This window comes from Ahaetulla prasina, chromosome 4 (genome assembly GCF_028640845.1).
Source record: "Ahaetulla prasina isolate Xishuangbanna chromosome 4, ASM2864084v1, whole genome shotgun sequence".
Classification (NCBI taxonomy): Eukaryota; Metazoa; Chordata; class Lepidosauria; order Squamata; family Colubridae; genus Ahaetulla; species Ahaetulla prasina.
Genome location: NC_080542.1, coordinates 36,715,110 through 36,859,288, shown reverse-complemented (window position 1 = coordinate 36,859,288; position 144,179 = coordinate 36,715,110). Strand labels below are relative to the sequence as shown.

General features: G+C 38.8%; 3 protein-coding genes across 6 annotated transcripts in view; 1 reads left to right on the top strand and 2 right to left on the bottom strand.

The window, feature by feature from the left end:
• Nucleotides 1-5,654, bottom strand: part of GIP (gastric inhibitory polypeptide) — a 6,527-nt gene extending 873 nt beyond the window's left edge. Inside the window, exons 1-3 of the mRNA XM_058182683.1 lie at nt 5,581-5,654; nt 3,270-3,410; nt 461-595 (exon numbers count right to left, since the gene is read on the bottom strand). Of these exons, the coding sequence (XP_058038666.1) occupies nt 461-595; nt 3,270-3,410; nt 5,581-5,654 (350 nt within the window). The remainder of the gene's footprint in view (nt 1-460; nt 596-3,269; nt 3,411-5,580) is intronic.
• An 18,184-nt stretch (nt 5,655-23,838) lies between these two features.
• On the top strand, nt 23,839-111,314 carry IGF2BP1 (insulin like growth factor 2 mRNA binding protein 1). 3 transcript variants are annotated; one of them, XM_058181623.1, is made up of 15 exons: nt 23,843-24,231; nt 25,729-25,789; nt 72,083-72,131; nt 74,596-74,647; nt 76,212-76,275; nt 80,080-80,361; nt 83,214-83,348; nt 84,307-84,429; nt 85,025-85,160; nt 86,611-86,733; nt 87,718-87,834; nt 88,158-88,232; nt 89,660-89,791; nt 91,280-91,393; nt 96,920-111,314. In XM_058181623.1, the coding sequence occupies exons 1-15, from the start codon at nt 24,057-24,059 to the stop codon at nt 97,010-97,012; spliced, it is 1,731 nt and encodes a 576-aa protein (XP_058037606.1). In that variant the 5' UTR covers nt 23,843-24,056; the 3' UTR covers nt 97,013-111,314. The 3 variants fall into 3 exon arrangements, with proteins under 3 accessions (XP_058037607.1, XP_058037606.1, XP_058037608.1); XM_058181624.1 differs by lacking the exon at nt 89,660-89,791 and having other exon boundaries at nt 23,839-24,231; XM_058181625.1 differs by lacking the exon at nt 25,729-25,789 and having other exon boundaries at nt 24,056-24,231.
• A 3,344-nt stretch (nt 111,315-114,658) lies between these two features.
• On the bottom strand, nt 114,659-139,986 carry B4GALNT2 (beta-1,4-N-acetyl-galactosaminyltransferase 2). Of its 2 annotated transcripts, none has more exons than XM_058181627.1 (10): nt 139,866-139,986; nt 126,415-126,552; nt 125,021-125,127; nt 124,428-124,465; nt 122,032-122,212; nt 120,748-120,834; nt 118,706-118,893; nt 116,799-116,939; nt 116,298-116,517; nt 114,659-114,974 (listed from the first exon to the last, which is right to left on the bottom strand). In XM_058181627.1, the coding sequence occupies exons 2-10, from the start codon at nt 126,492-126,494 to the stop codon at nt 114,763-114,765; spliced, it is 1,254 nt and encodes a 417-aa protein (XP_058037610.1). In that variant the 5' UTR covers nt 126,495-126,552; nt 139,866-139,986; the 3' UTR covers nt 114,659-114,762. The 2 variants fall into 2 exon arrangements, with proteins under 2 accessions (XP_058037610.1, XP_058037609.1); XM_058181626.1 differs by having other exon boundaries at nt 139,642-139,968.
• Between the last annotated feature and the right edge of the window lie 4,193 nt (nt 139,987-144,179).

Sequence of the window (144,179 nt, the reverse complement as noted above, 5' to 3'; positions counted from 1 at the left end):
CTGTTTGAAATCTCATGGTGGAATGGGAGAAGCCAGGGAAACTTTAATCTGAAAATAATATTTCCCATTGCCTCAAATTAATGTGTAATTCCCTGAAAAGTTAGAAAATAGAAGAAAAAGTAAAACTAACTTAAAAATATCAAATATTCTACAAAAGCTGTGTGAAACAACAAAAGCTTGGGAGGTGCTTTCTTAAATGAGTTTCTGTGTGATCACAGCCATTGTAGTTTGTGGACCATGGTTTTCAAAGCCATTGGGGTGAAGTGGTTAAAATTCATTATTGCAGTCATAGATTTCTCATAATCCATGTTTATCTTTCCTAATATTTGATTAGGATTTACAACAATTGTAATCCAAAACAATTGGAGGTAACATGCTTGGTTAAGAAGGCTGGTTTTGCTTTTAATCTGGAATGCAAAGACTTCTCTCGTGAAAATCTTCAGTGGTTATTTTTTCTCACCTCAGCGTTCCTATGATTTGCAAAAGCCATCCAACATAGTCCTTTGCTTCCCGAGTCTCACCAGCTTCATTGCCTTGATTCCTTTCATCTGACATTGTGATATCAGCTTGTCTCTTGGATGGTTCAAGTTTGTTTCTGGGGTGCAGAGAGATACAAGAGGTTTAATTCTGGGAATTCTAAGGAGTGCCATTCCAATTTATATCTACTAATTTATATTTAATTTTACCTACAAGTTAAATGAAGCATACATATTTCTCCCATATGTTATTCTCACAATAGGGCTGCAAGAATATTTTAAATATTTTTTTCTGCATGCAGCCCTGCATTTTTCTGCATTTAATCCAATCCTCTATTATAATTTTCACTATTTGCTTTCAGTCTAGAACAGAGATAGATGATTCTTTTTTTCTCTGGGCCAATATTTGTTTAAGATTTTGGGTTTTTGTTAAAACAACAAAATACTTCAGTAGGAATGGTGCAGAGGTAGTTTTAGCCGGTTTGCACGGATTGATGCGACCTGTTGGCAGAAATTTGGCCAATGTCACCAAATCAGTAGTGATGGCTGGCTGGCCACGCCCCAAACTGATCCCCCTGTCACTGCTCACTCGCCCCGCCCACCATGTTCATCGCTGCCATGTTCTTCGCGCATGCACATCCTGTTGTCTTGCAAGTCTAATGGGATGCGTATGCGCAAAACATGGTGGTGATGATAGCAGTTTTTTCCACAACCTCTGGTACTTTTTGGCAGCCTGGGGCCAGCCACCGCAGCTCCAAAGCAGCTCTCAAAAAGTTAGCAGTTGGGAGGCTTCTTTGCCAGCCGGTTTCCAGCACCAGTGGCTGGATGGGGGCTGCCGAAAATTCCGGTCAGCTTGCCTTCCAGACTCTAGACCAGCCGCCATGGAAGGTGAGCAGCCCAAAGAAAGGTGGGTGGGGGAGGAAGCAGGGCTAGGGCCGGGGCCACTAAAGGAGGGGAAACGGGGGAAACTGGCGAAGAGAGGGCGGGGATAGATAGGTAGAAATTCCCCAAAATTTCCTACCTTTTCCTATGGGCATGGCTACGAGGGGTCATGTGACTGAGTAGTCATGGATATGAGTGATGTTGGCCACGCCCACTCAGTCACATGAGCCCCCTACCTAGCACGCCCACCGAACTGGTAGCTAAAATTTTTGAAACCCACCATTGGAATGATGATGATATTACATTCCTTCAAGTGAATCTTTTTTTTTATCATTTCTGGTGGTTCAAGAGTGTCTTTAAAGGTTAATGATACATGTGGATTAGGATATATATTTTATTTTATTTTTAGTTAAAATCAATGATAATTGTATCAATACTGCTCAGCAGATTGGAACCATTGAAACTTTGGGCTGTATCTGGTCATGGGTTATATTTTATCTGTCCTCGTTATATCACTTCAGTTCTGAAAAACCTATCTGTCTTTATAGTTATCCATCTGATTTTATCATATTAAGTTCCCTCTTATTTCTAAAAAGCTCATATAGCATCCAAAGAGGTTATTCCATTTAAGAGTCATAATGACCTCAGCAGACATTTTTGTCCATTAATATGGCATTCCATCCATGAAGCCACACTAAAAATATGTGAATTCTTTCTTCCTTTGAAATATGTCCAGTGTAGTATTGGGTGGGGATATTTTATAAAGTTACAGCACTTAATCATAATTAGAGGTTGGTTTACCTTGAAGAATTTTCCTAAGCACTGAAACTCAGTTTAAGGTTCCAGAAAATCTGAACTAATGCCAAGGTTATCTGTCACATATTCATTTCATTTTCCTTTATATAAATGAATTATTTCTAGCAATTAATTGCATCAGGAGGTAATTTGGAACGGCTCATAATAGTAATTATTTCTTGGTGTACTCATAAAGTGAATTAATGTAAATGAGCACATGCAATATAGATCTTGGACAGTAGTATTGTTTAGATAAAAATCTTGGGTAAAAAGTTGAGGAATTTATCAAGAGATAATTGCAAGGCCATGTAACTTTTGAGACCCCACTGTAATATCATTAAGTCTAATTCATTATATTAATTAGTGTTTAAAATGGCTTTGCTTCATGAGTGATTTTATCTCCAGGCTAAAGCAATAGATACCATAATTCATGCCAAAGTGAAAAAATATATATCAAAATCTAAAGAAATGGTCAAAGTTTCTAAAATGTTTAGAATTTGAACCCTAGGACATCACATATTCTTTTATAAAATTGCACAAGACTTTGGACTTTGGACAAGAATTTTAATTGGAAATGGCATTTGATTTTGTCGATTCATAGACACTATCCAGAGAAATTGCAGATAACTTATATGACTATTCCTATTCTAATTGTCTTGCTGAATCATAGTGAACATTTTTTACAAAAGTAAAGCATATTGTACGCATGAAATACACTGTAGGCTTTTGTTAATTTTTGGTTTACAAACCAGAGATATTTTTTAAAAAAAAACACCTTTCATACCAAAATCTAGACATATGAAGGCATCAATTCTCATAATGGATGGAGAATGACATGAGTTACAGCACCAAGTTGTGTGAAGATTGGTACTAAACATACATTTTAGCTGCAAGTCAGTCTTTTCCCCCTTAAATTCATTTCTCTAATGTTACTGGAAATATTTTACAGTATATTCAACAAGCTCATTTTTAACACTACTATGAAGTAGAAAAATGATAATAGGCTTCTTATATGATTTTCTTTTTCTTATGCATGTACCCAATCTTTCAAACTACAGATTGACTAATATATTCCTTCTCCTGGATAAATCAAAACAATCTGTGATATTGACTTACTCATTCTTGTTCTCCCTATGGTTCAAGAGCCACTCCACAAAGTTCTTCTTCAGCATGTTGTCCAAAGTTCGACTATAATCACTTGCTAAAGTTCCCTCAGAATACCGCCTTTGCAGAAATGTAGAGTTTCTTGGATTTTCCCTAAGAATACAGAGTAAAACACATGGGCCAAGTTTACATATTGCATCAAAATATAGTCTGCATAACTATGGTTTCTTGAACAAATGCTATTTGATTGGGTTTGCCCTGCATGATAAGCTAAAATTAACCTGGTATGCTGAGCACAGTGACTGACCCCAATTAAATATGTACTTGTATATATGTGAGAAATCAGTTTCTCTTTTCCATTTAGAGAGATAAGTCTTCTAACAATTTACTGATTCAACTTGGTTTGTCATCTTAGGAATGCATGCAGTGGAAGTATCAAAGATAAAACCATTCAAAAACTTCAAATGATCATTTTGGAAAACCATCTGAGTTTAGGTTTAAGATCTGAAGACTTGGTCTTCACCCAGAGATGTTGAGAGTTGGCATACAACTTTAATTAATAATAACAATAATTACAGTGATAATTTATTTTTAATTTACGTATCCTTGAAGTCAATATTTCAATGTGACAAGAAATAATCTGCAGATTTGCTATAGTCTCAAACAAAACTCTGTATTCCAAAAGGCAGAGAAACTGGAAAGAGTGCAGAGAAGATCAACAAAGATAACTAGGGGACTTGAGGCTAAAACATATGAAGAATAGTTTCAGGAACTCGCTTTGTCTAATAAAAAGGACTAGGGATGAATTGATAGCAGGCTTTCAATATATAAGGGCTATCAGAAAAAAAGAGAAGATCAACCTATTTTCCAAAGCTGGAGTCCCCACCTGCCCCCCTATACCTCTCCATGGCCTGATAGGAACTAGTGCAAGTTAGTGAAGCTTAATCTAGGATCTAGATAGCATGTATGACTATCCTTCCACATCCGTGGAAAAATTGAAAAAAATTGAAAAAGAAAAAAGAAAAATCTTCCACAAAGGTCCCTTCCAACTCTGTTGTTGTTATTATTATTATTAAAACTGGTCCATGATACCAAAAAGGTTGGAGACTGTTGTTCCATAGCACCTGAAGACAGGACAAGAAGTAACAGATGGAAATTAATCAAGTGGAGAACCAACCTAGAACCAAGGAAAAATTTCCTGACAGTTAGAACAATTAATCAGTGGAACGGCTTATCTTCGGAAGTGTTTCTTCACTGGAGATTTTAAGAAGAGATTGGACAGGCATTTGTCTGAAATGGTATAGGAGCAACTCTTAACTTCCAGGCAGCCGATGAAGGAACCAATCTACCAATGCATAAGAGCACCAGCTTGCCTACCATCCCTGTACTAATGTTCCTTTTAGTTGTATTCATTTTATGTATTCAATTCATGCTTATACTTATACATATTATTTAATATGTACTTGACAAAATAAATAAATAAAATAAATAAATAAATCTACCCAGCCTCTGGAGAGCTAGGATAGGACTAGTCTAGTGAAACTTCAGGTAGAATTATTTATTTAATTAATTAATTAATTTATTTATATACCACCCTTCTCCCGAAGGACTCAGAGCAGTTTACAGTCAGGGTAAAAAGCACAAATCAGAAAAGTTAAAAAACATTTTAAAAACTAATTAAATTAGAGCCTGAAGGAATGTAAAACTATAATAAAACCCCAATACAAAACTTCATTAAGCCAGCCCTGCACGATGAAACAGAAAGGTCTTTAGCTCGCGGCGAAAGGTCCGAAGATCAGGAAGTTGACGTATCCTCGGAGGCAGCTCATTCCAGAGGACAGGAGCCCCCATAGAGAAGACTCTCCCCCTGGAGGTCGCCAGTCTACACTGTTTGACCAACAGCACCCTGAGGAGAGTGGCAGAGTGAAGTGGCACCATTTTGCCAAATTTCTATCCCACAGGGATCATGAGTACAAATTTTGGATGCATTCTATGCATTAGCCCCCTTTGGCTGAAAAATTGTTGCCCTATGATGCACTGTTTTGCCCAGCTGAAGATAACAGACTGAGAGTTTTAGTAATATATAGATATAGATGGAGCTACTATATCTTTAAATGCCCTGGTTAAATATGTTGGGTGAACATAGCCATTTTAAAATATATTTCATACATATAATATAGAAATATATTTGAGTAACAATGAGTATCATTACTAGATGATAAAAATGAAATCCAGTTTAATTGCTCAATATTGATGCAGAGATAATTTATTAATGCAAATGGCAAAAAAATGAATATCAAAACATCCCTATTTGTGTATTTACCTGGTGCCATTTTCTTCCATCAGCACAAAACTGAGAGAGATCAGAAGGAGAGAGACAACCTTGAAGGCTACCATGTTCACAACTGGAGCTCTGCAATTTAAAAGCATAGGAAACAGAAAAAGAAATTCTTCTGAACCAGAACTTGAAAGGAGTTTCTTCTATTATGAATTTTCCAAAATATAATTTTCAGAAGTTGTGCACAGAATTATAATGCAACCTTATGGGAAGAATGTACATCTGCATCTAAATTCAATAGAATGAGGCAGATGCCACAGATGCTAGGATCAATTTTTCCTTAATTCCTAACTGTACTCCTAATCAGCCTTCTGTAATCTAGTGCCTTCTAGCTGTGCTAATTTTAATTTCTATAAATCTCAGCCAACTGAGAATTTGGCAGCTGAAGTCCACCCCATCCAGTGATAAATTTCAGATGAAATAGAAGACTCTTCTCCCTTGCCCACATTCAAAATAAGATTTCATTACAAATAGTATTGTCTTCTGTGTGTGGAATGGGGAGGTAGATTGACTGCTGCCTTGAGGCTTAGAATTGCCCTCATCAGTACTTACAGCCAATCATATTTATCAGCAGTTTATCATCTTTCTACATGGCAAGCTACTGTATATTCCTACATATACCAACATATATGTGTGTGGGTTTGATTTGGGGGAAGGAAATCTCAAACTGCATCCTGTAGAGGTAGAAACTGCTCACATCAGCATTGTATCAAAAACTTCCCACACTTGTAAATCATTCTCTCAAACATTTGAGAAGAAAATACTTTCCAACATAGGAAAAGGTAGTGAAATGGTGGGATATGGTGCTGTTCCATGTACATTAGTTATGAAACGGCTGTGGGCTGTTGTTTCTCATTCCATTAGGGATGATTATTTTGTTTGTTTTAAATGAGACTAAGCCAGCCCTCTGGCCTTTAGAACCCGTCTGCTCATTCTACTGAATGAGACTAAGGGCCACTAAGCCAAATTCCTTTATAAGGGCATCATTATCTCGGATATACTTACTCTGTGGAAAGATTGTTTAACTCTTGCCAGACTGAGAAATTCTGCTGCACATTTTTTGTTTAGTCAAATAATGTTAATTAAATTTAAGAAAAGAAAATTTGCTTTAGTTTTTTGTGTGTTTTTTTTTAAACTGAATGTCATGGAGAAGCCATCTGGGGGAAGGAAGATTTGAAGAGGAGCAATATCAATCTGGATAACAAGTAACCCATTTCCCTCACCCTCATCATCACTGCCATCTCTCTATTTCAAATCGCTTTCTTCCATTTTCCAAAGGGTCATTAAGCAACAGCATTATTTCTTAGTGTAGTAGAATCTGGTCCTCTGACAGCTCAATGAAATCGGAGAACCTACCTGGTCAAGCTGCTTTTCATGAGATGATCTGGCATCCAGCAACAAGGATTCCTTATATACCCAAGGGTATGACAAGGCAAACCATTTCCTTAGGAACAACACAGGAAGCTCTGCACCTAATCAAACTAGATTAAAAGCAATTTAGGCCAGCTACTTTTAGGTTCACTGACCTTTGGAGCATGAAAATGCCCTTTTAAATTATGTTTGTATTCCTGGCAATTAAACTTGTGCTGTGTTGCTAAAATGAAGATCCGGTGCATTTTCTATAATTAAAGCCATTAAGCATCCAGATTTCCCCAGAACCACTCCTCAGTTAATTAACAGAACCTAAGGGACCATGCTAGTATATTTCGTCCTGGCTGAGACAATCCTGCATGTGGGTTGCTTTTCTTCTTTGATTTTAGTTGGCTATCTTTCCAGATGACAAAATGACGGATAGTTCAGCTATTGACCCAGCAGCAGGGAATACAAGTAGAGTATCTAGGAGCCTGTTGGAACCATATTTTTAATATTTGTAATGGATGCATACAAAGTTGAAAAACCGATTGTGAAAATAAAATATAGTAGTTTCACAGAAAATAATAAGCCTATATTTTATATTAATTTTCTATCAATCAAATGACTCCTTCCCCCTTATTTTTAAATGTTAAATTTACCGTTATATTTACATTCCTTGCTTCCTCGTGTAAATAGACAACAGTAAAGAGATGAAGGGAAGAGAAAAAGCAGCAGCGGCAGAGGGAGGGGTATTTCAAAAGGGAAGGTTGGCAGTAGCACAGGTATTATACTCTCAAGTTTGTAAGTTTGTAAGGGCCTCTGGTGGCTCAGCAGACTATTATTAACACAGCTGCTTGCAATTACTGCAAGTTCAAGTCCCACCAGGCCCAAGGTTGACTCAGCCTTCCATCCTTTATAAGGTAGGTAAAATGAGGACCCAGATTGTTGGGGGCAATTAAGTTGACTTTGTATATAATATACAAATGGATGAAGACTATTGCTTAACACAATGTAAGGCGCCCTGAGTCTTTGGAGAAGGGCGGGATATAAAATTAAAATTAAAAAAATGTTTCTGTCAATGTAACTTTACAATAAAGTAGAATTAGCTCATCCAGTTGTTATTCCTATCTGGTGTACCCCAAGAGGTCAACATCAATTTTACAAATATAGTATCAAAATGCAATTTCATCTGTCTCTTTTGTAGCCTGAGAAATTGGGGGACGGTCTCTTTTGGCCTCTTGCTCCATCCACTATCTAACTATATGCTCTGTTGTTTCTTATCTGTTTGCTCTGTAATATCTCCCAAATCTTTGTCACATAAATGGAAGCCATCCCTTTCTCACAAAAAAGATTGGCTTCTATCCTCCACCACAGAGACAGCAGAAAGACAACACAAGAACCTGAATCTAGATTTTAGTATAAATAGGGCTTGCATTTAACACCTGGCAGTTGCTGAAATTATTTTGTAATGGCTTTAGTGTAGCTTAGGGATTCTAGGACATCTACCAAGAGACGTCCGACAGTAGCATCTGACAAAAAAAAAGGTTACCCTCCCTGAAACAGAGGATATTTTTTAAAAAAGACAGCCATTCTCTGTAATGGTCCTTGTTACTCTCTACAGAAAGCTGTAAAAGATAGATTGTCACCTGGTGCAGCAAAAAGTGTAGATCTGGAATTATACTGGAATGATGCCACATATAAAACAGTCCAAATAGCCAATCTAAGCATTATAAGCAGAATTGGTAATCAATTAGTGAGAACTATTTAGCTGAATGGTTTTATAGCCTGTGCGTTCCAGGCCTTGCGCTCCAAGGCAAACTAGATATCATATCACGTTTCCACAAAGTGCTACTTGCACATTTGTTTCTCCTTCATTAAGTGCTTCTATGAAATGGAGAGTAAATAGCATGAAACAAATATCTTGTAATATCACAGACCTGCTGTTAGAAGCAATTGCTTCCCCTTATTTCCTATCAGCCTATTAGAGCAGCAGGAGGAATTTACTTTGGAAAAGGCAACACTGCTCTGAAAACATCATATCACACATTTTATATATAGTACTTGGAAGAAGAACCACTATGCTGACAACTGAAATGTTTGGTTTTTGCACCATTTTATAGTCATTGCAGTTTCCTTCTAATTGTTCCTTTGGTGGAGCAAAATGTTGAACAAGTTGATTACCCTAAAAATGCTTTAATTTCTTGGGAACAGGGGAAAAAGCTATACCCATAATCTTCACTTTCCAAGTGCGTCATTCAACAACGGTTCAAACTTACAAAAAAATTAGATTTAGTTCTGGTCCTCAGACTTACAGCCATCCCAGTGTGATCACAAGCATACAATTATGGCAGTTTCAGTGTACTGTGGTCACATAGTCTCCATTTGTAACCTTCGTACAAATAAAACTGACAATAAGTTACAAGTTGTAAATTGTGGTCATGTTATGTCACGCTTAATGACAGTAGGTGATCCACTTAATGACTGCAGTGAAATTGATATCGTAAGTGTGATACAGTGTGGTGATGTTTCATTTAATGAGTACTTTGCTTAATAACAAAGTTGCCAGTCCTAGTCATGATTGTTAAGTGAGAACTATTCTATACTTTTACTGAGTCAAGGGTACTTTGAACCGTGCTGTTCATGGCAATATACCTTGGGCTGATTCCACAATCAGTGACAATATCATGGAACAATATGTATGTATAGATACATCCTTAGAGATCTAGGTGTTCATATATCTCCATAAATACAATTTTTGAACAGAACTGGTTTCTCCATTAAAGCTAGAATAATTGTGAATAAAAGCTAAGGTCAGAATGCTGACTTTGCAAATAGAAAACCAACACATCATGATTTTAAATCTTGGCTTGAATGCTGAAATAGAAGAATATGCAAAATCTTGTTCCATCCCATTTCTGATCCAAAATGAAGGATGAAATTGTATGACTGCATGGGTTAGTAGCAAAGTGGAATCAAATTATGGCTATTTTTACATGAATTCAATTTATAATCTAGGAAGCAGGTAATTGCTGGAATGGGACATGTAGCTACATAATTAATAACAAATGGCCTCTTTCACAAAATAAATACTTGCACATTAAAATGCATTCAACATTGCAACTCGAGCTCATTTTTCCTAAAATACCTGTTGAATACTGTTCTTCTCTAATATTAAATCTTTCTCTGATTCATTTAATTTATTCTTCTTCTTGCAGATGATAGGCAATCAGATTCAGTGTTGAGTTTTCATCTGCCAGATAGTGGGATTGTTCTCTCTTTCTCCCTCTCTCTCTCTCTCTCTCTCTCTCTCTCTCTTTCTCCCTCCCTCCCAAAATTGCAATGGGCAGGCTGTTAACCTTCCAATGCCACCAGAGGGGGCCGGTTGGCCATTTTCAATCTAATATTCCTATTTCAGAATAAGATGGGGCAGGTGGAGTTTCAGCTTCTCTGGGTCCATTAAGCCTATGGAGTATTTTCTGCTCTCTGCGATTCTCCTCAGGTCCCTGCCTCCCTTCTTCTCCTTTTGTATAACTAGAAGTACCAAAGGGACAGTATGCTGAAGTAGAAAGACCACATTCTGCAGAATGAACTAAGGAAAGGAAAACACCATAAACTTGTCTTACATTTTGAGGAATATGACACCTTATTGTACAGTAGAAAAAGACACTATTAGAATACCTTCATGTGTTTGTACTAATGCTTTGCACATCTTGCCTGATTCTTCTTCCTGTTCCAATGTGAGAAACAATATCTTTCTGAAGTCGAAGATGGACAGATATCCAAGAATATAGGGTATTGGTTGTAATCTAGTGGGAGTAAGAAATTTTATTACTACATTAGACAACTTGTAAAGCAGCGTAAGGATAAATCAGTTTCTTTTGTTTCTTGTTCACTCACAATCATAGCTGTTTGGTTGTTTTTAACCTAAAGTAGCCAATTACATTATATTTTAGTTCAGGAGTTAGGAGTGTGATGAATGGCCTGCTCAGCTCTTTTGTATCAGAAAATAATGTATTTATTTGTTTACACACTTTAAAGACAGAAAAACTTCAGAAAGAAAATCTGAGAAATTTATTTTTGCTTTCAACCAGCTGCATTATTCTCCTCTCAAAAGGAGCATTTAGGGGAAAAAAATGTAAGGAGAAATTACGCCTTAACAGTGCCAGTGGTGTAAATTATGATAGAAAGAAGAAATACAAAATTTAAAGCTTCACTTCATAAAAGAATAATAGAGAATGGAAATTAAAAAAATAATAATTCTGAGCTTAAAACCTGATTTTTATGACACACATCCTCATCCACCTTAAAGTAAAACTTAATTAAATGTTTACTTCAAACATTTTAAAACAATTACCATAAAAATAACGGATTGTTAACAAAAGTAATAATGTGCTGAAACACAATATTTTAGTATGTTCCTTAGCAATGCTCAGCTTATCCAACCAGGTGATCCTTCCTTAAATTGCACTACTGACCCAATCACTTTTGCTTTTTGTTTTGAAATGTGTCAACATTCTGTGGTCATTGAACATAATTTTTCCTCATTGGACTACTTTTTCTTGCTTCTTCCCCTCAAAAATGTGTATTTTTTCAGATGTATTAATGGGCAGTAGATCCATTAAAATCAAAAGCAGTTTCTTGAATCTCCTTTGTAAAGGCATATATCTAGATTCAGTCCTTCACAGAGATAGCTGACATCTCTTTCTTGTCTGTTGAGCATGTCCTTGGCTATTTTAGAAAAGGTACTCTGAACCTTGGAAATAGGGAAGATTATGAAATAATATTAAATCAACCTTACAGTTGTTATTAGAGGTCTTGGCTTCTGCTAATCTCTAGAGTGTTTCCATTGACAGTTTCCCATTAAAGATATTATGTGATGTATACCCAAAGTAGCGGGTATAACTAGCAAACCTTAGTTTAAACCCATTACTATGAAAAAGGACAGAAGGATTTCAGAGAGACTTAATGAATTATTTGTTTCAGCCTTTATTGTAGAGAGAAAAAAAGAGAGGAAAGAAAAACTTGGAAAACCTATGGCATTAACTATTAGTGATTTCTCCTTACTTCTTGTACTTGTTGGTGTATGTATATGTGGATATGTATTATTTATTTATTTTATTATTTATTTATTTATTTGCATTTATATTCCGCCCTTCTCCGAAGACTCAGGGCGGCTTACACTATGTTAAGCAATAGTCTTCATCCATTTGTATATTATATACAAAGTCAACTTATTGCCCCCAACAATCTGGGTCCTCATTTTACCTACCTTATAAAGGATGGAAGGCTGAGTCAACCTTGGGCCTGGTGGGACTTGAACCTGCAGTAATTGCAAGCAGCTGTGTTAATAACAGACTGTCTTAGCAGTCTGAGCCACCAGAGGCTGTGTATATATATATATATATATATATATATATATATATATATAAATGTATGTATGCATGTAATAAAAGTATATGTAAGTGTATACATATGTATATATATTTAATGTATATATATGTAAGTATACATATGTATATATATTTAATATTGTTAGCCACCCAGGGTCATATTTGACATGGGCAGTTATATAAATCTATTGTAATGAGCAAGTAAAACTAAATAACTTACTAATACCACATTGTAACAATTCATCTGAAAGTTCCCCCAAATAATGAAAATGACAAAGGATTTAGAAAAGTAAAACCCCTGAAATATTCACCTACTTAGTTTTAACATTGATCCCCCTGATATTTTGATAATGATAAACAGTTAAATCTCTATAAAAGAGAATGATGGCAGCAATCCATACAATTTACAAAATATTAGCAGACCAATCTGTAACAGATAAAAATATACAAGTGTACTTGTATAAACAAAATTGTGTCTATTTAATCTTGTAGAATTATCTAATAATCATTATTTATACAATTAGGAATGCTCACCATATGGCTTGGACTACATTGTCCATCATTTATGTTAATTATTTAGGCACCACCTCTAAAGGGCATCAGTTTGGAATGACTAATACAGATAATATATGTTGGCTTGACTTGTTCTTTGACCATAAAAGTGTGTGTGTGTTTCTTACCTTAAATTATGTATAAAAAGGCAGGATAAAATAATAACAAATCTTAGGTATTGACAAAATTTCCATCTGTCAAATACAAAAGGCTACACTGTTTGAATCTGCACATATACTATATTGATACATTACCATATTCTAGATTCTGGGAAGAACCTAATACATGTGCATTCTTTTTGCAAGCCAACACCAGTAAAGAACTGTCAGTTGTGATTTCACCTTGTTGTGTACATAATAATATTTTTAAAAGCCCATAAACAAATAATAATGTACTGGATTTTGAAACAGATTTTTTTTTTACAAAAATCCATATGCTTGGAAATAGTTATTAGTGCCTGTTTTAAAGGCTTGTTTGTTTGTTTGTGTTGGTCCCTTCAAGTCAATTTTAGATTTCTGGAGATTTGCTGGACAAAGTCCTGCAATTTTCTTGATAAGATTTCATTAATGGTTTACCATTGCCTCTTTCCTAGGGCTGAGAGTGATTCGCCCAAGGTTACCCAGCTGGCTTTGTGTTTTGTGCCTAAGACAGGTCTAGAACTCATGGTCTCCGAATTTCTAGCCAAGTGCTTTAACCACTACACAATCTTTAAATTGAGGGATTTTAGGATTAGAAAATGATTAAATAATGTAAGAGGCAAAAAGGATTAGTGAACTTTTGCTTTACTTTGGAAATCAAAGGAATAAGCAGTGGAGTGATATGTGGAAGGGCAACATACAAGGAGGGGTAACCAACTTCAGAATTCAAATTTTAAGTATAATTTACTCAGGCTACTTAAGAAGCTCAGTATGGACAATAACATGGCAAATGTGATTTAATATAAAGAAATGGAACCTGTAACATTTTTGTAGCTTGGGGTGCTGCTTTTTAAGATTGCAGTTGCTTCATCCCACACTATTCTCTTGTTCTCTCTTTGGCTTTTAATTAAAATTGACTGCATATTTTCAGTCTTCACTAGCCATCTTTTCAATGGTTTGCTCATTAGGTTTTATATTCAACTCATTCAACTCTTCTACTGTCTTTTATTGTCTCAGAAAAATTGCATTAAGCAATTTAAAATTATTATGGAAGTATGGGTATATGGATATATATATATATATAAACAGGCAGTTGGGAGTCTTTGTACTAGTTACTTTCTTTCATCCCTAGCCAGTTGAAAACATGTATCTGCCATCCCACAGCAGATGGATAGATTTCAGCTGATTTTACATATGTGCATGCACATGAACCTGCACATATGTATGGATGCACTCCTAAGCTAACACTAAAATCTAAAAGGTCAGGAGAGCAAGAAATGTGGTGATGTGGATTGCTCAATGAAAGCATAAATTCAAAGGTGCTGTGAAAAATGTTGTGAAAGAAATTATAAAGCAGCTTTTCTCAATCTTTGTGGCTTTAAGATGTGTGGACTTCAACTCCTAGAATTTCTCAGTCAGCAATGCTCGCTGGGCAATTCTACGAGTTTAAGTCCACATATCTTAAAACCACAAAGGTCGAATAACACTGCTATAAAGAAGGGCACTGTTATATAATGTTTTTACATCAATCTCTGGTGCAGCTACATTTAGATTATTATCATTCTGATTGTTTTGAACAATTAAATATAATATAATAATATAAAAAAGATGTTGAGATTCTAGAAAGAGTGCAGAGAAGAGTAACAAAGATGATTAGGGGAATGGATGCTAAAACATATGAAAAATGGTTGCAGGAATTGGGTATGTCTAAAGTTTAATGAAAAGAATTGAGGTGAGACAGGGGTGACATAATAGTTGCGTTGTAGTATCTAAGGGGTAGAGAAAAGGGAGTCAATCTATTTTCTAAAACACCAGAAAGCGAGACAGGAAACAGTGGATGGAAACTAATGAAGGAAAGCAGCAACCTAGAACTAAGGAGAAATTTCCTAACAGTGAGAACAATTAACAAGTAAGTGGAATGGCTTGCCTTCAGAAGTTATGGGTGCTCCATCACTGGAGGTTTTTAAGAAGAGGTTGGATAACCATTTGTCTGAAATGGAATAAGGTCTCCTGCTTGAGCAGGGGGTTAGACTGGAAGATTTTCATAGTCCCTTCCAACTCTATTACTCTATTCTAGGATCAGAAAAATGTATAGTTAGAAATAGCAAGAGTTTGAAACATCTTCTATATGAAGAAAAGTTAATATGTTCTTCCCTAATCTCTTTCAAATAAGAAATAGGCTAAAAATGCTGAAAATTTCAGTCCCAATGTATTTGGGCTCCAGGTTGGGAAGACTGACTGAAGGATATGGGATATTTTAGTTTAACAGATAATTTTTGTGGTGGGTGATGGTGTAAAACTTTGCAAAACCATAAATGGAATGAAGAGAGCAGATCATTTTACTCACTGTTTTTCAAACTTGGCAATTATAAGATGGGTAGACTTAAACTCCTAAAATTCTGGCTGAGGAATTTTGAGAATTGAAATCCATCCATCTTTAAGTCACCAAGTTTGATAAACACAGATTTAACTCTTCTCCTCTATGCCTGTGTCACTGAAAATGTTTTTGGTAATGCTTCTTAGTTTTACTGAGGGAAGATTTCTTTTGAACTGCAAATAGCAATTTTGGAGAGGCAATATCTATGTAAAGAATAATACATCCTGTAAAGGATATGAATTGTAGAATTGTAGAAACACACATATGACGATTAATGTGTACGCAGATTGTGCTGTTTTTTCACATTCCCCAAGAATTTGCAGTAATAATATAAAAACATAACATACGAAGATACATAATCGGGATGAAAGTAATAATTCAAATATGTACTGACAAGTACTTGCATCTTAAACACATTTACCATGCTTTTATATGCATTTGCAGGTTTGTACATGTATTTGTAGTGCAGACAACATTTATAGGTTGTGTGAGTCTTTATATTCCCTTATATGTTCCTGTGTAACTCTCACTGTATAGGTATTTTTCCATTCAATAGTAGAATTTAGTGTTTTAACGTAACTTTAAAATAAAAATATTGTAAAAGTAGTACTGTGTTTTGGTAATCAGCAGATACAAAATAATAATTATCTCTACAGAAAAACTGCCTTGTGACTATTCTTCCTGTGGCATGGAACTATGGGGCAGTGACATTTATGAGGACGAATACAAAAGGAGGAGGGGGCTGATGAACCCACAAACATTTATAACTTGAGTTTGCTCTTGTATCTGTGGCACTTTTCACTGATTCCTGATTGTGCTGGGTGAGGAAAATAAAAAGCAGCCTCTGGGTTTAAGAGGACAACCCTTTGGGGAGCTGTCAGGCTAGGTCTCTCTCCTCTTCCCTCAAATGAAGAAAAAAAAAAGTCGCTTGTAAAACATGGGTATAAAGTTACCAAACAATGTATAGAATGGGAAATGCAGGCTACCAATAAATAGTTGAAACAAGCTCCTTTGCTGTGGTAGAGGCAGTTCAGTAGTTCTAAGGGAAAAGATAGAAGGCCCCCAATGTAGAAAAGTGATTTTTTTTTCACTCCAGCATATTCTTGCATTACATTTTGCTTGTGATAAGGTTCCACAACACCCAAAGGAACAGTAACTCTATGTGTGTGTTTTTGGTTGTAATGATAATACACAACCCCCTTCCTGCCCAAAATCTCTTTTCATTTTCAACTGCAGAGCTTCCTCAAATTGATCCCCTTTTGTATAGGTTATACTGTGCTGGATAACAACACTATGGAGGTACACAGGGTTACTGATGTTGGCAATCTGCTTTTCATGATGAAAGGTACGCCAGAGGCTCTAATACCCTGCACTGACCAACTATACTGATGTCATTGGGTAGGATAAAAGCAGGAAGATGGCAGATGAATATATGACCATGGATTTGCAAAATTAATGATGTATAGATAAATAACTTCTTTCTCTTAAGGCATCAATCATAAATAAAAGCTTTATTTCAAGTTTCATTTCCAAAATAAGAAAATTCTGTGTAATTATCTTTATCAAATTATTCAGTTCTAATCTGCAGCATGACTGTTCATTTCAATTGTTTCTTAGGTATGTCAAACTTTATCTCCAGAATGATTAGATGAAATGTAATCCCTCTAAAGATCTACATCATTATAAATGAAGTTGTTTTGAGCAATACCACATTACCAGACAGAAAAATGAAAAGCTATACTGTATTTAATGAAATTGCCTCTAGTACTATTTGAACTAGAGTATCTCTTGTTTCAGTACTAGTATCTTTGTTTGAAGGTTGTCTTTTTATACAAAGTGGTACAACTTCTGTGCTTCATTGTCTTTCTATTTTGATTTACAATACTCACCAGATTGAAGTAGGAAATAGATTTTTAAAAGTACCATATAAGAATGCCAAACTATAATATGATGAGGTTGCGTTAATTTTGGCTTGCATGTTTGCAAATTTGGTTACTGTAATCTCTTAATTATGGTTTCCGGCTGAGCATGTTATGTAACCTACCAGTTATGGCTTATTAAATAAACCATTCTTAACCAAAGTTTCATTGCAACAAAACCAAAATGCTGATAGTAGATAAGCACATGAAATGCATGAGTTAATTTGCTAATGCAACCTACTACCTGCAGATATGCAGACTGCTGGCTAGAATTGATGTAATTTGTAATCTAACACATCTGGAGAAAATCAAGATTGCAGAAGGTATTTCTAAGGCTTAGTTTTAAAAGGAGAAACTGCTGTCTAAAATCATGTTGTCTAAAGTTAATATGCAACTTTCAAACGAAATGACATATCCTGATTAATCTCCCTTCAAATATTTTTAAGCAAAGAAACTGGTTATTCTGAAAAATATGCTTAGCATCTGATCCAATGCAAAAAAAGCTTGTGATTAGTGGCAATAAATGGAGATACAACTTCACAAATATCAAAGGTGACAAGGTGAGGCTAAGGCTGGGGGAGGAAGATTTCTCCTTATATCTTTGTCCATTTATTGAAACTTATCTTGTTATTAGTTCACTTCAAATAGGAAATATTTGGATTAATTAAAAATCAGAAGCAGCTTAAAAATTAATTTTTAAAAAGACAACTGTTTTTATTCTTTCTAGATCTTACTAATCATATACTATGTTCAGAAAAATATAGATTTAAATCCTACTAATTTCCAGGGGAGGGGCAAAAACAAAAAATGCATAAAGAGATTGCATTAAATTTCAGGCTTTCTTATGACTTACGCAGTGGAATAAATTTTGAAATAATTATTTTGGAATCAAATATATAAGAATCTCATATCTAAACAGAGTAAGATAATTTATGAATTCCCAGACTTTAACTCCTTTTGTTCCATAATGCACAATTTTTTAGGGTGAATTTTTTAAATTTCTAATTAAAATTTTCATTTGTTTTATATCTGACGTTCTGATACACAGTTCATTATCAAACAAACTTTAAATATTAGAACTTATCTTAACTAGTTTTAAACTAGTTAATGTTTCAATGTAATGTACATTTTCTTCCTAATTTTTCAGCATACATTTGATTATCTGGAAATATTTTTTTTTAATTAAAAAAAAAATATTATTAAGTTTATTGACTGCTGATCTTACTGCAGGATAATTCTGATACATTATATCTTCCTGGGCAATCTATTTACAGATACATTCCTAGGGCTGTACTCTTATATTTAAATTCAGCTGTTTATGAAAATAGTAATTGGTTTAGCAGGTATTGAGTTTTCAGCTTAAAATTAATTTTAAAAGACAACTGTTTTTATTCTTTCTAGATCTTACTAATCATATACTATGTTCAGAAAATATAGATTTAAATCCTACTAATTTCAGGAGGGCAAAACAAAAAATGCATAAAGAGATTGTATTAAATTTCAGGCTTTCTTATGACTTACGCAGTGGAATAAATTTTGAAATAATTATTTTGGAATCAAATATATAAGAATCTCATATCTAAACAGAGTAAGATAATTTATGAATTCCCAGACTTTAACTCCTTTTGTTCCATAATGCACAATTTTTTAGGGTGATTTTTTTAAATTTCTAATTAAAATTTTCATTTGTTTTATATCTGACGTTCTGATACACAGTTCATTATCAAACAAACTTTAAATATTAGAACTTATCTTAACTAGTTTTAAACTAGTTAATGTTTCAATGTAATGTACATTTTCTTCCTAATTTTTCAGCATACATTTGATTATCTGGAAATATTGTTTTTTAATTTTAAAAAAAATATTATTAAGTTTATTGACTGCTGATCTTACTGCAGGATAATTCTGATACATTATATCTTCCTGGGCAATCTATTTACAGATACATTCCTAGGGCTGTACTCTTATATTTAAATTCAGCTGTTTATGAAAATAGTAATTGGTTTAGCAGGTATTGAGTTTTCAGCTTAAAAAAAAACTAACTGAAATATAAGTTTGATAAAAATAATTGTCAGTGGTGTACAATTTATTTTTAATATACAATAAAATAACATTAAATGTGTCTGATATATACAAAAAATAACTAATTTTTGTATACATTTTATGCAAATTTGCCATTTACAACTAATAGCTTATTGAGATTGTAAAGAAGAAGAAAAATTTAAAAAGTTTTTAAAAGATTATTTTTATCACATTTATATCGCTTAGAGCCTAACAATGCTTAAAGATTAAAGGAAATGAAAATGATTGCTTTATTAATAAAAAACTGTTACATTGGGCTGTTAACCATTAGAGGAAAATCAGATAAATGAGAATTTCAATTGAAAAAACATTTTATGTTTTCAACTTAACTTTCTTATTTAAATGAAATATCAATTATCCTAAGGTGCTTTGAATGTAGTAATATAAGTTAAAGGAAATATAATAGAAAAAATAAAATAAAAATAAAATGAAGACAATGAAATGAGAAGTTAATTCTGCAATATTCTGAAATTAATTACAGGCAATATTTTAATTTTAAGAAAAGAAGGAAACGGGAAGAGAAAATACAAAAGGCTAATATACTCTTGATAAAACATAATCATCAAATGTTAAATTATTGTTAGTTCTTTTTTCAATGACTGAATATAGGCAGATTTCCCCATTCTTAAAAATGATTTTGCAAGTTCTTGTAGTTTAATTATTTAGCTATATCTACTGAAATTACTATGCATCTACTGAATCCTTTTCACTGAAGACTTACATTTTCAGTCAGAAAAGGAACAAAGCTTCTTGGCCTTTTAAAGAGTAATAAATGTGTTGGGACCTAGGTAACATTTCCAGCTGCTCTCTCTTTCTCACCCTCCCCCCCCTCTTACACAAAGAGAGAGAGAGAAGGAAGGAAGGAGAGAGAGAGAGGGGGGAGAGAGATGGAATTAGATACAGAGGACTACATAGGAAAACAAAACAAAATTAATAACTTTAAGACTGTTTGCTAACTTCATAATAAAAGTATTGTCATGTTTATAAAACACATATTATAGATAGACACTTTTTAAAGTCAAAACAATTATATTAGGAAAAAATTAAATTCAATATTGTCATCTACAAATAAGATTGAAATTACAAAATGTTAAGTTTCTTATTTTTGTATATATTTAAAATCTGTTGTTTTAAAGACAGTAAATTCACAAAAGTTATTCAGGACACCTTGATTATTCAATCTGAAAGACCAAAAAGTACAGATAAAGCTTTTCTTTAATTGCAAACAACTATACCTCAAGGGAAGAAATTATGTGTCAGGGAAATTATTTTAGTATCTTTGCTGAGAGGGTAAATTGGTTTGAGAAATCGATTCAAAAATGATATTCAAATATATGTGTACAAAGAAAAATATTTTTAAACTACCTTCAGACTGCTTTTTAAAGAAGTTGCTAGTTTTAAATATTTTTGTAAACACTTGTTAGTTTTTGCATGATTTGATATTTCTGAAGTGAAATTTAGGATATAATTTTTAGGAAGAGTTCTAATAAAAATAGTTTAATAATTGTAGGATCTTTTTTAAGTAATCAAAAAAGGGTTAATTAAATTGCATTCACATTTGCAAAAAGTTCGAATTCATTTGTAGACTTAATGTAAAAAAAAAAAAAAACATTTAAGGATTATCTCTGTCCAGTTCCCCATTACTATGAATTTTATTCATCCAATCTCTCTGGAAGACTTAAAAAGATCAAAGCCCCTGATCGCTACCATTTTAGGAGCCCTATTTCGCATTTCTAAAAGCAGAACGGAATTTCAAGACTGCTGTTCTCTGTAGATCAAATTTCTAGTTCAATTAGAAAATCAATCTCTCCTGCCCACCTTTCGCCCTCAATAGTTGTAATGGGATTTTTGGTTAAAGTCATGTTTTGCCTTTAAACAAAACAAAACAACCTTTGGCAACCTCATTGCGAGTTCACTACAAGGACTCAAGTCTTCCATTCATAAGCCCTGTGCAAATCAAGAATCCAAATGAAAGTTTTACTCTAGCCGGTTTATGGAAGAATGCATGCATGCTGACGCTCTCACGGCAGCCATTTAAAGGGCCAGCACATTCCGACGATGCAAGCTTCCCATCCCCCCTTTGCCATTTCCCGCCCCTCCCCCTGCCAGTCTCTGGATTGGTGGGTTGTGACTGGCATGCTTTAAAGATTTCCATCTCTGCTTGATAATGGCAGGCACCCACGTTGCTGAGGGACAGTTGGCGTCTCTTCAGAGGCAACTTAGCTATTGCCGTGACTAAATCCTTTCATTCCATCCCCTCCTCCTTGGGAAGATGGAAGAGCATTAAAAGTGAGGATGGGGGTGGGGTAGCAGCTAGGAGGGTTGCATCCACCATCTTCCCCTTTGTCCCCCGCTCCCTATTCAGAAAAGCGTCCTTGTTCTGCCTGGATCTTGTAGGCTTCCTTCAGCTCGCCAAAGTGGGATGCGAAGAAAGCCGCGTGCGGTTTTACCACCTGCAACAAGAAAGCCCTAATGAATTCACGGGACTTTCTTCGTAAGTTGTTGTACCGCAGCGCTAAACAGCGGTCTTTTAAAAGCTCTTGGACCATTGCACAAAATGAGACAGGCGGGCTCTCCGACTGGATGATAAGATTCAAAGCTGAACTAAAAAAAATGTTTTTAGGCACGCGAGACATTTTCTTTTCTCCGTCTCGCGGATCAATAAGACGGCTCTCCGCAGCCCTCCTCTTTCTGGTGCCAACCAAAGCGCCTTTTTCAATAATTGGAGTCGCCCCATCCCCCAAAGGAGGCATATGGATGGGCGCTTCAAGGGGGTGGGGTGGGGAGACAAGGTGCACATGTTGCCTCGCGCGACACAAGGGTTAAGCGGAAGCGGCTTACCTCGCCGCCCTTTTGGTTGGTGGAGAAATATATAATTATTTTCAGGATTTTTTTTTTTTTTTTTACAAATGTCCATTCGTGGAACCAAGCGGGTGTTTGCGCGCCTATCTCGGAAGCCCGTGCCCCTTTCTTGTCATTCCCCCACTTCCTTTTAAAGTATTTGTATTGTTAGGTCGGGGAGTAGAGTTGATGAAGCAAGAAACCAACCAATCAGCCATCTCGCCCTACAAATTTAAGGTGAGGAAAAACAAAACACTTGTAAGGGACAAGGTATAGGGAGAGTCTAGCGGTTTTTTTCATCCATTCCGGTGAGAGTAGGTTTCCCCACCCCCCATCCATCCTCCCATTTTAAGCTTCGGTATTTGAGGCTAAAAGGGAACCCCCGAGCCCTTGACTGTAGAAAGGAATGGGGGGAAACGGTTTTAAGAAATCGCCTTGTGGTTGCAAAGAAACACCCTGGCGTGCCGGTACGGAAATAACTTCCAGTCACTGTCTCTTCTTGCGTGCTTTCGCACAGAAACTGTATAGGCATTCGCAACTATCCAAAAGTGGAAACGCTACTCTACCTTTCCTTGTTGTCAACACTAAAGTGGCGGCACGCGTAAACAAAGATCAACTTGGAAGCAAATGCGTTTTCCGGCACTCAAGCTCTTTTCTCCGACACCGCAAGTTCCAAGTGTACTGTTTTTAGTTCTTGAAGACTCGGGTGTCTCAATTCACATCGATAAAGCAGGTTCACCTTCATATACCCCTTTGTCCCGCGTCACCCATTCCCACGATTGTATTTGGCCAATCCCGACTTTTTAAAATTCCATCTCACTAACGTGATCCAAAGCCTGAAAAACAGCAACTTAAAAAGTCCAGGTTTGGTGCGCCCACACACTAAGCGTCACCTTCCACTCCCTTCGCTGTCTTTCCTTTCTAGGGAAGCAGAACTCCGATTAAGTTTACACCCAGAAAATCTCATTCAAAGAAGCTGGGGGGGGGAGGGTGGAAGAGCAGGCCAGGAAAACAGGAGAAGGGGGGTCTGCGATGGGGGCTGGGCTAATGGCCCTCCTTGGCAGGGAGAGGAAACCAGGAATTAGCGTCCTAGACTTGCGCTTCGCTGAAGAAATGCGCTCGATTGGAAAAAGCGGAAAAAATTTTCTTCGCAGGAGAACCGACGGAAACTGTAAATAAAAAACTCAGTAATGTTGAGAAAAGATAGCATGTCTCGGAACAGGAGTCATTCTATGTGTAGAAAGGGTCCCCGCCCCTTTTTTGGCTCCACCACGTGGCTTCCTCTTGCAAACATTTTCACTCATTTTTCCAGGTCTATTTTATTTAGGGGCGGCGCTAAGTCCTGCCTCACAGTCGGAGACGTCCTTTGCCTCTTTCTTTCGGTGTGCGTGTATGTGTGTGTGCGCGCGCGTGTGCGACACACATGAGTTGCGACTCAAAAGGAGTTGGGGGGCCACTGGAAAAAAAAAGAGCCATTTTCCCAAGCCCGCCATACGAACTTGCATCCAAATCAACCGGCCCCATTGATTCTGCAAAACAGGGAACATTCCCCCCTCTTTCCTCTTAGATTATCCCCCTCCCCCTTTCCTTCCCACAACCAAAATTGCCGGTTTTTCTTACTTTGCTCGGCCCCCAACATAGAATAAGAAACTTTTAAAATATAAAGCAATTGTTAAAAGTTTCGGAAAGCCTAGTCGTCTCCCTCTCTCCCCACCCGGTGTATGTGAGTTATTTTCTTCTTTCCCTCCCACCTTCCGTGACTCACTCCCGTTTTGGACCTACCCAACATTTTGTGCAAAAGGCATCAGCCATGAACAAGCTGTATATTGGAAACCTCAACGAGAACGTGACTCCGGCGGATCTGGAGAAAGTCTTCAACGACCACAAAATATCCTTCTCTGGCCAGTTCTTGGTGAAGTCTGGCTACGCCTTTGTCGACTGCCCAGATGAGCAATGGGCTATGAAAGCCATCGAAACTTTTTCTGGTAAGCCAATGGATTTATCGCTCGCTCGTTCTGTCTTTTTCATCTCTTTTTCCCCTTTCCCTTTGGAAACTTTGAGATTTTGGAATGAACAGTTGCTTTGCAAAAAAAGGAGTAAACCCGCATAATTTTATAAAACGCATACTGCCACTCAGAACCGCAAATAGTAGCGGGCCGGTTCTTTTTGTGGATGCAAAGACTCGTAAAACGTGGTGTACAAAGATGCGGCCAGGCAGCCACACTTTGCTCGTACTCGCGCTTCCGCCCTTTCTTTCTTTAGCTCTCTGTAGTCATCAATGAAAGTTACTTTCGTTTCGTATTTTCCCCTCATCCACTGGGAGGGGGGCACCCCTTCGATTTCCCCCTCCCACTTTTCTCCTTGAGTATTGAACTAGGTGGCGAGTATTTTAACTTGTTGGGCCTAGAATTTCCTATCAACTTCCATAGGCTTTCTAGAGGGCTCTTGTTTTTATTATCCAGCCAAAATGTCCTCCTCACTTAATAAAGTACCCCTATTCTTCTTCTGCTACTACAATATTACATAAATCAGGCCTTTCCTATAAACAAAATTTCATTTGGCAAACCTTGAATTAATGTTCCATGTGTCTGTATGAAGGGGAATGGGTGATTTTTTTCCCTTCAGAAAGCCCCCCCATTTCTCTCCTCCAAATTAGTCATCTCTTAACAAATAAACAAAACTCTCCATCACTTTAATATCTTCTCTGGGATCAACGCAGCCCCACTCCCGTTCTTTCAATGCCATTTGGGATTTATCAAGCAATCCACTGTTGTATTTTTGCATGTTAAGCGTGTGTGGTACTTCAGGGTGGGAAGTGGGGAAAAAGGAGGGGAGGTGTTGGACTTTGGCCATTTTGATTTAAACAGGGGTTTCCTGGGGCATGTGATGGGTGTATTAGCCTGAAGGTCGCCATGCTGTTTAGAGATTTGAGACAAGAGAAGCAGACGGAACTAGCAGAGCAAACCTAATGTTGACTTTTGCTGAGACCAGATGTTTTGTTCCCTATTTAAAATACCACATCAGAGTTCTGGGCCTTTTTAATGTCACTTTCTTCTCAACTGAATGTTTTAATTTATCTTCTTTAAAAAAATGAAAATATGATATGAATTATCTTGATAGCCAAGCAAGTTGGACGTTGGAATAGGCCTTACAATTCCTGTTTCTTTCTCCTTTACTTGGTGAATCAGATCTTGTAATGTATATATGAAAATGAGTTAAATTGTTACTCTTGGAATAAAATGTGTTTGGTTTTTTAATCATATATTCTCCATTTGAAATCCATTTAATTTTTTAAATTAAGACTAGAAAGATAAGAATAAGCAGGAGTTTTTATGGTAAAATGCACCTGAATCTGCCCCTTAGTTGAATTAAAACATGAAGAGTAGGGGAAGGAGTAGAAGTTGAGTTATATATGACAATTGATAACCATCTTTTACTTTTTCAGTATACATTTTTTTAAAAAAGCAAACTTGTGTTTTTAGGCAAAGTGGAGTTGCATGGGAAACAACTCGAGATTGAACACTCAGTCCCTAAAAAACAAAGGTAATCCAGTTGTTTGTTTTCTTTGAATTTATCTATGTTGAAAAGCCACAGAGAAGATAAAATGTGTTAAAATGCTAAACTGGCATAAACAAAGCCAAGTTGCAAGAAGAATACAGTATATTTACATTTTTGTTTTCCACTCCAGAACAAAATTACTTGAAAAACAAACACATTTTTAAAAGCCTTTCGTAAACTGCTTGTTTATTTCTTTTCACCCCAAATAACTTTGGATGTATTAAAGAAACAATTAAATACAGATAAATATTATTATCTTCATTAACATTAAAAGAATAGTTCTTTGGCTTAAATTGCAATGTTTTTTATATCAATTTCAACATGACATGACTTCCTTATGCTATGGCATTTTTTTTAAAATCAAGCTTTTTAGTTTTAAATTCTTGTTAAAATTGAGGAAATTAGAAATTTATTGGCCCAATTTCTGGATGTAAAAATACTTGCTTTCTACTTATTTCTGTAACTACTTTGTATTTGTGTATATGTATGTTTTTATGTAGTGTTATTGCATTTTATACATTTTTTATCTTTTGTTCATTATATTGCTTATCTGGCTTTATTTTGGAAGCTTTCACTAAATATGTTATAGCAAACACCTTTTTCCTTTAGAAAAAAGTTGCAATTAATCCTTAGTCATATAAATCCTAGAAAGTGAACATAAAATGTACAAAGTATTAGAAATTGTGATTTCTTTTTTTTTTAGAAGAATCTAATGGGAGGGAAGGGTAGCTGCCTGTTCATATAATTCAAAAGATTATTTTTGTGCATGATTGACATCACAATTTCCTGCTGTTGTATTCACACTGATTCTCATACTTCTTGGACTTCCAAACGTTATACAGAATGTATTGCTGGAACACTAAAAAAATATCAGATTTTCTGAAACATTGCAGAGTCCCCAAATCTGTTTAATTAATTTATTGGACCAGTAGCGAGGATTTTGTATAATGGATGAACAGTAATGTTTGTAAACAGTCTTTGTAGATTAATATACAGAGTATGTATGGTGTTAAAGGGTATCTAAGAGAAATGTATTCAGGAAGCCAATTCCACAGTGAAAAAACTTAAGAAATATTGTGTAGGGATTGGTAGCTGGAAGTGGGGGAAGAAAATGAACTTTTATTTTTTAATGATTTTTAAAAAATCATTTGTATAGATTATAGATGATTCTGAGAAATGATTGATTTTTACATAATGCTGAAATCAACCAATGTATGTAAATTAAATCAATTGCAGAATTGTGTACCTAGTGAATTGTCTTCAATGCTTATAAATATAAAAGATAATTTTAAAAAATCAAATAATTTCCCAGATTAATATTAGCACATTCTTCTCAGTATAATGGCTGGGTTCAAGATTTTAAAATCTTCCCAAAATTTTAGGTCATATCATTTAGTATATGCTAATATTTTGTTGATTTCCCTTATATATTTTGAACCTTGTGTTCAAATATTGTAATGAAGTTACTGTAATGATTTCTTCCAAGAAAATTTATATTTAATTCTTATAAAAATAGATTGTTGATTCTTCTGGATTGCTAGGTTGAGTTTCAGGTATGTGTGAGTGTCTTTTTCAACTTATCTTGGGACTTGATTTTCCTGTTTGGAATGATAACCAGAAGAGGAACTAGTTAATTCAGAATGTTTATAATAGTCTCAATAATAATGTAGCTAGTGAATGTTTTCCACCACTTATCAAAATTTATAAATATTGCCAGTAATTTAGGTAAAGAAATACCTAGGAATGGCTCTCTATATCTTTCAAGTTATCAAAATAAAATAAATCATACACTGCTTATTTCATTAAAAAAAAATAAGATCCACATTCTTGAGCCTTGTTCAAACTGTTTCCAGATGCATTGAATTTGTAGTTCCCAGAATCCCCTTCTGGTATGATTCATGCAGGCAGAGAGTTTTAGTTCACTATGACCAGAAAGTGCAGGATGGAGAAGGCTGAATTAGACAATGAGAAATTCAGATTGTCTAAGGAGGATAGTTTTGGTTAGCTTAAATATTTATTAAATCAGATGCAAAAAATTGTAAAAAAAAGAGAGCATTTAATACATATCTTAAAATTGATCTTCACCAGTATTGAAAATTATTTCAAAAACCTTTCTTCATTTTACTGAATTGGCATTTGAAAAATACAATTTGGTTTTACTTATTTTTAAAATTTGTATGCCATCCATAAAAAAAAAAATTGAGATCCTACATCCAGCATAATTAGCTAACAAATATTTTTTGAGGTAAATGTTTTGCATTTTAGAAATAACTTTTAGGTAATAATAATTATATTTAATCGTACAAATTTTAAAAAGTTTGCATTGATTAAAAGAACTTCTTCCAAGAAAGTGTGCTTTAATTTATAAAATTTATACACATGAATATGTATAGATTTAGAAAAAAAAATGATTATTTGTGTTAGGAGTGTTTTCAGTTGAAAATTTATTGAAAGAAAAAAGAAAAAAAGTTGGAGAAAATTTGCAATTTTGTCTCTTTAAAAAGCAGCAAAATTCTGTTAGTGAAGGAAAGAGTTAATTAAAACAACCTCAGAGATGTTTTAAGAACTCAAGAATGTTAAGAAATGTTTGGAGGTTAGGGGCGGGGTTGTCTCCCTCTGAAAAGATTGAAGTGGATAGAATTAGAGAGAAGTTGGGTGGGGGGAGAACAAATAAGAATGGGTAAAAAAAAAACAGGAGGGGAAATTAAGTGAATCCATCAAGCAAACATTCCAAATGAGAGGATTGGAAGAAAATACCCTAAACAGAATAAACCTTTAAGAACTGAAGTAAAAAAAAAATGTTTCAGGAGCATGTTTTTAGCAAGTTAGAAATAGGTATGGTTTTAAATCTTGTTGCCTACAAAAGGATTTTTAAAATCAGGATGTGTGTGTGTTTGTATGTATACTGATATTTCCTGTTGATAAAATGTTATATAAGTTAGTGAATAATAAAGTTGCCCTGTGGCTTCCATTCTTTAAAAGTCTGGGTCCCATCATGGTAGAGCTAAAAGAACAATTTTGCCTAAATCGTTCTACATTTATATATTAAACCATGTTCTCCTACTTATCTGCTCATTTATGTTGTTGTTTAAAAAAATCTATGTCCTATCTGGACTGCTATGTTTTATCAGATGAGTACCACTGAGCATTTTAAAGATGAATATAAATATTCAAGGTTCTGTAAAAAGGAGGGATGAAATATTTTGATTGATGCTTGTGTAACCTTGTATAGCTTCAATTGAAGTTGGTAGTATCTATGGTTGTTTGTACAAAAAATAAAGATGTCCTTTATTAATCTATTCAGATTATGCCATCAATATTCCATGGTAAATGTCTGCAGACTTGCAACACAAAGCTTAAAGGAACAATTTACATTATTTTCTTAATTTTAATTTATATTCATTGTTTTCCAGTAAAAAGATTAAAATGATACTTGTTTGCATCAACTATAATAGCCTCAGCAAAAGGTGAAATATCTTCTTGATGCTAAAATAATTTTTTTTAAGTTGAAATATATTATTCTATAATTTTTTGTTTTGCTTTCCATAGAAACCTTTGGAGGATTTATTGGTATCTTTTTGTATAAATAAGAAATAAGCCCAGTTTATGAACTGGGTTTGCATGTAGTGATAAACTTCAAATAAAAGGACGCAAGCAAGCTAAAATTACATATCGACTTTGCATGTATGTATTATGAGTTGGTTTCAAATCCAAGAATTTGAAGGACAGTTGAATATTGATTTACCATTGCTTTTCAGAAATAAAATTAAGATGAACTCTCAAAATAATCCCACTCTGTTATGCAACCAACATGGAAATGTAGGTATGAGAGCGTATGATCAAGTTCCTGGTATAGAAATGTAACCTCATGATTCCATTTGGGATAATGCATGTTTCATATATTATGCTGTTCCTGGATATGTACTGATGTTCCCATGTTTTAGTCATAATAAATCCACATAAAAGAAATTTCACAGATTTTTTGGGAAAAAAACTTGCTTTCTTATTCCTTTAGGTTAAGGATACACATCCTATAGGTCACTTGTAGCAATCAAAATTCTCCTGGAGGAATTCATTAGCAAAATGGTTTAATTTTGAGAGTGGTTAATAGAAAATCAAGACAAGTTTGGTGATCTGCTCCCATTAAAGTCTCCCTAAAACCAAAACAAGTTCAGAAACAGTTGATTATGTCCTATCTGATTATTTGACAGGATCATTAGTTGACTTCAGTTAGAGTGTTGTAGTTCCAGAGCCCTCAGATGCTATACATGCAACTTTTAACAATTAACAGAAATATATCTCTATCGGAAAGTTGAGTTATATTGTATAGACATTTGAAATTCAATCTTATTAATGTTTACTCAGAAAATAACTCCATGTGAAATTACAATCTTGCTGAGTTTTTATAATTTTAAAGTGTCAAGGGAAGGAAGTAGGAAGTTGCAACCTGTTTCATCTAGTTAAACAGGATTTTTTTCACTAGTAAAAAAAAAACCTTTAGGTTTGCAAAGAAAAAAATGAATAGAGTTAAATTTTCACCTCAGAAGTGGGATTTCTGTTGTTGCAATCGGTACTTATCATAGTTTACAAAAGAATAATGAAAACTATACATTCAGTTTTGAAAATCTAAACATAAGAGAAAATACATAACATCCCAGTTTTAGGAAATCTTGCGTAAATGGCTTTCAGTTTGAAGAAATTTTCAGTTATGACTAGTATTAGATTTGATAAAAGGATTGCAATGTGAGAAAAAGTAGAGATAACATGACTTTGGGCCATTTACTCTGTCTCAGTCCAATCACAAGGTTGTTATGGAGAAAAAAAGATGAAAGAATGGTATGTGCACTGCCTGAATTCCTGAAAGAGAGTAGGATATAAATTTAACAAAATAAATAACTTCATCTAAGGGATAGTGGTTCTTGTGTTAAGCTAATCAGATATATTAATATGTGTATGTGATCAAATTGCTTGTGCAAGTATTAAAGACTGGTAGAATTAAAGCATATTTTTCATACTCCATCTTGTGCTGAAATCCATTTACCAACTTAAAGCATTGCCAAGCCTAGATTGAAGAATTAAATGAATGAGTATAATTCCTGAGATACAAATTGCCTTGAAAAATTGCAAGTTGGAATCCTGTGAAATTGCATTCTTGCAATACGTTTCAGATTTGCTGTTCCCCATTAGTAAAATAATAATAGTAATCATCCTCAGAGGTGAGTTATGAGAGCTTGAACTTCAGAAAAGATCTAAAGTAAGAATTGGCATGCATAATGGCATAGTGATACGAGCCACTGATAAAGAATTCTTCACCTCAAATCCTGCTAGTGTAATGATAGACTTATACAAACCACCTTCCCACTATAATATCAGAGGTGATTACTATATATTGTTTTAGCTTACAAAATTTTGTAAGAACTACAACTAAATACAGTAGATAAAGTTCTGAGTATACCTTCAATAAGCCCCACTGAAATGTGTAGGATTTACTGAAGGGAATTACTTGGGTTAATAATGGATTAAACCCTAACGATTTTCAATAGGATAGTAACTAATCAATTTCCTAAACATGTACAATAACTACAAATTCCAGAATTTTATACATAGTAAATAGGAAGATTTCAGCATGTGTTTTCCAGCATGTAGGCTGCTTTACATTTTTTGTTTTAAAAATGCTAATATTCAAGACCACAGCTTTTGTCACTAGAATAATTTATTTGAAGTGATTACCACTCTGATCTAATTACAATGATGACAGCAACATACAGCTCCCAGTCAATTCATACATACTGCATAAAAAGGTGCAGACACTTAGCATTGATACCCAGGTGCTTAAAATATTTAGCTCTGGTATCCATAATGCCCGGTATGCCATAACCTAGTCATGTTTCAAATAGTAATAGTGAAGAATTTTGTAGCAACTTAAAATAGATTCCTTGTTCTTCTTGTAGGGACCTCTTTGAAAGTTTTTAATATCAAAAGTTTTTTTTTAAAAAAAGTTTTTAATATCAAATATCCTATATATACATTTTTTCTAAATATAGAAACATATTCCTAAATTACAACTTTATCTATATATATATGGATAAAACTGCAAGTTTGAATTAAATTTAGGTGTCATATTTTTCTTGCTCCTGTGCAATCAGTTGAAAAACTTAATTGATTTAATTTCAGTTTCTACAATTTCCAGTGGGATTTTACATATGTGCTAGCAATGGAAGTTGAAGACAAATTCCTCATTAATTATATGAACAAAATAAGAATTTGCATAAAACGGACTACATCATATTAAAAGTATGATACCTGAATTGCATGAATTAAAAATTATGTCAACGTATTGAAAGAGGAAAGAAGGATATGTATATGTGTGCTCATGTGATTATTTTCAGGTTTGTAGAGTCTTTTTCATATAAAAGCTTAGTGTTACATATGCTTATTACCTGTTACGAATGTCTGTAGTAGTTCCAAAAATATCTTTACTATTTCAAGCATTATTTGCTGTACCTGTTATTTTATTTTTCCTTTCACCCAAGATTTAGCTTGACTTTGAGAGACATTGAATCTAGAGATAGAATATGGTGGACAGAATCATCAAGGATTGAATTCTTTTATCCATATACAAGATTCCATGGATGTGCCTTTTTGTACTTAAGCAGACTATTTTGTTAACAAAAAAAAGGGACAAAACAAAATTAGCTAGATGGGAAATGGAATTAGCTAGAGAAGCAAAACAGAGGGGAATAATCCAGAAAAAGGAAAGCAAGACAAAAGCTTTTAAAAGAAAACAGACAAGAACAAAAGTGGAGGAAAAAATCCCATATCTGTCTGCTAAAAGGGCCACAGCTGGCAAAGGAACTTGGCTATGGAGTCAGTACCGCATTGACAGTCTTAAGAGATCCTCCAGCAATGCCTCAGGGACAGATTAAGCACATAGGAGTAGCTGCCTAAACAGAGTAAGACCATTGATGCATTTAGGATAGTATAGCTAACTTTGAGTGGCAACAGCTGTCCAAGATTTCCAAACAAGAGTTTTGGCCCTATCTGGGGTTACTGAGATCTGAACCACAAATTTTTGATGTTTGGCTGATGATGTTCTATCACTGTTATGCCCTTTTAATGCGCAAGAGTCAGCAGATTTATAAGATCAAATAAATTGTGATTGTGCTGTTATGTTGCCTGATCAGGTTTATTTGGAAGATAAAGTACCAGTCAAGGAATCTCCATAAAGTAGCACAACATGGAAGATACCAGGGACTTTCTGTTCCAAAGATGGTGGCTGACAAAATAAAATGTTCTACTACTAATGCTTCTATTTTTATCTTATTTTTTGACACCTTTGAGTCAGTCTTGACTTCTGCTGACTACCTGTACCAGTCCTTGCAGTTTTCTTGGGAAGATTTCAGAAATGGTTTGCCATTGGCTTATTTGTAGGACTGAGAGAGAGTGATTGGCCAAGGCCATCTAATTGCTTTATGCCTAAGGTAGGACTAGAACCTATCCCCTCCTGCCTGGTACTTTCAACTATTATATAAAATTCACTCTCTCTGTGTTCCTAACACTTTTAAAAATGTTACCAGTGATTCTCAGCCCCATGGAAAAATTAAATTAGAATTCTGGGTAATAAAATTCCTTGTTGCAGTTAAATGATTTTGACCATGGTATTGTCCCCATGTTATTAGATTCCAACAGAGGATAATTCTCTTTTTTTACAAAATACTAAGAGATCCCAACCCTTTAGAATTTGGTCACTATTTTTTATACTAGAACATAACTAGAACCTTTGGCAGAAGTCTTATTAACAAATCTGGTAGAAGGAAGTTCCATAGGGTCATTCATAAATAGGTAGTCACCTATGTATGACCACAATTGAGCCAGACATTTCTGTTTCTAAGTGAAACATTTGTTAAGTGAGTTTTCCCTATTTTACAATCTTTCTGCAGTTGTTAAGTGGCAGTTGTTAAGTTAGTAACACAGTTGTTAAATGAATCTGACTTCCCCATTGACTGTCTGTCAGGAGGTCACAAATGGTTATCACATGACCCCGGGACACTGCAACTGTCATAAATATGAGTCAGTAGCCAAACTTCAGACTTTTGATCTTGTGACCATGAGAATACTGCAATAGTCATAAATGTGAAAAACGGTCATAAGGCACTTTTTTCAATGCCATTGTAACTTCAAATGGTTGCTAAATAACTGTTGTAAGTCAAGGACTATCTGTAGAGAGAACTGGATATCTTTTTTTGTAAAACCAAATGGGTCATTTCCCACCTTCTTGTACAAAGCAGAAATGCTCCATGCGGATGTTGCCTTCAAAAATCAAAGGTTCAGACGTGGAAGAAGCCTGACATATGGACCAACGATATGCACCTGCTCCCAAGGTCACAATCTTTCAACTGCTAACCCTCACCTCCTCTACTTACAGTCTCTATATTATACTCTAGTATGAGAGCAGGTGTGGCATACAAATGTGTTAGTAACAGAAGTAACTCTGGATAAAGAAATCTCAATTGGTCATTAGCCAATCTTAACTGTTTTCCATAAAACAAGGGGGGATTATTTTCTGATCCCAAATGTAGTTGATCAATCAGATGTGGATTTTCTTCTTCATATTATTGCAATTAAGAGATTTAGGCTAGTAAATAGTTTGACAGTTGCTCTTCTACAGTCCACCCTCGCAGATGAGATCTTGGACTTGGGCCTAGAAGATTTTATTTAAGCTCTGGGGCTTATCCGAATGATGAGCCTAAAATAGGTTACTATCATATTTTAGGTATTGTGGAATGATCTTTCAAAACACGATTTAAAAGTTTTATCTAAATAAAACACCTCTTTATTCTTTTTTCTTCGTATCATTAAAAAAATCAGATTTTGCCAGGAAAAAATTTAGACTGGTAATTACCTAAATAGGTAATTTAAGTTACCTAAATTTTAGACAGGTCAGTAAGTATCCTGGATATGTAGTTCATGATAGCACTTCATGGTTTGATCCTTCTACTAAATCAATTATAGGCAATTTATAATAACACCCTATGGGACTGGCTGACATGCAATCAATCATTTCAATTCAATCCAATCTTTTCATACAAAAGTCTAGTTATAATCTAGCATGTTTATTTTAGCACTCCATGTTAGTCTTTTATCTTTTGCTATTGTTAAATAATATGAGAAATTAAAATCTTTATTGACATTTTGCAACTCATCCGGAGAACTGCCAGTATAAACCCTGGTCTATCTACAATCTTTCTGCTCACTCTGGCTCAAGTAGCCAGAAGAAAAGCAACATTTCTGCATAACAGAAAGGTATTAACTGGCTTGGGGCAACCATAAATATTGCCTAACTATAGCACTTCTTAGACTACAACATCTCAGTGGAGGAGAGGTTCCCTCTCTATAGGGATTGAGCATGCTTCAGAGTCATACGGTACTGACTCTTGGGAGGTGGGGAAGAACAGAAAACCACAGTGGTATGGCATGGAATGGAATAGCTGAAGTCTGGTTGCAGAATTTTGTGCAAGTTCCATTTATTCTGAATTCACAGATTCTTTTACTTCATAGGGTAGGACAAGTTCAATGAAAATCTAGTGTTTGTTCTTTTTATAACTGTGAATGGGGAGGAGGTTTCCCCAAGACCCCTTTTGCTCTTTCAGCAGATGGGTCGTTGATTTTATTGTGGGTGCCATATGAAAAGCCCCACATGATCAGGAATAAAATGACTGCTCCAGTGGCTTCAAACATATACTTGTACAGGGTGGGCATAGCAGGCCTGGATAACCTAAATTGGTGGTAGGAGTAAGAAACAAATAAGTGTTTTTTGTCCGCAAAGGTGATATAAATGAAGAATATATTTTAAACAGTTCTTCTCCACAAGAATACAAATAGGTCCAAACATGTTCCATAGAGATTATTATGAATGAATATGGTGTATCAGCACAGTACCGAAAACTTGAACATATTCATGTATTTCTCTAAATGGATTGCATTCACTGGACTCATATTTGTATACAACACTGCAGAAAGTCCAATACATTAGCCTGAGATGATTTGTAATCTTAACACCACTATAGCATGTCAAATTGGGAGACTGCTGTGAGCTGCCTATGTAGCTTACTGTGTCTTGTAGTTTTTTTTACAGTTCCTGTTATGAAGATCAATGTGTTGAGATAGTAGGAATTGTAGCATAATAATTTGGGGTATGATAATTGTTGTTACATTTTATTCTGTAATGATATATTTTCTTTTTTCTGGACTTAGGAAATGTGCAGGCATTACCACATTGACTGGAGTTAATTTAGGGGATCCAAAGGTATTTGGGGCGCCCATTCATGAACAGCACACCAGATTTCGAAAATGCACTCTTACAGCTTCATCACAATGATTTTATTGTCTTTTCCAACCCTCCAAAAATCCGCCTGATCTAAACTCAGCATCTACTATAAACTAAACTGCAACTGCGGACACAACTCAAGTCGCACCAGTTAACTAACTGCCCAGCATGTTAGGGCCACTGAGTGACTTTTACTTGATGTTTAATGGAAATCTGCTTGCCTAAAACACTCTTGTTCAGAGCTCCTGAAGGAAGCTATTACCTTATGCCAGTGGACTTAGACTCAGTGCAGTCATTTGCATATTGTGATTGAGTCCTTTGAATTGAACTTTAGAATCTTTTGAAAAAGAGTAGTTAAATAATGTTTTGATACATTTAAAAAAAAATTAGTCTTGTTTGCTGCTACCTGTTAACATTATTTCTCTGGAATTCAGAATCAAAGTTGGCACAGTCTGGTCCATTTCTGTCCACTTTTCTGGAAAAAAGGTTTTATGACTTTTTCTACCGAATTATCAGGAACTGCAAGAGAGTTCTAGCATCGAGGCAATAATCTTTCAATTATGCTTTCTACCTTTGGGAGCAGTTGTGTTTAAACTTGTTATTAGACCAGTTTGGTATTCTGCTGCCATCCCTTGTCCTTACTATTTCTGCTTGTACAATACTTGTTTCCCTTCCTCTACGTACTTTGGACTTCAATCTCCATGGGTACCAGTCAACAGCCAGATACACTTAACAACTGTGTTATTAACTTAATAAATAGCAGTGATTCATTTAACAACTGTGGCAAGAAAAGTTGTAAAATGGAGCAAAACTCACTTGACAAATGTCTTACTTATTTTATTATTTATTTATTTATTATTTAAATTTCTATACCGCCCTTCTCCCGAAGGACTCAGGGCGGTTCACAGCCAGATAAAAATACAAAATATTACAATATAAATACAATTAAAATACGATTAAAAAACTTATTAAATTGGCCGAGATTAAAATTTAGAATAAATAATAAAACCCATTAAAACACCCATAAATTTAAAAACTAACCCAGTCCTGCGCAAATGAATAAATAAGTTTTAAGCTCGCGACGAAAGGTTCGGAGGTCCGGAAGTTGACGGAGTCCTGGGGGGAGTTCGTTCCAGAGGGTGGGAGCCCCCACAGAGAAGGCCCTTTCCCTGGGCGTCGCCAGACGACACTGTCGCGCCGACGGCACCCTGAGGAGTCCCTCTCTGTGAGAGCGCACGGGTCGGTGAGAGGTATTCGGTAGCAGTAGGCGGTCCCGTAAATAGCCCGGCCCTATGCCACTTAGCATAGAAACATAAATTTTGGGCTCGATTTTGGTCATAATTTGAGGACTTCCAGTACAACACAAACACACTTTTGTACTGCCCTTGCCCTCCCCACCCCACCCAAAAAAATTTCTGATGCAGTACCAAAATCTGCAGGTGCTTGCATGATTTCATGCATTCTGCATGAAATCAACTATAATTATTAATCCTTCTGTTTCTTTTAAGGAAGGGATACTCTCAGATGTCTCTCCAATTCTGAGGAATATTTACTCCCATGAGTATGAGGATAGCTTCTGTTTTTGAGTTTAACTCCTGTTTCTTTTCTCCCTTTTCTGAAATAGCTGCCATTTTCCTTTCTTTCTGGCTGCCTAGTCAGTGGCGTGGTTGATTTTGGTGGATTAAGAAAGTAGGGGCCATGTTACTGAACTCCTGCTAGCTCCATCATCACTGTTGGCAAAATAAAATATATAATGGTGGGCATTGCCTTTGCCTTACTGCTAAAGCATAAAGGCCTCCAGAGTTTGACAAACTTCCTAACATGATAAATTAACACGTCTACCTATTCTTTTTGGAGCTAAGTGACCTATTTCCAGTAGTTTCTACCTGAGGTTGACTCAGTCTTCCATTCTTCTGAGGTGGGTAAAATGAGGACCCAGAGTGTTGGGGGCAATATGTTGACTCTAAACCGCTTAGAGAGGGCTGTAAAGCACTGTAGAGCATTATATAAGTCTAAGTGCTATTGCTAAGTGCTCTTCTATACAATCAAGCAGATTCAATATACTCTAGATCCCTTCACTCTAGAAACAAGCCTTCTCTGTGGTGGCATCTGCCTTCTGGACCAGCTCCCACCCCCCATAGCTCCCATCCCGAAGATGATTGAGAAATCTTTGAAAACCTAACTGCTCCTCCAGGACTTGTAGAATTCTGTTCAATATAGAATTTATAATTTATACTCATTTGAGGTTTTTGTTTAAATTTGATTGTTCATTGCTTTTAAAGTCTAATAGAATTCGATGGCCTCTAAATTACATAAGAACATAAGTGGTGCCTTGTTGGACTGGGTCCCTGGAGTTGAACTCCATATATCCTGAAATTGAGATTGAGAAACAAGGGTTCTAGACATTGCTGAACTGCCATTCTAAGCAGCTTCAGCCAGCATTAACAGTAGTGGAGGAAGCAAGGAGTGATAAAGTTAGTAACATTTGCCAAATCAGAAAAGAGTTTACTGCTAGGATGTGCTAATATAGATAGTCCTCGAATTACAACCATAATTGAGCTCCACTTGTGATGGTCATAAAGCGGGTCATTAGGTGACCGGACCTTTTATGACCCTTTTTGCAGTGATCATTAAATGAACAACGCAGTCGTAAAATGAATGTAGTGGTTGTTAAGCAAACCCTGTTTGTTATGTGGCAGTTTTTACCTGAAACCGTAAGTAAATACTTGTTTCCATCAAAAACATGGCATGTGACTACAGAGTGCTGCAGATAGCTGTATCTTTGAATGGTTGCTAAGTGACCAATCGTAATTTGAGGACTACCTCTAGTTAACTCATTTTCTGAGTATAGCTCTGTTGATTGCCTGAAGAGCTCCTAACTAGCATCAGCAGGTAAGGTAGGGTGGTTAGGATAGGTGAATAAGATACAGTGGATAGGATCAACAACCTTTGGAGGAAAAAGCAAGGAGCATCCCTCTGGAATTATCTCACAGGTGCATCAAGCATGTGTCACAGGATGCTGGTTGGCTCTTGGAGGAAGGAGATAGAATGGAATGGTCTAAAAAAGAATGAGTCTTGTTGGAGTTCTGACTAGGGGCCTTTCGCCCTGTACTGCTTGATTCCTATGAAATCTGTCTGTCAAGCCAGGAGTGGAAATCACAGGGGCTGTCAAAGCTTGTACAGAAATTCCCCTAGCCAGAAAGTGCCAGGGAAGCCCCCACAGTGGCTCTCCATGCAGCTGCTGGTCTTTGCTTTGCGCTTGAGAAACTTGGCTTTATCCACTGGGGAATGAGAATAATAAAAGAGGGGGGATCACGATGTTCAGTGCCTGGATTGGATTTGCAGCCTGGCACGTGCCCATTTTTCAGTCGCAGCTGGCTTTTCCCAGAGCTTTGCCAAGTCTGTCGGCTCCATGGCTTCTGGTGAGATTGCAGCCTTTGATACCATGACATACAAGGTTATATGTTCCTACCCTGGTTTCTTAATGCTGCCCCTGATGTCTAGGAAGAGCTTTCAAGCCTGGCAGGGCTAATACAGCAACAGGTTGCTGGAGTTTTTGCTCTTTTCCACGTGTGAGAGTCTCCAGTCAACTGAACTTGGCAGCTGGTGCATTCTAGTTCCTTCCTATTAATGCTGATAGTAGCTGACTCACTGCTTCTGAATTAAGCCCGCCTACTGTTTGTAGTCACTAATTATTCTCCTTTTATGTTAGACTTGAGCTATGTTACAATTAGGGATCCTGGACTAGATGGACTGAAAAGGTGGTGTATTTTTATTGCTTTTATTCAAATTCTCTACCATTCAGTGCTGCTTTTCTCTTCAAATTCCTATTAACTGAATGATATTTTCCTGAAAAAGAAAATTAATGCAGAATAAGATAAGAGATTAGGGATAGCTGTCGTAAATAATGGTGTCACAGAAAGCTTATACATGTATTAAGATGAAAAAAAATCTGGAGGTTGTTTTTTAGAGTTGAAATTGAGAGAAGACGACGAAGAATGGAAAAAAGAAAAGATGATTAAATGGCCCTTGACCTTTGAGACATTGTACAATTTCACTTTATCCAATTATCATTTAACACACATAGGTTCCAAGTGTGTATGCTCACACATACATGCACATGCAGTGAAACCTGCTATAGGAGATTGTATAGAGATTTGAAGAGATACCTGTCCTAAGTGAATGCCATTTAATAACTGCCTTTCTGAGCAATGCAAGTTCCCTATTGTCATAGTCAAGAATTACCTTAATGTCTTATAATAGAAACAGAAGGACAGAGAATGTTTATCAACCTTGCATATGATACACAATTGGGACAATTAATAAATAGAAGACAATAAAATATTGGTAAGTTAGAAAACGAGTTGGAAATAACAAACTTAACAGATAAATGCAAAGGTATTCATTTAGGAAACAAAAAAGATAATTAGCACTTGTGGAATAGTAATTGTGTGCAAATTAAATATCAGTCAACAATGGGATAAATCAGTCAAAAAAGATAAATGTCATGTTCAACTGTGTAAATAGAAATAAAGTTTCCAAGTCATGGGAAAATAGTTCCACTTTATTCTGCATAGGCTAGATTTATTTCTGATATTGTGTTCTGCTCTGGGCCCTATACATAAGAAAAATTTACAAAAATTGGAAAAGGTTCTGACAAGGATCACATAGAGTCTAGGACCGTGATGGTGAACCTATGGCATGTGTGCCAGAGGTGGCACACAGCGCCCTCTGATGGCACACGAGCCATCACCCGAGTTCAGCTCTCTGCTGCGCATGTGCGCACGCCTTCCACTGGCCAGCTGGTCTTCAGGTGTTTGCCGTGCATGCGGGGGGCACAAACATGCACAAGGGCAAGGTGTGTGTGGAGCAGCCACGCGTGCATGCACAGGGGCGGGGCACGTGCAGAGGGCTATGCGCAGGGGTGGGGCACATGCAGGGGGCTGCATACACATGCAGAGAGGATGGGGCACATGCACAGGGGGCATTTTGGGGGTTTGGGCATGCGTGCATGCCTTCACGCACATGTGTGCATGCTTTGGGCACTCTGTCCGGAAAAGATTAGCCATCATTGGTCTAGGATATAGATTCTATGAAAAGAGATGGAAGGAACTAGAAACAGTCCTGAAAAAACAAAGAACGAATATATCACTCTTCAGACAGATGAAAGGATGTCTTAGGAAAGAAGACCACAGCTTGTTCTCCACTATTCCAGAGTGAAAGAACAAAATAATGACCTCAAGTTACAGGAAGACAGATTGAATGTTAAAAAACTCTTCCTAAAAGTAAAAGCAAAGTAAAAGTATCATCAATACGATAACATGAGCGTTTCCCTTCCCTTCTAATCCTAGGTGTGGGGATATGAGATTCTGAACCAGTGCCTGAGATTAATAATGGATTTCAAGTGATAAAACAAACTAAATCTTATACCAGGCAAATTGGAAGGTTGTTTGACTTAATGTTGTTTGACTACCTGGGACCTTGGTAGAGATCATATTTTGGTTGAATTACTTTGAAGCATGGGTAGAGACTCCATAGTCTTTCACATGTTGCAACTCTGGAGTTCCTTTGGCTGTACTAGCTGTGGCAAGTAGAAACTCTAGTTAACCAATATTTGGTTGCTCGTAAGATATTAGGCTCATATCTTGGAATTGCCGAAGGCTTGCTGTTGTATCGAGGTCAAAGAGCTGTGTTTATTAAGGTTTTTATGGGTTGTCCTTAACTTACAAATGTAATTGAGCCTATTAATTGACTCATTAAGCAGGTCCTCACATGACCATATTTTATTTTCTATATATTACAAAGACCTTGCTTATTGAGTTCATTGTTTAGTAACTACTTAAAGTTATAATGGCACTGAAAAAGTAACTTTATGGCCAAGTCACATTAATGGCTTGTTCTGTTACCCTGTGTTCACATAATTGACATTCAGATGCTTTTCAATTGGCTGGCATTTAACATTGTAGCAGCATCTCATGGTTGCTTGATCTCTTTTTCTGTGCTTTGCAACTGCCTTATAGCAAAGAGAATGAATGGAAAAGGTGGCAATAAGTCAGACATCATGGTCATATGATATCTTACTTACTGACCACAGGTCATTAGCTTAACAGCTGCAGTGGAAGAGAAGGTTGTAAGTCCGTCACAGTCATGTCGTGATTTGCTTAATGACCTGGTCCTTAGCAATGGAGTTGCCGATCCCAATTGTGGTCAGTAAATAAGAGTTACCTGCACTCAAGATTTCAACAATTTTTTTACATGAATCTTGATAAAAAGCATATATGACATATACTTGTTGAGTGCCCTTATTCAGTGAAAAGGAAGCATCATTTATGATATGATAATGGCATTGGGAAGCATATATAATCTGTGTAGATCTAGTAGAGAATAGAATGAAAAAGAATTGGAGCCTATGTTTTCATTATTTTTTATTAGTCCAAGCAAAGGGAAAAACATTAGGATTTCATTAAGATTTTCTTAGAATCAACAGGAAAAAAAAATGGCAAATAACCTTTGCCATTGGAAAGGGTTAAAGTAGTGGGATCTAGGACAAGTTCTATCCTCATATTTGTCGGTGGGTCCTTGGGTCTATCTGTATATTAACAAAACTCTCTTATCTGTCTATCTGTAACCTTCAGTTAGGCTAAACAGTTCACCGTAGCACAAACATTTTTGGATCAGGATATTTCAAATCTGGTAACTTAAAGGATGCATACAAAATCCTGGACTTGTTATTTCCGTGTAACTGAAATTTCAAGGATCTTCACACCAGTTGCATTTGCAATATTGTGGCCACTGTGGCATCATTGCAGTCAATTGCACTCACATGTTTGTGATTTCAGACACTCCCTTCCTGATTTCCCATAAAGTCAGTGGGGAAGCCAGAAGAAAGTCAGAACTCAATCCCGCTCCCACTGCTCTTTTGCCCACCTGTGGTCATTCTGTTTATCTGCTTAGGTAAGGAAATGTCTCTGAAAGGATGACCGTGTGGGTCTTGGGTTGTCTAATATATTGCTATGACCAGCAAATAATAGAAATGGGAGAGGCAAAAACATTGTAGTATATCCTCTGTCCTTAGTGAGAGATTCTTGAACTGTACAAGGAGCTATGAATCTTAAAGAAGAGAGAAAATAAAATGATTCATCAGCCATTGCCTCTTGGCAATGATTGAATAGTACTCCTGTAAAATAATGTCTGTCTTTTATGTGCTGTGGTGATATATCTTGAAAGATGACTCCTATTAGAGTATAATTTGAATCCACCTTCCTTCTCCAAGGTCCGGGGGTGGGGGGAACCCAGGAAATTTCAGTCTGGATACACTTAGAAGTATGGCCGTAAGTATTGCATATTCTCATTTAAATATCCAGAAACAATATGTGTGGCCTCAGAGTCATCCAAAGATTGCAGATTCCTGAATTAAAAAACAAATAATTGAAGGTAAAGGATTGAATTTTAGCTCACCCTTCTATTTAAGACTGTACAATGATAATACAATAGATTATAGAATACAACTAAACCAAAATAAAAAATAGCCACCTATGTGTTTAACAATTAAAACCAACCATTTATATATTTAACAAATAAAGGCTTGATGAAAGATGAATTTTACTATCTTCCTAAATACTAGGACAATGTAAACTCAGTGAATATTTTGTTCAAATTTCTAGGGGAAGCAAGACCAAATCTCCCCAAAACATAGGATTTCAACTAAAGGGCTGCTTCTCAGCTCTGTTCACATTAGCTCCTATTCTTTTTCATCCCTTCCCCCTAAACACTAGCATAATACTCTAAAGTTATACCAGCCTAGGACTGTCATAACCTGAACTGAAGCCAGCATAAGGAATTCAGTTGTAATCCTATCCTACGTCCAGCTGGCATAATTCAGATATAAGTTTCACTGGAACAGAGGGGGGAGGAAGAAGAAACTAATTTTGTGCCATTCAATAGGAATAGGATGGTGAAGTTAGGAGCCAAGAGTTGGCAAAGAAGATTTAGTGCACTGCAGAAGATCAGTGTGTAGGCTTCAAACAGATAATTTCAGATTTTAGACTTTAGAAAGTCTATAAACTTCCTCTTCAAGCTCTAAAATGTATTTTTAATTCCTTTTCCTGCCACAAATAGTGTCTTTCATTCTGTTCACATCTATAATTTTTATTAAGAATTTTGATAATAATACTAAAATTTAGTACAAACTAAGTTTAAAGACAGAAAAGACAATAGAAAGGAGTAAAAAGTTCAGAAAAAGAAAGAAAAAACTAAAAATATAATAAAGAGAAAAAGACATGACATCAATCTTCATCACAAGTATAAACAGATTTACTCGCTCTTCATCCCCTCTAAGATTACAAACATTTACCTCTTCACCCCATATCCCATCTCTTATCTATAAACAAATCCATAAAATATCATCTTTTAAGGCCTGGTGTCAGCAGAAAGTCCATAAAGGATTGCCAGAAGTAACAGAAAATTAAATTTCATCCTGAACAATTCTCACAAGCAAATTTTCCTCTCCTTTTGTTCTTTCTTTCATTCACACTATCCTTTTGAGGAAATCACGTATCAATTCAAATACACACTAAAGTCAACTTTATTTTGCATTTTTCATACTATTTTCTATGCTAAATTTTCTGTTAAACAATACAATTATTTCCATTTCTTTAACCTCAAATGCATTATGTATGTGTTGGCTTTTATTTTATTTGTTTAGTATTTTTCTTTCTCAAATATCATTTGGCTACATGTAACAAATGGAAATCTAACTCCTGTATATACTAAGAGTAAAATCTCCCTTTCCCTCCCTTCCCCCCCTCTCGAGATCTAGACACTTGTTTATGATGATTTTTCTTGGAGGCATTCAACATCAGTTAATTGTTCTCATTTTAAGATTCTCAGTTTTTCTTCTATAAATGATGTCAGGGGGGAAAAAGCACATTATGTTCCTTTTGTGATATATTTTAACAACTCATTTTTGTGTTCCAAAACATCCATCTGACAAACCTGGTGGGAGGATTGGTTTTTCTCATTTGAACCTAGTCTTTATGAAGGTGAAATATAGGTGAAAATGTTCTGAGGAATAAGGGTTGTAGCAGTCATGATTCATCACAGGTTTGGCACATGTAACTGGCAAGCTGCCTTGAGATTTGCCTGCTTGCTGCATATATTACATAGTTTTTTACAATCTAAAGGTAGACCTTGACTTAACTGTCATTCATTTAGCGTCCGTTCGAAGTTAATAGTGGCACTGACGAGTGACTTTACCAACAATCCTGACACTTGCAACAGTCACAACATCCCCACATGATCAGAATTTGGGTGTTTCGCAATTGACATGCAGCATCCCAAAGTCATGTGATTGCCATTTGTGACCTTTTCAGCAGCTTCTGACAAGCAAAGTTAGTGGGTAAAATTGGATTTGCTTAATGACTGTGTGATTCACTTAACAGCCATGGCAAAAGAAATGCTTGCTTAGAAATGCTTGCTTAGAAATGGAAATTCTGGTCCCAATTGTGGTGGCAAATTGATGGCTACCTGTGGTGCCTTCCAGGTGTATTACTCCATGTCTGCTTTCATCCCATACTTAGTTTATGAATTATTTTAGAACAACAATCCTGAAGCCCTTCCCTGATTTTAGACAGATCTCTAATCTAGCCTGCTGAGCTAGGCTAGATTAGAGATCTAGCCTAGCCCAGCAGGCTAAAACTAGGACTGGTGATGAGTGATCTCTAGTACTCATCATGCACTGAGCAAAGAGAAGAAGGGAACTGGTTTTGTTTTGTTCTTCCATCCTAGTTACTCACCTGCATAAAGTTTCTGATACCAACTAATATTTGGCCACCAAAATTGTTACATATGCATCCAATTTTTTATTATCCTGGCCATTAGACCACTAGATTTATTTTTATTCAAGTTAAAATTCAGAATTTTTTCTAATAACATTATGGGGTCACCAGCTTCATGCATAAGGATGTGGCATCTTTTTTTTAAAAAGTAGGGATAAAACCTACCAGTGCCTACCAGGATCTGATTCCCGCTGATGTTTGTGCAAGAGGAAAACGAGAAATTCAGCTAGCTGCTATTTAGGTCATTGAAGTTCTACATAACATATTTTCTTAATTAAACATGATCAAACTTAGGAACACATGATACATGTAAACTCATGACTGGTTGCTTAGCAATTATTTGAGGTACAATTGATCTCTCAAAAATGGGACTTATGACTTAGTCAGTTCTGGGTCCTGCCCCTCTCCACAATCATATGACCAAACTTCTGGGTGCATGGTATGGCCATTTATAGCATCTGTGTTCACATGACTATTTTTAGTTTCACTTTTCGGCAAAACCATACCCATAGCAAACCATTGGTTTGCTTAATAACCATTGCCTAATAACTACAACATTTACTTTTTGACTGCTGCATTTACTTAATGAGAACTGCAAAAGTTCTAAAATTAGTTCTATCATGTGGCTGAACCGTGTTACAACTTTTGACCAACTTTGTTCTGGGTTAGTATGTCAAATACTGACTGTATGCCTCCTGCTTGAACCAGATTGCATTTGTCTAGTTCATTGTTGTTGGGGTTTTTTTGTTTTGTTTTTTGTAACGGCAATCTCTTAAAACCTACCTGAAAGATCTTTTTCTATACAAAGCGTATACTGAGTTTTTCAGTCTATAAGTTGCTCCGGACCATAAAACGCACCTAGCTTTTGCAGAGGAAAACAAGAAAAAAAGAATCTGCCTCCCAGTATCCATCAGTATTCATCTGGTTAGCATCCTTGTAGCAAACAGCCTGATCAGCTTCAGCATGTTATTGCAGGCTGCTGGAATTGCCACCACCATGCATCCTGTTTTTGGCCTTCTCCAGCACGCTGTTTGGTGAATCCAAGCATGGGTTATCTCTCGTCTATTTGCTGAAATAGCTCTGGCAATTAGATCAGAATAATTAGGATTTTTTCTTCTAAAAGAGCTGAAGAGTCAGAAGCTGAAGAGTCATTACAACTAAAGGGAGTTTTTCGGCATTGCGACCTTTGGGCTGCATACCAGCTCCATTGCTGTCGGCGTGTGTGCTGTCTCCCTTGGGGCTTCAGGCCAACCTGAGGACATCGGGCAGCATACGGAGTTCTGCCCTCTTCCAAGGGCATCTCCGGTTAGAGTGGTTGACTGACTTCCCGCTCTTTTTATTCTGCTGCCAGGTGGCTGAACTGGTTTTCCCAGTCCGCCAGCATAACCGCCACCACCCCACAGCTCCCAACTTAGAGGTGGTTCCGGAGTCACTGCCCGGTCCTCTGTGGCAAGCTCTTGGCTAATTTTGAGCTTTGCAGTGCTGAGAGAGCGGTCTTGCGCTCATGCCATTCCCCTTTTTTGAGAGTGGAGGCGCTGTGAGAGGCAGATTCCTGTTCTCGTGCCAATTTTGAAAAGATTGAGCAGCGGAGGTGCTGAGAAGGGCCTGGCCTCTGATCTTGCGCCAAACATTTTAAGGTAGAGGAATGCCGCGGCAGCGCTGGAAGAGCGGATTTTACCTCCCACGCTGGAATTGGAGGATTTTCTTTGCGAAGCGGCACTCTGAGAGTTGGATTCCCAGTCTTGCGCCTTTATCGGCCTTGATAGTAAATGGCCTTGATAGCCAGCTGCGGAAGCACACTTCGCTCTCATGCTGGGTTTATGGACTCGAAAACCTCAGAGGTGCTGAGAGAGCAGGTTTTCGCTCCTGTGTCATAATCCAGGTATGGGCAACAGCTGAGCAGGATCTTTGACAAAGATCAGCTCCAAGCTAGCTGCTGCAACGCTGGGACGGCATTTTTTTCGCTCTCACACCAAAATTTTGGCAGATAGTAGGCAGACCTGTCTTCTTCTGCTGCAGTGTGATCGGTCTAACTGTTCTGCATTCCAGCATGGTACAAGTTGTGGCAGACTACTGCTTACAGGTGCCCACGCCCATCTTCAGACAGTGGACTGGTCTGTATTGATAAAACATATAGAGGGGATACAACATGGTGGATTCAGCTCTGTCCTCGGACATTGAGTGGACATTGAGCTTCCCCAGAGCTTATAGGGCAAAAAATCCAGGTTTCGGGTATTTCAGGGCTAAATCTAAAAATATTGCAGACAAGAGCAAAGCCCTAATTCCTTTGCCTTCAAGGTGTCTGCAAAATGTGACGAGGTCGCCAAGAGGCGCCATAAAGCATTAGAGAAACTTTTGCCAAAGCTCAACCAAAGCTCAGAACCAGGAACACCAAAGTGCTCCTATCGTTGAAAGAGGGTTATCTGGTTATCCTATATCAGGAGGATATGCCACCTCATTCTATACCAGAGGAGCAGCAGGCTTGGTCATCAGATGGAGCTGATGACATGCCATTGTTCCATTTCAGGGAAACCCATTCCAATTACTGTGCCTATCTCCTACTGGGTTGCAAGCTGCACCCTCAGTGAGGATACCTGATCCCGAAACTACATTTCTCTCTCTGTAGCTGGGCTCTGCTCAGGGGAGGGTCAGGGGTCTGGACTATCCCTGGATATTCAGCAGCTCATCTCTGAGGTTCAAAAGGGATAACAGCAGGATTTCAACATCCACCTGCCTGCTCAGATCCTGATTCATTTTTCATCATGGCCTGGTTCTGAGTCTCCTCATCTCCATGACTGGAGAGGAGGATCAGGAGTTTTTGGAGGATGAGGGGATGATACTGGACAAACCGGCCTTTACTGGGTTTTTTTCCACCCTTCCATCTCCAGGTCGTTATTCCATAAAGTCAAGGTAATGACTAATATGGGTCTAGCGGAGGAACCTGTTGAATGACCCCAAGGGATTGCCATCCCACATGAAGGGTAGTTCATGATCCCAACACTGAACAGGAGGTCATTCCTTGCGCCAAGTTATTGCTGAGGTTGTTAAAGGTCAATGGAGTCAACCAGGCTCTTTGCAGCTCCCAGTGGACATGACAAAAGATGGTACTGCACCGGGCCAGATCTGGAGGAGCTATTGCACCTTCCTCCTATGGATCCTCCGGTGGCAAAAACTCATCAGGCAACCCTAACCCTAACCCTAACCCTAACCCTAAAAGACTCATCAGGCAACTGCCTGGGGTATTAGGCCACATCAGCTTCATTTTTCAACTGCACCTCCCTTATATGGCTCTGCCAGTTACAGGAGAGGTTACCTCCAACTGACGCTAGACTGCAGCCACTGAATATTCGGCCAACACATCTTTGGATGTGGCTAAATTCAATTCTTGAGCTCTGGCCTCAATGGTTACTTTCGCCACTTCCCATGGTTACACCACTGGGAGGCTAATATAAAATCAAAGTGGAGGTTAGCCTCAGTACCATACAAGGGCTCCAACATTTTGGGAAGGTCTTAGCCCTACTGTATTTGAGAACAAATAAGGGAAGGTAGGTAATGCCATCAAATTACAGGAGGGCAGAATGCAGATATTCCCCCCACTCCCAGTCCTTTCGGGCTGACTCAGGTGTTAGCGGCCAATACTACCAATGGCCCCTAACCCCAGAGGTTCGACCGTGCTGCAGACAGGCCTTCCTTTCGAGATAGAGGTAGGCGTCAACTCCTGACAAGCGGCCATTTCAAAGGACAGGCTCCAGACCTTTCAGGCGGGGCAAGTGACTACTGGGGCAATTTTCCCATTGCAGGCCAATTACTGCTCTTCCACCACCAGTGGGAATTACCCACAACCGATGCTTGGGTTCTTTGGAAAGTGAGGATAGGCCTCACATTGGAATCTGCTCCAGCCCTCTCAACCACTTCATCCAAGCCCAGTTTCCTGAACTTCAGCAAAACGAAACCTTATAGCACCCGAGGCCTAACATTTGTTGGACATTGGAGCCATTAAACCGGTTCCTAATGGTCAGGACCAGCTTGGGGTTTATTCAATTCTCTTCCTGGTATTGAGGAGTTTCAGGGGCTGGAGACGAATCTTAGATCTCAGGCACCTTCACCTATTCATTGTATACCGGAGATTCAAAATGCAGTTCTTATTCCCATTTCAGACTATATAAAACAAGAGGATCTGCTAACATTGGTGGCCTTCAAGGAAGCCTACCTTCATGTCCCATCCGGCCCTCTCATCAAAGGTTCCTGCGATTCACATTTGCAGGCCACCATTTGCATTACCGGGCATGCCACTCGGCCCCAGAACCTGCACAAAACTGTTAGAGCCAGTGGCTGCAACTATCCGGTTGATCCCGGTAAGCATACATTGCTATTTTGATGATATATTAATTCAGTCGTCCTAGCTACAAATGACTTGAACACAATAATCCATGCACTCCAACAACATGGCTTCTTCTGCAACCTGAAATAGAGCCACCTACGAACCGCCACTCACATCCTTCACCTAGGACCGATGATAGACACCACCAGCGATCAAATCTACCTGAGCCTGGATTGACAAAGCAGCATCAGGACCTCAGTGACACAGATTGCTTCTCACAGGTCGGTTTTTCTGATTTTCCTGTCCCAGTCACTCGGGAGGATGATCTCGTGTATTACAATCATTAAGGAGAGTCTTGAGCCGAGGGAAACCACTGTGCCTCAGATAGCTGGGTGTGAATCCCTCTTCGTGAAGTGGGGTCGTAGAACTCAGGTGGGCTTGTTGATCACGTACCTGGCTCCTTGCTGCGTGACTACAGCCCTGCCTGAGCTGTTGGAGTTGCTGGCCGGGTTGGCAGTTGAAACCCCCAGACTGTTGGTCATGGGGGATTTCAATTTGCCATGAGCCGGCGTAGCATCCTTGGCAGCTCAGGAGTTCATGGCTTCCATGACGGCCACGGACCTGATTCAGTTAATTGACGGCCCTACCCACGTCGGGGGAGGTACCCTAGACCTGATTTTTATCTCTGGCCAGTGGTCTAATGATCTGGTTTTAAATGATTTAGTTGTTGAACCTTTGTCATGGTCAGATCATTTTCTCCTTCGTCTAGACTTTCTGACCGCTACCCACCACCGCAGGGAGACGGAACCAATGCGCTGGTTCCGTCCCAGGCGCCTGATGGACCCGGAGAGGTTCCTGACGGAGCTTGGGCCGTTTCCCGAGCACCTGGCCCACGACTCGACTGAAGAGCTAGTTGCGGCCTGGGAACGGGCCGCGGCTGGAGCTTTGGACCGTGTCGTGCCTTTGCGGCCTCTGACCCGGCGTCGGTCTCAACCAGCTCCTTGGTTCTCCGAGGAGCTGAGGGAGATGAAGCACCGGAGAAGACGCCTAGAGAGTGCCTGGAGATCCAGCCGCTCTGAGGCTGACCGGACACTAGTTAGGTCCTATAGTAGGACCTACCTACTGGCAATGAGGGTTGCGAAGCGTTCCTACGTTTCCTCCCTCATTGCGTCGGCAGATAACCGCCCGGCCGCCCTGTTTCGGGTGACCCGCTCGCTCCTTCAACAGGAGGGGCGGGAGGACCCCCTACAAGGGCGTGCCGAGGAGTTTAACGGTTATCTATACGACAAAATCATTCAGCTTCGGGACGGATTGGATCAAAATTGGGTAGATCCAGGCGAGGGTTCTGAGGCCCGTCTTGTTGAGGTGGTTTGGGATGACTTTGATCCTGTGACTCCCGAGGACATGGACAGGTTGCTGGGTAGGCTGAACGCCACCACATGTTTACTGGATCCGTGCCCCTCCTGGTTAGTACTGGCTACTCAGGAGGTGACACGAGGCTGGCTCCAGGGATTACAAATGCTTCTTTGCGGGAGGGGTCTTTCCGCGGCCTTGAAAGAGGCAGTGGTGAGACCCTCCTCAAGAAGCCTTCCTGGACCCAGCTGTTTTAGGGAACTACCGCCAGTCTCCAATCTTCGCCACGGCGAAGGTTGTAGAGAGTGGTGGCATGTCAGCTACCCCAGTACCTGGATGAAGCTGTCTATCTAGACCTGCTCCAGTCCGGCTTCCGCCCGGATACAGTACGGAGACAGCTTTGGTCGCACTGGTGGATGATCTCTGGAGGGCCAGGGATAGGGGTTACTCCTCTGCCCTGGTCCTATTAGACCTCTCAGCGGCTTTTGATACCATCGACCATGGTATCCTGCTGCGCCGGTTGGAGGGGTTGGGAGTGGGAGGCACCGTTTATCGGTGGTTCTCCTCCTACCTCTCTGATTGGACGCAGACGGTGTTGACAGGGGGGCAGAGATCGACTCCAAGGTGCCTCATGTGTGGGGTGCCGCAGGGGTCGATTCTCTCACCCCTCCTGTTCAACATCTATATGAAGCCGCTGGGTGAGATCATCAGTGGCTTTGGGGTGAGATACCAACTGTACGCTGATGACACCCAGCTGTACTTTTCCATCCCGGGCCACCCCAGTGAAGCTGTCGAAGTGCTGTCCCGATGTCTGGAAGCCGTACGGGTCTGGATGGGGAGGAACAGACTCAAACTTAATCCCTCCAAGACGGAGTGGCTGTGGATGCTGGTACCTCGGTACAGTCAGCTGCAGATGCGGCTGTCTGTCGGGGGTGAATCATTGGCCCCGATGGAGAAGGTACGCAACTTGGGCGTGCTCCTGGATGGTCGGTTGTCCTTTGAAGACCATTTGGCGACCGTCTCCAGGAGAGCATTTTATCAGGTTCGCCTGATCCGCCAGTTGCGTCCCTTCCTGGACCGGGATGCCTTATGCACAGTCACTCATGCTCTCGTTACCTCTTGCCTGGACTACTGCAATGCTCTCTACATGGGGCTCCCCTTGAAGAGCACCCGGAGACTTCAGCTAGTTCAGAACGCGGCTGTGCGGGTTATTGAGGGAGCGTCTCGGAGCTTCCACATAACACCTATCCTGCGCAGACTGCACTGGCTACCTGTTGTTTTTCGGGTGCGCTTCAAGGTATTGGTTACCATCTTTAAAGCGCTCCATGGCTTAGGACCGGGCTATCTACGGGACCGTCTACTGCTGAACAATGGTATCCATCAGATCTAACACTCAACATTAACTGGCTGGAGCTGCAGGCAGTCACCCGCAGTGGAAGTGGCCAGTCCTCCACCACTTCCAGTCCATTTTGACAGACAGACATGTGTTAATCTTTACAGTCAATGTAGCTACTACAGCACACATTATTCATGGAGGGGGCACTCGCTCCATATCGCTCATGGATGGGACAGAGGAGTTGGTGAGCTGGGCGGTGAGACACATGCACTCTCCCAAAGCAGAACATATCTCAGGCTCAATCAGTGTCCAAACGGATTGGTTGATCTGGAAGGCAAATAGTCCAGACAGAATCGTGCCTACATTCAACTTGCTTTCAAGAGCTGTCAGAGGGGTTTGGACATCTGATACTCGACCTGTTTGTTCATTCAAAGAACACGCAACTACATTCCTTCCTGGTATCTAGGGTGGAACGGTGCAAACCCTCCATTGTTCCTGGCCTCGGGCTGCTCTACATCTTCCCCCCCTTCCCCTCATCCCGAGGTGATTCAGAAGGTATTAGCCGAAGGAGCAGAGGTCCTTCTCGTTGCCCTTCTTTGGCTAAGGCGTCCCTGGTATGCAGACCTGATAAGATTATACATGTCCCGTATCTAGAAGATTTCCCAGGACTGGATCTCTCTCCGCCAGAGTGTTATACTCCATCCAGAACCGTAGTGGCTCCAGTCAACCATCTTGCACTTGAGAGGATCCTCCAGAGGACAGATAATCTATCAGGGAAAGTGATACATGCCAGGCTCCCAGGTGTGCAGTGACAAATCGGATTTATGACGCCACCTGGCTGTCATTTTGTCTTTGGTGTTCCAAGGGGCACATCAGTATCTGAGATCCTGGACTTCCTGCAACTTCTAGACTTGTATCTTCTAGACCAGTATCCGAGATCCTGGACTTTCTGCAACTTTTGGTGGACAAGGGGGTTGACTCCCAACACCCTGTGTCGACATGTAGCGGCCTTGTCTACAGTGCTAACTTGTGACAATAGACAGCCCTCACTCAACATCCAAGGATATGCAGTTTTCTTAGAGGGTCGCTAACCTGAGACTCCCTGTGGTACATTGATACTCCACATGGGATCTTGCCTTAGTTCTTCAGGCACTCCAGTTTTCAACATTCGAACTGAGTACTGTCAACATCCGGTTCCTGACCCTTCCTCTTGGCACTAATGTCTTCCAGAAGAATATCTGTGCTAATGGCCCTATTGGTATGAGGGGATATCTGTATCTTTCATTCAAACAGAGTTCTTCTGTGGATGGATCCCTCTTTTCTGTCCAAGGTGAATTCCTGGATTTATCGGGCCCAGGAGCTCATTTTGCCTGATTTCTGTCCCAAACATCCCTTGGAAAACAAAAAGACCTTGGTCATTAGGGGGGCTTGCCGCAGATACATTAAACAAATAGTGCCCTTCAAAAGATTAGAAGCACTATTTGTTTCATTCCACCCCTCATCACTGGGCAGGAAAGTCTTCCTCTCCAACTTGGGTCGTTGGTTGAGGCATGTATTGTGAAAGCATGTGCACTTAAAGCCGGGCCTTTACCAGGACAGCTTTTAGCCCATTCTACTAGAAGTGCAGCAACAGCTGCTGCCAGGACCTACCCAAACCTCTATCAGTGCCATTTGCAGGGCGGCCACCTAGTCTTTGTTGACACCATTTATTCATCGTTACAATCTGGTTGGCTATTCCTCGGCTGAGGCGTCCCTTAGATGGTGAGTGCTGCAGAGAATACCTTCCACCCCAGGACCCTGGGATCAGTCAGCTTCCTGCCCATAGACATCAAGCTTGGGTATATCCCACTCTTGGATTCTCCAAGCAGCGTGCTGGAGAACGGACATTGACTTATCTGAATGTCCCTTCTCAGCGCGCTGCGTGAGAATCCAACCTGCCCTTCGGCATCCTGCTCTGGGATCCTGGGTGGTTCTCTTCAGCATCTTATTGGACACACTGGATGATTATGCCTTCATGAAAAAAGCAGAAGCTCAGCCGAGCAGAGGAGGCATGGTCAACCCAAAAAAGAGAAAAAAATCTACCCTCAGTCTCTGGCAAATGGATGAGAGATAACCCACTCTTGGATTCTCCACAGCGCGCTGAGAAGGAAGGTTCAGGTAAGCCAATGTCCGTTTCCATGCGGCAGGGATCCCTGCCACTTGGAACGGGCCGAAAATGGGACGTGCAGAGGCCAAAAATGGTGCTTGTGGAGGCCACAAATAGGATGTGTGGAAGCAGAAAACGGCTCGAAGGGCAGGGGCCGGCGGGTGGATGGGGCTTCAGCAACATTTGCTCTATAAGACGCACAGACATTTCCACCCACTTTTTGGAAGTGCATCTTACAATGTGAAAAATAAAGTACTTATACATCTGAGCAATGGCTCCCAGATTTGTATTATAGGAATGGGAGATAAATTCCAAAATCCTATGCATTCAGCTACATAATTCAGTCTGGAAAAATCACAGAACACACAAGGCAATAAATGTAAAGTCAGTTGCATGACACAAACTAATTCAGTTTCTACATAAGAATGAATTCTTCAAGCTTTAAAAATAATACACATTGAGCAATCATGCATATTTCTAAAAATAAAAGCTGATATTTGGGGAAGCTGAATATCCGTCTGTCTTCATTCAGTATCCCACTATACAGAACCTCCCCTGTGTGCTTGTTTCCTGCTTGCTTTCAAAATCTGCTGAAATTCATTTCCTTAATTCAGCCATTCTACATATTTCTGTTATTCAGTTTTTAAATATGTCTTTAGTAGTGAAATCTGCAGCAAAATGTAGCATTCTGAAGAAGTGTAGTATTCTACTTAGTAAGCCAGGCCTTTCCTTTCCTTTGCACATTTCTATATTTTCTTCAGTTTGCAAGACATTCTGTGGCCAATGAATTTTTGGAATTCTCATCACTGGAGTTTCCCCTAGACATGTTTTGGGCTTCTGCCAACTTTAGATTTCAACTAAGCCTTCTGATACTTCCCATCTGTGAGTATAGGGACCATTTTGGCTACATAAACAATGGCATATCTACCTGGAAAGAAGGAAACATAGAAGTCAAATTACAGACATTTAATGGTTTGTTCATTCAACTCCAACTAGAATGATCTGTTCTTGGATTTGATTCTGATCATTGAAGTTACCGCTTATTGCTTATTTTAGTGCCGTGGTGTTTAAAATGGTATTAAAAATGTTTTCTTGCTGTTATGGGAGGAGATAGGGTCAAAACAGGTTGGAGTGGATGAGGGCATTTGCTTATCAGCCCGTACTCTCCTTCATACAGTAGATGGAAGCAATTCTGCTTGGAATTTCATCATGTTCCTATAGGTTAGATTTAGACTACAGATACTCCTTGTCTTATGTCCACAATTGGAACCTGATTCTTAGTCATTGAGTGAAGTTGTTGCTACATGAAATGCCACAGGAGCATTTTGCTCATTGACCAACATTCCCAACATTCACACACTAGTGCTCGTTAACACCTGGTGGGTGGTTAAGCAGAGTCGCTGATAACCATGGGATGCCTCAGGGATGGGGGCGGTGTAGTGCAAGCCATGCTTGAGTTGGAGTTCTACTGCAATGCAGCACAAAGCCACAGTTACTCCATGGAAACTTCATCACCCACCCAGCCTACCAGCAAGGAAAGCTGCTGTGGCTCAGAAAACCTCATTGCCCACTTGGCAATGCAAACCTGCTGAGATCTGGAAAGACTCAACACCCACTTGGCCCACCAGCATACACAAAGTACTCTACTTCACTGTTTTTATCCAGTTGTTCAGAGGTGCACCCATCCTCATTCTCCAAGCAGACTCTATTCTTATGTTCCTTTAGAAGACTCTTTCTCCCAATTTCTGTACTCTAGGGTTGAAAGTCCTCTGTGCTGAAATTGAAACAGAAATTTCATCCCAAAGCAGGGATACAAGCCCTTCCATTCTGGGGCTGAAATCCTTCATGGCTGAAAATCCTGCTTGCATTTTGAAATGGATCTTTTTCAGCCAGCCCCCCCCCCCACATAGACTAGGGGGAGTCTTTTCAGAGGCAGTAGCTTGCAACCTTCTGTGCTAGCTTCCCCACTGACTCTGGGGAAGCTGGCAGGGAAGATAGTAAGTAAATAGTGATTTCAGAGCATTTTGCAACTGGTCATAAATACATATGGGTGGCCAAGTGCAGAGATCACAATCATGTAATCACAGAGGTGCTACAACAACTGTAACTGTGTTCACTTTTATACATTTCTTTGTTGAACACCATCATAACTTCATATGGTCACTAACTCAAAGACTATGAATAAGACTTAGGCACCCTTGAAATAAGTCATGCTGAACTTTTCATATTAACTTAAATGGGATCTAATTGTTTCTGAGTCTGAATCTTCACAATCTTTTGTTACTTGATGTGATTTAAATTCTAGTACATATAATTAGGTTTGCTGCTTCAGATGACTATTTTTCTCCATTATTAAATAAATATGAACATAATAAAGGTAAAAGAACATTCATGTGAGATTTAAACATCCAAAAATGTATACTCACTAATTCAATAGACAACGCTGATGTACAAACAAAGATAATTTATTGAAATGCGTTTGCAAAGGCAGGCCCCCAAGTCACTTCCCAAATTGGATTGAGATCGTGAAGCGCACTTTTTCAAAGTTTCAAACAATGCTTTTATACCGCTCCCCCCCCCAGTACACATCATACCTCCTTCCCCCCAGTTCCTGCCTGTTTTCATCCTGCATATGTTTCCAGCATTATTCCTTTTGGTTATGGCTTTTTAATTTACTGATTTCCAATTTCCTGTGTTTTGCAGTGATTGCTTTTGCTAATTTACAACAGGATGCATCTTATTTCTCTCACCCTTTGTGGGTGAGCTTTCTTGAACAATTTGGCCAAGCTGGCACATAATAATTAACCTTTTTCCGTTTGTGACTTTTCCTTTGCCTTGTTACTGAGGCTTTGCAATAGAATCTTTATAATTTCTTTTATGCAATTAATACATTCTATAAAAGAGTAACTTTTAATCTTTTCTTACATACATGAACATAGTAAAGGAAAAAATATGAAAATCATCTTCTAATATTACTCAAGTAGAGTATTAACAATGCATATGGTCTCAATTAAGCATTAATAATTTGAAACATTGAAAGAAAAGAAAAAAATGATTGGATGTGTATGTAATGATCAAACGAGAAAACTTTACAAGATTGCATAATAGTCTTATGATTTACTAATTTCTCTAAAATAACCCTAGAATCATGAGATGATGAAACACTGTTTCAAAAGTAATGTTTTTTTCTATATACACACACACACTATATACATATATATGTATATGTATGTATGTATATATTCTTATATATAATTTATATATATTTTTCTGCTATATATATAATACATGATAGTTATGCTAGATATTTCTGATATGGTTTGTAGTAAAAATAGGAAATGAAAAGGAAACAGTAATCTATTTTTCACTAGAAAGAAAACTCTGCCTTATTTTCCCGCCTCTGCTCCTTTTTTTGTGATGGGGGATGGAAATTGTAATGAAATCTCTTGCTTGAATGCCGTTCCATGTCCCCAAATGAATGGAGGAGCCATTGTTTAAGAAGTCTGGAATTCAAGGAATGCAGTACTATAGGAAGGGTCAGAGGGATTTAAGTTGATAGAGGAAAACATGTGTCTAACCAATTCCTACCCCAGCCAGTTCTGCCAGACATCTACTGAAAAAGAGTGTGTTGGGGAGGGAATTGGGGGTGTAGGGCAGAGAGAATGGATATGCTGTGCAAATCTTTTATGAGAAATTCAAACTGCACCTATAACATAAAATAACTGCCTATAGGGTGTTAATCAACTAACTAATTTCATTAATAATCAAAATATGCCCTCCCAATTTCAAGGTAAATGTTTGCTTACTTTCTCTTGCCAAGTTTTCTGGGTCATGAAGAACAAAAAAATAGCCCACCTGAAACCCTAAATCATGAGCCTTCCTTTCCTAATTTCTTATTTTAATATTTCCAAGTGAAATTTCAGATACCCTAAAACATGAGCCTTCCTTTCCTAATTTCTTATTTTAATATTTCCAAGTGAAACTTCAGATACCTTCTATTTTAATCTCACTGAAGTAAAATTAAAGATAATAAATTACAGCAGATCCCCTCCCAAAAAAAATCTTGCGTCTTCTGCAGTAGTAATGAATTTTAATGTTGTTCTGGGGAGCACTTGAACCTTGTACATAGAGTACTGACTTCCAAATGTAGATTTTGTCCCTATTTATCTAAATATTTTATTTCATCCTTCATTGTTACCTTTCACAACAATCTATAGCCTAACATCAGTGTCAACCATCCCAACAAGATAGCAGATAAACATTTAAAAGGTTGTGGTTGGTTCAATGAAGATTGTAATTCTTTCAAAATTAAATGATAGAAACATCTATTAAAATCAGCACATAGTTTAGGTGTAAAACTCAAGCCATTACATGGTTATTTTGCTTTTTGTTTAGGGGGATTTGCAAAATATCTTATTGTGGCTTAGCTTGTTGCTGGAAACAGGCTGTAATAATTTATTTAGCAAAATGTAGATTTAAGGGCTCAGCTGGTTTTACATTGAGATAGTGCTCCACTGAATAAAAGAAATAACTGTCAGAAATACCTACATCAGTCAAATGTTTTTGCCTGATGTCTAAAGATCAGTGTTGGCACCATGTCTTTTTCTAAAGACTTAGCAAGGACCCATTTCCCTTTTCTCTGCAGTTAATGTTTGTTTGATGGAGGTATTGTGTGACAAGAGGTTCCAACCAGTGATGAAATCCAATTTTTTTTTACTACCGGTTCTGTGAGTGTGGCTTGATGGGTGTGGCAGAGGAAGGATACTGCAAAATCTCCATTCCCACCCTACTCTGGGGCCAGCCAGAGGTGGTATTTGCCAGTTCTCTGAACTACTCAAAATTTCTGCTAGCAGTTCTTTGAACTGCTTAAAATTTCCTCTATTGGTTCTCCAGAACCTGCTGGATTTCACCCCTGGTTCCAACAGAGTGATGAACAACACACATTTTAAAACAAGAATAAGCACTTTTACTGTATGTAAGATATGTCCTTCAGGTATAACTTGAATAAATTATCTTTTAATTCAAGAATCTTCAAAATTACAGAGGGATATACATATAGGCAACACACCATGGCTATGTTCTGAAGGGTACATTGGCATCCTAGCTGGCCTATCTTTAAACACTCCTTTTAATTCAATATAGCTCTTTTTATATTCATACTCAGTTTTAAACCATCAAAGATGGAAGAAAAGTGGATGTTCATAAGATCAAAATAGCTTTAACTTTAAATAGCAAAACTAAATGCAAGAACAAATGAAAAGAAAAACAATTGAACTTGGAAATGAGAGAGGAGGGGAGAGCGTGAACATTAACACTCCCTCAGTAAACTTGAATTCTCTCAAAAGCCAATATCAAGAACAAAATAGTATGGGGTAGGGTTGGGGTTGGGGTTGGGTCTCTATGATGGGTATTTCAGATCCCCTAATGGATCCCCTAATCCTACCCTCAGGTTATGTACTTAAGTAATACGTTAGATGTACACGGCAGTCATTAATTTATTGAATGGCTGTTAATTGATTTTTAAAATCCTGTTATTAGGTTGACAGTTATTAATTAATTAATTAAATCCAGAGACTGCCTGACCTTGGAACAACTCTGCGTGGTTTAAAAAGAGTAGAAAACAATAAAAGGAAAAAAGTACATCTGGATAACCATACTACATTGATGGCTAATCTTTTCCGGACGAAGTGCCCAAAGTGCAGGTGTATTGGTGCACTCAAACCCTTAAAATGCAATGCACACGCGGCCATACGCACTGATCCTGCACATGCATGCACGGCCCCGTGCATACGCCCAGACCTCTGAGTCCCCCCGTGCATGTGCCCCGTGCATGCACACATGCCCCCCTCCATGTGCCCTACGCATGCGCAGCAGAGACCCAAAGACCAGTTAGCCGGTGGGAGGCGCACGCACATGTGTGGCTGAGTTGGGGCAATGGTACGCATACCCACAGAGAGCGCGCTGCATGCCATCTCTGGCATGCATCCCATAGGTTCGCCATCAGGGCCACAAAACACAAGTAGCAGGAGCTTTTCAGTCACCCTCAGGGATCTGCAAACTTGGCTCTTTTAAGCAGGGGTGAAATCTAAAAATTTTCCCTGTTCAGTGGGCGTGGCTTAATTGGTGGGCATGGCTTGGTGGTCAGATGACTGGGTGGGCATGGCCAATAACAAATAATAAAAATAATAAAGTATAAAAACCAATAAGAGGTACCAAAAACCAATTTTCACACTTTACACGCACACAACACAACACCACTGACTCACACACAATGTAAAAGCAGCTGCACTTCACCCAAAATGGCCCCTGCAACAAGCAGGAACCTCACACAATCACAAAAAGCTCAAAAACCAACTTTCATACTTTACACACACACAACACAACACAACTCTCTCACACACACACAAAATGCCACATACAGCTTTGTGAGATTTTGTGTGTTTGTGCAGTTAGAGTGAAGCACTACAGAAACACAACAAATCTCAGAAAGCTGCACAAATATTTTATTTTATTATTTTATTTTATTTATATTTTTTAGATCAGGGGTCTCCAACCTTAGTAGAAGTAGTAAGTAGTAGAAGGTTTGTAGACTTCAATTCCCAGAGTTCTTCAGCCAGCAAAACAGGCAGATTAGTTGCTCACTGAGGAAATGGATTAGCTAGCAACTGATTCTGTCTGGGCTGAAACTGTTCCTTTCAGGCTGGGAAAGCCAAGCGTTAGATCAGTAATCAGATAAGTGCCTTAGAATCTCTTAAAAGGAAGTTTTCTACAAGCTCTTAGGCTGAAGAGCTTGTAGAAAACATGTTTTTTAAGGTTTTGCTGATGAGGAACTCAGGTGATATTGCCAGAGGAGCCTTTTAAAACTTTTTTTAAAAAGAGTTTAAAGGCTTTGTCGATCTCAACTGAGCCGTGGGATCCTCAAAGGCTTTTTTTTTTTACTTTTAAAGGAATGTTTTCAGCTGAAGTAAAACTGCTTTTAAAAGTAAAAAAAACCCTCGATGCTGCTCAGCAGAGGCAGGGGGGCGGGGCCAGGGATTTTTCCCACCGGTTCTCCGAACCAGCCGCCGCCATCGCTACTGGATCGGGCAAGCCAGTCTGAACCGGGAGCATTTCAACCCTGCTTTTAAGACTTGTGGAGCTTTGCTGGCTGAGGAACTCTGGGAGTTGAGGTCCACAAGTCTTAAAAGAGCCAAGTTTGCAGAACCCTGCCCTACTTGAATATCTGGGAGAACAGCTACGTTTTACAGACTTCTGGACATGGGAGCCATATGAATCTTTGGGGTAGCGGTTGCTGTTTCAGAGCATGGGCACTATCGTAGATTTAAATGTTTTAATCTGATTCATTTTACTCAGTTTCCATATGTTTTAGAGTTTATTTATTTGTATCTCAATGTATTTTTTTTAAAAAAAAAATAATTCAAAGTGGCGAAAGCATCCAGCATATCTGTCTTTAGTTTTCCACCCAACAAAAACCCTGTGAGATGAGTTTGGAGTGGACTGAAAGACTGACTGGCCCAAAGTCACCCAGCTGGCTTTCTTGAATAGCTTAGGCAGAACTTGAACTTACAGTTTCTTGCTTTTTAGCCTTGTGCCTTAACCACTAGACCAAACTGGCAGATGAATTTGCCCATAGATTACTATGGAGTAAAAGATGTACACCGATTATTTTAGGATAAAGTTTCAGGCTTGGCGCTATAATTCTATATTTTAATAGAATCTCAAATCCACCAGTTAAAACTTGATACAAAACAGTACCTCAGGTTGGAGACAAGGAATAAACATGTAGAATACAGCCTAGGAATTTCTTTTCTGTCTTTTACACCATAGGGGTACTCTCTGTCTTTTACTCTCCATAGGGGAGAATTTTAAAAAACATTTTTTTTCCCTTTTCTCAATTGGGTGAGAAACCCTGCTAATTACAAAATATTGTCCAGCTGCATTCTTGGACGCATTGGAGGATACCATAGTTTATTCGAGGTTTATTTAATCCCCGCATTTCATGTAAACCTGGGAAAGACTGCTCTGAGACTTCGGAGGGATACTGCCAGCAATACAGATACTGCCAGATAGACTGGTAGTTTGATTTGGAATAAAGCAGTTTCTATTGTTATACAATAGAGTTCTCTAGAGCCTAGCTGTTGTTTTCCACTGCTTTCATCAGTTGGCACTTTCCAAATGTATTGGACTCTAATTCTCATGATTTGTATCTGGCATACAAAGGTCATAAGTTAGCATCGGCTATTGTAACATCATTGCCAATTCCTTCTAAAAATATAAACAAATGCTATGATATTTTCATCTAGTGGACAATATTAGGTTTGAAATCTTCCCATTCTTAAGATTCTAGTGAATAATCTTGTCCAGGTTTCTCTTTTTAGACACATTTTTATTATTTGTTTTGTCAATTGTTATTAATTGTGTAACGAAAAGCACTACAGCACATGGTTGCTAAGGTCTCACAATTTTGATTGTGATGTGTGGCATCAAGTTGATATCTAACCTTTTGGGAATACTGAAGGCACTGCTTCCCAAACGTTTTCCTTAATTACCAAAAATGACTTAACAGAAAGTGTTACCAAAGTTTGAGGATCACATAGCCATTCCTTAAGCACTAGTGTAACTTCAAATAGTGGCTAAATGGCTGTAATTCAAGGATAACCAGTATTCTAAAAACAATATAATTGAAATACAAATATTGTTCAATTTTATTGTTTTTAGAATACTGGCTATCCTTGAATTACAGCCGTTTAGCCACTATTTGAAGTTACACTAATTGTTTCAGATAGAATAGAATAGAATAGAATAGAATAGAATAGAATAGAATAGAATAGAATAGAATAGAACCGAACCAGTGGTGGGATTCAGCCAGTTCGCACCACTTTGGGAGAACCGGTTGTTAACTTTCTGAGCAGTTTGGCAAACTGGTTATTGGAAGAAATCATTAAGTCAACCCAAGGTTGACTCAGCCTTCCATCCTTTATAAGGTAGGTAAAATGAGGACCCAGATTGGTGGGGGGGCAATAAGTTGACTTTGTAAAAAATATACAAATAGAATGAGACTATTGCCTTATATACTGTAAGCCGCCCTGAGTCTTCGGAGAAGGGCGGGATATAAATGTAAACAAACAAAAAAAAAATTAGGGCAGAGAAGCGGTTGTTAAATTACTTGAATCCCACCACTGAATAGAACTCTTTATTGGCCAAGTGTGATTGGACCTACAAGGAATTTGTCTTGGTGCATTCGCTCTCGGAATACATAAAAGAAAAAGTTTTTGTCTTAATAGGAATATTTTGGGAGGTTTTCAAATATAAACATAGCAGTCTTCAGGTCAGTTTAAATGTTCCTGTTGTGGTGGGTAATATGTTCCTTGTGTCATTATCCAAAGGGGGGAAAAGCACTTTTGCCCAATTTTGGGTAATGCATCTAGGTTTGGGAAGCGTTGACTTAAGGACTGTGGCAAGAAATCTTTGTCATCTGTAAAACGGCTAGCTTGACAATATTTTATAGCTATTAACAAAATACCCAATCGTTGTGGAATTCCAAAATTGCTTAAACACTCTTGTTCTGTCTTTACCTTATGTCAAGAATCTGTACCATCAAAGAACTCAAAAGAGAATTAGGCAGAATGAGAAATAATCCAGTGAATTATTGCTATATATTGCATGCAAATAAAACTAGTTTCCCATATTTTGTGAGTGGGTGGTGGGTTAGCGGCATAAATTACAGAAACTGACAGGGGCCAATAGATAAAATATAGATTTGTCTTGAAATATAGTCACAGCAGGTAGATAATGATACATATGGCCATGGATCTGTTACAGTATTTGCATTTCACCACTCTAAATAGCAGCTGTTTAGTGAATTTAGGGACCTCCTAGAAGTCTGATGGAATGGACATGTTCCACCTGTAGTTGTATGCGGCAGCTGTTACAGAGCAATGAATTATTTTGGCACTGAAAATTCTCCCGGTTTCTATTTTGAGAAGTAGACATTACAAAGAGCAAAATCGGGAAATAAGAAGTAGCTGTTCCCTTTGTATCTGAGGACTTATTAAAATCCTCTGTTGACATTATTCTTTTTCCCCCTCCTTACTACATCTTCACTTCAGTCTTGCCTAGCTGTTAAAATATGTTTATAGACAACCCTTAGGCTCTTTATAGAGATTCTTTCTCTTCTTTATTAACCCCCTGAGATTCAAGCTGACGCTCTCCAAGTGTAATTTTGTTCACCACATCTCCTTCCAACAGATGGGATTTTCAGAATGCTCTGGAAAGTCAAGAGGAGACAGGAATCTAGTCCTAAAGACAAGAAACATTAGGAGACTGGATATAATGTCTTGTATTTTCCTACAGGATGTGGAAAATGGCGAGAACCAGGGAAAGTTAGGCCAGTGGGTTTATGGTTGCTAAATGTCGTTTTCACTTGGCCTTTGGCCAGTATTTGGGAGGGGGACTATCAGATAATGCACATTGCAGTATAATATTAAGGTAAACATCCTAGTCAGATCCAAAGATCATTCCTAGAGGTTTTTAATGAAATGAACACAGTATCTGGTGGCTGCTTCTAGCTTAGTTGCTTTTAAAGAATATCAAGATGCTGAAACTAAAATGTATCCACTAAAATGGCTGCATTAAAAATTGAGGACCCGTGCTGTGCTTATCAGTTATATGAAAAAGAAAAAGAAAACAAGCAAGAAACAGATGCGATTTTTAAAAGTTTTATGATGGGTGAGGAATTGTATTTATTCAGAAGTTATAATTAAAACAATATAAATATGGCAGATACAGAGTAGGAGAAAAACTTCCAGAGATGGAAGTGTTTGGCAGAAAAGGTGTTAGGCAGAAAAGAGGCGTGCTGTTTTTTATTATCTTGTAAGAAATCCCTGCCAGCTTAATTTCTCTGTTCTTGCTGCTCCACATTGGAAGGGGAGAGGTGGGCAAGTTTTGGATGAATTGGGGGAGGCTTTGATTGCATTGAAAACAAAGCCTTCCTGTTTACCCAAAAGGTTCAAGTAGGAAATATAATGATATATCAGTTCTAGGCTTGGCTTCATGAGTATCTACGCAATGATTGCATTGTTCTCCAGTGTAGCTGCGGAATAGTCCAGGAATGGGTTGCTACAGTTGGATCTGACCAGACACTGAGTCGTAAAATTCTTAGGCACACCCCCTTGCCTTTCACTCTCCAGTTTTTCGGCTCAGTCGGCCCGATAGAGACTTTTTTTGTGCTCTATGATTGTAGTGAATCATTCCTGGACTATTTCAGGTCCTGGACCCCTTTATTTTTATTTTTATTTCTCTCTTTTTTTCCATCTCCTTTCCTTGGATTTTTCTTCCTTTACCCACTTCTCAGGCAACTCTCACGCTTGTGGGGAGGAATTTGAAAATGTCCAAATCTGAGAAGAGTGCAGGGTACGAAAAAAATCCAGAAAGCAATCCCTGATGTATCTTTTTGGAAGAGGCAATTGAACAGTTGATTACTCTATTCCAGGGGTGTCAAACTCGATTTCATTGAGGGCCGCATCAGGGTTGTGTTTCACCTCGGGGGCCAGAATGGGTATGGCCAGGGTGGGTGTGGCCAACTTGATGTCATTCATGTTGGAGGCACTTGCCAGTGAAAATGGACTCCTGAGCTCTGTTTTCAGCTACCATGGCCTCCTTCAGCCCTCTGTCAGTGAAAACCGAGCTCCATTTTTACTGGCAGAGGGTTGCAGGAGGCCGTGGCAGCCAAAAATGGAGTTCGGGGGCCATTTTCGCTGGCAGAAACACCGCAGGCCAGTACTTTGCTATTTCCAGGGCAGCCCTGTGAGCCAGATCTAAGCAACTCATGGGTCAGATCTGGGCCCTGGGCTTGAGTTTGACACTCCTGCTCTGTTCCATGCCCATATCTTATTCCTTTCTATCTTATGACTTAGAACAGAAAGAGGAAAGAATACCAAGAGTTATTCTCTGCATGTTTTCCTTATCTTGTTTCTGTGACTTTTTTCGGGTAATATCCTTGAAATTTTAGTGTTTACACCAGGAGCCCTAGTTGGGTTTTTTTTTTTGGTCCATCAGTTTAATTGTTGTTCCCAGTTTGCAGTTTGAATTATTGATCTCAGGTTGGAACTCTTGAAACTTCTTGCCTTTTCATGTCCATATTGACGTGGTTAACTTATGGATAAACAGACATTCCTCAAAAACACCATACCATATATACCTGTGTGGCAAAGAGATAATACTCTTGCAAGCAAGTCTTTGGATCCCCATTAAATCTTGAAAAGCATCCCAGCAGCCCTTCTTGTTCTAGGACCGTGATGGTGAACCTGTGGCACGCAAGCTGTTGCCCTAGGTCACCTCCACCATGCATGTGCGTGCGCCAGCCAGCTGATTTTCAGCTGGCCCCACCATGCTGCCACTTCCCTCCTAGGAGTCTCCACGTGGCCTGTTTTGGATGCCAGATAAATATAGGGCTCGTGCGGAGGTTCTAGGAGGGTAAAAAACAGGTCTTCGGAAGTACAGAAAAGACCCATTTCTGGCCTCCGGAGGAGCCTGTTTTCACCTTCCCCAGGCTCTAAGAAAGCCTCCGGAGCCTGGGGAGGGTGAAAAACAGGCCTACCGGAAGTCCGGAAATGGGTTGTTTCTGGACTCCGGAGGCTTCAGGGTGGCCTGTTAGGCCCAAAATGGGGTGCAGTGAGGGGGTTGTGCGCACATGCACGGGGGGTGCGGGCACATGTGCAGGGGACAGGGCAGCATGGGGGGGGGTGTATGTGCAGGGGGCATTGCATTTATAGGTGGGGGTACACGCGCATGTGACCCCCCTGTACCCCACCCGCTTTTGGCAAACGGCGGCAAAAAGGTTTGCCATCACTGGTCTAGGATATAAGATGCCACTCACAGACACACAAAGTTAATTTCCCCATGCTGAGTCTCCAGAACTAGTTGGTTGATGAATTGTTAGCATATCTTGCCAATCAAAGTTGTTGTAGCCATTAGTTCAATAAGGATTTCAAAAACTGGAATTTCACACAGGATGACATGAAATGCCAGTTTTGTGCTTTGCATAACATTTTTGTATTTAAAGTGTGAAGTTTGTGTTTGAAATGGTTAAAAAATGAAGGGTGTTTTATACCCCTACATATTGTTATTACCAAAAAATGTGTATTTTTATGGTATATAACAAACATAGATTGATAAAGGTTGCCTGGATCCCGGAGAGCCTTTTACTTTGTGTGTTATGTATGTCTGGCTTAGGTAAAGGTAAAAGTAAAGGTTCCCCTCGCACATACGTGCTAGTTGTTGCCGACTCTAGGAGGTGGTGCTCATCTCTGTTTCAAAGCCGAAGAGCCAGTGCTGTCTGAAGATGTCTCCATGGTCATGTGGCCGGCACGACTTAACACCAAAGGCGCACGGAACGCTGTTACCGTCCCACCAAAGATGGTCCCTATTTTTTCTACTTGCATTTTTACGTGCTTTCGAAACTGCTAGGTTGGCAGAAGCTGGGACAAGTAACAGGAGCTCATCCCGTTACACGGCAGCACCTGCCGACCTTTCGATTGACAAGCTCAACATCCTAGCCCCTGAGCTACCGCGTCCCTTTCTGGCTTAGACCCTGCCACTATTATACTCAGTTGGACTAAATATGAGTTATCTAAATAGATAAACCTTTCTATCTATGAAGTGAATTTCTAGTAACTTAAAAAAGATCTCAAACATTGAAATCATGAATCTTCATATGGTGCTCAAAGGCAGAACTGCCATTGTTCATATGCCCAAATTTGGCTATCTTATTTTACATATTATGAAAATTGAATAATCTACCTTATTTTCTGTTTTAAAAAATTTCAGGCCATTTTTCAAGACAATAATAAAATCACAATCAAACAGAAAATTAATAATAGAAGCAAATATCATTGATAACAAGCTTTTGTTTGGGCAATAGAATTACTGTCATCTTCCAATTTGGAACATATTTTAATAAATTATCAGATTATTTATTTATTTATATAAAATTGATAGTTTCCAAATAAAAAATACTGTATTACCATACCAACTAGTTATTTCACCAATTTTGTTTGTCTTGCTCTATAAATGATAATTGAGGATGATCCTTGGTGGTGATTGATTGCTAGCACTTGTGCTTTCGAGCCTTGAATGGGTATTGTTTGCTTGTGAGTAAATTTCTCCTGAAACATCAGGGGAGCATCTGCCCACTTGTTCATATGTCCACTCTTCCAGTCAGTTACTGCTGCTGCTGTTTCTCTTGCACTTTTCTGTCCTGACTCATGTGCTTTCTGGCACAATGCACCGCGTTACAACTGAGAAAAAAACAAAATATAAATGGCCTGAATGAAAACAGCTAAATCCAAGCACTGTCTAGCTGTCCAGGTCACATGGCTATCTCTAGTTATAGAGACTTAGAATAACTTATACATGCTGAATACATGGACATACTTAATCATACTCTACAATACATGATGCTTAATTTACAGTTTATCCCTATGATACCTGGATTGTTGCAATTTTTCTATCCCACAAAATGTGAGCTGAATAGGGATTCCCCCACCACCTGTGAACATCTATAATGAATAAAAAAAAAAGAGGGACATAATCTTTTTGCTCTCGACTACCGTGTTTCCCCCAAAATAAGACATCCCCTGATAATAAGCCCTCCCCGAAAATATTTAAACGCATGCGCAGCCGGTCCCCGCCATTTCCTCTGGTTAGGGTTAGGGAGACAGAGCTGGAAAATCAAGTAAGATTGCAAGAGGAGCCTCATCTTGCTCCATACACCCCAAAATAATAAGACCTCCCCAAAAATAAGGCCAAGCGTTTATTTTGGGGTTCAAAAAATATAAGGCAGGGTCTTATTTTTGGGGAAACATGGTAGGTATTGTATGTACTTAGATCGTGTCATGCAAATAGACACTGAAAATACCAAACCTAGAGAAGTTTTTGTTTTGACAATCAAGAGAGCTTTTAGGATACAGAAATAGAATGGGAAGGATTTCTGGTTCCTTTCTAAAATTTACCCACTTGTCTTGAGAATTTTTTTAAATGATGTGGAAAGTTGGTTGGTTGGTGGATTGATTTCCTGTCTTTATTATTTTTATAAATAACTCGGGGCAGTGAACACACACAATACTCCTTTTTTCTCCTATTTCTCCCATAACAACAACCTTGGGTTTTTTTTATTATTATTATTTGCATTTATATCCCGCCCTTCTCCGAAGACTCAGGGCGGCTTACACTATGTTAAGCAATAGTCTTCATCCATTTGTATATTATATACAAAGTCAACTTATTGCCCCCAACAATCTGGGTCCTCATTTTACCTACCTTATAAAGGATGGAAGGCTGAGTCAACCTTGGGCCTGGTGGGACTAGAACCTGCAGTAATTGCAAGCAGCTGTGTTAATAACAGACTGTCTTACCAGTCTGAGCCACCAGCGGTTGGTTGGCTGAGAAAGTGCCCAAATCATCCAGGTTTTCATACTTAAGGCAGAAATAGAATTCACAGTCTCCTGGTTTCTAGCCAGCATTTTAACCACCAGACCAAACTGGTTCTTTCTAGGAAATTGGAGACCAGTCTCTTACAGGTTATTTTCAATTTTTGAATGTAGTAATCCTTCTTGCTATTTAACAGTCCAGCTCTTCTTATGTGTTCAGTCTTGGTACTGAAGAAAGAGATGTTATTATCTTGCCAAGGAGAAGAATAAAATGAATGATAGAAAATTGGGTATGACAAGCAGGAAATAGGAGAAAGGAAGTAGAGATGCAAAGTTTTTCATTTTATTACTTTATACACTTTTATGTCTTGGTTTTGCAATTCCTTGAGGGACCCTATTTTTTAAAGATACTGTGATGGTGAAATTGGGGTTGCTGATGGATATGGGAGAAAGATGTATGGTAGAAAAATAAAACTTTGGGATACCATGGGAATAAGGAGACCTACTGGATGGTTGCATTATGTTTATGGTTGTCCATTCTCCCACAGTGTTGGTTTTATTTCTGATTAATAGTTTTTTTAAATAGTAGATAATTTGTTTTTAAGTGTTTTTGCTGTATGTCTCCCAGAGTCATGTTTGTGAAATGGACAGATATATAAATTGGCTAAATAAATAAAATAAAATAAAAGCAGATTTGAGTAACTATTAAGTGAAATCCATCTCTATCAATAGAGAACAGTGTGACTCAGTTGGATGTGGCAAAAGGGAACTTTTACTAAGTTTTATAGGAAAAAGCTCAATAAATATTTTTCTTACCAAAATATTAAATGTTTCATTTAATTCAATGAAGTCAAATTATAAGCTATCATAATATTCTTCCTCTTTTATATGAGTATAAACTGTTTGCCTCTTAAACGGGCACCAAAATGATTTATTGATTTTTCTCTAGAATGCCATGTAGAGAAAGCTGCTTACTCACACTTTTTGTTGGGGCTCTGAGATAATACCCTGTGAGAAGTTGTAATGCCTTCTCCATTTCTCTATAAAGTTATTTACTATCTTCAATATCAAACATTTGTGCTACTTGTAAGTAAATTTCTTTTACTGAGCTACCATAGTTGGGTTGCAAATATCCAGACAACTGTTAGAAGGCAGCAGATGGTTAGAATTTTCTGTATTCTTTGCTGACATCTAGAGGTCTTCTGTATAGAATATATATGTACAAGTAATCCTTGACATATGACTACAACTGGGAGCAGAATTTCCTTTGCCAAGTAAGGTGATTGTTAAGCAAGCGACGCCTGATTTTTATGATCTTTTTTGCCACAAATGTTAAATGAATCACTGCAGTTTTTAAGTCAATCACATGGCTACTAAACAAAACAAGCTTATAAATAAAATCTCATGATCATCTGGACTTCTATAAGTCAGATCTAGTATACTGAAGCTATAGTATTATACATAAATGATAGTTTCAAGATAGATCATGTTGTTAATTTAAATAATTTTCTTCTTTTCTTTTTTCAATTAGGAGCCGCAAAATTCAGATAAGAAATATCCCCCCTCAGCTTCGATGGGAGGTAAGTCTGATGATATGAAAGAGAATGTGGGCTTAGCACGCAGCCAGGAATTGTTTTTATTTTTAATTCAAAGAGCTTTGGTATCTTTTGAGATATGTGTTTCTGACAAAATACAAGAAAATCTTCCTTTGTTTCCCATCTGTTCTCCTTCTGGGACATCTACTAGTACAAAAAGAGAAAAATACTATTTTTAACCAGATTGTCTAGTTGTGTTGAGTTGTACAAAATAAAGGCAAAATATAAATCTAATAATAATTCCTAGTTGATAGCTATTCGTTCTTTTCTATTGTATAAGAATCCAAAATTGTCTCCTATCCCAAGATCATTAAATAGAGGCTACAGAATGTCATTGATCAAGAGTTACCTGATGTATTAGTTGGCTTAGAAAGGGGTGTGTCACTCAAGATTACATTGCCAATATTAAATGGATCATGGAAAAGGCATGTGAATATCAAAAGGATGTATCAATTACAGAAAAGTTTTTGACTGGGTAGAACATAATAAGCTATGGCTGGCCTTGCATGATATTGGTGTCCCAACCTATCATATTGTTGTACACTGATCAAGAGACAATAGGAGAACATTCTATGGCGACACAGATTGTTTCAGGATCAGTAAGGGAGTTAGACAGGGATGTATTTTATCACCATTTTTGATCAATCTGTATGCTGAAGTGATCATCCATAAATGAGATCTGGAACTGCCTGATCTTGGAGTGAAGTTTGGGGGAAGAACCATAAATAATTTTACGCAGATGGTACAATATTATTGGCTGAAAATATTGGAATCTGGAAAATCTTGGAAATCAAGGACGAAAGTGAAAAAGTAGGATTGAAACTTAACTTCAAGTAAACAAAGATAATGACAACAGCTGCAGATGACATGAGATGTTTAAAAGCAACAAGGAAGAAATTTGAGAATTTTGTTCAAGAATTTATCTTTCTTGGATCAAAATTTGTTCACTATGGCAGTTCTACTTCTGAAATCAAGCATAGGATAACCTTAGGCTGCACTGTAATAATTAGCATGAATAAGATCTGGAATATCAAAGATATTGATATAAATATTTTAAAAATGCCTATTTTGAGCAATAGTCTTCCCTATAATGATGTATAGATGTGAGAGTTGGACACTAAGCATGGCTGATCGAAGAAGAATTGACACCTTTAAACTGTGGGGCTGATGTAAATTATTGTGTATACCATGGATTTAGCTAGAGCAACCAACAGAGAGGAACTGAAGCATATAAAACTAGGCACATCCTTAGAAGCCAAAATAACAAGATGACATCTGATTTACTTTGGCCATGTCATGTGTGCAAATTTATTGGAGAAGCTAGGAACTCTTAGTGGAATAAGAAGAGGCAAGCAAAGCACATTCTGGCTTGATAACATCAAAGCTGATACAAAGATTAACATCCAACAATTAAAAGAAGTTGTGCTTGATAGGTTAGCATGGACAACAGTTGCCTATAAAGTTGACAAGAATTGGACATGACTGAATGATTAAAGTAAACGTTTCCTAAAAACTGAGTTCCCCTATAGTGACCAGTATTTGAAATCATGACGTTAGTTATCTTTGTTTAGCCTTGTAAAAACCAAGACAGAATACTGGTAGTCCTTGAGATATGATAGGCCATTTAATGAATATTTGAAGGTACAGTGCACACTCCAAAAGCTACATACGAACCTGTTTTAAAGTTATAACTCTTGCAGTACCCCCATAGTCATTTGCCCTTATGACTGATTCTAGAGATAGTATAGCACACAATACCTCAGTACTACAGTAACAGGGTGCAGTACAGAGGAGGCCCATAGACTTTGGCGAGCTCAAGGGGCAGGGAGCAGAGCAAGGAATATCTCAGAGAGCGGGCTGGAAACAGTTGTCTACAACAAGAAATGACTAGTACTTCATAATCTGAAATTTGTTTACTGTGATAGGAATCAACCTAGACTTTTATTTCCAGGCTCCCACTAAGAATAGTTAATTGCAGAAACACGTCAGTAATTTCAGTGTGAACTTTGCCTTTTTTCTTTATTACAACAAACTTGAAATAGGATCTAAAGTGGGAATCAGTTGCTGCAATGAACTGATAATTCATCATATTTATCACTTTTAAACCAATCTGTTTCAACATTAAAGTATGTTCACCTGTCCAAATGTTATAGAACAAGACATTTTGGGTTTGTTCGTTGGCTCAAGTAAAGGCAAATGCAGAAAGGCTTCTAATAATGTACAATGACATTATTTGGATTTGCATTGCCAGTTGAAAGTCTTGGCTGTCTCTAGTTTTTGTCCTTAGTTATAGATTTTGGGGGCTAAGTAGAAAATACCTCTTCAGTTTTGTATTGCTTTGTATAATTTTAAGCTTGACTTTAGCCCTCCCTCTTTTCTATATCCATGTTTGTGTGTCTTACATATGCATATATTTTTAACAGTAGTTTTTTTTAAAAAATCTGAATAGGTCTTGGATGGTTTGCTAGCTCAATATGGTACTGTGGAAAACTGTGAACAAGGTAAGTTTTCATGAGAAGGTTTGGAAAATTGAGGTAGTCCTTGACTTATGATGGAAGACTCTCTCCCCCCCTCCGCCAATGTACTTAGGACTCAATTCTGAATGGCAGGACCCTTCCCTTTAACAGAAACGTGACAACGTTTTGGGCACTCAGCACCCAGCCCACATTTATGGCTGTTTGCAACATTCCTTGGTCACATGGCCACAATTTATTGTGTTTGTTGAAAGCAGGCATTTACTTTTGGCAGAAACACCTCATTGCAAACAATGGGTCTGCTAAATTACCACTGAAAAAAAAAAGGTTGTAAAATTAGGTAAGTTACATGAAGACCCACTTTATACCTGTTGTGACTCATGATCATAATTGGCAAGCTCCGTTGCAGTCGTTGCAGTTGTAAGTAGAGGAAAACCTGTATATCTGCAACTACCTTAGTGCCACAGATTGAAGGAGGAACTTCTAACTTAATCCTAAATTTGTTTACTACAAAGTAGTTTCACTGAACTCATAAAGACATACTTTTGAGGAAATATCTTTGTGTTATTGGTTGATTCTGTTTCATCTGATCCTGCATGTTTGCTTACAATGCATTCCACCTCATTTTTTCATTTTTTTTTTCTTTAAGCAAAGAAAAAATGCACTCCTTACATGCATTTGATATACCTTAAGATACATTTAATATATTTTGGGAATCAAGAACAATGTTTGAATATTCTGAAAATACAAAAATTATTGGGTAAAGTTAGTTCCAATTTGCACATTAGCACAGAAGGCAAGAATGAAGTCAGCTTGTATTGGAGTTCTCAAAATTAAATTGTGAAGCATCTCTATGTGGGATCAGAGTATTGCCATACCACTGCTTTCCTCACCATTCATTGTTTTCCCATACTCAGCAACTCAAGCAATGATGGGGAAGTCGAACTCTTTACAGCCACATATGAAGGAAGCACTCTTGAGAACTGTAATTCCTTGAGATGAGAAGATGGAATATAGTCTAGTTGTGTTTAAATCTTAAACAATGACTCTTAATCAATACCGGGATTAAGTTGCAAATCTAAAATAAGGATTTCTAAATAATAGCAATAGCACTTAGATTTATATACCGCTTCACAGTACTTTACAGCCTCTCTAAGCTGTTTACAGAGTCAGCATATCACCCCTAACAATCTGGGTCTTCGTTTTAGACCTCAGAAGGATGGAAGGCTGAGTCAACCTTGAGCTAGTGAGACTTGAGCTGCCAAACTGCTGACAGCCGACAGTCAGCAGAAATAGCCTCTGCCTTCTAACTTCTTCTAACCGACAGTCAGCAGAAATAATACTGCCTTCTAAAAACTGTGCCACCATGACTCTTATAATGATGTGATAAATAATATAATAGCCTATTTTTCTCATGTACTTATGCTACAGTGAATGAGGTTCACACATCCTGCTAAAACAAAAAGAAACAAGTCATTTTACATGTTTTTGATATTCTTGGAAAAGTGGCGATTTAGCTACTAATTCTAAGCTATTTTAACCATAAAGGACATTTTAACTACATACATTTTTTTCCTTTTTTATTTGCAAGTGAATACGGACAGCGAGACAGCAGTTGTTAATGTCACCTACTCTAACAGGGAACAGACCAGACAGTAAGTTTAAAACTTTTTATTGGTTATAGTTGTTTCTGGTTTCGTATTTTTGTGTGTGTTTAATCCTGCACAGAATACTGAACTCAAAGCTAGCAGAAAGGTATTTATATTAGCTGGTTCTGGCAGGTTGTTAGATCTGCAACATATTTATAATTTATTTATTTAAGAATCTGTGTCTCATCTAATTATACTCTATCACATGTGCGTTAAGATATCCTTGATCAGCGCTTCTCTGAAATCTTGGGACATGATCAGGGAAAGATTCTCTGAATTATATATGTCTTTTTCAGGGGCTCTAGGACAGGATTCACCAACCTTTCAGACCTCAGAAACCACTAAATTCCTAATTTTAAATCCCACGGACCACTAATATGAGTTTAAAAAAAAAAAGATAAATAGTGTTTAGTGCAATATAAAAAATGAAAATAATTTTTCTGCGGACCACCAAAATTTTCTCAGGGACCACCAGTGATCCACGAACCACTGGCTGGTGACTACTACTGCTCTGGGAGAATATTTTTTTAAAGGAGAACAAACAGATGCCCGCAATCAAGGTATATTGTTAGGTACTGCTTATTTTTGTCTGGATATATTGTTCCATTCTCTATTGAAAGAGGGAAATTCTTAAAATCCTAGATTGTCACATATTGTCATCATCACCACTGTCATCCTTCTTCGAATAGAATAGATAGAATAGAATTTTTTATTGGCCAAGTGTGATTGGACACACAAGGAATTTGTCTTGGTGCATATGCTCTCAGTGTACATAAAAGAAAAGATACGTTCGTCAAGAATCATAAGGTACAACACTTAATGATAGACATAGGATACAAATAAGCAATCCAGGAGTCCTTGCAGAAAAAAGTACTGAAAATAGTTAGGGAAAACTTGTTCTCTAGTAAGTGCATATAGGAATGCTGTTTTAGTTAAATATTGCTTGTAAGATTAATTATGGATATTTCTTTCATCAAACAACAAACCAGTTTGGATATGATCTCTGGCAAATTCTGTGACATATTAATTATTACTTAGCCATCTAAAAGCAAATGTTTCCTATAAAGAATTATTTGCTCTCCTTTTTCACTGCTCCACTATGTGGAGGCAATGTGTAGAATTCATGGAACTTAGCAGGAGAATTTTAAACCTAGGTTTCAGATAACAGATTCTAATCGAGTGGCAAATGTACATGGGATGCTTGGTTGCATATAGATTGTCCCATGCTGGGTTATAGTTAATGTTAACACCCCCATCTATAGTTAGCTTTATGAATTGCAGTCCATTATCAAAGCCATATACAATTCTTGATATCTTTGGGCTGTTTTCCATTTAAGGTGTTCTCCCTACAGTTTGGGAGCCACCAGAAAATTAACCCTGCGTCATTTTTGCTGCCCAGTTTCCAATCCCAATTTACCCTCTTCTAGCTTGCAGCTGGGGGGTAGGCGGTGGGGAGGCGGTCGGTATCCTCATTTTCTGTGCAGGAAAGGCTTTCCCATACACATTCCTTTTAGATATGTTCAAACAAAAGGAGACAAGTTTATTTTATACATATTTACACTTTCTAACTAAGGAAATCTTAACATCATAAAAAGAATGCATATTACAGAGAAGAAATAAAGAAAAAATAGTGAAGAGATCAGACAGAAAATAATAAGGAAATAGAAAAGAAGCAGTTCTGATCTTATAAAGTTATAAATGCAATTATACTTTGCCCCCTCTCTCTCTCTCTAAAATTGCATCATAATTTTTGTTTTTCCACAATCTGCTGCAAAGGGAAGTGGGTTTAGAGAATTAGACATATGCTTCCTTGTGCCCCAGTCAGCATAAGCTTAGCCATCTGTCATTACTCAGTACTCCTTGTGAAGGGTAGAAAGCCCTCCTCTCCTGCCAATCATGCTCAATAAAATAACCTTATTAATAAGGCTCCTTTTGAATACACGTTTTTCTTGAAAGTCTGTTTTATTTGAATAACAAGAAATGGGTCCCATTGAGGGATATGCCATGGATTAAAAGAGGGATATACCTCCTTTCTCTCTCATGTCTCACACATAGCCTCTCTCCTACCAGCCCTGTTGGTTTGTTTCTGTTTGGAGATTCACATAGAGACCTACCAGGTTAACTGAGGAACTCAGAAGAATATTTCAAAGGAATTTTTTAAATAATCCTTCAGAAAGTCATATACTCAGCCTGTCCAAACCAAAATGACTACAGTCACTGGGAATATAGAGCATGTCTCTACCAGTATAAAGTGGTGAATAAGTTTTTGGCTGATCCATCTTCTAAGGTGCCCAGACTGTGACAGTACTGGTAAAACATGTCAGGTTATAGTCAAGGTATGATTGGCTGTGTTGCCCGCTTAAGGCAGAATATACCACATAACATCGAAACAGCTAAGGATGGTCTGCCTGCCTCAGTTGTGGCTGGATTCAGGATGAAGGTAATGATTTGCTGACATGGCAGAGAAAAAGATTTCCAGAGTGTTCCTTCCTAGTTTAGGTCCACCTGGAAAAAGACATTTTGTTCCCTTTGGTATCCTGCACGATTTTTAATTTTCCAAATGTGTTAGTCATATAAATTTAAAGGAATGTGACCTATTAAGAATTAACAGAAAAAGTGTGTGAAGAAACCTTAAAATTGCTGCTATATAGGAATCATTTAATCACCCAGACATAGATGATGTAGAAATAATATGTAATATGTGGATCAGTAGAATAGAAAAAAAAGAATTGGAGAAAATCACAAAATACCCAAGACCTGCAACTAGAAATCTGGCAAAAGAAAGCAAAGATAGTGCCAGTAGTGAGAGGTGCCTGTCTGAGTGCAATCCCAAAACATCTAAACCACTTGAACACCATTGGCATTGACAAAACCATTATCAGTTAATTGCAAAAGGCAGCTTTACTTAGAACAGCTTATATCCTGTGACAATATCTTTACCACCATCAAACAATGTTCTATCCCAGATCCGTGGAAAAGACTCAATATATGGATAAAAATGCCCAATCCAACCAAGCATTTGATTGATTGTACAATGAAATATAATAATAGTAGTAATAGTAACAGTAACAATAATAATAGAAGGATTTCCCTACTTTGAATTACTAGTGAACTAAATTAATAATAGAAGGATTTCCCTACTTTGAATTAAGAGTCAACTAAAAGAATTTTCCATGTGTTACATTTTCCTTTTCCTTTGACAAAATAAAAGAGCAGACAAGGAAAAAAAGATTGCATTGGTTGTGAGATGGGAATGTGGTTTTCAGTTTATCAGTTTAGAAAAGGCCTTTAGTTCACTTACTATACTATGATTTTAAAGTAGCTTTGTTGGCTTTTCTTTATCCTTCTTTTGTGTATGATTGATTTTAATGTAAGTTTAAACTAATTTTCCCCATAATGTATATCCAAGGTTGGCAGCAAAATGCCCATAGCTGTTCAAATAAGAGAAATCGCTAAATTTTGCAAGCTTCCATTTTTTTATATATGAACTCATGTTTTATTCAGTGAGAATGGTGAAAAAATCCTTTTAGGATATTTTTTTCTAAAGATTCTTTGACTCCTTTTGCAAACTTTGGCATGGCTACTAGATTGCTGAGACCATTTTGGGATAGATGGTGTTTTTTATTCTACATGAGTGTTGTATTCCTAAAGGCTTTAGGACTGATATATAAGATGCAACTAAGATATTTAATAATAAAATTGCTAATGCAAGCTGATGACGCCTTTAAAAGTCCTTCCTAGCTACCATAACTAACCTGCCCTCTCACAGATTAGTTCTCCATCCATTTTATCTCTCTTTTTCTTCTCCAGAGCTATCATGAAACTTAATGGACATCAACTGGAAAACCATGCACTGAAGGTCTCATATATACCTGATGAACAGATTGTGCAGGGTGCAGAGAATGGACGTCGAGGTGGTTTTGGAACACGGGGCGCCCCACGACAAGGTTCTCCTGTGGCTTCAGGAGCTCCAGTGAAACAGCAACCAGTAGATATCCCCCTTCGGCTTCTTGTTCCTACCCAGTATGTGGGAGCCATTATTGGTAAAGAAGGTGCCACCATCCGCAACATAACTAAACAGACACAGTCCAAGTAAGGCGTTGTTTTGTTAGCAAGCATTTTAGCTGTTTCTTTTTCACATGTTGCTAAATTCCATTCAGGGCATAAAGCAAATCCAACCCAGAAAATTACATTTTGGCTTATGCTCCATCTATTCTTGGCATCTAATTTATGAGGATCAGCCCAGGGTCAGTTTGAAATTTGGATTGAAATGGGTTTTCTAATTGTTTCATTGCTTAAAATTGGCAACTAAAAAGGAAAGCAAAAAACCTTCAGAAAACAAAACAAAACAAAATCCTTCCCAGGGTCAAGATGAGGCTAAGATGAAAGAATCACATTGAATATTTAAGTTGCCATTTATTTTTTTATAATTATATATACATCTCTGGCTATAAAAAGGGGTCATTAAAGTAAAATAGATAAATAAAGACTGAAAGAAATATCTCCACAAAGGCAGTAAAATATAGAACATATATACCAAGCATGCTATTTCCTTTTGAATAAGCAGAATAAGAACAGAAAAATAAGAAATAGTAAGTCAAATTTCATTAACTACTTTGAAAAGAAAAGAAAAAGAAAATAAGTGAAATTTAGTTTTATTTCAATATTTTTCACTATAAGTTTCCATTCTTTTTTAATTCATGCAAAACATAGCTTTATACATTGCCTTTTGTAGTTTAAATTTTTGAGAATGTCATCTAGTCCAGGGGTCTCCAAACTTGGCAACTTTAAGACTTGTGGACTTCAACTTCCATAATTCCTCAGCCAGCAAAACTAAAAAAGCTGGCTGAGGAATTCTGGGAGTTGAAGTCCATGAGTCTTAAAGTTGCCAAGGCTGAGGACTCCTGATGTAGTCTGTCTCTACATTTATTGAGTATGCATTAGTTCACTGGCCCCCAACCTTTTGAGCACCAGGAACTGGTTCTGTGGAGAGAAGTTTTTCCATGGACCAGAAGGGGCGTGGTTTCCATGCTGCCTGCATCCCGCAGATGGGGCTTCGCTTGTATGCACAGCCTGGTTTCTGGCTTGCTGCGGCCCAGTGCCAGTCCATGGACTGGAGGTTGGAGACCCCTGTACCAGTGCATTGGAGCTAATGCAAAACACTAATTAAAATTACAGGAAAGTGGCTAGGAAACAAACAGAAAACAAATTCATCCTGAACAACCCAGCGTGGATATAAATAAGCAAGAATCTGAATCTGAACATTATCCTTAAACAGAAAAATTCGTATTTGCCCTGCTCTTCTTTCAAGGAATGTATATTGCTGTCACTTCCCTTTTCCCCTTCCCACACTAACCCTGTAATATTGCTGAGGTTGCATAGTGACCATAATTCAACAAAAATTTCAAGGATTACAGAGCCATAATCCAAAATTCAAAATCCAGTATTACTCTGTCCTCCAATTCTGGTTTTATAGTTTGCAATTGATCTGCAGGACATTAAGTGGAAAGTTGTTTTCTATTACTCTGCTTTCAAGTATTGTTTTGTTCCTTATTGTCTTCGCTATGAGAATGAATTGGGAGTTATTGGAGTTTCAGCATTTCTGCTGCTAAAGTTTGCTTCATAGTGGATATGTAGGTTAAAGTAGAATTCAAGATAATTCAGATCAGTGCAGCTTATTGTGATTAATCTTTATTATGGTTCTTTCAAATTAGATGCCTTGAAACCATAAACTATGAATCTTCTTTTTTAAAGGCTGTTGTACACAGTATAGGATTAGGATGATATAATAAACTATAGATAATTAGTTTACAATTATCTATAAGGGAGGTTACAATGTTGCCATAGCTATTCTGCTAAACTGGAGTTTATAAGCCTCAATATTCTTCATGTTGTTAGCACTGCACCCAAAGATGGCCACTATGCCAAAAAAGTCTCACTCTAACTGAGACTTTATGAGTTTCATAATGTCCATCTAGTGCAGTGATGGCAAACGTTTTTGTCATTACGTGCCAAAAGTGGGGAGAGCAGGGTTGGGTCGCGTGCGTGCCCAGACCCATAATTCTATGTGTCCTGCCCCCCCACATTCTCACGTAACACCGCCACCACCGCACTCGCCCCTGCTTTTGGCACTATAGGCCCTGTAGGCCCGTTTTTTGCTCTCCCCTGGCTTCAGACCCTTCCTAGGAGCTGGGGGTGTGTGAAAACAGCCTTCCACACCCCTCTGGAGGCCAAAATCGGCCCATTTGCCGACTTCCAGTGGGACTGGAAGGCCCGTTTTTTCCTCTCCCCAAGCTCCAGAGACTTTCTAGGAGCCTTTGGAGGACCAAAACGGCCTCCCCCCTCCAGAGGCCGGAAACAGACTGTTTTTTTACTGCTGGTGGGCCCAGAAGGCCTGAAAATCAGCTGGCCGGCGCACACATGCATGCCAGAGCTGAGCTTGCGTGCCCACCAATATGGCTATGTGTGCCACCTGTGGCACACATGCCGCAGGTTTGCCATTATGGATCTAGTATATATTCTCCTAGCACCTACATTTATATTTCTATCCCAAAATTTGGCATTTTCAAATTCTATTACCTTGATTTTCATCAATTTTACTATTGTTATAATATTATAATAACTATAATAATGGTGATTGCTGTCTTTTACTTTTGTTGTATACTGTTTTATCTTTCTAATAAGATGCTTCCGTTATTTTGTAGATTACTCAGTGGCCTGTATATATTGGGCTATCTAGAGGAAGTGAATATAATTAAAATACATATGCACCCAAATTGGGAATAAATGAGAAATGAGGCGTTTGAGATATTTAGTAAAGATAAGGAATCCAAGGTTTTGAACGATCTTATGAGCTTTTAATCACTTTCTGATTCCTTGGATATATACCAATATTCAGGTGTTCAAATTGAGTGATTTCTTGCTTTTCTTTGAATTCACTGTAGAATTGATGTACATCGGAAGGAAAATGCAGGGGCGGCTGAGAAAGCAATAAGCATCCATTCAACTCCAGAAGGCTGTTCTGCTGCTTGCAAGATGATCTTGGAAATCATGCAGAAAGAGGCAAAAGACACCAAGACGTAAGATAGGCCATTGTTAGTGCCAAGTTTGGCAGGGCTTTTTAGAAAGGCTACCCAGAATTATTATTTTTCTAGCATTATTGCATGAGATCTTTTCCAATGAAAGGCCAAGAAAATGGAAGGTTCTGTAGCCAGTTCGTTTTGCTTCTGACTACTTGCTACCAGGTTCTTTTCTTTCACAAGTCAGATGGATTTCATGGATACTGTCTATGAGAAGTAACTCAGTAGATATATTTGCTCCTTTAAGATAATACCTGCATACATCTTGCAGTTTTTGTTCCCTAACTTTGAAACTCTGAAGAAACTATGCAAATTAAGAATGATACAAAAGTTTACTTAAATGTAAATAGAGCGATGATAGTATATTGGTAAGCTGCTTTGAGAAATTGAAGTTCCTTTTGCTTTGTAGAACTCGTTTCTTCTTGTGATCAAGCAATAACTGCTCCAAAAACACAAGTCCGGCTGCATTCTGATCTTGGAATAGCTGGAAGGTCCCATTGCTTTCAATACAATAAACTGAGGAATAAGATTGGAGGCCAAAACAGGTTTCTTAGGTGATACAGGTGGTCCTCACTTTGTAACGATAGTTGGGACTAGCAACTTGGTTGTTATGTGAAACAGCCACTAAACGAAACCATCACTACGCTTATGATATTACTTCAACTTTATTTTATAGGTTTGTGAAGATCATAAATGCAGGCATTGGTTGCAAAGTTACTTTTTCATCACTGTCGTAACTGCAAACAGTTGCTGTGCAAGGCAGTTGCCTACTGCCTGTAGACACATCTGGTCCATTTTTATTGATACCAACTGCCTGGCCATGATTCTCCATTGTTTTAGATAATCTTTATCTCTTTATTGGAAAGGCAGGTGATTGAAGTGGGGGACTTTTCTGCATGCCCAGCAAATAATTTGACACTTGAGTTTGAATTCACTTAATTTATTTTTCATACCCCAGTGCTGATGAAGTACCTCTGAAAATCCTAGCCCACAACAACTTTGTAGGACGACTGATTGGCAAGGAGGGCCGCAACCTGAAGAAAGTGGAACAGGACACAGAGACAAAGATCACCATCTCCTCGTAAGTCTTTTGTTCTTTCCCCCTTTATTTTTAATGCAGTTACGAACTTTTTGAGTTTTCCTGTTTTGATGGAGAACATACAAACAATCTATGTTTATGTGCATATAATAACAATCCTATTCAGCCCTCAGCCCCATTTGCCAGGGTTTTTCTTTTTTGTTTTTTGGACAAGTCGTTGTCTACTTCTGCAAAAATAAGAGGCTAAGGTACTTCTGAATGGATGCCTTGGCCCCTGAATCCATTACCAATTGATGTAGAAGGCAAAAGGCTGAAAAAGAATTGGGTAGGATACTTCTAAGTATTTCGGAGGAACAAATTGTGGGATTTTGTCTCCCAGCCGTTATATATCAAAAAGATTGCCCAACAATCTCAATCCTGTGAGCCATGTCTTTCCTTGTCTTGGAAAATAATGCCAGAGTATGTAACAGTGCTACCAACTTTTAAATGAATATTGCTAGAATTACATGACAAAAAAGATTCTTGGGGCACTTTCTTTAATAAACTGGTTGAACTGAATGCAGAAGTGGAGTCTGAAAGATTCGTCAGGCAAGGGTTTTTGACAGAACCACTTTTTTGTTTTGATGTTCCCACTCAGCCTTCAGGATTTGACATTATACAATCCTGAAAGGACTATCACTGTGAAAGGCTCCATCGAGAATTGCTGCAGAGCAGAGCAAGAAATTATGAAGAAAGTGAGGGAGGCGTATGAGAATGATGTAGCAGCCATGAGTGTAAGTGTGTTTGTACCTATTTTGGTTCATTCTTTAAGATTCAAGTCTGTTTATTGTGCCATATTTGCCACAAGTTAGGCTGTCTGTACTGTATAAAAGTAATGGGAAGATATATTGCATCAAAAGAGCCTACCATCATTAACATCATATGCTTTGAGATGATCTCCTTCATTGAAATCAGGAATAAAGAATGTAGTGGAACTGAATCTAATCCGAGTAGGAGAAAATTTTGGTGAAATTATTGGTGGAAGATGCACGTAACTGGCAAAATGTGCAAATTCTATCCCTTTCATTGTACACTCACCTCACCTGGCTCTGTAGACTCCCTGGCTTCCGAGTCTTAAATTTCCGAGAAGAAATCATGAAGAAATATAGAACATTTTCCGACTGGAAAGGTTCACAGACAAAAGAGGCTTCAGAATAGTCCTCAACTTACAACCACAACCAGAATTTCTGCTGGTTGTTGAGTAAGTTGGGCCACTTTTATGATCTTTTTTGCCACAATTAGGTAAGCACTGCAGTTATTAAGTGAATTATATGGTCATTCAACGAATCTGATTTCCCATAGTAAATAAATAGATCACAGGACTCTGAGCCATTTCAAATACATGCCAATTGCCTGGATTTTGATCATGGGACCATGGGGATGCTCCAATGGTTGTATTCACGAGGACTGGTTACATTTAACTTTTTTCAGTGCTGTGAAGCTTTGAAAGATTGCTAAACAATTGGTTGTAAATTGAGACTACCTGTATAAAGTAATGGGAAGATATATAGCAGAGAATAACAACCTAGTCTTTCTTGGCACAGGGCCTGGTTATATGAGAAACCACTTCCCTTCAGTTTTTTCTGTCCACCTGTAAATTTGAGCAGGGAGGACCTGCTGCAGATCTCTTTAATTAAATGATGCCATCTTGTGAAACAAGGAGGTGTGCCCCTGTGTCATGGCCCCCACCTTCCAGAACAGCGTCCTCCCTCCTTTAAGACCTGACTGTTTCCAGGCCTAGGATTTACTTTAATGTGTTTTCTCTGCATTTCGGGGGTGGTGGGCTGTCAGATTTTTTTATTTATTCTACTTGTTTTAGTCTAGGCTGCCTATTCATAGGTGTTCTATTTTAATTGTTAAAATGGTGGCCATAACAGTTTCATAAATAAATTAATTTAATTTATTAAATTAATAATAAAGCAGACTCAAACTTTTTAAAGCAAATTCTAAAGGAATTATGGACCATCTTGAGAATGACGTATAAAAATAGAAGCATCACTTCAAAGCAAGAGCTCTCAAGCATAATACTAAATATGTTTGTTTTAAAAAAAACAAGGTGATATTTGGCTGTAAGCATTTCAGAGTTATTAGTTGAGTCCCAGGTAACTCTGTTTTAATGAAAAAAATAATAATAAACATCCCTTTCCCCTTTCCTTTGTCTTGATTTCTCTGTTTTTATTTTAGTTACAGTCACACTTGATACCTGGTCTCAACCTAGCTGCTGTTGGTCTCTTTCCTGCCTCTTCCAATGCAGTGCCGCCGCCTCCAAGTAGTGTTTCTGGAGCAGCTCCATATAATTCTTTTTTGGTAATGTTGAGCTCTGTTTCAATATAAGCGACTCGTAGTATAGAATTGTCCGTCACTTAACCTATACAAAAAAGAGACAGTTTATCTCAGTGGAATGTTTGTAAGCTGCACATTTGATTCCCACTAAACTTGGTTGCGTCCAGCAAAATGCATATAATGCATCCTTAGATAGGGGTGTTTCTTAATGTTGAGAATCTTTTTTTCTTTTGAGGTTTGTATTTTATTTCATATGGAATGTCATGCCTGGATACAAGATTGGACAGTTGCAAAATGGAAAAGATTTTAAAGGGGGGGGGTCAGGTGTTCCACCTGAGTGTTTCACTGATTCTTGTAATGTCAGTAGTGTATCAGAAAAGCATGTACAATAGCAGTAGCGTTCAGATGTTTATACTGCCCCATAGCACTTTTCAGCGTTCTCTGAGCAGTTTACAGTATAGGCACTAATTGCATATTGGCTCTAGATCTGGGTCCTTGTTTTACCAATCTTAGAAGGATGGTAGGCAACCTTTAGCCTCTTCAGGACCGAACCTAAGGCTGTAGGCAGAGTTGGCTTACAATACTGCACTTTAACCACTGCGATACAAGGGCTCCTCAATACAATACATTCATTTTAGTGAGGTTTATATATTTGCTTCTGAGCATGAACATGGTAAAGAGATGGTTTGACTGAGCTTTCATAACAACCCCTCCTAATTTGTTGCTTCCTGTTATTATAACTATATTATGAAGTATATAAAATATACTTCAATCCTATTTTATCTCTAGACAAATTCACATATCATTTCTCCCATCTGCATTTATCATCATCATTGCTTTCTTTCACACTGAGTTCACTAAAATTGCACTAAACTTATAAAGGTAGCATTGCACTTCAGCCCATAACGGATAGCAGTAGAAATTTGTTTTTAGCCTATCAGACTGTCAGTTGAGAATGTCCAGTTTCTCTGACATTGATTGGTATTCATAAAATTACTCCCTTGGCAGCCTCCTGAGCAAGAGACCGTACATGTTTTCATCCCTGCCCAGGCTGTAGGTGCAATCATTGGCAAGAAGGGCCAGCACATCAAACAGCTCTCCAGATTCGCAAGTGCCTCAATCAAGGTGCCTATACCTTTCTGTTGCTTCAGTGTTTTAATCTTTGCTACTTAGTGATTGCTGTGAAACTTTTTATGCAATAGCTACAGCTGTATTGGTTTTTGAAAACAAGGCAGAAACTTCCTAATAGTGTCTCTATGACTGCATTGGTGAAATTAATAATGCATTTTTAACCTGTCCGTAAGAAAATCTGGAAAACCATTGGTTTTTTTAAAAAAATGAATCATAATTCTTACTTTCACGACTAAATCAATCTTCCCTGCTCAGCTTGGACATTGTTGTTAGACAGATTAGTATTTCATTTCATTGCCGCTTTTTGTCTTCTTTAGATTGCTCCTCCAGAGACTCCAGATTCCAAAGTGCGTATGGTGATAATCACTGGACCACCAGAAGCCCAATTTAAGGTTTATTTCTTCTGTGAATTATATAGAGAGGAAGTTACAGTTATGGAAATGTGTTTCTTTCTTTCTTTCTAAAATGTCATTCTTTAGCATGGCTTCCAGAATGAAAGCATAATAGAAAGAAATCATAACAAAAACAAAGCCATACCCAAAGTTCTGCAGGTGGTCCTTGTTTAGCAACTGCCTCATTTAGTAGCTGTTTGCGGTTATGACTGTGATGAAAGAGTTAACTTTGTGACCATTCTTTGAATTTATAATCTTTGCAGATTATAAGTAATATTGTAATCACAATTGCCGTTTCAATTATTAACCACTTTGCTGAACGATGAAGTTGCCAGTCCCAGTGGTGATCACTAAACAAGGAGTACCTGTATAGAAACCAGACTGATATCCTGCTACTCCAGGACTCTGTGCAATCCTCAGAATCCTTTTAAAAGTTACTGCCAGATGTTAATGTTTAACATGACAGAAATCAGAAAATACTAGTTTTAAGTATATTGCGTTCGTGCACAGCTCCTAACTTTGTGTTCTGCTACCCCATTTAATTATGTTTATTATTTAAACATCACTATTACCATTCCTAGAGAGGAAGTCTGGTTTAGTGGTTAATGTATCAGTCTAGAATGTGAACAGTATTCTTGTTATATGGGACTAGATGATGCCAGCTGGACCAGTCTCTCTCATCCCTAGGAAGACGGAGGCAAAGTCATATCACTTCCAAAAATCTTGGCAAGAAAACTGCACGGATTAGTTACTAAGAGTCAACAATGACTTGAAGGCACCCATAGATATTGGTTTACAATGTAGGTTTAGAGAACAAACAATAAGAAGGATGAGCTAGTTTGGTATGTATTTATGTCAAGGTATAAATTACCGTATTTTTCGGAGTATAAGACGCACTGGAGTATAAGACACAGCTTAGCTTTTGGGGAGGAAAATTGGGGGGGGGGGAAGAATCTGCTTACCAGGTATTCATCTGGTTAGCGTCCTTAGTCTGGTCAGCTCCAGCACATTAGTTTGCTGATTTTGAGCAAGCGTGCTTTTTATCCCCTGCTTGGGGATAAAAAACAACTTCTAAAGCACAGCTGAGAGGGAGCAGCAATGAGAAAGGCAGGCAAAGTTTCACTCAGTGCCTCATTAGGGCTGAAAAAAAGCTTGCAAAGCACCGCTGAGGAGGGAGCGCTTGACTCGCTATTGCCTCATTAGGGCTAAAAAAAAAAAAAAATCTTCGAAAAAGCTACATTCAGAGTATAAGACGCACCCAAATTTTCAGCTTCTTTTGTGTGTGTGGGGGGGGGGAGTGTGTCTTTATACTCTGAAAAATATGGTAATACCGCTCTTCCAGTATTAGATAAAGCTAAAATATGTTGTAATTTTAGAGGAAATGAACCACCTATTTAATTGCTCTTTGGTGGTTTGATTTCTTTCAGGCTCAAGGACGAATTTATGGAAAGCTGAAAGAGGAGAACTTTTTTGGGCCTAAAGAAGAAGTGAAACTTGAGACGCACATCCGAGTCCCTGCCTCAGCAGCAGGAAGAGTCATTGGCAAAGGAGGCAAAACAGTGAGTGCAGGATTGGGCTGTGGAAAGAGTCGTTTTGGGATGGGGTAGGGAAGCCCTGAGAATGGGTTGCTTCACCTATGGCCCAAGATGGGGTATTAAATAATCTTTCTCCCAAATGCCTGATAACTGAAGCACAGTTAAAATTTACCAACTTCAAATTGGTACCTGCAATTTGATTCTGAGGAGATTTAAACATTAACATCAGGCTATATTGCGGTTCCCTGTATCGTTTAAATTAGCTTTTGATGCACAGCAGTGTGAAAGCAGTCAGAAACCAAGATCTGAAATCAGAGTGGAGGGAGATCTACCATCTACCTTTTTAAGTTATGATGGGACTGTCCCAAAGCTACTTTATGACCCAGTTTCAGAGTTTCATTGATTGTGCTCACTCCCCTGTGGCCACATAGCCACATTTCAGGCACTTGGCAAGCAACTCATCTTTATGACCAGTTGCAGCATTCCATAGCATGTGGCCACAATTTATGACTTTCACTGGTCTCCAGCTTTTTTGGCTGGCTTCTTGCAAGAAATAGTCATAGGTATACATTCATTTGTTAAACAATCACCTGTTCACTTTATAACCACAGCATTTGCTTAATCACCACTGCCAAAGTTGTAAAGCTGGGTCTGGTCACATGTGTGTCTCAACATATGACCATCAGGATTTAGGATAGAAATTCCAAGCTCTATTATGGTCCTAGTTTGCTTACTGTTTGTACTTTTTAACAAGCAAAATGCTGTTTGTCTTGCTCTACGGTCATAAGAAAGACAGCTCATAGTTTGAAATCTTAATTATGTTATTTATAAATTCCGATTACACCTAAACTACTTTTCAAATATATAGTCCCATATAAAATTAGTCTTCTAGATTTACAGTATAAACTTTTAAGGCTGACTTCATGGTTGGCATTAAATTGTGCATACTTCGCTGGTTTTAACTTGAAGTATTGCACTAGCTTAGCCAAGTGTGCCTTATTTATTAAGCTTTACTTCTTTAAAAAAAAAACAAAGTGTGAGCCCAAGTTTTAAGGTGTATAAAAGTAAGAACACTGACGATAATGGCATAATTTCAAAATGCTGACTTAATTCTTTTTAAGTTTCTGCATATCTGATTATGAGCAAGCTGGAATTGTGTGTCTTAATAGAGTGGGGCATGACCACAGAATAGGGTATTTGCAAAGCTGTTGGTTCTTGTCAGTGTAGAGTAATTAGCACTTTGAAGCACGGTGGTGCAGTGGTTAGAATGCAGTACTGCAGGCGACTTCTGCTGACTGCAATTTGGCAGTTCAGATCTCACCAGGCTCAAGGTTGACTCAGTCTTCCTTCCTTCCTTCCAAGGTGGGTCAAATGAGGACCCAGATTGTTGCGTACCATAGGCTGACTCTGTAAACTGCTTAGAGAGGGCTGTAAAGCACTGTGAAGTGGTATATAAGTCTATTGCTATTGCTATTTTAAATGCTGTCAAATTATTTTACTTTTTGTCTCTAGGTCAATGAACTTCAGAACCTGACAGCAGCTGAGGTAGTTGTTCCCCGGGATCAAACCCCTGATGAGAATGAGCAAGTCATTGTCAAAATCATCGGACATTTCTATGCTAGCCAGGTAGAAGCTAATACAGATCACTGTGTACTATGCTAACATGGGTTTGTCTAGCATCAGAGTTGATGTTAGGCAAGAGCAGGCAGCTTGTTGTGGCATTCATTTTCTCAGCCCCTTTTTGGCAGGAGATCAGCATTCCTTGGTCCTTCAATATTACATTGCATTTCAAAAATAAATAGTGACTAGATCTCTTAAGCTTCAGATAGTTTATTGTATCAACTTTACTGGGCAGATAATATCAAAAATGCCCCCAAATCTCACACCATGTCTTTGAAGATGTTATTGCAGCACCACCATGTTCACTTGGCTGTCCCCCAAGTGATTTTAAAAAGCAGAGACCCCCAGCTGCCTTTTTGCTAAGCCGCTAACATTAATTTGGATGAGCCCAGCATGGTTGAGAAAAGAGCAATAAAATCTATATTAAATAAAATTAAGTAAACCAACAATTCTTAAAAACTATAAATACACAAATGAAAACAAAGTTGTTAGGGTTTTTTTTACATTTATATCCCGCCCTTCTCTGAAGACTCAGGGCGGCTTACAGTGTATAAGGCAATAGTCTCATTCTATTTGTATATTTACAAAGTCAACTTATTGCCCCCCCAACAATCTGGGTCCTCATTTTACCTACCTTATAAAGGATGGAAGGCTGAGTCAACCTTGGGCCGGGCTTGAACCTGCGGTAATTGCAGGCTATTGTGTTCTAATAACAGGCTCCTTACAGCCTGAGCTATTCCGGCCCCTAAGTTAATTTTGAAAAAAACAATAAAATAGGTAATATATCAGAAACTCTAGTCATTAAAAGTGCTGTTTTTTTCCAAGTGCTTAGACAAATACACAGATTTTTCAGTTACTATTTAAAAGAAGGAGTTGGGAGTGGGGCAGCTGTATTCCCATAAGAAAAAGTTCAATAATTGAGATACTGCAACTGAGAAAACCCAATTCCCAGCTACTGTCTCATCAAGTGATCCTAGTAGGAACTGTTTAATAATTTCAGTGCTTAAATTGCGTGGAATGGGAGTGGACAGACTTTTACATATTAGTTATATTAGTATTGATGGTTTCTGGGCAACCGATGAAGCATTTCAGGATTTGTATTATATAGTCCCATTTAACCAGCCTGGTTATTGATTATTTGCAGGTTTGTGAACCATCTTTAAAAGTAATTTCACATAGCGTGCAATATAGTAATCCAGTTATGAGACTAGTAAGACATAGAACACTGCAACTAGGCTACCTTAACTCAAGTAGAGCTGCAGTTAGCTCATCAGTAGGAATTAGAAATAGAACCTTTTTGCCACTGGTACATCTGATCTCGCAAATACTAGCCCAATTGTAGTCTCTAAATTCAACAGATCTTGTAGAAATTGTGATGTCTAATGCTGAGCAAGCAATTTTACTTGTTAACCGTCCATTGCAAATAGTTACTGAACTTCTGAGGACTGGCCCAGAGTACTCAGTCCACCATCATAGAAAGCCCTTTTAGACAGTTCAAAAAAGATGCAGTAATTGATGAGGACCTTTGTACTATTATGAATAACTTCATAATTGAACTCCATTCAGTTCATTGCTCAAAGTTAAGCGGTAAACTAAGGATATTCCAGTCTTTGTGTAACCAGAGATGATTTGGTTTCCTTTCTTATTTCATTGTTCCACCTGAACATGATTATATGCCATTGCTTCTGGAAAATCTTCCTAAACATTTGAGAATATTTCTGGCTCCATTGTTTCTGAGGGTAGACCAACTGAATAACTTCTTTGCCTTTTCAAGGGGACTTGAAGGGACTTGACCATTGATGATTAAATCTCATAATTTAACCAGGTTTACGCCAAATACCTGACCTTCGGACATTCCGTCGCGAACTGAAGACACATCTTTTCATTCGCGCGGGGCTGGCTTGAACTGAATTTTATTAATTTTAAATTTTTATTAATTAATTTTAAATGGGTTTTTTAGTCTAGTATATTTTAACCTATCAGGCTAATTTTAAAATAAGTTTTTTAATCTGCATTTTAAATTGTATATTGTATTATCTGTTTTATTTTTGCCTGTACACCGCCCTGAGTCCTTCGGGAGAAGGGCGGTATAAAAATTAAATAAATAAATAAATAAATAAATAATCTTAGATAATTAAATCTCACGAGAGAGGTGGATTTTCTTAAGAGAATCCATCTGTCTTAAGGCCCATCCGCAAGAAAGGTGGATTCTTAAAGCATTAATGACTGAATCGCTTCCATTCTGGTTTCTCCTCTAAACTGGATTGAGATTAAGTTCTGTACTATGTTTTGGATCTATCGGTGTTCTGAGATTATCCAATAGCTGAGATGCATTTGAGTGAATAGCCACTGCAGGGATTTTGATAAAATCCCTTAAGTGATTTTAAGAGATTGTCTTCACTAGCTGAGGCAAGGAAAATGTTAAACAGCAGAGCAGGTGATTCATTAGTGAAATCCTTGCTTTTTGTCTCTGATCCAAAATCAGTTTTGAGATTCCTGGATGAGACAAAATTCTGATAGATGAGTTCCTCCTCCCTTTTGTCTTTCTGAACTGAGCTGCTGCCGTGCCAAATACCTGATGGGGCAGAGCTGGGTTAGATCTCCCGCTGCTGCCACCAAATCTCACAGATGTAAATGAGGCTAGTCTCCTCTTCTTCCAACCTAATTTGGCATTGACCAACAGTGTCTCAAAGTAAGAGAGAAGACCTTCCTAGTAATTCAAAAGAAAGTGATGGGGTAGCAAGGCAGAGCACTTATTTTTATCCATACTTTTCTAATGGCATGCTCCCTGCACCCATTTCTCATCCCCCACCCACCCCCAGCCCCTTCACAGCCTTATGCATAAGAATAGTATGCATTTTCTTCTATTTAGGTTAAAGAAGGGAACTCCAGTAACAGTTTATTCCAAACAAAAATATGGTAGTAGTAAATAGTCTCTCTGTCTTTCTCTCCCTCCCTCGCACAGACATACATGCACAAATACACTTAAATTTTTTAAAAAGAAAGATAAAAAGGAACACAAACTAAAGTAAACAAAAGAAAAGAAATGAAAAAAAATAAAAGGAAACTAAAAATGAAAGAAAGGAAAAAAACTAAAAGAAATATAGAAAAGAACAAAGTTACCAATAAACAACTTATCTTACAGCAGTTTTAAGCAGTCATTAATTTACCTCTTACACAATGGTTATTACATAACTATCTTGTTTCTATAATACATTGTTTCTAAGCCTCAAAACTATAAATCCTAAATTAGTTTTTTCTGTTTTATGCAAAAAAGGGTTGCATAAGGGGTTTCAAATCAGCAATAAAGTTGCAAAGTTTGAAAAACACTAATTGGGGAGCATTGGGTTTATAACTGCTTATAATTATGATAAGAAACAAAGAGAAACTTGTAACTACCTGAATTATTAATTAATTAATTAATTAATTAGATTTATATATCATCCTTCTCCCGAAGGACTCAGGGCGGTTTACAGCCTGATAAAAACAAAAATCACAAAAATTAAAAACATTTTTAAAAGACTAATTTTAATTAGGCCCAGAAAAACTAAAACTCTAATAAAACCCCTATTAAAACTAAATTAAGCCAGCCCTGCGTGATGAAACAAAAATGTCTTTAGCTCGCGTCGAAAGGTCCGGAGGTCGGGGAGTTGTCGTATCCCCGGAGGCAGCTCGTTCCAGAGGGCAGGAGCCCCCACAGAGAAGGCCCTCCCCCTGGGGGTCGCCAGTCGACATTGTTTGACTGATGGCACCCTGAGCAGACCCTCCCTATGGGAGCGCATGGGTCAATGGGAGGCAATTGGTAGCAGCAGGTCCCGTAAATAACCCAGTACAATGCCATTGAGTGCTTTAAAGGTAGTAACCAACACCTTGAATTGCACCCGGAAGACCACCGGAAGCCAGTGCAGCTTGCGCAGGAGAGGTGTTATATGGGAGCCTCGAGTTACTCCCTCTATTACCCGTGCAGCCGCATTCTGGACCAGTTGGAGCCTCCGGGTGCTCCTCAAGGGGAGCCCCATGTAGAGAGCATTACAGTAGTCCAGGCGGGAGGTGATGTGGGCGGGAGTGACTGTGCATAGGGAATCCCGGTCTAAGAAGGGACGCAACTGGCGTATCAGGCGAACCTGATAAAAAGCTCCCCTGGCGATGGCCGTCATATGCTCTTCTAAAGACAGGTGTACATCCAGGAACGCCTAGATTGCGAACTCTCTCCATGGGGGCCAGTGACTTGCCCCCAACAGTCAGCGATGGAGTCAGCTGGCTGTACCGGGGTGCCGGCATCCACAGCCACTCGGTCTTGGAAGGGTTGAGTCGAAGCCTGTTTTTCCCCATCCAAACCCGCACGGCCTCCAGGCACCGGGACATCACTTCAACGGCCTCGTTGGGGTGGTTAGGGGTGGAAATGTACAGCTGTGTATCATCAGCGTACAGATGACATCTCACTCCAAAACCACGGATGATCTCACCTAGTGGCTTCATATAGATGTTGAACAGAAGAGGCGAGAGAACCGACCCCTGTGGAACCCCGCACATGAGGTGCCTCGCGGTCGATCTCTGCTCTCCTGCCAACACTGTCTGCGACCGGTCAGAAAGATAGGAGGAGAACCACCAATAAAAGGTGCTCCCCACTCCTAACCCCTCCAGCCGTCGCAGCAAGATACCATGGTCCATGGTATCAAAAGCCGCTGAGAGATCTAATAGGACCAGGGCAGAGGAACAACCCCTGTCCCGAGCCCTCCAGAGATCATTTACCAACACGACCAATGCTGTCTCCGTGCTGTACCCAGGCCGGAAGCCGGACTGGAACGGGTCAAGATAGTCAGTTTCATCCAGGCACTGGGGAAGCTGTCGTGCCACCACACTCTCAACAACCTTTGCCACAAAATGAAGGTTGGAGACGGGACGATAATTCGCTAAAACAGCTGGCTCCAGAGAGGGCTTCTTGAGAAGGGGCCTCACCACCGCCTCTTTCAAAGCAGTGGGGAAGACACCCTCCGTCAAGGAAGCGTTGACAATTCCCTGAAGCCAGCCTCGTGTAACCTCCCGGGTGGCCAGTACCAGCCAGTAGGGACATGGGTCCAATAAACATGCGGTCACGTTCAGCCTCCCCAGTATCCTGTCCATGTCCTCAGGGCCCACAGTATCGAACTCTTCCCAGATAACATCCCCAAGACCTACCTCCATCATCTTGCCCGAAACTACCCAATCCGAGTCCAGGCCATCCCGAATCTGAATGATTTTATCATGCAGATATTGCCCAAAATCCTCAGCATGCCCTTGCAAGGGATCTTCCTGTGCTCCCTGATGAAGGAGGGAATGGGTCACCCTAAACATTTATTGATAGCAGTGTCAAATCATGGGTTTTTTTTTATCTTAGTTTGGTTCTATAAGCCACCCATTTGAAACCTAGCTAGTATCCTCCTCTAGAATTGCTGCAATGCAATTACCATAATTCCTAGAGTTAGAAAAGAGTTATTTGTCTTATCTGTCTTTATCTTCCTTCCTCACTCTTCCATTGCTCTTTTTTACCAGATGGCTCAACGCAAAATACGTGATATCCTTGCTCAGGTGAAACAACAGCATCAAAAGGGACAGAACAACCAGACACAAGCACGAAGGAAATAGGAAATGACTTGTACCCGGGTGTGTGAAAGAAGAGAGAGAGAGAGAGAGAGATGGACAAATGGATGAACAACAATGACAATGGATGAAACAAAGCCAAGCAGAAAAGAATGATGATCTATTTCAGAACCCTAAGAGTGGCTGGGATTCAGTTTACCGTAGGCAGGTCTTAGTAATTTTTTGGAGATGGGTGTTTTATTCTATCATGAGCATATATACATGTCTGTTTCCATACAGATGTGGCCTCTCACACAAAGGTATTTTCACACGGTATTCCTTTTTTTTGGGGGGGGCGGGGGGAGGGATACTTGGTTCAGCAATAAAAAAAAAAGTTCCTGATCAAATTACTCCTCTGTCAAAATATCAAACTATATAGGATCACGATTTTATTTAGAAAAGCAAGAAGCTTACACTTGGAAGTATATCATGCTTTACCAGATCAAGACCAACCTTTTTTTTTAAAAAAACTTATTACTTCCTCTCCCCCCACCCAATAGTTTCAAGATTTATTTGGGCAACCCTCTCCCTAACAATGAATTAGGGTTAATTTTTGCACTCGGCAAGAGAAGGGCAGAGAATGGAACCAGATTCTTTATAACAGCCTCCTTAATAAGCTCCCTTGTCTGGTTTTTTCCAGATAATTGGCTTCTATGTGATACAGTATTATTTTAATTGTGCTTTTTTTCTTTAATAGGCATTTAGACTGTTTTTTCTTTGAGGAGGAACAAGAAAATGTTTCGCTTTTCATTCAAGAAGCTTCATCGGTTGATGGTGGGGGATAGAAGGATAGTAATTGACAGGTTGAGACTGGATGGTGGGGGAGATGGAAGCATAGGTTATGATGGGAGAATGGGAGGGGGATGGAAAGTTTGTATTTCTTTGCAATCATCTGGTCATTAGTGCTATTGAGGCCATTTGTGGTTTATCTGTGCCCTAATCTAGTGCCCCAATCTAGTTTATCTATACTCTAATCTAGTGGCCTCAACTGAGAGCTATTGCCATTTGGGAGTTTATCTGTGCCCTAAGCTAGTGGCCTCAACACCTCTCAGAGTGCTAATGACCAGATGACTGCAAAGAAGTACAATCCTTCCATTTCCCCCCTCACATCCTATCAGAATTTATCCTTCCACCTCCCACTGCCCCAGCATCCAGTCTCAACTGTCAGTACCTATCCATCTCCCCACCATCAGAACTGAGGAAGCTTCTTGGATGAAAAGTGAAATACTTTCTTCTTCTTCCTTAAGGAAACAACAGTCCAATTGCCTTTTGAAGATAAAAAAGGCACCTTTGAGGCAAGTATGAACTGGATAACTGAGAATCTCCACAGACAGATACAGTATTATGTTCTTAAGATTATGAAAGTCAGATGTCATTTTTTTTCCCCATAGTCCTATTAGCATACAGTGGAGCTGTCCATTGTTCTAACCTAGGTTTCCCCATCTGGACAAGACAATTTGGCTACATTGCCACTATGGGAGAATGAGCTCAAGAATCTGATTGGGTGATTTTCATGTTCCATCCAGTGTCTGGGAGAAAACACTGAAGACTGACTCTGGACCTGCATACCCTCAGTGGACCATCTCTGCTTTACAGGAAGGTCATTCAACTTTACATTTAGAATACAGTATAGCTTCTCTCTTAACATCCATATGTCCCCAAGAAGCATCCTGTCACTTTAAAAATGTTTTGAATGTCTAGAATTCATTTCTACATATCAATACGATATTTTTCCCCACTTCCTTGGAAGTTGTCAAAATATGAGGAAAGATTACATTCTTCAAATTGGCTGCATGTTTCAGTTGTTCTAAAAGTTTATAAAAATGAGGAGAAAAAGTAAACAAATTTGACTTTTTGGTACTCTCCTGGAATGGTGAACTGGCTCAATTCAGAAATCATGAACTATGGACTCCGTAGTTTTGAATTAAAGCTATTTTTTAATTTAAAACTTACGCCATGATTTGATATTCCTAATATCATGGTCAGGATTCATACAACAGGCCAAGCTAGGTTAAAACACTAACTTGGTGTACTCTGTAAATTCATTGAAATTGTGATTAATACATTTAAAGGTTTTGCCAAACAAGGAAATTTGGTTCATTCAGTAAATCCTTCTTAAATTACTGTGGGTCTTTGTTTTGTCTACACATAACTATTTATTTATTTATCTGCTTTCCATTGTTACTACTATATTTTTAATAATATGGCATGGTCTTAAAATCTTTTTACCTGATAAACCACCTCAAAATTGACCTTGCAAATTTATTTTTAGCCTGCATTTTTGATTTTTGTATGCTTGGCAAATAACAAAACATGATTTTATTACAAAGGAGTTTTGTATGATATCTGAATTGAGCCACGTTGATCCTTAATTGAGGAAATAAATAGCACATCTGTCTATTCGTCTCTCTTCCTTTCCCCTTCCCCTATTCCTTCTAAATATTTTAATTTGTTAAGCCAGAAAAAGTATTGAAATAATTAGCAAATCAATCAGTGAGGAATATACTTTAATCCACCTAAGATGTATATTCTTAATGAACAATCCTATTTGAATGAGATGGTCAACGGAAGACAAAAATTGTGGCAAGTGGCCATAGAGTTTTAATTCTCTTGAACTATTAAGTCATCAGATTTAAATTATTTCCAGTTCAGGGGGTAAAGTGGCTTTACTTTTCGTTTTGTGAAAAGTGACTTAATGTCCAGTACCCTCTCCTAATTTGGTATGTACACGTTTTGACATGTAAATCCAAGCCACAGTAAAATCCCTATTCCAGGCAGACACAGATGCACCAGTGTTTAACATTTTAACATTTCAGGACTTTTGCTTCTTCCTGTGGTTAGTACACTGAATGTTTTCAGATGAAGTTAAACACTCTGTTAAAATAAGTGTGACTTAGGATTTATTATAGAGTCTGGAAGATGTAGAGTTTTCCCCAATCAGTTGTTCTGATGCATTCAATTTCAGCTCCAATACTTCCTAACTAGTATTTTGCTGATTGGGAAATTCTGAGGATTGAAGCCAAAGATATTTGGAAGGCGCAAGATTGGGGAAAACTGCTTTACATGAATTTTAAAGTCGATACTATGAAGCAATGAATTGTGAACTGCAGTGTAAAGATAAATAGCATTTAGATCTTCAGTTCAGCCTTTCCCCAATGGTAAATCAACTTGCCCTTGACTTCTACTGAACAAAAATTGCAATTACTGCTGTATGATCTCTAGCAAATGACCTGTAGTTACTTTATTTGGAGAGGTTGCAGCCATCTCCCTTTAATTGTTAAATGGCAGCTTTAGATAAAGTAGCAAGAGGTCTGCCAGTCTTGGAGAATCTCAGCCTCAAAAATGTTGTCTATTTAGCTATCATTTGAAAATGCCCCATTCTCTTCCTGATTGCCAGTTTCCATGGCTTCCTCTGTCCATGTAATTATTGCTTCCTCCTCCTCCCAAAATAAGTGGAGAGTAAAAATGCAATATATGCATAAGTGTTTGGGGTTCATTACACGTACCTGGCTTTTAAACACATTTTTAGGGGAAGTGTGGGACAGTACATTGGTTACAAAAGAAAGATATACCTCAAGGCTACTTGCCATATAGATTTCACAATCAAAGGACCTTAGAATGTAGCAGCCCAGGTCCTTTCCTCCTCCCCCCCCCCCCCGAGAATGGTCAGGGCTTTTGTCCACTTCAGAAGTTTTTCACATGAGACAGTGTTCAAGATGGGACATCACTTGCTATACTTCCTCCAGAGTTCTAATAACATCAGAAATTATCTCTCTTCATATGTTATCTTACATTTAGAAGAACCTCAGCGCTTAATCATACCAAAAAGGAGAAGTAGTAGTTCCTGTCTTGATACAGAGAATAACAAAAGGCTTATAAATTGGTGCACTAAAAACTGTGGGCCATTTATGAAAAGTGCCTTTAATGCAGGCACTCTTGGAGTTGTTTCTGGGTGACTTTTCTCTAGGGAGCAGGCTTCCCCATACTTGAATGAGTGAAGATATACAGAACATCTTCTCTGAGTTTGAGCAAATAATTACTTCATTGATCTTAACTATGAGATTAAAAGGATGATTTACCAGCACAACCTTACACCTTGGGCATTGAATTCCAAGTATGTACTGGATTGCGTTGTAAAGGATTTAATCCCCAGATTAAAATTAGTGCCAGTTTATCTCTGTGGAAGACAAACCAATGTGTCAGATAATCCCCAGAAAAGGAACTAATTACCTCCAAAAGGAATGAAAGAAATGGCAAGTATGCATAGAGAAATTGCTGTTCCTTTTTTGGCTTGGAGGAAGAAAAACAATGGGGCCGAAAAATGAAACCAAAAGTGATTTTTAATGAAAAAATTGGTGTGATTAAAATAATAGCAAACAACCCCCTAATTTTGAAATAACTTATATATATTTTTTTCTGCCACAAAGTTATTGATTTTCTTTAGGAGGCGATACCAAATATAGACATCAGAAGAATGTAATATGGTTACTAATCCCAGTCACTCTTATGCAAACTTTAAAAAGAAAAAAAATGTGTAAAATATTTACAATGGGTTTTTAGAATTTATGAAGAGCAGGAACTGCTCACCTGGCAGCCTGAGCCCAGAACAAAGTTTTGTCTCTGCATCGACTTGGGCATCAATTAAACTGTTCCTCTGAGGATAAGTTATTTTCCCCAACAGAGCCTTGAATCCTTACAACCAGCACTAATATAACAGGGAATTGATTTGAAACAGTCCACCCAACGAAAAAACTTTTGCATCCTTATCTACCTCAAGGCAGTTTGATCGGTGGACATGGAAAGCTGTTTGCCCCAGAGTGGTCATTACATACCCTGGAAAGCAACAAATTGTATACTTTTGCCAAATTAATGGAAAAATCAAGTCAATGGTTTGAATTTCATTCAATGGCTGCAAAAGCCCTGTTGATTTCAATATGGACATTCTGTTTTACGTGGATTCCTAAGTGTTAGGTCTCTTAAAAATGCTAATGAAATAAGTTGACACTTGGCAGTGATTCAAGGCATGGAAATTGTAAACATTAATTCATTTGATTGCAGATGTATTGACATAGAGTGCAATCATGTTGCATTCTAATTTTGTAATTTCTTTCTTTAAAAAGGAAATAAGTAACAATATGGGGCAAATTACCCCCCTTCGTCTTGATATATTTACAATATGGGGCAAATTATCCCTCTTCGTCTTGATATATTTATATCTTAGCAGAGACAAGACTTTTGTTATATATTGACTCATCGATTGTCCAGGTTTAAAATGTTTTTGCAACTGGGCTGTTTGTGACAACTGGCAAATGCAGGTCCAGTGTATTTCCATATGCCTGTTACCCAAATGACATCTTTGAATTGAAGCTGAAGTGGCTGCATGGATCTTGCTGTTTACACTGAAGCGGCTGCTCTCCTTTTTTTCTAAAACCTTGCAAGAACGGGCATATACAGAAATGTCAGGCGTTGCTTTGTGTTTTAAGGGAAAGGAGGAAAATAAAGAAGAAAAAAGAAATGAGAGAATAATGGAGGGGAAAAGCTACCTCAAGGTATGAAGTTACCTCAACAATTGTTTTGTTTTTTGGGCTTGCTGATATTTTATATAAAAGCTGATAGTCTTGAATATTTTATTTTTTTAATGAAAAGAGAAGTTACGTTTCCTAATTTCTAATGAGCCAGAAGTTATTATGCAGGTCGGAAATGTTACAAGCTCTTTATGGAGAACTGCAGAGACTTCAGATGTAGCGGAAAAGACGGCAGATTTTTCCCACTCTCAAATTTGCAGCTTAATTTTACTTATATCTAAAATTCAAATTATAAATTCTGTCCGCTCAAAAATTTGGCACAATTAAAACCTGTGTATTTCAATGTCAGCGTCCAGGTTGTTAGCATTTGTGTGAAAAGAAGCAGCTGTCTAAAAGACAAAGTAATATGGCAATCTTGAGGGTGTAAATTGGCTAATTCTACTTAAATACATTTAATTTGGAAATTAAGGTGAGTTTCTTTGATTAGCATAGTTGATATCATTCTGTGGCAGTTGGAATTCAGATTTGTGATTTTCTCTTTGGCTGATTATCTGGTTTATTAAAGCTGGGGTTTCTTTCATATATTTTTCAACACTTGGGGTTGCTGAAATGCTATTTGTGCAGAAAATGGCATTATGAGAACAAAAAGGAGACAAATCCCATGAAAGTGGTTTGTCTATTGGATCTCCATACAGAGAGATATTAGCATCTCAAATATTGAACTACAGTACATTTATACAAAGAAATTTGTGATAGATCACTAGAAACATATGAATGATTTTTGCATATCTTTTGCGTGGTGAAACTAAATGAAGTGTGCTTAGGATTGAAAAGCCACAGGTGAGGTTTTTTTAATGAAAAGTTACAAAAATATTCCAATTAGGAATTACTCAGTTGAGATACATTCTTGTGTTTGCATTCACTTGACCGTCTTTTCCGCTATATTACTGTGAAATATTCTACAAAGATTACCTCAGTTTTACTGAGGAGAAGCAGACCATTATTTTTTTTAGAAAAAGAAAAGAAATGGGAGCCAAACTTTCTTGTGGCTTTTTGTACATTCTTCTTGAGGAGAAGCTGCAACTCTAATTGCCACTCTTTGAAAAGTATGGAGCTGGGCAGTTTAAACATTGAATTTGTTTTGTATTCCATTGCACTTGGAACAGATAACCCTCTCTACATGTAATTTTAAAAAGCAGTGGTTGTAAGTGGATTCACAAATGATTGTCTTAAAATTATTCTGACCCGGAAACTCTCCAGCCAAATGCAAACTGGGTTCTTAAGAGATCAGATATATTGTTCTTAAAAAGTCACTATCATTTTCCTGTAGAGATTGGAGTTTGGGATGAGTTGAAAGCCTCAATGCCTCTCCCACTGCTTTCCTAGTTGGAAAACATTGGTGTTCCTATCAAAAATTTTCTCATCCTTCAAAATAAAAGACAGTTGCAAAACACTGTCTATTTAAGACAGTATAGACTATACTGTAATGAACTATAAGTTAAGAAGAATGGGATAAAAAGAATACTACCTCTAATGCTCTTGTCCCCACAGGAAAAGATGTAGGGCAAAATGTAGATTTCCTTTCTTGAAGATCTCTGACTTCTCTTGCTTTTAATACAGACTTGCATAGATCAGGATTTTTAAAATTATTATAATTCAGACATCAGCCATAGCAAATAAGTTGGCTTTTTTCCTCAACAGCAAGCAATTTTTGGTATTCTTTGAAAGGAATGGGGTGGGTGGGAAAACATTCTCCCCTCTCTCCTCTAGTGCTCTTAGCATCTAAATGTTGCTGTGTTTTCTTTTTTAAAATTCCAGCTATATGAAGTGTTTGAAGTGAAGACATCTTGCATTATCCAAATGAGCATAACGTTATTCAAAGGGTAGGCAGTTTTAACAGCCTGGCTTTAGGGTTCAAGCTGTAGGCATTACATGAATCCTATTAACATTCAAGAGGATTTCAGTTGCCTTGAATAGGAGGCCTTTGTCCTACTGAGGGTGCATCTGTTCTTATTCATTTATTAAGTGGAAATGATGATGCAGTGGTTGAGTATGATACAAAGGTTGGAGGGGGTTGTGATTATTTTAAAAAAAATGTGCAGTCATTAACGTTTGATCCTGCCACACCATGATAGTGGCCCCTTTGCCATCGAACTGTGAGTTTTGCAGACATTTCTCATTTTGAATTGGACCTTTGAACATTTGTGTTAATGCCAATGTAACTATCAAACTCTACTGGATGCAGAAGCCCTCTCGTGTTCTGCTCTCGAGGCTTCAGATGAGATTAGGAACTCAGGGTTACGCTCTTATTATCAGCACTTATAGCTTCTCCCTCAGCACCTCAATTTGCTGCTATTTTCTGCCATTGTTTCCATATTTCTAATGTCCAAAAAAGATCAGGTATATAGTAACTGAGACAAATGTTGGCCTTAAACTCCACCACTTTCTTTCAGTTTACAATGTGTATATGTCCATGTTGGTGAGGGATGATGGTTATATACTCATCAAGAAGTATGTAGATGGACATACATACTTGCAGCTTTATATCAATGGTAAGCAAAAAAAGACTTATCAGATAATATGTAAAAAAAACAAGGATTTGTTCTTAAGTTTTAGTGTTAAAGAATCTGATGATTTGGAACACTGCCTTTTCCTCTAATGTAGTCTGAAAGTGGCTCAGAGAAAATCTGTAACAAGTCGTCTTTTTGTGAAAGATTACTTGTCAAGCCAATAAAATCAAATCCTTATAAACAGAAAACAATTCTTAATGCCACAGTACCTCAGCTATCTCTGTGATCTTAATATGGATAGTTGGATGGATTTCATCTTGTTCATCAGAAAAGCCTAGAAAGACAACATTGTTAGTTGGGTTTGATTGGACTTAACTGCTCTGATCATCTGTAGCAGCCTTCTGTTTTTTCCAGATGTGTTGGACTAATGCCCATAATCCCTTAAGCAACTTGTCTGCTGGCTGGGGATTGTAGAGATTGAAATTCTACACATCTGGAGAACAACAGATTAAGAAAATTATTTCAAGGCGTTTCTGTGTACTTAATGCCCCATTATAGATTATGTTGATGGTTTGTGTTTTTGGTCTAGGTCTACTCCATCGTAACCTCCTGTCTGCAAGCATTAAATCACTTTAGCCACTAAGAAATTAGCATATGGCTATGTGGACAAGGCCTTTCAAAAATCACTTTTGAGTTACAACGAACTAATAAGGACTCTCTCCCCAGGATTTCACGTAATTGATTTTCTTTCCTCAAAAGGCTTACTATAATTGAAGGAGAAAGGAGGAGCAAGACAGTGGAAAGGCAGAAAGTCTCAGGAGGATAAGCTTCAAGGGGTTGTGAGGGCAGGTAAGAGAGCTGGTGACACAAACGACCTAATATTATTGGACCTTCTATGCTGATGTATACATGTTTTAAGAACATGTGTTACATAGGCTGTCTCAGGAGGCTTAGAAATTTTAAAATTTCTAAACTTGGAATGTTTATACATAACAAGAATAATCTTATTTGGAACTGTGTTTTGATTGCACTTCACTTCAGTTGACTTGGAACCAAATCCAGAATATATTTAAATAGGTGCAGTGTTTTTGGAATCCAAGATTCAACGTATGTGAATGAATGTTAAATTACACCTTCTGAAAAATATTCAAGTTTTTCCAGAGTTAGATTTTCCAAAGAGATTTAACATGCACAAAAATCTTCATTAGTTGCTTTACAATTAAAACTAAAATCTTAGGAACTCTATCCAAAGCAACAAAGAAGGAATTGGATCAATCCGTTTGGAGGAAGACTCAGCTAAACTGATGTAGGAAATGACATGAGATTTTTTTTGAAAAAAAGAGATGTATATCTCATATTTCCAAAATAATAATAATGAAATGTAAAAGACTCCGTTACAATTTTAGTTCTTCAGTGATGTACAAGGAAGAATATAATGATAGTTTGTGTAGTGGGTAAGGGCTTCACTTTGGTGCATGGTCTGACCATTTTAGTTCTGCCTTTAGGGATGCTCTTGATATCTTTTGAATTGTTGACAGTAGCTCCATGGTTTTGGACAAGGTCCTTGTCCAACCCTATTTAGTGATGCCTAAATTGAATGAAGCATTTTTTTCCTATACTTGACCATGGAGATTCTATCTTTCTTATTCCCATTCCAGTACAATAATACTGTATGCATCCAGTTTTTTAGAATATTAATTTTACACGTTTCCTTCAATTTGTTAGACTCAGTAGAATATTCATATTGTTATTTGCAGTTAAGGAGCAAGCACTGTCTCTATTTTATTTGGCAAGGTTCCTATGTTGTTCAGTTTTTTTTTTCTTGAAATGAAATATCATCTGAAATTTTAAGGTCCACAGATAAGTTAATGCTCAGGTTTAAATTTTAAAATTCTCTCCAATTTCTTTAATACAGAGTGCCAGGAAACCGGGACTCTTTATGCCACTATATGCTCAAAGGTAGCCATTTCCCCAATATCAACATACTTCAATCAGAATTTCAGATGAAATCGCTTAATTGCCAACTGACATAATAGTAATAAACAGGAGGAGGATAAAAAGTTTTATTTGGATGCAACAGTCATAGACGTGGGCAGAGAGCTGTAAAACAGAGATAATTGAATTTACAAATGGATGAATCTATAGGTTTTCTAAAGAAATTCTCAAAATTTCTTGTCAAGTTCTGTGATTGTTGCATGTGACACAAAGTATTATTTTCAGAGGAATGTTTTTCTTTGCAAGCCTCAATGTAATTTATGAGCACTACAAAAAAGATGTAATTCAGTAGTGCTTGTGCTGGCTGGGGCCTTGTTAGTAATTCTGATCCTTTTGTATCTTTCTGCCAGTCTTATTTAGAGAGACCCTCAATAGGGTTTTGCTGCCCCAACCTGGAGATAACAGGCAACTACGCCTGATTTGCAGCTCTCCTAGAGCAGCCAAAAACATTAGATTTACATTTTGAGGAAAATGACATTTGAAAGAGACTTCGAGTGCTGGTGCATCTTTTCCACCAAAGCACGAATTCTGTAGACACCAAAAGATTTGTATGTAAAGGCATATTGGAGTTTACTAAGACAGTTTCCAAACAAGATGATCCATAAAAGCAAAACATTTCCATCTGTACAGCTGGTGAATCCAGGAATTGTTTCATGGCTGCTGCACTTCTGAATTAGCATGGCTGTGAGGTAAGTAGAAGGAGAAGTCATGCTGTGTGTAGCCAAGGGACGGCTACCAATCATTTTTACTCAGCAATAGTTTATCAGTTGCTGAAATTCATGTTATGCTTCATGCTGGCTTGTTGTACAAGCTATGCTATTTTATTTCTTAGATAATACTAAGCCATAAATCAGATTACAACTATAATGCCTGGTTTCACTCATCATAATATATCAAATTGAAACAAGTAACATGTCTTAGTGCAATGTGCAGACACAGCCAAAGTATGTGTTTGAACCATATACAAAGCTAGTAATTTATAATGCCTGGCTTATGAAATGGTTACATTTGCAGGCTATAAATTGCTATCTTTTTGCACAGCTTTCTAAAAACCAACCCACTCTTTAAAAGCACCCTATTCCCACACTTGATTTAACATCAATTGAATCCTGAAGCTTTATCACAGGATCTTATTTTTAAACTTTGACTTTTTCAAAGATAAAATACCTCTCCAACTTGGTTGTTGGTGTACAGGCACAACAGGGCAACCGCTTTAGGCATTGTATTTTTGTTCGTTTGTTTAAAGCCTTGTTCTTCTGAGACAGTGGGGTTGGCTTTCCTGAAAAAGTTTATATGTTTAGCAATTTTCCCTGTTCCTGTGATGACATTTATAATATGGAGTGGCTGTGATTGTTCAGTTAAGCAGTTCCTAAAGGGAGTGTGCTGGATGGAGATGGTCCTGACTCCCTAACTGAAGCAGGCTTTTCTGATTTGTTCAATTTAAAAGGAAAAGAAAAATGAAAAGGACATTCTTCCCATGAAATTAAGTAACTTTCAGCTCTATTTATTTTGAGCTTTTAATTAACTATATTTAATGAAATTTCTAATTGATAGCATCAGCAAACATTAGATTTCCTTCTAAGAAGAAGGGAAAAACATGTCTCTACATAAACCTCAAAAAACTATAGACATTTATTAATAAAAAATAAGGGATTTTTTTAGCTGTTATTTGCCTTCCAAGGTTAATGTAATGGCTAATGCTGCAAGCTGTGTGCTTTGGATTTTTAATTTCCTAAAGGAAGTATAATTAAAATCTCTTAACTTCTGTACAAATTTAATCCTTGCAGCATGAACCAGGGAGTTAGATCCAGATTTAGTAAGTTCATTGAAATTGATGGGATTCAAGTTAGTTTCAGCGTAACTATCATGGGTTTAATATTTCTGCTTTATACATAGCCGCTCAAGCTGTTTGGACCCAGCTTGGAATCAATCAGATTCTAATTTTTACTTGAAAAGATGAGCTTAAAGAAGAGTTCTACCAAATGTAGAAGCTCACTTCTGTTTTTTAACACTCTGCCTGTTACAGATATTTTTCAGCAATAGGAATTCAAGCCATGCCCTTCACTCTCTTTATTAATCACAGCCATTCCATTCATTACATGTTAATCATGAGCCAGAGATAATATCTCCTGGTTTAGTTCGGGTTGGGTGCCACTAAATCATAAGACAGTCCTCCCAACCCCTCATTGGTACCCTGTTAAGTGCCTGTTGAGCTGCACTTCATGTCAGCCTAAGGGCATGATGACCATATATACATACATATGATATGAATATAACCAATTCATGTTTGTTTTATCTACCTCTTAGCACCTATAGATTTAAATAAATAATTAGGTAGTGATAATACAACATACTATGTAGTCTAGGGAGAAAAAAATCCCCCCTCCCCAAATAATCGTTCTGCTTAAAATGTTGTGGTTTTTTTTTTTAAAAAATAGAACTAAGGGCTCTCTCTGCATTCTAAAGCAGTCTTGGTAAGATACAGAGGGCTATGGAATTATGGGCAAGAGGTTTGGTTTCTGCATTGCTGGTAAGGAGATAGTGTGTGGCCATGTGTCTAACAAAGCCAACACTCTCCAGTGCAGCTTAGTCAGCTCAGTTGGTACCCGCATTGGGGTTCCTGCCCTGGAATCAATGGATGAGCCATTTGCCCTAATCCAGTGAGCAAAGGAGGCAGCCAAAAGCTGCCCAAGCATGGCTGATGCATGTGGAGCTTGCAACAAAACACAGTTCCCTTACAATCAAGCAGGACTGCTGGGAACATGCCTGGTATTGTGGATTGTTGATCTGTGGAAACCCGATCTACAGATAGATTTTGTGTTTGTTCGATCTGGAATCCTGATTTTCCCAAGCCTTGGCGCTTCCAGTCTGTAAAATGGGTCTCTCTTTACCTTGTTGAATTGATTTGAAGACAAAAACAGAGTCTGGAAAGCAGTTTGCTTACTGTGAGCGCTGCCAAAAACAACTTATGCCTACAAGCTAGTGACATAAAGCTAGGAAGAATTGCTTGGGTTCCACTAAGGCTGCATTACCACCATTACAGATGATCAACCTTGATTTTTTAAGTGTTTGTTAGTTTGTAAGAACCCCAACACCTCAGTCATTCTTTCCCTCCTTTAATGACTTTTTAAATATATATATATATATCCACACACATACACACACACACACATTTCTTCCTTCTTTTTCCTAATAATTCATATCAGAACTCATGTGTACCATTTTCTTTCAACGTTCTTAGCATAAGTGCTGACCAGCTTACACAACTATCAGTGTTTAATTGAAATTGTGCCTTAAGACACACAAGTGCGTGGTCTTTTGTAACTCTTTTATACCCTCCTTCAATAATGCTGGACAACCTTGTTGCATTTTTTTTAAAGTTGTTTTATTGGCAGTTTATCATCAACTTAATGAGCACAGTAGAATGAATCATAAGGGCTGTTTTATTGAATGAGTGATGGAGGCTACTATTAATCTAAACTAGCTTTTTGTTTCAAGTGACAAGAGAAACTGGTAGCTCATTGCAAATTGTTTCGGTAATTTGCCAATCCTTATTGCTCGCTGTCATCATCTGGTTCACTGCCTCAGAAGATGGAGGTTCAATAGAATTTCCTTGATGCACGGTTGTTCCTATTCATTTCTGTAATCTTTTAAAACGTATTTGTGGCTAATGAGGAAAAAAATCTCACATCTTCCATTGGTGTAAAACTATTTGTTACTTTATGTCAGTGTCTCTCAAATTCAGTCAGTTTAAGAACCATGAACTTTAACTCCCAGAATTCCCCAGCCTGTGGCATCTTAAAGTGGCTGAGATTGAGAAACAGTGCTTTTGGACCTTGTCTTCTGTTAGAATAATCAGTTGCTACAAATGTATTAGACAAATCGCTTTTATGTAAAAACAAATAACTTGTGTGAATTTGGAAAGAAAATTTTGCTCCATGTAATGATTTTGTGAAATATGTCAGACTTTATGTTCTAAGCCATTGGAACTGTTATGAATTCAGCCCCTGAAAATTGTACTCTTGAGTAATTGTTTTCCTCTCTTTGGTCCGCTGTATTTTTTAAAAAACTTTCTCCGCTTAATTTTCTTTCTTTCTTTTTTTTTAAATCTCTGTTCTTTGACCCCTTGTCTTTTGCATGAGGCAGGTTAGTTGGCTCAGATCCAAAGTTGTGATTACGGATGGACACTGGCTCCATTTTTCTTCCAGCTTGTTTACTGCCACAAACTGCTTTACTCCACTGTTTCATTTTTTTAAATAAAAAGGAGGAAAAAATCCATTTGCTGTTTTCCATGAGTAATTATTTCCACATTTTATTTAGGTAATTAAGTGTTATTAAAATCATGTTGTGAGTGGAGCAAAATTAAAAGTAAGAGAAGAGTGGCTTGCCGAAGACACCATGAAGATGATTGAAAAGGAAATTGAGAACAGAGATCTCTTGATTCGTAATTTTTGGCTCTTCTTTGTTTTTCAAAAGCTGCAAAATTTCCAAGATCCAAAACACCCTATAATTTCTAGATAGATAGTTGGGTAAGACTCTTCTCTTTAACAACAACAAAAACAAATCCAATGTTTATACCAAATTTCCACAACCTGTATAAAAATTATAGAACACACACACACACACACACACACACACACACACACACACACACACACACTCCTTCCCCAGTGTAATTGGACTCGTAAATCAGGAAATAATTCAAAGAACATACAAAGATAGAAGGATTGTAGATTCCACCCTCATTGCATCGGCAGATAACTGCCCGGCCGCCCTGTTTCGGGTGACCCGTTCCCTACTTCAACAGGAGGGACGGGATGACCCCCTACGGGGACGAGCTGAGGAGTTTAACGGTTATCTATGATTGCGATGATCCAGCCGAGATGGCGGAGACACGTCTTGTTGAGGTTATTTGGGATGAGTTTGATTCTGTGGCTCTCGAGGACGTGGACAGGTTGCTGGGGAGGTTGCATGCAACTACATGTTACTGGACCCGTGTCCTTCCTGGTTAGTGCTGGCTGCTCAGGAAGTGACACGAGGCTGGCTCCAGGGGATTATAAATGCTTCTTTGGTTGAAGGGGTCTTCCCCGCCGCCTTGAAAGAGGCGGTGGTGAGACCTCTCCTGAAGAAGCCTTCCCTGGACCCAGCTATTTTGGGAAATTACCGTCCCGTCTCCAACCTTCGCTTTGTGGCGAAGGTTGTAGAGAGTGTGGTTGCATGGCAGCTCCCCCAGCACCTGGAGGAAGCTGTCTATCTAGACCCGTTCCAGTCCGGCTTCCGACCCGGCTACAGCACGAAGACTGCTTTGGTCGCGTTGGTGGATGACCTCTGGAGGGCCAGGGACAGGGGTTGCTCCTCTGCCTTGGTCCTATTAAATCTCTCAGCGGCTTTTGATACCATCGACCATGGTATCCTGCTGCGCCGGTTGGAGGGATTGGGAGTGGGAGGCACCGTTTATCGGTGGTTCTCCTCCTATCTCTCCGACCGGTCGCAGACGGTGTTGACAGGGGGGCAGAGGTCGTCCTTGAGGTGCCTCACTTGTGGAGTACCTCAGAGGTCGATTCTCTCACCTACCCTGTTCAACATCTATATGAAGCCGCTGGGTGAGGTCATCAGTGGTTTCGGGGTGAGTTATCATCTGTACGCTGATGATACTCAGCTGTACTTTTCCACCCCGGACCACCCCAACGAAGCGGTCGAAGTGCTGTCCCAGTGCCTGGAAGCTGTACGGGTCTGGATGGGGAGAAACAGACTCAGGCTCAATCCCTCCAAGACGGAGTGGCTGTGGATGCCGGCACCCCGGTACAGTCAGCTGCACCTGCAGCTGACTGTTGGGGGCGAGTTAGTGGCCCCAAAGGAGGTGGTTCACAACTTGGGCGTCCTCCTGGATGGACGGCTGTCCTTTGATGAACATCTGGCGGCCGTCTCCAGGAGGGCCTTTTACCAAGTTCGCTTGGTCCGCCAGTTGCGTCCCTTCCTATGCACAGTCACTCATGCTCTGGTTACGTCTCGGCTGGATTACTGCAATGCTCTCTACATGGGGCTGCCCTTGAGGTGCACCCGGAGGCTGCAGTTAGTCCAGAATGTAGCTGCGCAAGTAGTAATGGGAGCCGCTCAAGGCTCCCACGTAACACCACTGCTCCGTAGTCTGCACTGGCTTCCTGTGGTCTTTCGGGTGCGCTTCAAGATTCTGGTTACCACCTTTAAAGCGCTCCATGGCTTAGGACCCGGGTACTTACGAGACCGCCTGCTGTTACCGTATGCCTCCCACCAACCCGTATGCTCTCACAGAGAGGGTCTCCTCAGGGTGCCGTCCGCCAAACAATGTCGGCTGGCGGCCCCCAGGAGTAGGGCCTTCTCTGTGGGAGCATCGACGCTCTGGAATGAACTCCCCCCTGGCCTACGTCAAGTGCCTGATCTTCGGACCTTCCGTCGTGAGCTAAAAACATATTTATTTACTCAAGCGGGACTGGCATAATAGTTTGATTTTATACTGGGGTTTTATTAATATTTTAAATTTTAAATTCATTTTTAACTATCAGCCGTTTAGTAATTGCTATATTTTAATTTCTTTTAATTGTATATATCTTGTATTTTATTTCTGGCTGTACACCGCCCTGAGTCCTTCGGGAGAAGGGCGGTATAAAAATTTAATAAAATAAATAAAATAAATAAATGATAGAAATTTTGGCTTCAGTCATGTAAGTCGAGAACTATCTGTACACCAAAGTTTTTGAGATCTTTCAGCTGCTTCCTTCTCATCAGCAACTCAAGATTTGCTAACCTCTTGATTCCTCCCCTTAACTCAGCTCTGGATTCCAATTTATATCCTAATTCAATATTTTAAGCAGTGCACCAGACTAGTAATATTTGTCAATTCAGGAATAAGAAGCCTGGTTTGTCAAACAAGAGGTTGGCCTTCCAACTCCTCCCCAAAAGATTAGCCGTAAGATTGAGTAAAACAATTTCAACTTCACAGTCTACTCTAAAGTCACTTCAAAATGGAACAAAAAGACTTTTCCTTTATCTGGTCATGGAAGGTTAGAAATTGGCCTTTAATTGCCAATTTCCAGGAGATTCAGTGCAGAACAATTTAGAAGCAGTTTAATAACCACATCCTTTAAACACTGGAGGTATTCTGCCCTTTTCCAGAGAGGCATTTAATACATTGTACAAGGCATCTCTAATAGCCTCCTAGCCAGAAATTGCAAGCAACATTGGACAAAGCACAAGGGTGGCATGTACATCTCCAATTAGACTGTTCAATGTTATAGTGTGTATTCACAAGTAAACAATAGCAGCCTAAGAAATTCCTGGATAGTGATGTGTTCATCTTAAAAGAAAAGGACAAGGCCATTTTAATTATCCATGTACAAATGAGACACCTGCAGATTTGAAGGAATAATTTGAAGAATTATTTAAAAAGTAAATAGTTCAAAAAAACTATTTAAAGAGAATGGGATTGAACAGAAATAGTGGATACGGGCTATCAGGTTGTCAAAAGAATTTGCATATTGTTCAATATATAAAGATACGGAAGAAAGGAGAATTATTTTATTGGAACTTCCATAATAAGAGAAGATTCACAAAGTATACTAAAAACCGTCACTTTTTGATGAAATCTGTAAAACATTTAATTGTCAAGAGATAAAGTACAATTTCCCCCCAAAAAATAATTAAAAGTGGCTGAATTCATTTCAAAACTATTCAGACTTGGAAGAATGAATCAGCCCTTTGTATAGCATTTCATTCTGTTCTTAAAGTAATGTAAGGTCAGTTTAAACTTAAGTTCTTTATCAAAGACATCCCGAAATCTAGCATACAAGTGTTCAGCATTAGCTTCTTGTATGTTGGTGGAAATTTGGTGTGACTGGTGACCAATTACAACATCACTGCAGGAGCCAACCCGCAAGTTTCCAAGCCCATCCATAAAATATTCTGGAAAGAGAGAAACAGAGAGAGGCACCCATATGTTAATTATACAAAGCATTTAAGAAAAAATAGCATGCAAGAATTGTATTTATGCTTGTCTTTCTCACACAGGGGAGGTGTTTAGAAAAAAGTGGAATCCACCCAGAAGACCTATGGGGTGAACACAAATGCTACCTTGATGAACGTATCTTTTCTTTTATGTACACTGAGAGCATATGCACCAAGACAAATTCCTTGTGTGTCCAATCACACTTGGCCAATAAAAAAATTCTATTCTATTCTATTCTATTCTATTCTATTCTATTCTATTCTATTCTATTCTATTCTAGAAAGGGAAAAGCTATTTTTTCATGAATACTTCTTATTTTTAACCGCAATTGCACAGGGATTGTTGACTACAAGGAGTTCCTATTCCAGAATTGATTTTGCTACAGAAGTCCCTTCTCAGTAATATGAGAACAGGGCTAGCATGACCTCCGTGTTTACATATATAAATACAAAGCTTTTTTTTCATGGAATCAAAGATAACTATAAGTAAATTCTGTGTGGCAACCTGACCACACAGTTGTTTTAAAAATAAAGACAAGGATAATGAACTATTGATAACATAAACTTTCCTTTTTCTCGGAAAATCATTTTATAGAATTGTTGAGAATCAGAATCTACTCATAACAAAAAAAAGTCAAAAATTCAGAATAAAATTTGAAAAATCTTGAGTGTGAGAATTAAATATTTGCATCTCTCTCTCCCTCTCTCTCTAGTTGATTTCTATAGCCACTCACCTCAACAACTGATTCTAGGTGATGTATATCATAAAAATATAGCATTTGTTCTGATAATATTCATCAATAAATTTTTAAACATGAATTAGCCTATTCTCAAATATTTTCAAAACAAGATTATAATTTAAAAGCTATAAAAGCTAAATTAGAGTTTTCTTCCTGACCTGAATAAGACAGGAATGAAATTTGGAGGATGATGCAGACTTAGGAAATTATTTGGAAGTAATGCTATGAATGAATCTCACATGAACCAATCACCTTTCTGATGTCATTTTAAAAAGCCATTACATTATAAAGAGTCAATTCATTAAAATTAATGAAATTCTCTAAAGCAGCAGTATCTCTTTCTCAGGAGGAGAAGCTTGTGTGAACTCTGAAGTATTCCTCCTGAATCAGTTTTGAAGGATGTGTAGTTCTGAAATATTGTAGTTTGAGCTTCTGTGAGGAATGTATGCAAACAAACCCAGAATGCAGTATGATTTATCTTCTTCTGAAAAGGATTTTAGGCCCAAACATAATTAAATGGAGGAGAAGAATTTATCCTTACCTAAATGAGCCACCCTCTGAAGCTTAGGATCAAATCCAACATGCCTGCTTTCCTCTGTATGAGCTAGGAAGAAATTGACTACACCACTAGTCACCACACAGTTGGGAAAGCCTTCCAAGTGATGGTAGAAGCCATTTCTCAGGTGCAAACAGCTGCTATCTTCTCCTTCCTGGTAAAATATCTTAAACTTATATTCATTTCCATCCACACTGCCTCCAACCTGTAAACCATATAAATTTGTTTTAGACTATTCTGTCTTGCTCTCATTGCTTGTTGGTGTATAAATTTTTAAAGATGCAAAGAACAGAAGTGCTTTTCTAGGCAAACTCTGAGATCCCTTGCAATTTCAGCAAGGGATATTTCAGTGAAATTGGCAAATTCATTAATCTTGTCTACCACATCTTGACATTCCCTGGAATAGACAAAGTATGAAAATCTCCCTGTATGGCACCAACAGACTGAACTTAGAAGAGAAGAGGAGCAGTAACATGAATGTCCTACCACATCCAAGTTGCTGTTCTCCAATACATCCACAAATTTCTCGATCTTCGTTTTTTCAGTGAAGATGAAGTCATCATCTACCCAAAGGTAATATTTGGTTGTGACCTGTGAGATTGCAAGGTTCCTCCCTGCAAACCAACCCTGATTAAAAATCCAAAAAAGAGGGTCAGAAAATGTAGATTAGGAATTAATTCAAATGCTGAGAAACTCTGGATATGGAAAAATCAAGAGCCAGTTGGAAATATAAGAGAAAACAAAAGAGAAAGTTAAAAGTATGAAACAAAGTTATTAGGAGATACCTAATAATAAAAAAGCAACAGATTAACTTCCCAATTTATTAAATTCTTTCAGTCTCTGCTTCCCTCTCTTGAACTCTTGCCCTGCTTTGTTTAGTTGACTGAATACTATTTATTTAATTTAGAATTAACAGGAATGAAGTTAAGCCTGTACAATGTGGCATCAAACTTCTTTCTGCAACCTAATTACGAGAAGACCCAGTTGTGCTGCAGGGGGATTTGAGCTGGTGAGCTGCATAGCTGTTGTTTGGCTTTGTGGTCGTGTAGCACGACCACAAAGTGGTCGCCTGAAGTGAGCTGCATAGCTGTCGTTTGGCTTTGTGGTCGTGTAGCACGACCACAAAGCCAAACAACAGCTATGGCGCTCACCAGCTCAAAACCCCTGCAGCACAGACTAGACTGAGCACAACCAAGCCCCCACCAACACAGGACACCCCCCCATCCAATCAGAGCACAGAAAAAACCCCATCCAATCAGAGCACAGCCAAGCTCCCACCCAATCAGTTCAAACCCCCACTAGCAGTTAAAAGGAAGAAACAGCTGCGATCACACATTGCTCCCAGAAGCACGAAGCTGAAGCCTGAAGATGACGAATGAGACTTCGTCGAAACGTCGCCAAGACACTTCCAATTTTACACGGGAGAAAACCCAAACAACCAAAGACCTATATATATATGTATATATATATATATATGTTTTCTGAGGTTTTCACGGGTGTTTGTATGTAGGTCTTTGCTTGTTTGGGTTTTTTCCCGTGTAAAATTGGAAATGTCTTGGCAACGTTTCGACGAAGTCTCATTCGTCATCTTCAGGCTTCAGCTTGCGGCTTCTGGGAGCAATGCTCCCAGAAGCACGAAGCTGAAGCCTGAAGATGACGAATGAGACTTCGTCGAAACGTTGCCAAGACATTTCCAATTTTACACGGGAGAAAACCCAAACAAGCAAAGACCTACATATATATATATATATACCCTTACATACACACGCACTATACTATATAATGTGTCAAATTTATATTTTGCTGATGAAGAGGCTAGTGTAGGTCTTTCTCAGGCTATTCAAGCTAGTTTTCATCAGCTATTATATATATATCCTTACATACACACGCACTATACTATATAATGTGTCAAATTTATATTTTGCTGATAAAGAGGCTAGTGTAGGTCTTTCTCAGGCTATTCAAGCTAGTTTTCATCAGTTAGCCATACTCTTACTTGGATTTGAACTTGGGTTGCCTGCATATTAGGCAGTTGTATTAACCTCTGAGCCACAAGTTTTCCTCCTTTTATCAGTTTGAGCCAGGGGAGGGATTAAGTGTTTTTCTGTCGAAGCACCTGGTCTAACCCAATATGTATATATTACTATAACAAGATATATGTAATAATAGGGAGGTCTAAAAATTGAAGGGCGGTAGTATTAGCTATGTTTAAACAATATGAAACAATCAAAATGAAATGTAATAACTATGACTAATAATATTATGTCTATTTGTATCAAAACGTATGATACCAAGGTATCACACTATTTACACATTGATATTATAAATAATATAAAATAAAAAACTTGAGGGGGGTGAGAAAGAAGAATAAGCCCCACATAGACATGTGGTACCTTTCCAAAAGGCATAATGTAATGCTGAACATTTGCTTCTTCAATCTTCTCTGGGTGTTCACTGTCATCTGCCACAATTATTGTTATATCCGGATAATATTGTTTTATGCTTTTCAGGAGGATCCGCAGCTTGTGGTAGCGTAAAAATGTTTTTACTGTGATGGTTACCATGTTTCTAATGCTGTTATCTGAGACCCAAAGTAGAAAAAGTAAAAGGGGAGACATCTAGTCAAGCCTAGGGATAACTTCATAACACAATTCAAGACTTTTCTGTAAAACTAGAATTCCCCTTTCGAACCAAAAACTTTGGCTTAATATTGACTGTTATACTACAACTTGTTTTATTTTTCTGAATTGTTAGCTGATATCAAATGAGAAATCCCCAACTTGGACAAAAAGACTATGGAAGGAGAACCTCATTGTGAGCAGTGCAAATCACTCCTCCTCTCATCAACTTTTTTTGGGAAGGCTGAAAGAAATAGAGCTCTCAATTGGAAAAAGTAGCCCCATCAGCCGTATCAGCGGAAACAGGAATAGCTAGATAAGTTTGGGAATGAGGCCAGCAGCCAGAACTATGGTCTTTCTACAGCTAAAAAGTTACCAAGGATGACTAAAGCCCACTAATTGCCAGCAAGTATGGACATCAAGAGCTCTCTGCGGGGAAAAGAGCGAAGGAGTAAAATGTAAAAGTATACAACAATAAAACCAGAGTGATAAAAGATAAGGCATATGGTAGAGAAATAAGCTGTGAGGTACAAATGAATAAGAAATAAGACATGTTATAGAGTTAGAAATTAAGAGTCATAATTTGTGAGTAAAATATATCCTTATTTTTACCACCTGTAATAAATGGAGATAAAGTTCATCTTTTATGTATTTATTTTGTCTTCTTTTTTTTTTTTTTTGAGATGGCTAAAATCTCAGCCTTCTTGAAAGACAATACTCAAGAAAAATATTTAAAAGAATGGAAGAATTGGATTGATTATATTCAAAATAGATATCAGATTAAGAAATTGCCTTTGAATGAAGGACGTTGTTTTTGATTTTAATGGAAGAAGTCAGGTTATGTGAGGGAGAAGGATTATAATTGTGTTAGATTTTAAAAATTTAATGTATGACTGTTTGTTTATTGAACTATACCTTGTGTTTGCTCCGGGAAGTCAGGGGGGAGGGGGTTTTTGAAGGGAGGGGAGAAGGAGGGGGAGGGGAGGGAATTTATTTAATTGTTGTTGTAAAACCTTTTCAATATTTATTTTGTCTTCTTGATTAAGACTTCCACAAGAAAGCAAATTGTGAATCTAGTTATTTATTTAGCAATAGCACTTAAGACTTTTATACCACTTCACAGTGTTTTACAGCCCTCTCTAAGCAGAGTCAGCATATTGCCCCCAACAATCTCGGTCTTCATTTTACAGAGTCAGCATATTGTCCCCAACAATCTGGGTCTTCATTTTACCGACCTCTGAAGGATGGAAGGCTGACTCAACCTTGAACCTGGTGAGATCTGAACTGCCAAATTGCAGGTAGTCAGCAGTCAGCAGAAATAGCCTGCTGTACTGCATTCTAACCACTGCGCCACGACAGTTCTTTAATAAATCAATTTATTTGATTTTTTAAATATTTTATTTTATTTAGCTGCCCATTTCAGCAAATGACTCTGGGGGGGCTCTTTATATTACATTTAAAAACATTTTAAAACTATAAAAACAGTAAAAACCATTAAAATAATTAAAAAACATTAAAACATCTAATTCGAGGACATACAAAGCAAGACATCTGGCCTTTTAACCATGTAGCCAGGAGGTGGGGCCCTTGGTGCATATAGTGCCTCTGACTCGGGAGCATATCCAGGTTTTTAAACTTTTATGGAAAGGTAACAGTGTCAGGGCCATTCTCATCTCAGAAGGGAAGATGTTCCACAGAGCTCGTCAGCCGACATTCTTTGGCTGATGAGATCTGCAGCATGCCCATCGTATTTGATCTATTTGGGTGGGCAGAAAAGGGGGTCCCTCAGGTTTATTAGTTGCATGTATGTAACTCACCTGGCCCTGAGTCAAATAGCTTAGGAAGGTGCAGTTGTCGAATGGTCACAGGAAATCTAACAAGGTAAGTTCCATCTGTAAAGTTCACTAGGAAACAAAAGGTAGTTAGTTGGCTGTCAATTTTATGGCTATGTTTGGCAATATTTGTCATCTCTCGCTCGCACTCCATATGTTGCAAATGAGAAGGAGAACTACTCCCTTATCTTCCAATATTGACAGTTGTCATCAGAGTTGATGGGAGTTATTCAATATCTGAACCAACAAAACTCCCTGTCTAACTTTGTATTCTCTTTTTCATACATCTCACCATGACTAATAAAAGTAATGCATCATTAATCTGTCTCACTCATATATGCATGTACACACATGCAAACAAACAAAATGGGCTTCCTGTGGTACTTAAAAAACTGAAATGGCACAAGTCATACTGTTCCATCCCTTGGGGATAATATAGAAAATGATCAGTGATCACCTCCTGCTTTGATTAGATTTCATTAGAGGAAGGATACATGATGAAATCTCTCCAATAAACAACTAAAGATGCAGTAGAGAGCAATACTTTATATTTCACCCAAGCAATTTCGACCAATTTTCTTATTTTATTTTTTGGGCTTTCCACTCAATTGTATAGCAGATTCTTCAATCTCTTTTGTATGGCTTATTTACATTTGGTAGGGTTAGGGTTAGGGTTAGGGTTAGGGTTAGGGTTGGGTTAGGGTTAGGGTTAGTCCTTACCTAGTTAGGTTGTTTTATGTCAAACAATGATTATGTTTATAAAACTGAATGTACTTTATGTACAGATGTATGTAAAGTATGGTACATACTTTTAAATAAAACCAGAGGAACATCCATTCTGACTGACAATAGTATCAGTTCATTTAAGAAATGCTTGGAACTGAACCTGAAATTTTTTGACATTAAAACATAGACATAACTGCAAAAGCAATCAACATTGTCCTGATTTCAGTGCGATACAAATCTCTTGGTCACAAATGTCATTTCTGAAAAAGAATGCTGTTTGTCTTTTCAGTTTTTAAAATAGATTTTCTCCCAAAGCTTCAAATTGGGAAGGTCAAACAATCATTTTTGAAATTTCCAAAATAATGTGGCTTTCTAATGGGTTTTTTTTTCCAAGGGAGAACAAGTTTTGAGAAGACAAAAAGTTACTGTTAACTAAAAGATACGATGTTCCTTCTTCAACTCTAGAGCAAGTCAAGTCAAAGGTGAAATCCAAAAGTGAAGTCCCAATGAAAGGCTTGTCTAGTAGGACATATTCAAACTTACTCATATCCGCTACATCTAGTAGGTATTTTGTACTAGTGTATGTAACATGTTCCAGAATGTGATTCAAAAGCTTCACATAGGAAGTAGTGATGACCAGCAATTTTGTCCCACGTCCTTGGACCACTTCTTCAGAAACATCAGCAAGGGTATTCAGATTACCAAAGGATGCTTGTAGAAGCACCTGCAAATTTTTTTTTAGAAAAAAATCAACGAAATTTTCATTTTCCAGCTATATTACATCAACCAAAACATTTGTCAATATTTGTGAGCCTGAAATCAGGACCATGAGCAAATGAAAAGTTATCCATGGCAGCTAATTTCCTTTTGTTATTATTTTTATGAGGGTGGGATGATAAGAAATATAAACATTGCCTTTTCTTCTCTACAAGGACTTAAAATCAGGAGTTTGACGGTGCTTTTTCTGACTAACAAAGTTTATTATAAGCTTTCTTGAGCTGATCAGATCCAAAGAATGCATTAGATAAACTGAGTTGTCACTCACAAATGCTTATACTTTTTAATAAAATTTGTAAGTTGGAGAAGAGGATGCTACAGACTCCCACTGATTTATTGTCACCCTAGTGTCCCTCCTACAATGTCTGCAAAGGCTTAAGAAAATGATTTAGTTAGAATGTTGCTTTGTGTGGACCTGTCCAGGGATATTTTTAACACAGATTTGAAATTACAATACACAATGAATATACTTAATGATTGTGCATTCACTTAAGGATCACTCTATTTGCTTGCTAACAGAAAAGGTCATAAAATAGGGTGCAGTCACATGGCGACCTGCTTAACGATCAGCATAATTTGCAACCATAATTTTAGACTCGGAGAACAGTTGTACCTTGAGGACTACCTGTTCTCACTTTATCTCTTTGAAGGAAGAAGAGAAACAGATGAAAATTTTTGGCAAATTTCTAATATTCTGTTTATTGGCAGTAGATCAGAAGAAATACTAATTTGAAGAAGACTAATTACATTCAATAAATTTACTGCTGACATATATATTTGACATATGTACGTACATATGTATGTGTGTGTCAAATATGTTAGGAATGCCCCTGTTAAGGACAGGATAAAGAAGCTCTGATTTTTTAATTACTGTCAGCACACATAGTCCTTTTTAATAACCACCTTTTCAGAAACTGTTTGAACTTGTGACAGCACTGAACAAACAGTAGTTATGACCAGTTCTCAAAATTCCAGGCACTGCAGCAACTCCAGGTCATAGCTTGGATTTCTGACCATTGGTATCTTGAAGCAATGTGATCATGATTTTGAACTTCCCTGCCAGCTTCCCAAAAGCAAAGTCAATGGGGAAACCAGCAGGAAGTTGGAATTTTTTTGCTTAACATGAAGTTTTTGTTTAAAAGCCCATGTGGTACTTGCTTAACGACAGTAACCAGGGATTGCCAGAACTGCTGTGACCAGGTGTCATGGTCACATAGCATCATTTTAAACAATCACATCATTTAGTGATAGAAATTCCAGACTCCATTACTGAAGTTAACAAAGAACTACAGTATCTATATTACAAGTCATTTTTTGTCTGCAATGAAAATTCTTTTCCATCCTGACCTATATTTACATGTCTTATGCTGAGTCTAACCAACGTATTGAGTTAAACCATTAGGGGTTCAGATATCTATGATTTACTGCTTAGTCCTAATAGGGGAGCCTGACACTGGCCATTGTTTCACAAATCTCACATAGGGACCTGGACTTTGTGCATCTATGCTTTCAGAGACATAGTTGTCTTCTCCTGTTCCTGGAAATCTGTTTTTTTTACAGATGGAGAGCACTTTCATCAGCTTTTTCTACCCTGAGCCCGCCAGCTGTTTAAATAAACTTCCAAAAATCCACAGCAATTGCTGTGCTAGCTGCGGACTTCTAAGAATTGAAATCTACATCTATTGGAGGGTTCAAACTCATGACGATATGTTGTCACATGGTGTACCGTGACTTTTTTTTCTTCACTAAACTGGGGGTGGGGGTGGCCAGTGTGTGATGCATCTGGTCTGTAGGCTGCAAGTTTGACACCCCGATCTACTTGATGCTTAGGTGGTGGAAGATGGTTTTTATAACCCACTAACCTTAGCTGGGAGGAATTGAAGGGGTATACTTACATTTAAAGTAAGATGTATTTTAATATTACAGGAAGCATTTTAGGCATAAAGACAACTGGTGATCTTGGGCAGTGTCTCTCTCTTTCAGCCCCAGGAAGAAGGCAATGGCAAACCACTTCCAAAATCTTGTCAAGAAAACTGCAGGGACTAATTCAGTCACTAGCTAGGAGGTAACACTGACTCACATGCACACAAAAACTAAAATGCTGCCTACTTCTCTTTTCTGAAAATCTAGAATTGCTCCAAAACCTGAGAAAGCCACATTACCTTTAGAGTTTCTCTACTTGTTCCATGGAAACCTAGCCCTTAAAAAAAAGAAAAAATAAATAAACCCTTTTATTCAGTGAATGATAAGGAGCCAACTAATGTGTTTTGCTTTTTAAAAGTTTAGTATAATGCATTCCAGATTGTTCTGATTGCTACATACTTTCAATGTATGTAGGGAAGCAAAACTGGGAACAACTTATGGACACAATCAAAGAACTATGAAACAACCAAGGGCCCATGTTTCACAGGATGCATTTCTGCTGACAAGTATAAACTGCAAGATAAGAAACTGGATGGTCAATGAAGCCTTTTGAGATTTCAGTCACAGAAGATCATATTTTCTAGTTTTACTTTTTCAGCTAGTTTTTCAGTCTTGTTTTTATATACTTTCATATCTATTTTCTCTTGCAAAGTCAAATGGTGGATGCTAAATATAGATCATTCAGTCTTTTAAGAACCCTTTATCTCTAAATGGAAAAGTAAGTCCAGCCAACAAAGTGGAAATGTTTGCCTTTCAGAGCCAGCTAAAACCTTTAGGCAGTATACTTAGCTGAGAGTTGAAGTTTCTCCTTTAGATCTTGTTCTTGACCTACCTGGAAGTATAATGGTGTGCAAGGGCATCACCTCAGCCCCTTGAATGGGATAACTCAAAGGAATATTTGGTTGAGCAATAAGGATATCTTTTTTCTCTAATGGATGCCTAAGACAAAGTAAATAAAAAAAGGAGACTCTTTAAAAATCAGTATGAACAGTTAAGAAAAAGGGAGTTGTACTAGAACTCATATCTATATTGTTTTATGGAAAGCCAGGTGTGTTAGATGTTTTGAATTTGTCTTGAACTAGGTTAGACTGAGAGGTAGTGGTGGGTCCAAAATTCCATGATTTGGGGATCAGGTTTTCCTAACACCAGATTTTGTCCTCTTAACATAACAAAGCATGCACATACAATAGACCAGTTCAATATGCACACTTGTATTATTTAATTGACAGTTAAAAAGCCAAAACTATTTAGGCCAGAATCTTTTTTAAAAGGGAGGTAAGAAAGTATTTTTAAATTTAATAACAAATGATGAGCTAACATTTGAATATCATAAAAACCTTCTCATTTAAAAAAAAAATCCTTAAAACTTTCCTACTTTTTGTAGTGTAGTAATAATATGTATAGTTATTCTGGAAACTCTGCAAATCAAAGTTATGGCTACACAGGTCAGATTGTTTCAAACAGAATAGAATAGAATAGAATAGAATAGAATAGAATTGAATTGAATTGAATTGAATTGAATTCTTTATTGGCCAACTGTGATTGGAATTTGTCTTGGTGCATACGCTCTCAGTGTACATAAAAGAAAAGATACATTCATCAAGAATCATAAGATACAACACTTAATGATAGTCATAGGGAAACGGTCAATATAAATCGTAACGATACAAACAACAAAGTTACAATCATACAGACATAAGTGGAAGGAGATGGGTGATGGGAACGATGAGAAGATTAATAGTAGTGCAGATTTAGTAGTAGTTTGACAGTGTTGAGGGAATTATTTATTTAGCAGAGGGATGGCGTTTGGGGAAAAACTGTTCTTGTGTCTAGTTGTTTTGGTGTGCAGTGCTCTATAATGTTGTTTTGAGGGTAGGAGTTTATGTCCAGGATGCGAGGGGCCTGTAAATATTTTCACAGCCCTCTTTTTGACTCGTGCAGTATACAGGTCCTCAATGGAAGGCAGGTTGGTAGTAATTGTTTTTTCTGCGATTCTAATTATCCTCTGAAGTCTGTGTCTGTCTTCTTGGGTTGAAAACACAATGAAAGATGAAAATACAAATCCAATGGGCTATCTTCAGAAACACAGCTGTAAATTCTGTGTCACAAACATTAACTGGTATGTTCAAACCCTTTGTATGTTAAGAAGAAAATTCATCAAAAAAATTCTGACCTATGAAAGCCTGTTCCATTATATGAGTCTCATTTACAATACTGCATAGTTACCTTCTCTGATAATGTTTGAATTCCTTCTCACGTCTCTGCTTTATGGATTCAAGTTTATCTTTATCTATATAGTTTTCCATTTGATAGACGGCCAATTTACCAGTTTGTGAACACTCACAGTGATTCTTTGGACCTAACCTTGGGGAATAGAGGAGAAGAATCATCTAAAACATTTACCAAAGATACATTTAATGCTTTGCCTAAAATTATCTAATAATATGTAAAGTGATTTTGTTCACATTGAACTATTGAAATATTTCTAACCACCTCTCCCTCCTCCCCAGCTTTCATGGTTTTCTTGGGTAAAACTATAAAATCTTCAAGCTAAACTGTCTGTCTATTTGTATCTGTCTGATCCATCCACCCATTCTCCCTCTTTCTTTTCATCCATCTCTTTCTCCAATAAAACTTGCTTAAATGAATCATTTTTATTTTTAATGGGGTGTGTGTGTGTGTAGAGAGACAGAGGTGCAAGTCCTGAGAACCAAACTCAAATTCAGGATATTAAGTGCAAAAATGAAGTCACTTAAAAGTGAGGTTGAGGGAATAGAAAAAGAATGAATGTTCGAATTATTGAAAAATAAATATGTAGGCATGTCAAATAGAACTGAATAGAGAGAAGGTTACCTACCGTATATACTCGAGTATAAGCCGAGTTTTTCAGCACGTTTTTTGTGCTGAAAAACGTCCCCTCGGCTTATACTCGAGTCTACGTCTTCGGGAACCCCGCACAGGAGGGGGTACCGAACGGACTCCCATGGGAGGGACGGGGAGCGGGCCCGCCGAGGTCTCGCGGGATTTGTCGCCCCCAGGCCGGCCCCCATTCCCGTGTCTGGTGGGCGGACGGCGCAAACTTGGCGGACTGTGCATTGGCGCGGGGAAGCCCTGGTGGTGCAGTGAGAGGGCTGGGCAGGGGAGCCGCCAGCCTTCTCGGCTGAGGGAGGGAGGGTTTCCCCGACCGCGCGAGCTCGCCGCCGCGAGAGCCACCCCAAAGGCCAGAAGAAAAGGTCATTCCATCGGAGTAATGGAGCGAAGGCTCCTTCCTCTCCCGCCTTACCCATGCTGTGCGAGCCCGGCTGGGCTGCAACCCCGCCGCCGCCGCTCCTTCCTCAGCCTCCCGGGGCTCGCGCTCTAGCAGCCGCCAAGCTCAGGCCGGACTCAGCAGCTCCCCATCAGCACTCGCACGGCGCGATTCGGGCAGGAGGAGTCGGGCTCGCTCTGTGGCGGTGGCGGGGAAGCCCTGGCGGTGCAGTCCTTCTCGGCTGAGGAGGAGGGTTTCCCGACGCGCGAGCTCGCCGCCGCGAGCCACCCAAGGCCAGAAGAAAAGGTCATTCCATCGAGTAATGGGCGAAGGCTCCTTCCTCTCCCGGAAGGAGCCTTCGCCCATTACTCGATGGAATGACCTTTCTTCTGGCCTTGGGTGGCTCTCGCGGCGCAGAGCGCAGCGCCATCCCGCCCGCGACCTCAAACTCGCCCGCTTGGTAAATTGAGACGCCCGGTGAACAAACAATGCAGCAACTCAGAGCAAGCCGGCCAAGCTCAACCAGTAGAAAAAGGTTCTCCTGTCGCCATTGTTGCTAGGCAGATGTTCAGGCGCAACGGAGAGAGAAGAGGGGGAAACCTCCTCCTCAGCCGAGAAGGACTGCACCGCCAGGGCTTCCCGCGCCAATGCATAGCCTGGCGGGAGTTACTGCAGCTCACCGGCTCCGCCCCAACTGGTGGTGTTGGGGCAGCAGCTGCCGCTTTCTAGCAAAAAGGTCGCTCGCCCAAAACTCCTCGCCTTCTCCTGGAAAGGGCTGGATGGCTAGGCGGCAAGGGTTGAATAAGGAAGCAAGCCAACCTCCCTCCCTCCCTCCCTCCTCTCCCCCGCAAGCGAAAGAGCGTTTTCCCGTTGGAAGAGAGACAGAGAAAGGAGGGGCCGTTCCTCCCCTTCTTTCATTCTTTCTTCTCCCTCCGTGCTTCAGAAGCTGGGCGTGTGTGTGCGCGCCCTAGTCCCCTTCTGTTCCGCGGCGCTGGAAGAGAGAGAGAGAGAGAAAGGAGGGGCCGTTCCTCCCCTTCTTTCATTCTTTCTTCTCCCTCCGTGCTTCACCGTGCTGGGCGACCTGGAGCAGCTGCTCTTCAGCCAGATGCTCGGTGAGTCAGCCCGCCCCTTCCTTCCGTGGGGGTCTGCCTTGCTGGTGAAGGTTATTGGGGCTTTTGAGCAAGGGAGGAGGAACGAGCACCGCCTTCGCTGGCATTCCGGGATTTCCCTTTGTTTAGAGCTGGGAATCCTCCTTCCCCTTTGCACTCCTCCCTCCCTCCCTCCTCTCCCCCGCAAGCGAAAGAGCGTTTTCCCGTTGGAAGAGAGAGAGAGAGAAAGGAGGGGCCGTTCCTCCCCTTCTTTCATTCTTTCTTCTCCCTCCGTGCTTCAGAAGCTGGGCGTGTGTGTGCGCGCCCTAGTCCCCTTCTGTTCCGTGGCGCTGGAAGAGAGAGAGAGAGAGAGAAAGGAGGGGCCGTTCCTCCCCTTCTTTCATTCTTTCTTCTCCCTCCGTGCTTCACCGTGCTGGGCGACCTGGAGCAGCTGCTCTTCAGCCAGATGCTCGGTGAGTCAGCCCGTCCCCTTCCTTCCCGTGGGGGTCTGCCTTGCTGGTGAAGGTTATTGGGGCTTTTGAGCAAGGGAGGAGGAACGAGCACCGCCTTCGCTGGCATTCCGGGATTTCCCTTTGTTTAGAGCTGGGAATCCTCCTTCCCCTTTGCACTCCCTCCTCCCTCCTCTCTCTCCCTCTCTCTCACACACACCCACACACACACACAGACTTCTAAAGTCGATTGGCACAATGCTAAGCAAACACAGCAGTGGGTCAAGGGTGAAGGGCTAGGAACCTGGCAGGTGAAAGGTTGAGCGACATGAAGGCAAAGACCACAATTGTTTTAAGAAAGAAGCTTTAGCAGGAGGGGGATGGGAGGGTGTTTTAAGTTTTGGCAAACAGCCAGGCCAACTGTATTGGAGAAGGTCACACAACTGGCCTTAACATTTTAGCTGCTGTCTTTTTCCTCACACTTGGGTTTAATGATATTAGAGATCCTTATTGCCCTGCCAAAAAAAAAAAAAAAAGAGCCACCCCAACGTCTATGAAAATTAACCTTCTCTGCCAAGAGACACTGTGCAGGGTATTTTCACTATTGGTGTGCATACAGGCTTAGATTTGTGCTGGGTTCTTAGTGCTTAGAGCACTGACCTTCAGAGGCACCCTGGTCCCTTGGAAGCTAAAGGAGGACTCATTTTCATGCTTGCAGTTGTATTGTCAATTTCTGTGAGACAATGTTGTTGAAGTAACTCACTCACTCATTCATTCATTCATTCATTCATTCCTTGTGTGTCCAATCACACTTAGCCAATAAAAATTCTATTCTATTCTATTCTATTCATTCATTCATTTTATTTTGTCAAATACATATTAAATAATTATATAAATATAAGCATGAATTGAATACATAAAAGGAATACAACTAAAGGGAACATTAGGACAGGGACGGTAGGCACGCTGGTGCTCTTATGCATGCCCCTTACAGACCTCTTAGGAATGGGGTGAGGTCAATACTAGATAGTCTTTGGTTAAGGCTTTGGGGATTTTGGGAAGAGACCAGAGTCAGGTAGCACATTCAGGCATTAACAACTCTGTTACTGAAGTCACATTTTCTGCAATCTAGATTGGAGGTTCACTTTAAGTTTGAATCTATTGTGTTCTCGTGTATTGTTGTGGTTGAAGCTGAAGTAGTCATTGATAGGAAGTACATTGTAGCAGATAATTTTATGAGCTATGCTCAGGTCATACCAAAGGTGGCGTAGTTCTAAATTTTCTAAAGCTGGGAATCCTCCTTCCCCCTTTTGCACTTTTATTGTTTTTTGTTCAAATAAATATTCATGTTATTTTACTTGGCTCTATCTTTATTTTTTACATTGACCAGTAGCTGCCTCATTTCCCACCCTCGGCTTATACTCGAGTCAATAGTTTTTCCCAGTTTTTGTGGTAAAATTAGGTGCCTCGGCTTATATTCGGATCGGCTTATACTCGAGTATATACGGTACTTGTGCAAAGAAAATGAAAGCACAATGGAGGAATGTTTGAGTTCAAAATACAAATAGAAGATTTGATTGAACATAAACAAAGATTACATTAGATTTTTGGCCAAACATGCAAAATGGTGTCCGTCTGCTGACAGTGTATTTATGTAACGTTGACCTTTATTTCAAAGGTTCTTAGTCTGATTAGGGAATAGAGTACCAAAATAATGGAGAAGTGGGCTTTTAAAGATGTCCATTAATGTTTAACACCTGGGCTGCAGGTTGAGCAAGCTGGGATAAGTTGGATGATATAATATAAATAAATAAATAAAGTGTCTGTATAACAGTACTTATAAGTAAAAAATAATGAATACATTGCATTCATAAAAATACTTCTCCAAAGACCCATAAGGAAGAGGTGCTAGTAAAAACGATCCAAAAGTTGTTGGTTATTTGTGATTCAAATTGCTGTTTAAATTTATCTACCAGACATGGTAGGTAGAGTGATTCTATTAGGCTCACTATATCCTGCAAGCATCCACATATAAATATTATGTTGAATTATATTATTAAAACATGGAATTTATTTGCGGGCTGAGCAAAGAAAATAATATTTATGTAGATAGTAATAAACTTATTTTCTATGTTAAAGAATAATTCAGGGTTTTGCTATCAAATTTTGAAATGTGTTTATATTCTAAGCCATTAGGTGGTTTACTACTAAAAATAAGTGGATGAAGCTATGTTTCTATATAGTCTAGAAATTATTTTCCAATATGATGTAGATTTAATTGAATTAATGTTATCTTAATATTATGTGGATTCCCTCCCCTTCCTTTTTTCTCCCTTTATGTTCAGTTTATTTTAATCATTGTTTGTTTTTTCAAAATACAATAAAAAATTCTGTGGTTTTCTTTCTTGTTGTTTCTAGGTTCATTAATAAAAACTTGGGTTTGACTAGTTTTTATTCTTTAGGAAACAAGAGAAAATCCTCTTTGTTGCAGAGCTGTTTTATTGAGAGGCAGTACTGATTTTAATTATTTGTTAAATTATTTATTTAAACTGATTAAATTAAATAGAGATGTTTTAAATGTCATCTGTAATCTGACAAAGATTGATAGTGATTATAGTTTTATGCTGATAGAGTTATTGTTAAAGAAGACCAAGAAAATGACTTTCTAATGATTGAATTATTGAACTAATCTGCAATACTGCATTCTACAGATATGCAGATGATACCACTCTAATAGCAGAAAGGGAAGAGAAACTAAAAAGCCTCTTGATGTGGGTGAAGGAGGAGAATGCAAAAGTTGGCTTGAAACTCAACATTAAGAAAACTAAGATCATGGCATCCGGCCCTCTCAATTCCTGGCAAATTGATGGGGAAGAAATGGAGGTAGTGACAGATTTTATTTTCCTGGCCTCTGAGATCACCGCAGATGGAGACTGCAGCCAAGAAATTAAAAGACGCTTGCTCCTGGGGAGGAAAGCTACGGCAAATCTAGACAGCGCACTAAAAAGCAGAGACATCACCCATAGTCAAGGCTATGGTTTTCCCAGTTGCAATGTACAGCTGTGAAAAGAAAAAGAAGGAAAGAGAGCAAGGAAGGGAAAACAAGGAAAGAGAGGAAGAACCTCTCTGGATCATAAGAAAGGCTGAGCACCGAAGAATTGAGACCTTTGAACTCTGGTGCTGGAGAAGACCCCTGCGAGTCCCTTGGACTGTAAGGCGAACAAACAAATCATTCCTAGAGGAGAACAACCCTGACTGCTCTTTAGAAGGCCAGATCCTGAGGATGAAACTGAAATACTTTGGCCACCTAATGAGAAGGAAGGACTCACTGGAGAAGAGCCTAATGCTGGGAAAGATTGAGGGCAAAAAGAAGAATGGGACGACAGAAAACGAGGTGGCTGGATGGAGTCACTGAAGCAGTAGGTGTGAGCTTAAATGGACTCCAGAGGATGGTAGAGGATAGGAAGGCCTGGAGGAACGTTGTCCATGAGGTTGCGATGGGTCGGACATGACTTCGCAACTAACAACAACAACTGCATTCTAACCACTATGTCACAAAGGCTCCATTAATCCTATCAGAATATGAATATTTCTACAGGATTGTGTACATTAGAATAAGACTCAAAGTACAATTTTCTGTATGAATTATTTTTCATTCAATCTACACTTGAATGAATTTGACAAATATTTTTTTCACTTTCCATCCACACTTTTTTCTTTCAGACTCAGACAAGTTTATCTGTGTTATCTTTTCCCTTCTTCCCACTTGACCCATATCTAGATGTAAGAAGTTTTTACACTTTTTACTAATGTCCATATTATGTTTATTTGGATTATAGGTCAATGTGTGTGTGTGTGTGTGTGTGTGTGTGTGTGTGTGTGTGTGTGTGTATGTATATATACCAGAGGTGGGTTTCACATAATTTTACCACTGGTTCACTGCTCACCAAAAATGTGAGCGTGCATGCACTCTTGCTTCTCTCTCACGTGCACTTTCCACACATGTGCTTTGCTCGTGCGCACGGCTTGCACGCATGTGCATAGCTTAGAAAAAGTGGCTAAATAGGACGGCATAGTGCTGGGGCAGGTGGGCAGGTCCAGATTGTCACTACCAGTTTGCCCGAATCAGTCCAAACTGGTTGAATACCACCACTGCAGGACTTTGCTCAGAATCTGACTCCCTTTTATTATAATCTCTTTCCTACCTATTTACCTACCTTCCTTCCCTTTTTTCCTTTTCTTCTTTTTCCTTCCTCTTCCTTTTCCTTTCTTCTTTCTTCCCCTCTTTCCTTGTTTTCCCTTCCTTGCTCTCTTTCCTTCTTTTTCTTTGCCTTTCCTGTCCCTTCTTGGATGCTCAAATGCAAAAGGGGAAACATTTCTCGATGCCTCCTTACCTTGTGATCAAATTGCTAGTAGTTTGTGGCCAAAGACTGAGAACAAACCAGGCTCAGTTTACCTCTTGCTTGCATTTAATGGGAGAGCCCACAGACAACAGCAAAACTGTCAAAAAGTTGGCTGTGATCAGAGCTCCTCAGTTTTTTATGTACAACAGCTTTAGCGTTTAGGAATTGAGGTAAATTAGTTGCTTTTTTATTAATACATAATCCTTAAAAGGGCTCTCCTGTAGGGAGCCTGCCATAGTCTAATTCAGACTGGAAATATAGCAAAGGAAAATATTTTCCCCATACTGCTTTATCCTGTTTTCCTCACTGGAAATGGCTGTTTGCAACATACAAGGAGAGGATACTTTCCTAAGAGCTCACAATTCAAAAATACCGATGTTAACTTGGATTTATTTATTTATTTATTTATTTATTTATTAAACTTTTATACCGTCCTTCTCCCGAAGGACTCGGGGCGGTGTACAGCCAAGATAAAAAGCAATAAGTATACAAAGTTAAAAATCAATTTAAAATACCTATTCAATAGTGGCCGAATTAAAACCGTCAAATTGACCAACCTAAAATACCCCATATAAAATTACAGAAAATTTAAAAATTTAAAATTTAGAAATTTAAAAAATCTAAAAAATCAGTCCAGTCCCGCTTGGATGAATAAATAAGTTTTTAATTTCCGACGAAAGGTCCGAAGGTCAGATATTTGGCGCAAACCGGGGGGAAGGTCGTTCCAGAGAGTAGGAGCTCCAACAGAGAAGGCCCTTCCTGGGGCCGCCAGCCGGCATTGCTTGGCGGACGGCACCCTGAGAAGACCCTCTCTGTGAGGCGTGCGGGTCGATGGGAGGCATAAGGTAACAGCAGGCGGTCCCGTAGTACCGGGCCCTAAGCCATGGGCGCTTTAAAGGTGGTAACCAGAACTTGAAGTGCACCCGAAAGACCACAGGTAGCCAGTGCAGACTGCGCAGGAGTGGTGTTACCCGGGAGCAACGTGGTGCTCCCTCAATCACCCGCGCAGCTGCATTCTGGACTAGCTGAAGTCTCCGGGTGCACCTCAGGGGTAGCCCCATGTAGAGAGCATTGCAATAATCCAGGCGAGAAGTGACGAGAGCATGAGTGACCGTGCATAAGGCATCCCGGTCCAGAAAGGGGCGCAACTGGCGAACCAGGCGAACCTGGTAAAAAGCTCTCCTGGAGACGGCCGCCACATGGTCTTCAAACGACAGCCGCCCACCCAGGAGACCGCCCAAGTTGCCCCCCCTTCCCGTCGGGGCCAATGACCCACCCCCAACAGTCAGCTGCGGTTGCAGCTGACTGTACCGAGATGCCGGCATCCACAGCCACTCCGTCTTGGATGGATTGAGTCTGAGTCTGTTTCTCCCCATCCAGACCCGTACGGCCTCCAAACAACGGGACAGCACTTCGACAGCTTCGCTGGGGTGGCCTGGGGTGGACAAGTACAGCTGAGTATCATCAGCGTACAGATGATAGCTCACCCCAAAGCAACTGATGACCTCGCCCAACGGCTTCATATAGATGTTGAACAGGAGAGGCGAGAGAATCGACCCCTGTGGCACCGCACAAGTGAGGTGCCTCGCGGTCGATCTCTGCCCTCCTGTCAACACCGTCTGCGACCGGTCAGAGAGGTAGGAGGAGAACCACCGATAAACGGTGCCTCCCACTCCCAACCCCTCCAACCGGCGCAGCAAGATACCACGGTCGATGGTATCAAAAGCCGATGAGAGATCTAACAGGACCAAGGCAGAGGAGCAACCCCTGTCCCTGGCCCTCCAGAGGTCATCCACCAACGCGACCAAAGCTGTCTCCGTGCTGTGCCCAGGCCGGAAGCCGGACTGGAACGGGTCTAGATAGACAGCTTCCTCCAGGTACTGAGGAAACTGCCACGCCACCACACTCTCTACAACCTTCGCAATAAAGCGAAGGTTGGAGACTGGACGGTAATTACCCAAAATAGCTGGGTCCAGGGAAGGCTTCTTGAGGAGGGGTCTCACCACCGCCTCTTTCAAGGCGGCGGGGAAGATCCCCTCCATCAAAGAAGCATTTATAATCCCCTGGAGCCAGCCAACGAAGTTCTGTCTGTGACAAAACAGAACACAACATTGCTTTCTCCTTTGAACTGGGGTATCTCCAACCAAGTTGCCCCTCCTTCCTTCCTTCCTTCCTTCCTTCCTTCCTTCCTTCCTTCCTTCCTTCCTTCCTTCCTTCCTTCCTTCCTCTCTCTTTTCTTTCCTTTCTGTTTTTTTTAAGCTGCCAAAGACGCCGACAGAGACTTCCCATTTTGACCCCTCCCCCATTGTTGCTTCAGCGTGGTTTTTAGCTCATATCTCCCAGACTCATGTATGTTTGTGTGTGTGTGGATGTGTGTCCCTTGCAACCCGGCACTGTGAAAGAGGAAAAGATCGGTCCCAGGGAAAGGCCAGCAAATGGGAACAGGAAGCACCAGTGCCACCCGTGGCCAGTCTTAGATCTGCGCTGCCGTTTCGGCTCCGTCCCCTGGCCATGCGCACAGCGTGCAAAGGCTGGCATCCTGGATGAAGGGCAATGCTCAGCAAGCAGTCTCCAGGGATGCCAATCGCCAGGCCCTGCATGCTCTCCACCTCTTGTGCGCACACCCAGGAGGTGGATCCAAGGCGGTACTGCAGATCTAAGGCTGGGCCTGGGGCGTCACTCTAGGTGAGAGGCCAAGGCAAGATAAGGAGTGGCTGGGAGGGCCCATGTGGGATGGGGGAAGGGCCAGCCAGTGGTGCTATCAACCGGTTCACCAAAGTAGGCAAAAAGTTAACAAGGGGTTCATCCAAACAGGTCTGAACCGACTGGAGCCTCTGTGTGTGAGACACTAAGAGAGGAAGACTCACCAGGCAGAGATCAGCTGGGTTGCTGGGCCATGGTAGAGGCAAGCGAGGGAACCAAAAAGCAGCAGCAGCTATGCCACAGGCATGACTGTAGGCATTAGTCAACTGTGGGCAGGATGAGATAAGGAATTGGGGGCGATGTGCGGCGGGGCCAGCCAGAAATTTAAGAACTGGTTCGGCTGAAGTGGTTCAAACCGGTTGAATCCCACGATTGGTTGTAATCCAATGAAACTAAAAGAGATTCTGGGTGTGGAAAGGGAATTTGCTAAATACATAGATGGTGGTTAATGCAAACAAGTTTTAGTTTAGTTTTTTTGGTTGTGAGGCAGTTTTCATGATAGCTCAGCAAACAAGGAAATTGGATTTATAACATTTGTCAATACACTCAATGGAACGTATATGGAAAACGTATATAGAATTCTATTTTTGATCTTGAATGTATCTTCAATAAAAAGCCTTAAGATTTTGTGGGCAAGTCCAATAAAAGAAGCATTCAGTGAGAAGAAGTCATTTACTGCTTCATAAACCTTTAAGAAAACATTTTAAAATGTTATAAATCCAATTTCCTTGTTTCCTCAACTATCATGACCAACAGCCTCATAACCAATAAAATTCTAAACTAGAACTTGTTTACATTAAGCACAATCTATGTATTCAGCAAATTCCAGGAGAATAACAATCAAGATTAAATCTTTTTGGATTAAAAAAAACCCTGAAAAATCACACAGTAGAGTAATGTCATCTTCTTATATACAATGATTTCACATGATTTTTCCATTTGTATGTCCGTAAAGCCCAAAGGAAAGTTTATGCTTTCAATCACTTTTTTAATTTTCTGTATCAAAATACATACTTGATTCCCATATTTTCTAGCTTTTCCAACAAATATTTGAAATTGTTTTACACTATTTTGAGAATTTAATTGGTGTGTTGTACATCAGCAGTACCTCATTTTATCAAAATTCTCCTTAAGATTATAATTCAGTGTAAATTTCAACCCTTTTTTCTACATGTTCCTCCACTGGTCCTACTTTTATACTATATCAATTTTTTGTCTATTTTGTCATAAAATTTTAGACTTATTCATGCTCTATTTACCTTTTCAATAAAAGTTTACACATTTTAGCAATAATATGATCATAATTTGTACATCATATTTATTTTTACTCATATTTATTTCTGTACCAAAGATAGTTTGTAGTATTTATTTTTCTGTTTTCTTACTGTACTTTTTCCTTCTTTTTCCTTCTCAGCACATTTTATAATAATAACAACAACAACAACAACAGAGTTGGAAGGGACCTTGGAGGCCTTCTAGTCCAACCCCCTGCCCAGGCAGGAAACCCTACACCATCTCAGACAGATGGTTATCCAACATTTTCTTTAAAATTTCCAGTATTGGAGCATTCACAACTTCTGCAGGCAAGTTGTTCCACTTATTAATTGTTCTAACTGTCAGGAAATTTCTTCTTAGTTCTAAGTTGCTTCTTTTCTTGATCAGTTTCCACCCATTGCTTCTTGTTCTACCCTCAGGTGCTTTGGAGAACAGCCCGACTCCTCTTCTTTGTGGCAACCCCTGAGATATTGAAACACTGCTAGTCCTTCTTTTTATTATACTAGACGTACCCAGTTACTGCAACCATTCTTCATATGTTTTAGCCTCCAGTCCCTAATCATCTTTGTTGCTCTTCTCTGCACTTTCTAGAGTCTCAGCATCTTTTACATCGCGACCAAAAACTGTATGCAGTATTCCAAGTGAGAGGGATCTCACAAATACTACTATTGAGCAAAGTATTTTTATTCTTCCTTGATTTTGTTTTGTTTTTCTAATTTTCTATTTCTGTTTTCTTACTGTACTTTTTCCTTCTTTTTCCTTCTCAGCACATTTTATAATAATAACAACAACAACAACAACAGAGTTGGAAGGGACCTTGGAGGCCTTCTAGTCCAACCCCCTGCCCAGGCAGGAAACCCTACACCATCTCAGACAGATGGTTATCCAACATTTTCTTTAAAATTTCCAGTATTGGAGCATTCACAACTTCTGCAGGCAAGTTGTTCCACTTATTAATTGTTCTAACTGTCAGGAAATTTCTTCTTAGTTCTAAGTTGCTTCTTTTCTTGATCAGTTTCCACCCATTGCTTCTTGTTCTACCCTCAGGTGCTTTGGAGAACAGCCCGACTCCTCTTCTTTGTGGCAACCCCTGAGATATTGAAACACTGCTAGTCCTTCTTTTTATTATACTAGACGTACCCAGTTACTGCAACCATTCTTCATATGTTTTAGCCTCCAGTCCCCTAATCATCTTTGTTGCTCTTCTCTGCACTTTCTAGAGTCTCAGCATCTTTTTTACATCGCGGCGACCAAAAAACTGTATGCAGTATTCCAAGTGAGAGGGATCTCACAAATACTACTATTGAGCAAAGTATTTTTATTCTTCCTTGATTTTGTTTTGTTTTTTTCTAATTTTCTATTTCTGTTTATCTTTAAACTTTGTATTTTTGAAAATAACTAAAAGTAGATCAATAAAGTATATAAAGTAATATCACCTTCCTAAATATATATTATATTAAGGAAGGCATAACAAAGGTCAGCAAAATTTGCACAACACCTGAAAGAGAAACTTTCTTGCTTTCCCTCCCATCATCAAACTGATGATGAACCAGAACTAGCTTTAGTAAAGGAAACAGCTACCTTGGGGTTCACTAGCAGTCATTGCTAAGGAGAAGACCTGACCTTGACAAATTATGGTAGAATTTCTACTTCTCCTGAAGAAATTTGAAGAAAATGGTCAGCCATTTCCTGAACCTATTAATTGAATGAATGTTTAATGGCCTTTTATGCCCTATTCTAGGTGAAACTTAAACAAAAAAAGCTTGTATAGTCTTCTCTAGCCACACTTTTGGTTATGCTATCACATGATATAACTTCTTTAGATGGGATTTCATTACCTCTAGGCTCCAGAAATACTCCATGCTGTATTACTGCCACAAACTATCTCTTTGGCAAGTAGCTGAGATTTTCACGACTTTACTACTATTGGCAGAAAGAGAACTGTTATATTTGCTCTTACATACGTACACGCATCCAGCATCCAGCTAAACTTCCTATTGCACTGCTTTATTTCTACTGAAAAAAATTTTTATTTCCACTTTCAAAATTATTTTTTAACTTCTAAGCACATATGAAAGTAGGCATACTTAGGATCACCAATCATAATTAACAATTGTATTCCAAAGTCACGTGTTTATACTGGTCTTCTCTAATTGTCTAGCTTGTTCTTACATCTATAATCAATATTTTAATAGAAAGGAAGATTCAGAAATGTGTTAAAAATTACCTCTGTTAACATCCCCTTGCAGTTTTACATGCTCCTAAAGAATTGTACTTACAAAACTTACCACATTCCATCAAATAGAAACATGAATTTGCTTTCTTCTTCTGGAAGAAGTTTAAAAAGAGATGGTTCCTCTAGAAATTTCCACTTCATTTTGGCTTTGGTATGCTTTTTTACCAGTATGAAGGTGGACGGGACCATAATCACACAAACTATGACTGCACATAAATGTTTGGATCTACAGAAAAACAGGAAAAAAAATCAGTTTCTAAACATTTTACCACTTACCTATAATGAAGCCACGTTTTCTTGCTGAAGGTAAAAGTATTTGTGTGGGATATAAAGGAAAGCAACACTGATTCCTGGAATGAATCAATACAGATTTGTTCAACTCAGATTTATCCAATGCCTCTCTCATCTTTGCAGTGAAGTTTTGTAACATGCCTATCTGCTCTTCCTGAAAACTTTTGCAAAACAGGAAGAACTAAAAAAAAAAAAGAGTACTTTAGGAATTATAATCTGATATGTAGTTCAGGTTTACAAAACCGAAGTGAAATTATATGCTGAATTATCTATTAAAGCGGATAGTATGTGATTTGCTGAGATGAAGAACATGTTGAAAGAAATAAAAATGGCTTTGTATTAGAATATGCTCCTGCCCACTTATTATATGGAAGTCAAATTTGGATATGTCAGGAAGAAAAAGTCTAAAGACACTTTTTTCCTCTTTATTTACACTTTACACTTCTCTCTTTCTTTTAGTTCTTCAACTTTTGTCTTTTTCTGTATTTTTCTTATAACGGAATTTAATAAATGAGAAGAATAAAGGGAAATAATATATCAAGGAAGAGTGAATTGGTCAAATAGAAGTGAAAATGGTTGAATGTAGTTGATGAACTGAGAAATAAAAAATTTAAAGAACAAAAGGTAATCTGATAGAAATGAAAATTAATAGATAAGAATAGAAAATATGGAGTGATATTACACTAATCTTGGTGTAAACTAGATTCAGCTATGTTTCCTTTTTCTCTCATGCCTTGGTTTCTCTCATGGTTGACAATTTTAATTCCTTTTCTAAAGTATTTTCTTCACTTTGCCTAACGTTGCTTATTCTGAAAAGAAAAGCTGCACCTGTGATAGCAGACCCTTCACACACAAGGTATTGACCCTGCAATTTAACCCACAGGATTAGCCTTCATGCCAGAGTAGCATAGAAAGGACCAGCTGAAACTGGAGACCCCCAAAAGGTATCACTACTCAATACCTTTTCACCACAGCAATGCACAATTGGCTACTCAAACCACCACAGACCTTGCCAAGTTCCTTGCACGAGGTAAGCTGGTCACACTAGGACTTGAAAGGTTTGACAATCATCCTGAGAGCTATAAAGCTTGTTGATCGTCCTTCCAAAATGCTATCAGAGGCTTGGATCTGTTGTATAGTGAGGAGATAGATCTAATAATTAAATGGCTTGGAAGTGAATCTGCTGAGCAAACAAAGCAAATCAAGACAATAAATATAAACTACCCTGAAACATGCCTTAGAACAATCTAAGACTTGACAGGGTACTATGGCTTAGCAGAAGCAGTGGAAAATGCACTGTTCAAAAGATAGATTTCCCAGGATACTCAGCAGAGCCTATCAGAAACTTAGGTAACTTAATGACTTACTAATGGAACTTCAAGTAGCTAAGTTGGAAGAGGACTTGCATTCTTTGATACAACCAGAGGTGTCAACCCCATTGTACAAATGTTATCTTATAATTTACAGAAACAGTGGCTCACACATGGCTCCAAATACAAAAAAAACACAATGTTCCATTTCCCCCCTTCTCTGTTTTTGTGGACTTCGTGTGCCAACAAGCTAAAATAAAAAATGATCCTAGCATTGACTTCACATTGTCATGTGCTGCTCCTTCAGAACATAATCCTCGCAATCCTCCAGTAGCAGTCCACAAAACTAATGTGTGACTCCTCCAGATTCCCTTCACAGGTCTGCCAGCTCCTCTCTCATAGAAACGGAGATCAGAGATCCTGGTAAGCAGTTGTCGTGTCCCACTCCTCCGCTGACGGCCGGGTCAGGGAAATCCAAATCAGGCTTGCCTCTGCAGCTCTGCCCAAAGTCCTAGCAAAGTCCTCAGAGCAGGCAGGAGACCAGTAAGTGACTTCAGCAAGATAAGTTCGACTTTTGCCTGACTCAGAGACTGCCAGAAAGCAGATCCTTTATATAGGCCATGGGGTGTGGCTCCATGACTCAGCACTCATTAAGGCCTGCCCCTCCCTTCCTTCTGTTGCCTCCGCCCATCCAGCCTTCTGATGCGAGGGTCACACCAATCAGCAGCTGTTGGGAATAAACCCTCCTCAGGCTCACATGCTGTGGAGGAGGGGGAGGGGTCTAGCTGCTCCGTTTGCCTGGGCATGGAGTCAGGGCTGGGGCCGGGAGATGCTCCTTCTTCTGCAGTTTGTGTGGGCATGGAGCCAGGACTTGGGCCGGGAGGCATACATTCCTCAGTGTTCAGGAGCAGGTAAGAAGGCCCCGGCTGCTCTGAGGGCGGGCAAGACACAACAGCAGTGTCTTCTACACCAGAAGCCACATCCTCCCCTAAAATGCAGAGCCTTCAGGGAGAAGTCCATGGAAGATCGCAAAGCTTTCCTGAAAGCGAACATCTGCTAAAGTGCTGCTCATCAGTCTCCCACCTTGCCAATGACTGTAAGGTCAGTGTAAAATGCATTGAATGTGACAGCACAGACCACAACACAGCTTTATACCCAGGGCTAGCACCATGGACTTTACAACACACTTACAGTGGCAGCGAGCACAGCAGGAAGGAAGAACACACTACTACAACCACAGCAGAAATCAAAACAAAATGCACAGAAGTCTGCAAAGAGATTGCAGACAGCAAGTCCTACTCCAAAATCTGTTTAGTCAGAGTCTACCCAGCAGGCCAAACAGACAAAGCCATTAAGCTTTATGCTATTCAAGACAACCAAAGTAATAGGTCTTTAGCCAGCTCAGCCTTCTTTGATGCCTTTGTCATTAAAGGCCCCGACTACCAAGTCGAGTCGGTAGATAGGAAAACATGCCTGACTTTACCAACTCTTATTGAATGCAACCAAATACCTGACCTTTAGATCTGAAATCCCTACACCAGATGCAGCAATTCATCACCTACATTTGAACCATATAGTCCATCTGATACCAGAGCTCAATCCTCAGGCTCAGATAGTCTTGCTTCTAGGAGAGATACTTGATGAGTCCACAAGGTGAGAACTCAGACCAATAGTCCACACAATGCTCCCTACGCCCAGAAATTAGACCTAGGGTGGATTCATTATAGGAAATGTCTGTTTAGGAAGCATGCACAAACCAACTTCTGTTAGCAGCATGCTGACGAGCACATTAGAGAATAGACATCCTTCTATCTTTCAGCCATGCCACAACCAATTCCTCTTAAAAAAACCACTGCACATTACTCATTTGCTTTGTCCCTTCAAAAGGCTCCTTTAGTGACAACTTCACCTGTGACAGTGACCAAGGTCATTTGAGGTGAACAGCGGTGGTGGGTTGCCCCTGGTTCGGACTGGTTCTTGCAGCCCGGTAGTAAAACTGGGAAAGGCTCTGCCCACCAACCCTGATGTTATCAGAAAGCTTCTGCGCAGAAGCAAGTGCGTGTGTGCGCAATCCCGCTGCAAACCGGTAGTAAAGGTAAGTAAAACCTGGTGCATAGTCTTCCAAAAGATGGTAATCAGTTGGGAGCATCTACTGAGGACAAACTCCTTTTAGAAAAGATAGGGCAGGGATTAGTCAAAGAGGATAGTGACAGCCGAATCACCCTTCTTCAGACCACAGAGATGACTCCAACCTAGCAATACAGAATAAACTGTAGCATGCTCCCTACCACAAGCATCAGCAAAGGTCAAAGAGCAATTGGACCAGTCTTCTGCAGTATCTTCCATTTCAAAAGCAATTTCCATTCAGTCAGTCACAAGAGGATCCTGACACAAGGTGTGTAACAAATACATCAGAGACTGTTGCATCCTAAGAACAAACTGGTTTCCTCATTTCAGAGACCGGTTCCCCAGCAAGCATGCCAAAGATTAAGTTTCATCCGTCCAAATTAAACACAAAGGAAAAAAGACCACTTCACAGACGGGCAAATCTCCTGATCTGCATCTGCTAATGGACATGGCTTGCAAGCAAGAACATTTTCTTAAGGAAGCATGTTCAACATCTCACAGATCCTGGATGAATGGAGATTCTTCATCCAATGCAGAACATTAAGACAGCCTCACAGTAACAGGAGCAGTGATGTACAAGCCTCAAAGCCAAGTCACTGTCCAGATAACTTCTGACATGACTTGGGTCCCATTACCACAGAATGGTACTGGATAGATATCAAAGGACCTCAGCAAGCCTAAGCAGAAGCTAGCAATGAGATGTTATATTCCGGACTTAGATCACTGCCATGTTCCCAGAAGCCTCATTGGAAACTTCAGTGACACCACCTTATTGTCAACCATAACAGCAAAAGTGATGGCAGCTCATCTAATGCTACCACCTCAGAACTCAAATGGTTATCTGTTGATACCAGGCAGGGAG

Bases quoted from the DNA above. Each gene is read 5' to 3' on its own strand.
- IGF2BP1 (XM_058181623.1), top strand. From the start codon at position 24,057: ATGAACAAGCTGTATATTGGAAACCTCAACGAGAACGTGACTCCGGCG. The intron at 88,233-89,659 runs GTTTATTTCTTC...GATTTCTTTCAG, and splicing joins CACCAGAAGCCCAATTTAAG to GCTCAAGGACGAATTTATGG. The intron at 89,792-91,279 runs GTGAGTGCAGGA...TTTTGTCTCTAG, and splicing joins TTGGCAAAGGAGGCAAAACA to GTCAATGAACTTCAGAACCT.
- B4GALNT2 (XM_058181626.1), bottom strand. From the start codon at position 139,778: ATGGTCCCGTCCACCTTCATACTGGTAAAAAAGCATACCAAAGCCAAA. The intron at 124,466-125,020 runs GTAGGTCAAGAA...CTTTTTTTTAAG, and splicing joins GCACACCATTATACTTCCAG to GGCTAGGTTTCCATGGAACA. The intron at 116,940-118,705 runs GTACCACATGTC...ATTTTTAATCAG, and splicing joins ACATTATGCCTTTTGGAAAG to GGTTGGTTTGCAGGGAGGAA.